This window comes from Gastrolobium bilobum, unplaced genomic scaffold (genome assembly GCF_033153095.1).
Source record: "Gastrolobium bilobum isolate Gb01-03AN ecotype WA unplaced genomic scaffold, APGP_CSIRO_Gbil_v1 utg2951, whole genome shotgun sequence".
Taxonomy (NCBI): Eukaryota; Viridiplantae; Streptophyta; class Magnoliopsida; order Fabales; family Fabaceae; genus Gastrolobium; species Gastrolobium bilobum.
Window position 1 is genome coordinate 236583 of NW_026897587.1, and position 122840 is coordinate 359422.

The 122840-nt window shown below is 36.3% G+C and overlaps 9 protein-coding genes and 1 non-coding gene across 15 annotated transcripts in view; 7 read left to right on the forward strand and 3 right to left on the reverse strand.

Annotated features, from left to right (window-relative positions):
• Positions 1 to 281, forward strand: part of LOC133308374 (uncharacterized) — a 3491-nt gene extending 3210 nt beyond the window's left edge. Inside the window, exon 3 of the mRNA XM_061508994.1 lies at positions 1 to 281. This exon is cut by the window's left edge and continues 651 nt beyond it. Coding sequence (XP_061364978.1) covers positions 1 to 281 — 281 coding nt within the window.
• Positions 282 to 8664: 8383 nt separating this feature from the next.
• On the reverse strand, positions 8665 to 9339 carry LOC133308376 (protein PXR1-like). Its single transcript, XM_061508995.1, has one exon. It carries the CDS (start codon positions 9337 to 9339, stop codon positions 8665 to 8667), a length of 675 nt encoding a protein of 224 aa, XP_061364979.1.
• Positions 9340 to 11358: 2019 nt separating this feature from the next.
• Positions 11359 to 13400, forward strand: LOC133308380 (uncharacterized). The gene is made up of 2 exons (XM_061509000.1): positions 11359 to 12784; positions 13080 to 13400. The coding sequence occupies exons 1-2, from the start codon at positions 11818 to 11820 to the stop codon at positions 13118 to 13120; spliced, it is 1008 nt and encodes a 335-aa protein (XP_061364984.1). The 5' UTR covers positions 11359 to 11817; the 3' UTR covers positions 13121 to 13400.
• A 20404-nt stretch (positions 13401 to 33804) lies between these two features.
• Positions 33805 to 48551, forward strand: LOC133308368 (lysine--tRNA ligase, chloroplastic/mitochondrial). 2 transcript variants are annotated; one of them, XM_061508987.1, is made up of 14 exons: positions 33805 to 34067; positions 34569 to 34787; positions 35043 to 35154; positions 38198 to 38306; positions 38901 to 38958; positions 39910 to 39978; positions 44425 to 44532; positions 44992 to 45084; positions 45509 to 45613; positions 45751 to 45957; positions 46178 to 46272; positions 46923 to 47013; positions 47490 to 47663; positions 48320 to 48551. In XM_061508987.1, the coding sequence occupies exons 1-14, from the start codon at positions 33843 to 33845 to the stop codon at positions 48410 to 48412; spliced, it is 1758 nt and encodes a 585-aa protein (XP_061364971.1). In that variant the 5' UTR covers positions 33805 to 33842; the 3' UTR covers positions 48413 to 48551. The 2 variants fall into 2 exon arrangements, 1 of the variants encoding a protein (XP_061364971.1); XR_009751152.1 differs by lacking the exon at positions 48320 to 48551 and having other exon boundaries at positions 46931 to 47013; positions 47490 to 47542.
• Positions 48552 to 52737: 4186 nt separating this feature from the next.
• LOC133308377 (uncharacterized) lies at positions 52738 to 54195 on the forward strand. The gene has a single exon (XM_061508996.1). The coding sequence runs from the start codon at positions 52738 to 52740 to the stop codon at positions 54193 to 54195; it is 1458 nt and encodes a 485-aa protein (XP_061364980.1).
• A 5716-nt stretch (positions 54196 to 59911) lies between these two features.
• On the forward strand, positions 59912 to 75562 carry LOC133308365 (tryptophan--tRNA ligase, cytoplasmic). The gene is made up of 11 exons (XM_061508983.1): positions 59912 to 60203; positions 60280 to 60399; positions 61007 to 61192; positions 62012 to 62129; positions 69753 to 69839; positions 70634 to 70726; positions 72679 to 72759; positions 73174 to 73245; positions 73531 to 73599; positions 73697 to 73807; positions 75240 to 75562. The coding sequence occupies exons 1-11, from the start codon at positions 59965 to 59967 to the stop codon at positions 75288 to 75290; spliced, it is 1227 nt and encodes a 408-aa protein (XP_061364967.1). The 5' UTR covers positions 59912 to 59964; the 3' UTR covers positions 75291 to 75562.
• LOC133308366 (elongator complex protein 4-like) lies at positions 69006 to 81487 on the reverse strand. Of its 3 annotated transcripts, none has more exons than XM_061508984.1 (10): positions 81463 to 81487; positions 80676 to 80838; positions 80334 to 80554; positions 80169 to 80244; positions 78734 to 78890; positions 77760 to 77838; positions 77355 to 77514; positions 77185 to 77276; positions 76732 to 76855; positions 69006 to 69114 (listed from the first exon to the last, which is right to left on the reverse strand). In XM_061508984.1, exons 2-10 carry the CDS (start codon positions 80803 to 80805, stop codon positions 69044 to 69046), a joined length of 1110 nt encoding a protein of 369 aa, XP_061364968.1. In that variant the 5' UTR covers positions 80806 to 80838; positions 81463 to 81487; the 3' UTR covers positions 69006 to 69043. The 3 variants fall into 3 exon arrangements, with proteins under 3 accessions (XP_061364968.1, XP_061364969.1, XP_061364970.1); XM_061508985.1 differs by lacking the exon at positions 81463 to 81487 and adding an exon at positions 81201 to 81277; XM_061508986.1 differs by lacking the exon at positions 69006 to 69114 and having other exon boundaries at positions 76563 to 76855.
• Positions 81488 to 84797: 3310 nt separating this feature from the next.
• On the forward strand, positions 84798 to 94052 carry LOC133308369 (uncharacterized). Of its 3 annotated transcripts, none has more exons than XR_009751154.1 (5): positions 84798 to 85629; positions 85938 to 86144; positions 86861 to 86946; positions 87381 to 87752; positions 93356 to 94052. XR_009751154.1 is itself a non-coding variant. In XM_061508988.1 (3 exons), exons 1-3 carry the CDS (start codon positions 84961 to 84963, stop codon positions 86879 to 86881), a joined length of 897 nt encoding a protein of 298 aa, XP_061364972.1. In that variant the 5' UTR covers positions 84798 to 84960; the 3' UTR covers positions 86882 to 87352. The 3 variants fall into 3 exon arrangements, 1 of the variants encoding a protein (XP_061364972.1); XR_009751153.1 differs by having other exon boundaries at positions 87414 to 87752; XM_061508988.1 differs by lacking the exons at positions 87381 to 87752; positions 93356 to 94052 and having other exon boundaries at positions 86861 to 87352.
• A 19089-nt stretch (positions 94053 to 113141) lies between these two features.
• On the forward strand, positions 113142 to 116605 carry LOC133308378 (uncharacterized). The gene is made up of 3 exons (XM_061508998.1): positions 113142 to 113371; positions 113460 to 113877; positions 114077 to 116605. The coding sequence occupies exons 1-3, from the start codon at positions 113142 to 113144 to the stop codon at positions 116603 to 116605; spliced, it is 3177 nt and encodes a 1058-aa protein (XP_061364982.1).
• Positions 116606 to 120024: 3419 nt separating this feature from the next.
• Positions 120025 to 120129, reverse strand: LOC133308382 (small nucleolar RNA R71). Its single transcript, XR_009751156.1, has one exon. It is a non-coding gene; the product is annotated as a small nucleolar RNA R71 (small nucleolar RNA).
• Positions 120130 to 122840: the final 2711 nt, after the last annotated feature.

The window sequence follows — 122840 nt, forward strand, 5'->3', positions numbered from 1 at the left end:
GGCGAGGCTTGCCACCAGAGGAATCCACATGGGAGGATGAGTCCCTTTTAGCCGCCGGAGTAATAGAAAAGGTTTCCCCTTTGCCTCACAACAGTCACCTTACCCAACGTCAAAGGACTTCTTTGGAAACTGAAGGTGCAAATGAAACAGCACAAAGTCCCACTGTCTCAACTTCAATTCAGACATTGGGCCACCAACCTGTCATTATTGCTGCCCCCCTACAGCCAATCAGGAGGAGGCCACGCGGATTCTTATCCCTTCCCCATCCAATCCGTCTTTAATGCTGGATAGCTGTCCACCCACTTCTCAACGGCTACCAGCCACCGACAGCTCAGTTACACTAAGTAGGAAGGCACACGATTTGGGCCAACCCAGCACAGGCCTAAGCAACATCGCGGACGATGTTAGTTTTGATAGGCGAGGGAGTGTTGCGACTCATTTGGATGGACTGAAGGAGAATAGGCCCATTAGAGTCAGAAAGAAGCCCAATTACTTAGCAGACTATTTTCAATAGTCGGCCCACTTTATAGTATTAACAGATGTTGTAATGAAAACCCAGAAAATTAGAAACAGGAATAATGTAAGTGATACGAGTATATAGCCAAAGAAGGGCTGGAATAGAAGATATGAAAAAGTTGGACAATCCTCTCTCTAATTTCTCTCTCTCTACTCTTATCTCATCAATCCCTCCTTCTCCTTCTTCTCTTACAGATCTGAACCCTTACACCACCACTCGGTGTGGTGGGATGTACTGTTTCATTGTGTAAGTTGGGTAGTTGTTGTATAAACTCACTTGGAGGTACTAGTATGGGTGAAAGAGTAATGAGTGTTATAGAAGTTTTTTTTTGTATACATAGGAAAGAAAACAAACAAACTAGATATTAACAAATCTGGGCACTAAAGTGCCCCTAACATCCTCAGAAACTAGGTGCCTACACCCCTCAGGTATACTAACAAACCAATTTGTATTCCAGTCAGTTGTGCCCCCAATAACAGCCAACCAATTAGCTACTTGGTTCCCTTCCCTATACATATGGCAAACCTCAACTCTCCAGTCCTTCTCAAGCATCAATCTGATCCTAGAAACAATCGAGTAACAAGGATTAGAGCTGACACATCCCTCTTTGACCAGATTAATAGCCATCAAAGAATCATTTTCCAGAACAATCAGCTTCAGTTTATGATCTCAAGCCCATTCCAAACCTATTATGAATCCCCAAAGTTCAGCCATTAGTGCTGATTCTGGGTATAACTTCCTGGAAAAACCTATGACCCATCTTCATGTTTCACCTCTTAAGACCTCACCACAAGAAGACCTCATTCCATTACCAGAGAAGAAGCCATCAGTGTTCATCTTGATCCACCCAGGAGAAGGAGCTTTCCATCTTATCAAGATCTTTTCCTCCCTTTCCAACTCTAAACCAGCACCTGCTAACATACCATTAGCCATCTTAATGTTATCTAAATAGAGAGAAGCTTGAGAGAATAAGTCTAAGTGAGTTGAGCTTTTTCCTTTGAACACTAAGTTATTCCTATCCTTCCATATAAACCAGCAAATCACCCTAAATTTCAATCTCCAAGACATATTCTATTTTCCCCTATGTAAGTTCCTCAACAACCAACTGTCTATATCACTCTCTATGAATGACATTATCCCCCTCCTGTCAACCCACAAATTCCACACCTCACATGCCCAAGCGCATTTTCTGAAAACATGATCAATATCTTAACATATTGCATTGCATCTGGGACAGGCTCCACTGTCTGACATATGTCTTCGAATTCTTTCAGCATTTGTGAGAAGCTTATTGCCAACCAAGAGCCAAAGGAAAATATTTATCCTTTGAGGACCTTCCCACTTCCACACAATGTTCCAGACTTTAGGATCAGGATTCTCACAAGCCAAGGAAAGATATTTGTATGCAGAACTGATGGTAAAAGAACCAGAACTAGAATAGTTCCATATCAACTTATCTTGCTCATCCAGATTCCAAGAGGGCTTTATTTTAGCTATAGCATCCAGAGTTTCACTGGAAAAGAGAAAATCAAATCTACTCCAGTCCCAATTCCCCTCTTTTACACACTCCAGGACCTTCCATCTCTTAGCTTCTTCAGGGACATTAAAAATATCCAGATCAATAAGCCGGCCAGTATTAGGAACCCATCTATCAAACCAGAAGGAAGTTTTTTGATCCATCACCAATAATAATTCTAGAGCCTTCAAGGACCTGGTCCCAAACTTTTTGGATCTCTTTCCAAGTATTGGAAGTATTGCTGCTTCTTCTCAAATCAGGAGCATGAGTATCCTCCACCTTGTACTTGCTACGCAACACCTTAACCCACAACTCCTCCCTATTAGATAAAAGCTCGAAACCCAACTTCATGGAAAAAGCTTTATTGATAAGTTTTTGGTCCCTGAATCCCAGCCCACCATCTTTCTTAGATCTACATAGTCTCTTCCAGCTCACCAAGTGGGTTTTTCTTTGCACCTGAGAAGAACCCCATATAGAACTCCTAGTTAATTTCTCCACTTCATTGCAAACCCCAAGAGGAATCACTGCAGATTGCATGGCATAAGCAGGCATTGCTTCTAAGACTGATTTGGCTAGAGTAGCCCGACTAGCCAAAGATAAGGAAGATTGATTCCTGCCAGATAATCTCCCTTGGACTCTATCTAGCACATTCCTAAATGTATTCTTGGTTACCCTTTTATTATGGAGGGGCACACCAAGGTATTTGCCCAAATCATAAGTTATTCATATGCCAAGGGCTTCACTAATCTTTTTAGCTCTCCCCAGGTTAACATTTTTAGAGAAAAAAACTCTAGTTTTTTCCTTGCTGACTTTATGACCAGAAGCTCCAGCAAAGATTTTCAGCACCTGATTTATAACATAGGCTTGCTCCAAGCTTGCTTCAGCACACAATATTATGACATGTGCAAAAAATAGATGAGAGATAGGAAAAGCATTCTTCCTCAGAACAATGGGCTTCCAGGCTTTGGTCTCCACTGCCAAATGAATTAGATGGGCCAACCTTTCTATACAAAGTACAAATAAGTAAGGGGATATAGGGTCTCATTTCCTCATATCTCTCCTCGAATTGATCCTTTTGGTAACCACTCCATTCCAAAGAAGATTCACAGAGGTTGTGGATATACAGTTGTACACTAACTTAACAGGATGGTCAGGGAAGCCAATGTCCTTCATAGTATTCATAATAAAGCTCCAATTAAGACGATCATAGGCTTTTTCCAGGTCAACCTTTATCATCATCCATCCTTTACTCCCTTTTCTGGCCCTCATAGAATGAATAACTTCCTGGGCTATGATTATATTATCAGCCCCTTGTCTACCTTTAATAAAATTTCACTGATTAGGAGAGACAAGTCTAGGCATCAGATCCCTCAATCTCCCAGCAATAATCTTTGTAATGGTTTTATAAACCACATTACAAAGACTAATGGGTCTAAAATCCTTCATACTCTCTGGGCTCTCCTTCTTGGGAATTAGGCAAATTAAAGTGTCATTGATCTCTCTCACCTTATCTGGAAAGCAAAAGATCTCCTCAATAAGTTTACAAACAGAATCACCAATGACATTCCACTGAGTATGAAAAAATATGGCACTCAAGCCATCAAGACCAGGGGCCTTGAACTTGCCCATCCTGAAAATAGTTCTCCTTATTTCCTCCTTGCTGGGCATAACCGAAAGGAACCTTAGCTCATCAGGATCTAAACTAGGGGAGGCATTTTGGATAGGATAATCCTCATCCACCTCCTCCTCAGCTTTGAAGAGATCTTGGTAGAAAGAGACAGTCATGTTTACCAATTCCTCAGTATCAGCAACCTAATCACCCTGCCCATTCTTAAGAGTAACTATCCTATTGTGTCTTCTCCTGGCTATTGTGGAGAAATGAACAAATTTTGAGTTCTTATCCCCATACTTCAACCATTGGTTGTGCGATCTCTGGAACCAGATCAATTCCTCCTTCACCAAGATTGCTTGGAGCTCTTTCCACAATCTTTTTCGCAACAACTCTGTATTATGGTCAAACCTACCGTACTTAAAACTATCAAGCCCATTCAGCCTGGAGTACAATCTATTCTTGTGCTTAATACTCTCCCTGAAGAAATTTTGGTGCCAACTTCTGGCCTCAATCTCAAACTTATTTCTAGCCATCAGCCAACCCACACTATTCTCCCAGCTCTCCTTAACCAGGCTATTAAAACTATGATCAGTGAGCGAGGCAGCCAGGAATTTAAAGCTTCTAGTATGCATCTCAGGTTTAGCATGCCCATCATTGCAAAGAAGGATAGGCCTGTGATCCGAGTTAAAGAAAGAGAGGTGGGTAACAAGCCGGTCAGGCCAAGCAATATTCCAAGCTTCACTAAAACACGCCCTGTCCAATCTCTAATGGAGTTTTCCCCTTTTCCAAGTGAAGTCAGGTCCCTTATCACCCATATCACTTAAATTACATCTAAATAAGCATTGTTGCATCTCTGATATACTGTTCCAGCACACCTCCTTTCCTCCTGTCTTCTCAAAAGCATTAAGAATAGAGTTGAAGTCTCCCATTATCAACTAGGGTTCTTCAACCGAAGAACTAATGGACCATAATTCATCCCAGAGAATCTTCCTTTCCAGTCTCCTAAGACTGCCATACACAAAGGTGATCAGATCCACCTTTTTAGAATCCAAATATTTAATCCGTGTGTGAATAAACTAGTGGTGAGTTCTCAGAACCTCCAAATCCACCAAGCTATCATCCCATAAAATCCATATACCACCATAGAAACCAACCGGGTCCTGTCTAAAAAACATAGGGAAACCCAGCTTTTTTATTATCTTATCTCCTCTCGAGCCACTAACTTTGATCTCTTGAAGAGCCATTATACTAACTTTAAACCTGAATTTTAAATTCATAATCAGGGTAGGGAAACTAGTCTTCTCCACCCCTCTGCAATTCCAAGAAAAAACAAACATAAAACAGTTAAATTTGTACATAGGAAAACCTCAAGAAGGTTAGCTGCAAACCTAGTGGGTGACTGTCCCACCCAACATAGTGGAAGAGTTCTGAGAAATCACTTCAATCTGGCCAAGACACAATTTTCAACAATGAGTTAGATTCTTCACTTTGATCCTTCCTGTTGCTATTGCTAGTTCCACTCCCTGTCTTAGCTGACCCTTCAGAGATGGCTAAACTTCTAGCTCTGCCCTTACTAGCCCCTTTACTTGACCTCTCCAGAACTGAGTTTGGAGAAACATTCTCAATCCCTGATTTCTTCAAACCTTGCTTGCCACCAGCCTTAGCCCTGTCCTTCCCATCTTTATTAGAGTTCCTTTTAGCTCCATTATCTGGTGATCTTATCTTCTTTTGAGGACTGGATACAGGACCAGTACCCTCTTTGATTAGGATCCCAGGAACCTCTTTCACTGCCTTACTCATGTCAGCATTTGCAATGCCAGTCCTAGGATGAGGACTGACAATTTGTTCTTCCATCATAATCTCCTATCCTTTCTCAGTATTAGGACTGGCTTCAACACTAGTGCACTAAACTTCTGGGTTAGGCTTAATTTTCTGCTCCCCTTCCATATCCTTCCTTGGATTCATGACTTTGGCCTTCAACTTTCTGTTCCTTGGTTGCCTCTGGACCACCATCCAGTTCCCAAAGGCCTCATCCTTCTCACTCTCCCTTATCTCTTTCACCCTCAACTTTTCCTTGACTGGAATATCTTTCTCATGTTGGTTACACAGAACTTGTTCAGCTGGGCACTGATCCTTCATGTGACCATACAATCCACACTTGAAACATATCAAGTAGAGCCCCTCATAGCCAACCTGATACACCTGATTCCCAATCATGAATTTAGAAAGAAAACTCTTCCTCAGGTCAACTTCTACACATATCCTGGCAAAATGAGCTCTCTCGGTGATTACCTCCTCACCAAATTCACTCTTCCTCAGGGAGTTCCTGTCCACTTTAAGAGTTCGTCCAAATATGTTACCAATTCGCCATAAGTGACGCATCGTGTACAACCCGATTGGCAGTCCAGGAATTCTGACCCACACAGCCAATTTTTTGACACTCTCATCATACGGGTCAAAGAATGGCCTCCATCGTTTAACAACCACATAGTGGTCATTCACTATCCAAGGCCCTTCTTCTAAGACATGACAATAATCGCAATCATCTTGGAACCTCAGAAGTAAATAACCATTATCTAGGTCAATGGCTTCAAACAAACTTACCAGGTTCCATAGTCTTTGTAATCTGGCCATCAGAAATCTTGAACCAATACGTTTCCCTAACAATTTGATGATTAGGGCCTTCCTCCATTTTTCACAATCTTTTTTGTTCTCCTCCATAGAAAACGTGTACCTCGGGAAAAAAGGATCCACCAGAGCCTCCTGGGACAAACCTTCCACCAGTTCCTCCTCCTCATCCTCTCTCTTTTGCTTAGAGATCCAATCTTCTTCCTCGTCATCCGACTGTCCTCCCTTGCTATTTAGCCTAAGTAGTTTGTCCTTGTAGGATACCATTTGCAGCGCACACCCGTGCTAGCCTCCGTCATCTTCTTTTCTGGAACCACGAGATGTGGTTGATTAAGAACAGGCTCTCCTAATCCCTCCTCATGCATTTCATCGTCCAATGCCAGATCTTCCATCTCAGCACCTTTCGGCTTCTTGCCCTTTCGAAGAGAAATTTCCTCTTCCGAAAGGGACCTATCTCTCGAACTCTTCGATCCATCCTCATCCGTTAGTGATTGTTGAGTAGTCTTCTCAGTCTCCATTGTCATCAGAAACCCTCGCTTAAAGAACCCTAGCAGAAAGGAAAAAATCGAGCGCGTGAAGCTACGCTCTCACATGTTGATATTGCCGCCATAGAGTTTTAATATACATGAGAGAGAATGTTATTTGCAGTGATGTCGGACATGCTATATCTAGGTTACTGAGGGAATATTCTAGGGAGTTTGACACCGGGCGGTTGCTTTGCAAGGATGAGGTATGTGCCTAAACATGGCGAAAAGTCATGCATGAAATTTTTATTTAGCATGATTGGCAAGATATTTTGTTATAATAATGTTTAATCATGCAATTGAGGGTAACCATTGGGGCAAGACTAAAGGGCGAAAGATCCAATCTGAAACATTTCCTAATAAACAAATCAACAATCACTTCCGGATGTCGATCAACTTCACCAGTGACACTGGTTGATTTAAAAATTGATTTTATATATTGCTATAAAAATAATATGTATACATATATAATTTTTATTTATTACTAATTTTTATTTATTACTATTTTATATCTAAATTTTACTTTATACTAATAAATATGGGAAATGTTATATTTACAAACTTTTTGTTTACAAACTACACTATCGTTGACTGGTAAGACACTCTTGAGTGAAGTCTGACCGGTCAGACATAATATAATTTGTATGTTTGTAAAAAAAAAAGTTTGTCAATATATATAACCCTTCTCAATAAATATTTATAATTTACATATTATTCTTGAGGGCAATAATACTTACCACCATTTTAGATTTATTACTCTTACTATCTAATTGGTTACTGTTGAATTAATTTGAAATTAACAGCATTTAATTTTTTTCTTTTTTCAACCGTTGATTTTACATTGATCTAACGGTAACCAAACAGGTGGCAAAAGCGATAAGTCTAAAATGATGGTAATTATAACCTTCTCCATTATTTTTATTTATACTTTTTTTTTTCATATTATGTGTTTTGATAGAGAACTAATTTTGGCTATTGATAAGTCTCGACTAATCCACTTAATTATGCAGCTTCGTAGGTTAGGACAAAAGAAACCCCTCACAAAAAGGACTATCAATTAAAGGCCCAAACAGAGAGTTTTGAAAACTAGCACATGAATTTTAGCCTATTTTGATTGCTCTATCATAGAGGTGATAATTTTCAACCGAACCCGTGGACAGCACACAAAAAAATTATGTTCATATTTACCCGTTTCCAAATTCATATTATGTTTGTGATAGTAAAAAATTGACAAGAAAAATTTGTATCGTGTTACATGTCAACCCACAAACACAAGATTAACTTGTATTAATCTTCTTATAAATTATTTGTGTCGTGTTGTGTCATATACATATTATTCGCATGTTATGTCAACCCTCATAATAAGCAACACATTTTGAGGTTAATTATTAAGTTATTTGTATTGTGTTATGTTAACCCGCAAAATAAGTGGATCGTATTCATGTCAAAAAATTTAACCCATTTTCAAATATTTTTATTCGTGTTTGTGTCAACTTCGTATCATGTGGACCCGAATTGCCACCACTATAGTTTATCCAAAATCAAGCCAAAAGAACGCGTAGAATTAAAAACCAACATAGATTTCAAAGAAACTCTTAATTAATACTAAAGCATATGCGAGGGACATAAAAGGATATTTATCATTCAATAAAGATAAGTCAAATCCTATTATATATATGCACTACTTTTCAAAAGTAATTTACTACAATCAATAGTTTAAGAAAAATAAAATAAAATTCCTAAAAATGAAAGTCATAAAAATAAGGTAAATCTCAAAAGTAACATAATTATTCTTATAACAAAGATAAATAACTACAAATTATTTTGCACCAACAAGTTCCTAATTGCATCGCATCACACCCATAAGTCACACTATGGAGCACCCTTCATCTGAATTGTTCATCGGAGGATAGTATGGGTAGCTCCCCTGTGGAGGATCATAGGGTGGATAATTACCAGCTGAAGGATAATATGATGAAGGATAATACCCTTGTGGGGGACAAGCATAGTACCCTTGTGGAGGATATGAAGGGTTTCCTTGAAGATGTGAAGAATTATCTCTATCATCGGTAAGCTCCGGTACGTTTGATTTGTCCACCACAGATGTAGATCCTTCATCTTTCTTTTCTTTTTTCTTTTTTCCCCCTTTGGCCTTTGAAGAATCATCTCCATCATCAACAATCTTCGGTACATTTGATTTGTCCACCATTGAAGTAGATCCTTCATCTTTCTTTTCTTTTTTCTTCTTTTCCCCTTTGGCCTTTGAAGAATCATCTCCATCATTAGTAAACTTTGGTACATTTGACTTGTCCACCGTAGATGCAGATGCTTCATCTTTCTTTTCCTTTTTCTTTTTTTCCCCTTTGGCCTTTGAAGAATCATGCTCTACTAGGTTTGATGTGTCCACCATAGATGTAGATGCATCATCTTTTTTTTCTTGTTTCTTTTTTTCCTCTTTGGCCTTTTTAACCCCATTTTGCTCGCTAGAGTTCACGGGTGCATTCACTCCTTCCATTCCATTCTTTTTGCTCCTATTCTGCATTATTCAAATTCATTTGTTCGTTAACATTAACAAGATTAAATAACATATATGTTACAAAACTTAAAAAAAAGAAAAAGCGTAAATACCCTTTTTGGTCTCAGCAAATTTCACGATGCCCGCTTTAGTCCCTAGCAAATACAAAGGTCCGTTATGGTTCCAAAAAAATTCAAAATGGACCCATTTTAGTCCTTTTAGGGACTAATATGGGTCTTTTTGAATTTCTGAGGGACCACAATTTTAACTAAATAGGTCCATTTTGAATTTCTTAGGGACCATGATGAGCCTTTTTATTTGCTAGGGACTAAAGCGGGCATCGTGAAATTTGCTGAGGACCAAAAATGATATTTACTCAAAAAAAAAAAAAAAAAAAACTAGTCATAACAAAATATATAACTTTTTGTATGTAAGTATAAACTTTAGAACTAAACATCCTGTCGGACACATCTTAGTCAAATACCAAATATTAGTTTTTTTTGTTTCCACTCGTTGTGTCCCCTCCTCAAAGTTAATATGCATCACTTTTTGATATTCAAACAGGTTTAATTCGGTTCGAGCACAATTAAACTTATATTGCAGACAATTCTTTCAACAACATTTTCTCCGTTCCCGTGAATCGATTAATATATATCACTAGTCATACACGTCCTACTCCTATATAGGAACATTTTAATCATTGAAAATATTTAACTATCTAAAAAAAGGATGCAATAGATAGCTAGCCTTGTGGGATTAAACATCTCAAGAATGCAAGCGTGCGTGCGTGCATAACGGAAGAAAAAAAAAAAAAAAAAAAAAAAAAAAGCTATAGACAATATATTACCTTGAAAAAACAAAACATCTCTATTCTCTCCCTTCTTTTTTTCTCTCCAATATGTTCTTTATCTGTATTTGCATCTTTAAATTTTCTACACGGGGTACAATTTATAGCAAAAGCTAATCAGCATCCCTATCCCCCTCAACCCTTCCATTAAGATTTTCGAAACTCGTGATAAATCTCAATTAATTTTATCTTACATTACTATAATTAATTAGCACATCTTTCATTTATTTTACTACTAATCGCCATCACTAATGGGGCATTTATGTGTGTCATTAATTTATAGCATAAATCTTTGTCATATGTTCATGCTAAGTTGTCATAATTAAATTGTAAAAATTTTATTGATTTCTATAAATAAAAAATCAGCATTATTAATGGGGCATTAATATATAAAGGTTAATTGATAATATAAAATTGATAAAAAAAATTCAATTTACTAGCCATATTATTGATTTCACGATTCTTTTAAATTAAATATATTTTGTTAATACATGAATTCTTTTTATAATTTTATTTTTTCAATCTATAGTTTTTAAAATATATCTAAATTGATTATTTATGCATCTCTTAGAATTTTAAATATTTTTATTTTAAATATTTTTTAATCTAAATTTAATTTGTTAAATGTATCTAAATTTAAAATATCTGTATAATCTACCAAAATTTGTCACTCCTGCTAAGTGCTTATTTGAGAAATTTTATTTTTGGCTTCTCTTCTTCTTATAAAGAAAAATTTAGCCAAACATGTTTTTACAAAAGCACTTATTGTATAAAGAACTTTTTGTTATTGTTAGAGATATCAGTAGAGATAAATTAGGGGATTTGATTGATTGTAATCATGTATCAAATACAGCCTGTAAAGAGGGAAATTCTTTGATTGTGGACAAAATAATTTGGCCCAATTATTGTATCACTTATTATTTATATTGAAAGAAACCTTCCTCCAGAAATATATCTGAGAGGGGAAAAAATATCATCGTGGATATAAGTCTAATGGCTGAATCACGATAAATCTCTCTGTTCTTTATTTTTTACATAGTATCAAGAGCGGGTTAAAATCCTTCCCAGAATTTTTTTTTTTTTTCCTTGTTTTAAAAAGAAAAAAAGAGAGAGAACTTTTTTCAAAAACAAAAAAAAAAACCCTTCCCCTGTAACCATATTTTCCCATTCTCGGTTTCTTATCACCGCCCCACAAAAAGGTTCCCTCTCCCCTGTTACTTGAATTTTAATTTTTTGTTTCTTCCTTTTCGATTTTTAATCTCCAAGTCAAGCCGTCTTGCGAGAGAAGGCAGCGGATTTGAAATTACCGTCATCGCCTGTTCATTGCCATCTTCAAGTGCATGCTGTCGTCGATCACAATCCCACTGTCACGCCATCTTCTTGTCGGCAGCCGCCCGTGTGCTGCTTGTTCTCTATTGCACCTGTTCATGGTTGTCTCTGCCATGGTGTGTTGTTCCTTGTACTTGTGATCTGTCAATGCTTGTGTTGATTGTACCAGCAGATCTTGAACCGAGTTTTATGTGAAAAGTTTGGTGTTTGACGAGGATCAACATTTACCAGGTTCCTATTTTATTTGGATATTATTTTTTTCTTTGGTGGTTTATTTTTCTGGTCTGTGTTTGGTTTCATGACTGCTTCCGACAAGACCAGTACCACCGATGTTGGACGACCCACTGTCATCCTTCTTAATGGCCGGAATTATATGCCATGGAAGCGCGCTGACTGATCGAGCTCCAACCAAGACAGATGTCTCCTACACGGTTTGGAAAGCATCCGACAATCAAGTACTAATTTGGTTGTTCAACTCAATGGAGCCTGACGTTTATGAACTCTTTGCATATTCTGATACTGCCAAGGATCTGTGGGAGTCGGTGGCACAACACTTAGGGCATACACACAACGCCTCTCGCATTTATGAGCTCCAACAAGAAATCCACACGACCCACCAGCTTCCTTCTCAGTCGTTCACTGAATACCTTGGCCAATTAAAGAGAAAATGGGATGAGCTTCGACAGTATCGTCCCACAGCAGCGGTAGTGACTGACTATGTAACCCGAGAAGAGCAAGATCGGATATTTACTCTCCTTGCTGGCATCCGACCAGAATATGAGTCTCTCAAGCGTCAAATTTTAATGACATCTCATTTTCCCTCCTTCACATCTGTTTGCAACATCATTCATCAAGAAGAGACACGTTGTCGTGCCATGAATCTGATGTCCCCCGCTACCAGTGATCGCATTGACCATTCTCCACACCACTTGCTTTCTCGGGAGATTCTGTTACCCAATGCAAGCATTTTCTCTTCCTCTGCTTCTATTTCTACGCCTATATGTCATATGGGACGTTCAGGTCCTAAAGGGAGAGGGAAAGGGCGTGGTAGCAACAGATACCACTGTGATCACTGCAACAAAGATGGTCACTCCCGTGAACAATGCTGGCTATTGCACCCACACCTAAAAAAGGAGCGCATTATTGGTGCGAATAGTACTATATCACAATCACCTTCAGCGGAATTACCTGACGATCTCCAATCTACATTGGGAAAACTTGTTGTTCATCTACAGGAATACCTTAACCTTGGCACCACTGGAAAACCTTCAGATGCTAGTCACTTTGTCCATGGTGGTATGTCCTCTGCATTTACTAGTTATTTTCCTCGATCCTTTATTATTGATTCAGGTGCTACAGAGCATATGTGCCATGATTCCTCCTTATTACATGATATATCTGATACTGATCGCATTGCTCCTATAACTGTTGCAAATGGAAATAAAGTCTCGGTTATGGGTTTGGGAAAAATTAATCTATTCGACAAACGATCAAATACTCTATTTGTTCCATCTTTATCTGCTAATTTACTATCAGTTGCCAAACTTATGCAAGATCTGCATTGCAATGTTATATTTTCTGCAAAAAAAAGGTGATATTTCAGGATGCTCGCATCGGGAGGAAGATTGGTGAAGGTCCTTGTCAGAATGGTCTCTACATACTTCCCACGTCAACCTTGGGCCTTTCAGCAGCTTGTATGGCGGGGGAATCCCAACTATGGCACTGGTGCATGGGTCACCCCTCTGATAAGATTTTGAATCATGTTGATTCTAAATTTATCCTTGATTCAAGCACTTGTGATACATGTCGTTTTTCTAAAGTTCATAGATTGCCCTTTGGTAGTAGTGATCATGTTTCTTCTACTAGTTTTGAACTTGTTCACTCTAATGTATGGGGGCCTACCCCAGTTGACTCTTGTGATGGTTTTCGATGGTTTATTACTTTTATTGATGACAAATCTCGTTGCATGTGGCTTTACTTATTGCGCTCCAAGTCTGACGTGTGTGATATTTTTCAGGAATTTTATCAAATGATTAAAAATCAATTTGGGGTGAGTATTAAAATTTTGCGTAGTGACAATGGTACCGAATATGTTAATCACTCTATGCAGACATTTCTTAAATCTGTGGGAATTGTTCATCAATTATCCTGTGTCGGTACCCCTCAGCAAAATGGCATTGCCGAGAGAAAGAATCGACATCTGCTAGAGGTCACTCGGTCCTTGCTTTTTCATGGCAATATTCCCTCTAATTTTTGGTCCTACGCAGTACTCACAAGTTGTTACCTCATCAATCGCACACCCAGTAAGCTACTTCGGTACAAATCTCCATTGACAGTACTCTATGGTCGAGATATTAATCTCTCTCATCTACGAGTCTTTGGTTGTGTGTGCTTTGTTCACCTGCAAAATACCCATAAACTCGAGCCTCGTGCCACTAAGTGCATTTTCTTAGTGTACTCGCCTATCAAAAAGGGCTACAAGTCTTATGATTTTGTCGCCAGGAAGTTATATATTTCTCACGATGTTTATTTCGATGAAAGGTCCATGTACTTCTCTTCTAGGGACAAAAATCAGGGGGAGATTGGAATCGTAAGTCAACTTGATTTTTCTCCCAAACCAACTTCTTGTGAAATAACAGATATAGTTGATGCAATATCACCAATAAATATGGCACCAAACGTCGTCCCACCTATAAATGTGGTATCAGATGAAGCACCACTAGCAGATATTGTACCAGATGTAGTACCACCCCTTCTTGATTTGCCTAAAGCCGAGATATCCACCTCTAATCCACCAGTAATGCAAGATCAACCCATGTGTAGGCCAACCAAAACCATCAGACCATCAACTAAATTGAAGGACTATGTCTCTACGGCTGTCACTTACCCTATTCAAGATTATGTTAGCCTTGACCATGTTTCTAATGGACATAAGGCATTCTTGACTGCCATTGACAAGCATCATGAACTTGCCACCTTTGAAGAAGCAAAGCTAATTCCAGAATGGCAAGCTGCTATGAACGATGAACTAGTTGCTCTCGATAAAAACCACACTTGGGAAATTGTTTCTCTTCCTAAAGGAAAACATACTGTTGGTTGCAGGTGGACTTATAAAATCAAATATCAAAGTGATGGGTCCATTGAGCGACACAAAGCTCGGCTTGTCGCTAAAGGGTACACTCAGACTTATGGTGTAGATTACACAGAGACCTTTGCACTAGTAGCAAAAATGAACACTGTGAGGGTCCTTATGTCAGTTGTCGTCAATCATGGTTGGCCACTTTTCCAAATGGATGTTAAAAATGCCTTCTTGCATGGAGAACTTGAAGAGGAGGTCTACATGGATCTACCTCCAGGTCACCTTGAATCTCAACCTGGTAAGGTGTGCAAACTAAAGCGAGCAATATATAGTCTAAAGCAATCTCCTCGCGCCTGGTATGGAAAGTTGAGCAAAGCATTCACTGCTTTTGGGTTCTTCAGAAGTAAGTCAGATTATACCTTATTTATCAAACACTGGGCTGGAAATACTATTGTGGTCCTTATTTATGTAGATGATATAGTTATTTCCAGGAATAATATGATCGAGATAGATAAATTGAAGAAACATCTCAATATGACATTTGACATTAAAGACCTGGGGCGTTTAAAGTATTTCCTCGGTATTGAAATTGCTGAATCTAATAAAGGCTTATTCATCTCACAAAGGAAATATGTATTGGATCTCTTGAAGGAGACCGGTAAGTTGGCATCCAAACTGGTTGATACTCCTATGGAGTACAAAGGGAAGTTTGAAAATGACTCCACTCTTATATCTGACCCAAGACACTTTCAGAGACTTATTGGCAAGTTAATCTATCTCACCATAACCAGACCAGATATCTCTTATCCGGTGAGCTATGTTAGTCAATTCCTACACAAACGAACACAAGATCACATGAATTTAGCATATCGGATACTTAATTACTTGAAGTCATGTCCAGGAAAAGGCATATTGTTAAAAAAGAACAACCACACTGATATTATTGGGTATGCTGATGCTGATTGGGCTGGTAGCCCTTATTACAGACGATCCACGTCTGGTTTCTGCACCTTTGTGGGAGGCAACCTTGTTACCTGAAAAAGTAAAAAACAGAGTGTAGTAGCTCGTTCCAGTGCAGAAGCTGAATATCGTGTTATGGCCTCAGCCACCAGTGAGCTTTTTTGGCTCAAAGATCTCCTGTTCGACCTCACCTTGAAGAAAATAGAGCTCCTTATTAAGTTGTACTGCGATAACCAAGAAGCTATTCATATTGCATCCAATCCTGTGTTTCATAAGAGAACTAAACACATTGAAGTGGATTGTCATTTTGTTCGAGAAAAGTTCAAGCTAAGATAATTGAGACACCTTATATCTGAAATGAAGATCAACTTGCGGACATGTTCACAAAAGCTCTTCCTAAGAACTCCATTCAAAACATCATTACCAAGTTAGGCTTTATTGACATCTTCGCCTCAACTTGGAGGGGGAGTTAGAGATATCAGAGGAGATAAATTAGGAGATTTGATTGATTGTAATCATGTATCAAATACAGCATGTAAAGAGGGAAACAGATCATGTGATTTCTTTGATTGTGGGCAAAATAATTTGGCCCAATTATTGTATCACCTATTATTTATATTGAAGGAAACCTCCCTCCAAAAATAAATCTGAGAAGGGGAGAAATATCATCAGTGTGGATGTAGGCCTAATGGCTGAACCACGATAAATCTTTGTGTTCTTTATTTTTTACAGTTATAATTAATAAAAAAAACTAAAATCTATCAAGAGAATTTTTTTTAATATATATATATACACTACTTTTTTTTTGGATTTTTTAGAACTCTCATAATTATTATTATTATTTTTGGTAAAAGGAATTCTCATAATTATTTTTTAGTTTTATCGAAATTCTAAATTTATATTTATTAATTCTACTCTTTATTCTAATAACAAATATTTGTATCTTTCATTTTTCAAAACCCTTAAAACAGTTTTATATAATAATCAAACAATTTTTAGTTTTATTTTTTAAACTTTTTTTTTTTTTACTTTAACTTAAAATTAACATTTTAACTTAAAATAAGATTAGTCAAACAGACTGTAAACAGTCGAGTGCTCATGCACTCTAACTCGTTTTTCGGTTTTGTTTCTTCTATTAATAACATTCATGTACACATCTACAAAGACAAAAGTAACAAATATAAGTGCTTCTGCGCTCAAGTATTTCATAGCTAAGATTTTTCTTTTCTTTTCTTAAGACGTAAATATTATTTTCGTTTTTTAGCTTATACTTGTTTGAAAATTGTGCTTGGGCTTGACATAGATTTTTACCTGATTTTATGATGGTGCAATATTTAAATGCTAGTAATAAGGGAAAAAAATTGCGTCGAATTTCTGTATCAACATATATTATCAAAAAATTAAAGATAATAAATGTTGAAGGAGAATTGAAATCTCATGTCGTAGAGATAAAAAGCATGTGGGACCCATGTGTTAGAAAAAATTATATGTAAGACCCATGTCAGCACGGAAATCGAAGGGTGTGTAGGAAAATTATAATTCTCATATTAAATGAGAATTATAAAACCCTATAACTATACACTAAAAAATAATAATCTTTTTGCCTCGGACTCACGAACTTTACATTTGATTATTTCAGTTCCAGTTTATAATTTAATGGATTACATAACGTGCTTGATTGTTTACTTCTTTTCTTTTCGTTGTCTAAAATCTTAATGCCATTATATGTACCCCAAAAAATAAAATTTAATCTTAATGCCGTTACGCCATCGTTTCCTAAGTAATACATGGGAGATTTACATTTTTACTATGATTAACGTTATAAATTATTAAAATCAATAACCAGTATACTATTTAATTAAATGAAAAAAAGGATGTAAAGTTAATAAACAACATAAAATAAAACAATTAACAAGCAAATAGGGTTCTAACAACATGTGAAAAAGCAACTAGCACTAGCATTTATCATAATAAATTTAGGTTTGTTATGAAACAATCGATTATTAGAAGAAGAAAAAAATGTAATTTAATGATAGGTAAATAGAAGAAAAATAAAGAAGTTTACCAAAAAAACGTAAAGATAATTTTTTGTCTATATACAAGATTTGTACACATGAGCTCCTATTATAAACTGTCAAGTTAATATGGAATTGATCTGGATCTATTGTAGAGGTCTAATTGAAAACAAAGCCTAAAAGACCCATCACACCCATGCAACATAGTCGCAAAGACAAACCATCTCGCAATAAGAGTATGGATCTCGATACATACTTGGCCACCAAGCTTATATAACTTAACCTGAAAGTAATCATCATTATCGAAAATCAGCAGCTCAGACAAGTTAGCCGTCATCAAGAACCAATGAAGGGTTGGCAGCTCCAGCTTGCTGCCATGGACCACAGAGTCTTCTTTGAACATAGGCTTATCCATTAAGGAATAGCATGAGAGAGGCTACCCCTCTCCACTAATCAACCAGAATATCGCCTCATGAAGGACGGTGATAAACATGGTGCTCAGGCACTATAAATATAGAGGTCATTGATCCAAGTATGATACCTCTATTTTACTTGAACCTCCTTAGATATAAAATTGACTTGAGCGTCAGAGTGCTTGTGTAGGTACCCCCCGGTCGCTTTCATACAACCCGGTGAAGCACAAACACGGCCTAACCAACTCGCTACACGATATAACATCTCGCCTAAATCTCAAACTCCAAGCATCTCGCGGACAACGTAATCTCTTCCTTCTCTTCATAAACATCATCCATCTTCAATCGTGTGTGGTTAGGCCCAGCCCATTTGGTGTTGAACTGATCATTAGCGCCATATGTGGGAAACAGTAAATTTCAAATCTCACTCTCTAGAAATTGAAAATATGGTTGATACCAAGACCATATCCCAAAGTCAAAATGTTTGCAAAGGAAAGAAGAAAGAAGGACAATCATCTCAACAGAGAACTACCTCTTCTGTAGCTCCAAAATCAACCCCGGCAATATCCACCGACAAATCAACAAATATTGAAGCTCCTGGAACATCAAACTCAGAAAATTAAGAATCAATAAAAGGAATTGCAAAAGTTGAAAAAAATTCAGGTGAAAAAATAGCAACAGCCTGATTTGCATGAAAAATATAATGAAAATGAGCAAGAATTCTCCCAAAAAGACCCTGGCCCATTAAAAAAAGAGAAAAAGAAAGTTGAAGTTCATGATAATTCTCATGAAAATGAAAATTCAAAAGTAGTTTATGGGGTAGCTCACTTTTTTACCACTCGGGTGATGAACCTCCTCATTCCAAGGGATATCAAAATCACTACTGAAATATACAACGACAAAGGTGACCCTCAGGAACACTTGGAGCAGTTCCAAACAAATATGATGGCTCAGGATGTCCCTGACACTATAGGCTGTTGTCTTGTCCCAACAACATTGAAAGAAGTTTCACTAAGATGGTTTCAGCTCTGCCATCAAATTCAATCAATAATTGGGAAGATCTCGCCAATTAATTCCTGGTGAGATTCACTACAAGGAAAACTCAATACAAATCCACACATGCACTCAAAACTATGAAGCAAGGTATTAATGAAAATTTGCGGGATTACCTCAATAGATTTTTTGATGAAAGCCTTGCTGGTAGAAGATCTTGATCCACAAGTCTCTTTATATCTTATTGTTGATGATTTACAAGAAGGGTCATTCTCTATGTCCTTAGCTAAACAAAATATAGAAGAATTAAGAGCGAGATCAAAAAAGTTTATAAATCTCGAAGATTATAAACGATCTTGTGAAGGTCCAAATCAAATCCTTCCAGCAAATGAATTCAAGAGAGATTTTCAAAAATATTTCCAAAAGTGGTTCAAGGGAAAGAAAAAGTAGGAAAATTTTAAAAATTACATATCTCTCAATACATCTTGATTTCATATTTTGAGGCAAATATATCAAATTGGTTTTGTTAATGACGCTAAGCCTCCTTCACCAAAGAGGAAAAGGGATGAAACCAAGTTTTGTGAATTTCATAAAAAGGTGGGGCACATGACAGAAGAATGCTATGACCTCAAAAATAACATTGAGGCTCTGATTAGATAAGGAAAAGTCAAAGAGTTTGTTGCGACATGTAAACAAGAAAAGGTTCTTAAAAAACGGGATCAAAGCCCTAATCAAGATAGAAATCCTCTTAGAAGAAACTACCAGAATAGAAACTATCAAGAAATGAGGAATTATAGACAGACCTACAATAGGCGAGATGAAACATCTACCAATTATGGACGTTGAGACAGACTAAGGGAAAGAACCTCACGTGATAGAAGACAACATGATCAACCTACACCGCGAGAGCACAACCAATCCCGGTTGCCCAACAATGCTGCTGGAGCATTAGGGACTATCACTGGAGGTGCTGCAGGTGAGTGAGAAACTTATTCCTAAAGAAAAAGGCATTTGAAAGCTATAATGACTATTAACAACCGTCCCAAGTTTCCATCTCGCCACATCCAGAAAGCTTCAGTAAGTTTCGATGAAGATGACTATGGCAACATAGTTCCTGACACCATGATGTCCTTTAGTCATCTCTGCTTATATGGCAAATCTGCAAGTAAAAAGAATCTTCATCGACAGTGGAAGCTTTGCTCATATTATCTTCTGGGAGACCTTCAAAGGCATGCACATCACTAAACAACAAATAGCACCTTGCCAAACTGAATTGCTAGGATTTTCGGGTGAATGTGCAATCCAAAGGCACAATCAAACTACAAGTCACATTTGGGATCATTCCTAAAGCTATAATGGTATTATAGGTAAACCAACCATAATTGGTCTTAGGGAAATCATCTCAATGCCCCACTTGCTTATAAAATTTAGAGACTCCCATGGAAGGGTTGCGGCGATCAGAGGTGATCAAAAGGTGGCTAGGAGTTGTTACAATGTTAGTCTTAAAATAACTAGTGAACCAGCACCAAGCTACCATCCTGCAGCAACTCAAAAGTAAAAGCATTCATCAACATGACTGATTTGGATGTCTGAGAAGAATTGATAGATGTTTAGAAGAAATCCAAGTTGGACCTCAATCAGAGAACACCACAAAAGTTGGGCGACATATGCCTAAAGAAGAAAAACAAAAGATCGGTTATATCCTTACGAAAAATAAGGATATTTTTTCCTGTACAACTACTGACATGTCAGGCATTGACCAAACTTCATTTTCCATCATCTTTCTATTAATCCACAAGCCAAACCCGTAGCTCAGAAGAAACAAAAGATTCCCCTTGCAAAGCAAAAAGTGGTTGATCAGGAAGTCAAAAAACTCTTAGAGGCAGGAGTCAAAAGAGAAAGCACCTACTCTACATGGCTTTCTAATGTGGTCTTAGTGAAAAAAGTCAATGGAAAGCGGAGAATGTGTATTGATTACACAAACTTGAACAAACATTGTCCAAAAGACTCTTATTCACTTCCCAACATTGACAAATTGGTTGATAACTCTTCTGGATATCAAATCCTCTATTTTATGGTTGCATATTCTGGTTACAACCAAATTCCTATGTACAAACCAGATGAAGAGGCCACAACTTTCATTACTAACAACACCATATATTGTTATAATTTGATGCCTTTTGGCCTAAAAAATGCTGGAGTGACATACAAGTTGATGATGAATAAAAGTGTTCAATGAACAAATTGACCGCATGCTAGAAGTATATATTGACGACATGATCGTCAAACCTGTAGACATCCCGCGACATGCTAAAGAGCTTGAAAAAGTTTTGTTGCAGTTACGAAAGTATAATATGTGGTTTAATCCTACCAAATGTGCATTCGGAGTCACAACTAGAAAATTCTTGGGTTTTATATTGACCCACAGAGGGATTGAGGCCAATCCAGATAAATGTAAGGTAATATTGGATATGGTTAGCCCAAGGAAAATTAAGGAAGTGCAGCAACTAACTGGCAGAATTACAGCCTTAACAAGGTTCCTGTTAGCATTTTATCAGCTCACAAATCTCTGCCTATCTTTAAACTCTTGCAAAAACAAACAGCCTTTGAATGGAACCCAAAGTGTGAGAAGGGCTTTGCCGAGATCAAAAAGCATCTCGCTAAACTTCCGATGTTGGTAAGACCTAAACCTAATAAGCCTCTGATCCTATATCTTGCTATGAATTCAGAAGCTATAAGCTCAGTTTTGATTAAAGAATCTATTAGCGGATAGCAACATGTCTACTTTGTGAGTAAAGCGCTACAAGGACCTGAATTGTGTTATCAACAAATTAAAAAAGTCACATTCGCACTAATTATCACATCCCATAGATTGCAACATTATTTCTATGGACATCAGATAAAAGTTAAAATGTACCAACCTTTGCGACAAATCCTGCGAAAACTAGATCTTGCAGGAAGAATGATTAATTGGTCTATTAAATTGTCTGAATACGACATCATATATGAACCAAGGCAAGCTACTAAAGCTCAATTTCTTGTCAATTTTGTGGTCGAGATGACTCACCACAGCGACACATAAATTAATGAAGAATTGATTATATACATGGATGGATCCTCAAACACAAAAGGAAGTTGTGCAGGAATAATCATTGAAAGCCCCCAAGGAGGTCAGGGTTGAACACTCAATCCAATTTGAATTCAAAGCTTCCAATAATCAAGCCGAGTATGAAGCAATGATCTCGGGATTAGTTATGGCAAAGGATTTAGGAGCAATTAAAGTCCTAGTCAAAAGTGATTCTTAGCTTGTCATATCGCAAGTACAAGAACCTACCAAGCTAAGGAAGCTTTGATGGCCAAATATTTAGAAAAGATACATTTTTTAGTACTGACTTTTGAAAATGTGAAATTTGAACATATCTCGCATGAAAAGAATGCTAGGGCAGACTTCTTGTCAAAGATGGCTAGCACAAAAAGCCCCGGGAACAACAGGTCAGTGATACAACAGAATGTGCCTCATCCAAGTGTGATCATGGCCATTTCTAAACGTAAAGCTTTGACATCAACCAGTGCAGCACCAATAATTGAAGAAAGTAATAAAGATGAAGAAGAAGAGTTAACTTGCATCACTCTCATCAAAGCATATCTCAACAGCGGTGTGCTCCCCGAGATACTAATCTCGCAAAGAAACTAGTTCAAAATTCTTCTTATTATTCTATTATTATTAGTCAACTTTACACGAAAAAATTCTCTACTCCTTTGCTAATATGTCTGACACCCAATGAAGCTCAATATGTAATCACTAAGGTACATGAAAGAATCAATAAGCCTCATATAGGAGGGAATTCTTATCTCGCAAACTCCTCTGTTCGGGATATTATTGGCCTATAATTGAAGAGGATGCAAAGCAACACGAGCCACACTGTATCAGATGTCAAAAGCACGCTGATATTCATAATGCTCCTCCTGAAGAAATATCTTCTTTATCTTCCCCTTGGCTATTTTATCAGTGAGGAATGAATTTGCTAGGGTCTTTTCCAAACATGGTTGGAGGGCTAAAATGGTTAATAGTGGTCATTGATTATTTCATAAAGTGGATAGAAGCAGAACCTTTAGAAACTATCTCGACAAATAAAGTCCATAGATTCTTTTATAGAAAAACTATTTGCAGGTTTGGTGTCTCGCACACCATTATTATGAATAATGGCACTCAGTTAGTGGATAAAAAGTTCAACGAGATACTGAGAGAGCTTCAAGTAAAGCATTATTTTACTTTAGTTGAACATCCCCAAACTAATGGCCAAGTGGAAGCAAACAGAGTTTTAAAAAGGGGACTTGAAAGAAGACTTGAAGAGGCTAAAGAAGAATGGCTTGACCATGTCGACTACGTCCTTTGGGGTTATAGAACAACTCCTCACTCAACCATAGGTGAAACTCCCTTTAAAATGGTATATAGAAGTCAAGTCATGATTCTAGTGGAAATTGGTGAACCGATATGGAGAAGGTTACATACGAACAATGAAAGCAACAGTCAAGCATTTTTCCATAGTTTGGACACGATTGGCGAGATTCAAGAAATGGAAAACATTGAAGAAGTGGCATTAAAAAGAAGGATCTCGATGAGATACAATCAGAAGGTGATCTCGCAAAAATTTGTGGGCGACTTGGTCCTTCGAAGAGCTAATATTGGAAATAAAAAAGCACGAGAATGCAAACTCGCAGCAAATTAGGAAGGACCATGTTGCATCATAAAGAAAACTTATAAAGGAGCTTACAACATTGAGACATTATTAGGATTAACTATCCCACGCATATAGAACATGGATAAACTTAAACGATTTTATAGTTGATATTTATTTTGATTTGTCTTAACAGGTTCAATTCTTATGAAAACTATGTTGTTAACTTTATAAATAACTCTAATTGAACTCATCATTCTTAAATGATATGACTCTATTTTTTGAGATCCCTACAAATAGCATGTTCTAAAATGAATAAGCGAGATATATGAGTCTCGTTTGAACCTTCCAAAATGTCTAAAACTCTTAAGCTCAGATTTGAAGGCACTTGAGGGTAAAACTTTAAAGGCTAAAAACTCAAGAAAATATATGAGCCTCGTTTGAACTGGCTAAACATATCCAAAGCTCTTAAACTTGGGACTGAAGAACCTTAAGGGTAACGCCTAAAAGGCTAAAAACTCAAGTACTTGAGGGTAACGCCTAAAAGGTTAAAAACTCAAGTTAGAGAAAATCTGGTATGTAGGCACCTGAACCCTCATACCAGTGCGTGAGGGTAACACCTAAAAGGCTAAAAACTCATGTTGAAGGCTTCAAGGTAAAACCCTATAACGGTAAAGACTCTAAAGTCTAAAATAAGACTTTAAGTTCTAAAGAAAATGACATCATTCTGAAAGAGATACATCACACTGAGATTTTCTAGATATCTCTCCAATAGCAAACATCACGAAAGGTACACAATGAATATCATGTATAATTTTTGTGATTACCATCATAATGCATGACAAGTATTATATGAAAGGAATGCTTGCATAACTTCACTAAAGAACTTCAAGTTCTGAACTTAACCCTTATACCATTACTTAAAGTTGATATTGCGACATCGTGTAACATCAGAAGATGCAAGCAAAGCATATCGCCAAAGCCAGAATCCACAGGAAATCAAAGATACACATGGATGTATCAATGATATGATTATTTTGCCTCCATTCATATATGTTATGATGCAAGTCTCAAAACAAATTATAAAGCAAAAATACTTGCTCAAAAGTAAGTGTGCATGTAAACAAAAAATTGGACGGAAGTTATAAGTCTTCCAATATATACAGACCAGATGGAAATTGTCTCCACGAAACAAACCGTGATTTACCAAAATAAATTGAAGATAAAAAGAAAAGAAAAATGTCAAACAATCTGGACACTCATATCCTGTGCAACTTCACCTCCAGCCCCTCCTCCTACGGCATCAGTTTGAATATCAGTATTTCCTATCACCATGTTGTTCTGCCTGGCAGGATCGATGATGGAATCTGTATCCATAGCACTTATCAAGTCTACTAATTCTTCTTCTCTAGTTTGCTCATTTACCTTCCACAATCGGCCTTCCTTTGGATAGTACAAATAATATACATTTTCTAATTTGGCAGTAGGGTTGAAGAAGCGCACTTGTTCAATCACATTTTTATACATATTTTTCGCTTCTTTCGCCCACAAGACTTGATATTTGGCGACATCCAACTCCAATTCTTCTTTTGTTCTTTAAGTATAGTAGCAGCTGCCTCCAAGTCTTTCACTTTACTGGAAATACCAGTTTTTTGGGACTTCAGGGTGTTGAAGTTGGACTTCAGAGTCTCTAATTCTTTCTGGGAGCTTTCCTTGTCCTGCTTTTCAGTATCTCTGGCCATCTTAGCATCTCACTTGGCTTGTTCAAGAACAACGCAAGTATTCTCCTTCTCAGCTAAAGAAGTTTGAAGCAAAGCGATAAGCTCTCACATATATACAATAGAGCCAGGAAGAGAATCAAAACGTTGTTGCTAGATCTCCATTTTTTAGCCTCATCTTCCCATTCTTTGTTGGACATACTTTCTAGGAGAAGACCTATCTTTCTCCCCTTTTGGTACAAGTTTTAGGGGGTTCGCATCAATCTCCCAATCTCGCTACATCTGTAGAGGAAAATAGATGATCATCTTTCTCTTGCGAGATGTTTTCTCCTTCTTTTTCTTAGAATAATCTTCTTCAGTTTTGTTCTTTATTTTAGCAGTACGAGGAGAATCAATTCACCATTGAACTAGGCTAGGAGACATTGGAGTTGTAGACCTTGTTGGTCCCCGTATCAATGCTTCTGGAGAGGTCAAAGAAGGATTGCTAAAACTTGCTCCAACAGCCATAGTCGCGGCTCTTTTCTGCACCATTAGCCCATCATTTTCAGCTTGTTCGACATTGCGCTATCTGCAGATAAAAGCACCATACAAATTATAGAAGGAATATAATACAATGAAAAACATGAATATCCTGATAAATTAGTAACAAAAGGTGTATACGAAACAATAATTCTTATCGAGAAACACCTTCACATCCTCATCAGTATATTCATTAAGGATAGTGGAGGCACTCAATAAACCATTATCCGTGGAGTTGGAGGCAATCTAGTAGAGCTTCATCATTGATGCCTTATCATGAGAGTCCTGATCCTCAAACGAATAGCTCATTTTGGAAAAATCTTCAGGATCTTTAGTCCAATGTAAAAGAAAGATGGGGTTATTGTCTTCCACATCCAAATAAAATGGATGATGATCTCGCACAGAATAAAGTTTTAAGTAATATGTGTTCCAATTATAGATTTCTTGGCATATGCCCCACAAAAATTAAAGCAGGGATGTTTTCTAAATGATATCCAGCTTTTACAAGATCCATAGACTTTAAACAAACATAAGAAAAAATATGGTGACATAAAGAGATTGTATGCCATGCATAACATCTCATACACACGGATAAACCTCTAGGCATTTGGGTGCAATTGTGAAGGGGCAACATGAATCTGGTTCAAAAGGTTCATGACAAAATTTGAAAAAGGAAGATGAACACCTAAGTATGTTATCAATAAATGTGTTGATTGTTCATCAATACGAGATGAGCACACATGTTCATCCGCGAAAATTGGGGAAATTTCCCAATTATGGTCAGACGTTTTGTCTTAGGTAAGGTTAATTACAACGGACAAATCCACTACTGATTGGGTAGTATGATAGGTAGAGGTTATTTTCTTCACATCGTCATCCATCTATGCAAGGCTAGCTGCATCTCGCAAACTGTACGCAGTTTTCCTTGGAAAGGTGTGTTTACTTATGATTCCCCTGAGAGTGAAAGAAGTGAAGTCATTATTAACAGAACTAGAAGAAGTATCTAAAGAAGACGAGCTGGAAAATGAACTTATAGGCACTCCACCTATTTTACGTGTCTTAAAAGGATATCCAGGATATACAACATTCAAAGGGACAGGAGTGGGACTATGAGCTGAAGGACTGGGGTGATGAGATTCTTTAGGAATGGAACGGGGACTTGACTTAGAAGTTTCACTACCAAATATGATAATGGGAGCTTTTGTCAACGAAGAAATTTGGGAATTCAGATTAGTTTGATGCGGGATGCTACTTTGCTGGGATTGATCTCGAGAAAACTCGCTAGATCTTCCATGACTCCCATGAGATGAAGTTCTAGTTGTTCTAGGTCCTCGGGAAGAACACTACCTCCATAACCTCAAGGTGGGAGGAAGAGTTCCTTTAATTTCAGCCTTCTCCCGTGGCAATATACCCCTACTCGTCAACCACCATTCTGTTGTACTGAGTGGTCTAGACCTAGAAAATGGTCGTGGTTCAGGGCTTGTTGAATATGGCCTTTCAACCATGTTGCTAAAAATTATATAAAATGGATGATCATCATAAATTTCTTCAAAAGCGTGGTACACAACTCAGAAAGCCCAAAAAATCTAAAGGACTTGAATGAGAGGAAACCCAAATAAAAATAGCCCAAAAATCAGCAACTAACCACAAGGATGCTACTAAGGAATGCAAATAAATATGCAAGCTTCGAAGTGATCAGAAATATTACCAGAAATGAAAGCGAATGTAGATGAAAATATAAAGTTCATACTTGGTATTTATACTTGAGTTTTCGCTAAAGTTTGGAGAAGTTCTTCAAAACCACGAATGAAAAAGCAGTCACAACGTGTCAAGCAAAGGATAACAAGAAGAGAGACGAGTAGGTGAATAAGTCTTTCTTTCTGAAGAAACTCATAATGGTGATAATGGTTCCTTCCGAAAAAACTTGTGGTGATAATATGAAAAATCACTGAAGGACATAAAAGTAAAAATGAACGAAGGCAAAACGGTTTATCATAAGTGGGACAGGTATCAGTTGAAGTTCAAAGGGTTACTTAGATAACCCACATCTAATTGGCTTCGCATTTAATGCGTCTGACAGTAAAAATCACATCAATCGTTTCTCAAAGCGGCAAAATGACGGTTTTACCTAAGCCCACTCAAGTACAAGACAATGGGTACGTGGCAAATGTATCTATAGCCAATAAAGTATTTCGCACCAAAGATATATTCTGCATTAAAAAATGCATCTCGCTCCACATGCCTATAGCATCAACACCAAGCTGAGGGACTTCTAATTCGGACCTATCGTAGAGGTCCAATTGTAAACAAAGCCCAAAAGGCCCATCACACCCACGCAATATAGTTGCAAAGACAAACCATCTTGCAGTAGGAGCATGGATCTCGCTACATACTTGGTGTAACACCCTGTATATATCCGGCAATGTTATTATAATATCGTATTAAGCTGCGCTTAATTAAAAATGCGGAATTACTTTTTTCTTTTCAATTATGATGTCATTAACATTACCAGCTTGCTTATTAATCAATTAATAAAACATCACATGTATGTAATTGCAATAAAACAGCTAACTGAAATACCTCATAACATAGATAATAGGAATGTGGCTCTAGTCACGGAACTACAACAATGTAGACCGGACCATTTAACAGTTTATACAACTCACATCTAAAAAGTACTAACAGAAAGTGTCATGGACAATTCCCATGCTCACTCAAATAAGGCAACATGCCCAACATCAGTCTCAACAACACCATATCATAAATAGCGGAAAACATAAACAACATCCAAATCCAGTCATACTAACATAAAGCAGTAAAACATAATCAGCTAAGCTTCGGCCTCCTGTCGCCTGAGGGATCAGTACCCATACTACCTGATCCTGAAATAAGCATTTCCCAAACGTGGGGTAAGATCTCTAATCTGGAAATCTCAGTAAGTCAGTGAGTCCTCAAGGATCTTCCACCCCAAGCTCACTTACATGTGCAATATAAGTTCAAAAGCAGTTTATCATTTATCATTTCTAAAATAATGCAATGCAGCAGATAATCATGCCATGTGTGTTAATACTAATCTACTGGCCAGAGACAGTGCAGGTATACGTCTATCACCTACACACCGTGCAAGTGGAACCACAACATGGCTAAACCGAGGACACGAAAGCTTACCTCTAAGCTAGCTATCCAATGCCACAAGCTCAAAGTCCAATCACAGCAGATCACAATCTGATATGGACCAAATATAAATCAATAACATGTACCACATGCATACAAATTAAAGACAACACCTTTTCATTACGCTTTACGTCTTAAGGCTTCTCACCAAGCCATAAGCCCTTAATCACTTGATTCTGACTTAGTTTAACTAAAACAGAAGTTCAACTTCACCAATCTAGGGTCCACAAACCCCTAATAGCCTACTGTTCTCACCGCACAGCTACTGTTCTTCGAAATCCCAGAATATCTGGATATTCCTCGGGACCATATCCGGATATTCAATATCCGGATATCTCACTGTGCATATCCGGATATCCAATATCCGGATATCCAGAATCCCATATCCGGATATCACATATCCGGATATTGCTCGGGCACATATCCAGATATTTCACGACCGAATGCAGAAACTGCATTCCGTGAAGATATCCTTCCAAGGATGGATTTTTACCAATTTTAAACACCTAAACATACATTTCTAGGTGTGTTTGACATTACCCAATGTTAAGTTATCATCTTTTAACCTTTACATGCATCAAGGTTCCATTTTTAAGCATTAAACTCATGATCAAAGGTTGGTATACATACCAAAGGCTTAAAACAGAGAATGGAGGTGCTCTTGGAGCTCAACACAGCCCCTCAAGTCTGACTCAAAGATGTGCACGAAAATAGCACCATAAAGGTTGGTTCCTTAGAGCAAAGTTCCCCACTTGGACCTCCAAAAACCAAAGCCAAGCTTCTCACAACCAAGCCAACCAAGTCAGCCCCAAAACCTCTCACCAACAGTGGTTGAGCACTCCCCCAAGCCCACTCTCCACACTCACAAGTCACCACCCAAGTGTATACAAGAAGAAAGGGTGAAGAAAACCAATAAAGGTCACAACTTGGCTCAAGAATGAGGGAGAAGGCCAAAGGAACAGAAACTGGTCAGCCTCCACCAACAACTCACGCTCAAAGTCTGGTATCTAGGGCTTTGTGCCCTTTAAAAGGAGTATATATAGCCCAAACGCACTTAAACACACAGTATTAACTTTAATTGCTACGCTTAGCATTTTAATCCCAAAATTTGGATTATGAAACTACATAATTTTCTAAGATTTATCATATTTTTCTTATAATTTTCTGAGCACCTTTCCGGTACGCGCTTTTCCAAGCCAGTATCGGTTTTTAGCACCAGTTCTCATTATCTGGACTTAAAACTCGTTTTACAAGTCCTACATATTATTCTAGTAATTAACATGCACTTACTTTAATTTTCTGGGACACTTTTTTGGTACTCATTTATACCGACTAGCAGAGCCGGTATCTGCACTTTTCTTCCGAAAAGCGACTTTCAGCATTATTACTCACTTACTATAATTATTAAAGCCTCATAATAATTATTAGGGTCAATTATGGAATCATTTCCTAATTTTGCATATTTTATTAATTAAATTCCTTAATTAACGGTGCGGGTTCTTACATTCACCCCACCTTTTTAGGATTTTGACCTCAAAATCAGAAACATACCTGGTCGAAACTCGGGGTACTGCGGGAGAAGCTCGTCCTCACGCTCCAAGTACACTCCTCAGGAGTCCTTCCGGTCCACTGCACCTTGACCATCGGAATGATCCTGCTCCTCAGCTGCTTCTCGCCACGATCGAGAATCTTTAGTGGTCCGACGGGAGTCTTTAGGTTCTCCCGAACCTCCACATCATCCGGTTGCATCACATGCGACAGATCTGCTATGTACCTCCGAAGATGAGACACGTGAAACACGTCGTGGATGTTGGCCAGGTTCGGAGGCAAGGCAAGCCGGTAGGCAACAGGTCCTACTCTACCAAGAATCTGGTATGGCCCAATAAAACGCGGGCTCATCTTTCTCACTCCGAGTGCCCATCCAACACCCGTGACAGGTGAAAGTCTTACAAACACGTGCTCACCCTCACTGAACTCCAGTGGTCGATCCTTGACATCGTAGTAGCTCTTCTGACGATTCTGCGCCTGCTTCAGCTTTTTCCTGATCATCTGGATCTGCAGGGTGGTATCTTGGACAAAGTCCAAGCCAAACAACTCACGATCCCCAACCTCCGACTTGCAGGTAGGTGTACGACACCTCCTACCGTAGAGCGCCTCGTAGGGTGCCATGCCCAGGCTAGCATGGAAACTGTTGTTATAAGAAAACTCTACCAATGGAAGGTACCTATCCCATGCTGAGCCCTGCTCCAACGTGCAAGCCCGCAACATATCCTCCAAGGTCTGGATAGTCCGCTCAGTCTGTCCATCAGTCTGAGGGTGATAGGTTGTACTCAGTCTCAACTGCGTACCAAAAGCTCCCTGCAGCGCCTCCCAGAACCGAGATGTGAACTTCGGGTCCCTATCATTGATGATACTCACGGGCACCCCGTGAAGCCTCATAATCTCGCGAACATACAGTTTGGCCAACTGTTCTGTAGTGAAGCTCACCTTCACTGGAAGAAAATGGGCAGACTTCGTCAGTTTGTCCACAATGACTCATATCGAGTCACAGCCAACTTGAGTCTTCGGCAGACCCACAACGAAGTCCATGGAAATGCTCTCCCATTTCCACTCCGGAATCTCAAGAGGTTGAAGTTTACCAGACGGCTTCTGGTGTTCAAATCATCATTGTCGAAATCAGCATCTCAGGCAAGTTGGCTGTCATCAGGAACCAGTGAAGGGTTGGCAGCTCCAGCTTACCTTCATGGACCACAGAGTCTACTTTGAACATAGGCTTACCCATTAACGAATAGCCTTAGAGAGGCCACCCCTCTCCACTAATCAACCAGAATACTACCTCATGAAGGACAATGATAAACACGATGCTCAGGCACTATAAGAGGCCATTAGCCCATGTATGATATATCTCTTTGAATACTTAAACCTCCTTGGATATAAAACTGACTTGAGCATCGGAATGCCTTTGCAAGTACCCCCAGTCGCTTTCATACAACCCAGTGAAGCACAAACACAACCCAACCAACTCACAACACAATATAACATCTCGCTTAACTCTCAAACTCCAAGCATCTGGTGGACAACATAATCTCTTCCTTTTCTTCATCAGCATCCTCCGTCTTTAATCGTCTATGGTTATGCCTATCTCATTTGGTGTTGGACTGATAAGGAATAAATGGCAAAAATTTAATTAACCTAATTACATATTAAATTATAGAAGTTACAAAAGTTAAACCTTAGTAGGAAAAAATCATATGGGAAAAAAATGCAACAAATATTTTACTCCCCTTAATGATAACATCATTTAATATCTCTTAGTCTGCGAATCTCGGTCAATCATATATATCATATTCTCAAAACTTAAATATGTGATATCTTAGTAAATAAATCTGTCAAATTATCTCTTGAATAAATTTGTTGAACACCAAGAGATAATTATGCTTCCACTTGTGAACAAAATTCTATTTGGGATCTAGCTTTATGTGGATCAAGTAGATATCCTACATTATTCCAGTATTTTTGTGGTGGAGAATAATTAAATCATGCTAATAGGCTTACACTAAAACCTCTTATTTCACTAAAATCATATTTTATTATTCTGAATACTTTTTTTAATATGTTCAAAATTTAATAATTATATCAAATATTGAAATTTACACATTTAATAACAACATTTTTCAAATTAATTATTTGAGCTAATGATTAAATTATCTCTTATTATTAACATTATAAAAAACTTATTCATTTTAAATCTATTCTTTATTGATGTAGGAGTGCATTATTCTCTCTTTCCATCTGGGGAGCAACCTTGAGCTATATGATGAAAATAAAATTAATAAGGGATTTATTGCAGATACAAGTTTCACGGGGCTCATAATTTAAAAAAAAAATAAAAAATAGATGACCTCGGAAGTGTATGCAACAAATTGATTTTTTTATCATGTAACATGATAGTAACTTTGCCCAATTAATAATTATAGAGTGTAAATATAAATATTTTTTCTTAAAATAAGTGAATATCTATTACAATTTTTAAATATAATGTTAATAATGTCGAAGTCGATTTAACACTCTTGCATATTATTTATTTAAGAATATGTTACATGCTTTGCTGCCATTGGTATTGCCTAATTCAAATCGAATTGATTGGATAATTAATAAAATAATGAAGAATTAAAAAAAAAAAAAAAGAATATGTTACATAAGATGAATTTAGTCGATGTTCAAAGTTTAATATATTTTTAGCAACATGAGAAGATCATATGATGACAAATACATAAAAGTGATGTCCAAAATTTGTGTTTGTGTTTTTTATTTTTCTTATAATATAACATTAACATCATAACATGCTGATGAATAATAATTTTTTTATATTGCAATTAGGGAGTGTTTGGGCCAAGTTAGGCAAACCTTAACCAATTAACATTTTTTGTCTGACTAAGTAGTTAAGTTAATAAACAAATGATATATTATCATTATTATTAGGAAAAAGTGTTTGCCATTTTAAATGACATAACACTCTGTCTTTTTAAGAGAGAGACAGATACAGAAAAAAAAATTATTTAAATTTTAAATTAAAAAAATCATCCACTTTCTCTCTCTCATGATTTTCATTTTCTGTGTCTATCTCTCTCCTAAAATAACATAACTTATATCATTTAAAATGACAAACAACAGACCCTATTATTATTTGGTAGTTAATGCATTATCATTTTATTTATATTAAATGCTTACACAAGATAAATAAACAAACCTTGGTGCGACCGAATCCTAAAGTGCGTGTGAGTGAGTGAGAGAGAGAGAGAGAATGGAAGCGCTAAAAGTGTGGAATCTAACGTTGCATCCATTCAAGCACTTGTTTCACTCCTCTAACGCATTTCGTCAAACAACTCGAAGGCTTGTTCTCCGTTCCTGCTCTTCTTCAACCACCACCTCCGCCGCATCCGCCAGTCGCAACCGGCGGAGCTCTTCGTCGTCCTCGACGACTTCAACTTCAGATAGGGAGGCCATTCGAGCCATTCGCTTGAAGAAGGTATATGACTGACTTCCATTGTGAATGTGTCGTGAGATGTTTGATTCACATTGTGGTTTGTTCTTTTTTCCTTTTACTTGGTGTATTTATATGTGTGGTGAAGGATGAATTTCAGCTGAATTATAGTTGAGTTTGGATATGAAACTTCCAAACTATGAGATTTTTCATTGAACTTCAGTATTTGGAAATTCGTTTTGGGGGAAAATGAGAATCGCATGCCTTTCTTTTACTTTTTTTTTTAGAAAAAAAATTTTTTGCTTAATTTTATTGGGTAACTTTTTTTTTTTACTAGCGGTTGTGATGGAAAATTGAATGCGAAGTTATATGTTGTCAAGCATAGTTACTTGGGATTAGAAGCCCCTTTTCTTCAATTATGGATAATTTGGACAACGTGAACTTGTCAGAGGGCTAATAAACTAATGGACTTTAGTTTGAGATTGTCTTCTCATTTGAAGAAAAACTCATTATTTTTTACTACCCTTTTTTGTGGTTGTTTTGCAGGTTGAAGAGTTGAGAAGCAAGGGGCTAGATCCATATGCTTATGGTTGGGACAAAACTCACAGTGCTAATCAGCTGCAAGATATATATAGAAATTTAGGAAATGGCGAGGAAAGAAGTAGTGAGAATGATCACGTATCTGTCGCGGGAAGAATTGTTGCTAGGAGGGCATTTGGAAAGCTTGCCTTTTTGACACTAAGAGATGATTCTGGGACAATCCAGGTTTTTTTTTTCTTTCTAATTTTTCTAATTTTTTTTTTACACTTTTTGTTGCTCTTTGTGTATTTGTTGTAACTTTGAACTAAGACATGTCAGGCTTTTGTTAAGTATCTGCTATACCGTGTTGCTTCATTCTTGTCGGAGTCTTAATAATTAGTTGCATTTTTTATTCACAGATAAGGTAGAGTTTGACTTCTTTCTTTAAAGTAAATGTTGTGGAGAGCTGCTAATTGAAGTTGTTAAAATCTGTGATTTCAGCTCTATTGTGACAAGGAGAGACTCATAGGTGATCAGTTTGAGCAGTTGAAGGCGCATGTTGATATTGGTGATATACTAGGTGCAAGAGGAATAGTAAAACGCACAGAAAAAGGTATTTTATCTAAGAGGCATCTTAAATGGATTTTCCTTTTCTTTTGAGGGAAAAAATTGATTTTTATTAAATTAATATGGCTTGCATTTGCATCACGTTATGTATTACCTCAATGTGAACAAAGGTTGTGAGCTTGCAGTAATTCTATGACTTGTATGCTTGTAACTTGTAAGTTGATGTGCATGTGCCCTTGTTTTGGTTATGTATATGTACAATTAGATACTGAAAGTTTGCTGCTGAAATTATGTATACAAACTCTAGTATATCACTGAATACGAGAGTTTAATGACATTATATTTTTTAGAATTGTTTTTCTCTTTAGGTAAAAGAAGGTTAGCTTATTATCATTGTGTTTACTCCAACTGGAAATCTCATGATGTCTTTAGTTTGATAAAACCAAACAATGCTTGTATGAGAATTTCTTTTGTGCATAGATATTCTAATAGTTGTCGTAATACATTCAACTAGAGCTTGCTCAGCCATCACTGGCTTCATTTTCTTTTCCCTTGTGAGCATCAATCTACCGCAGATTTCTATGATATGTGCAAACACTTCAAAAAGTGACTTGGAACTTGTAGAAAATCTGAAGATTATTTCCATTTATTAAGAGAGTTTGTCAAATCCCTAATTGATAGGATTCAATCAATTAGGATCAATTTTATTTCCATTTTTATTTTGGATTGATTAGTTTCCTTTTTCTTATTTTATTTTCTTTTTGAATCACATATGGTGTGTATTTATGTATGTATCCTCTTCTTATTGCAATACAATTCTATGAAACCTTTTCTTTTTAGAATTCTCACATGGTATCAAGAGCCAATATGATCCCATAAACCATCTGCCCCTGTCACCGTTGAAAGGAAGCACGTTCATGCGCCGCCATGCCGGAGGAATTTTTTACCGCCATTTGTGTCATTCAAATCGTCGGCTCCTCCTCTTTCAGTTCAAGGTGTCAAAACTGAGTTTGGAGCTAGATGAATTTTGGGTCATTCCGCACATCTCATGCTTATTCAATGACTTCATCCCTAAACACTTCTGCTTCGTCTCCTAACCTTAATTTGCAGTACTCTGGAGATAATTTTGGGCTCCAAATTACCAGTCACCGATTAAATGGCAAAAGCTTTCTACAGAACTAGTTATAATAGTGGCAAATTGATTACCATATAGTTATCACCTTTTAAGATTGATATCCTTTCTCTGCTGGGACAAATATGCCCTTAGACAAATGTCATAGATAATTCTTAATTTTCCTTTGCCTTTGATTACTTTTGGTCTGCTTCTAGGATACCTTTCTACGGTTGCTTATATGTTGGTCTGGATTTTTAATTGATTATCATTCATGGATAAAAGGGGAACCATGGCTTCAATTAAGATTTTGGAATCTTTTTTCTCAAAAAATTGAAATAAAAAAGTTGGCATTTAGAGAACTGTGTGATGTATTAATATCAGATAGGCAAGTAAATATTGCAATAAAATGAACCAAGTGATTCCGACAAAAAGAACATATGTAATGTGTAAAAAAAAAATGCTCTAAAGCAAAGCATAACAATCTCCCCCTCCCTGAAATAGTCCTTAATTTTTAAATATGGAATGAAAGCATCAATGAAATGATACTTTCAAAATATGAATTTCTATTCAGTGTCGTGATTAAGCTTTGTTTGATTAAATCACTATTTACCAAATTGCCAATGGAGTGTAGAGCAAGTACTTTGAAAGTATGATGGCCTACTAAGAACTAGAACTGGAAACAAACAGCAAACAGTCCTCTTTTAAGATGCATCATTGCACATAAGTTAAAATTACACTTGTGAAAGATAACTGATAAGAAACTTAACAATATAAAATCTGTAGAAACTGCTTAACATACATTGATATTTCTGATCTTGTGACTCCCGGTTCTGTGTGAAAAATGCATTTTTTTTTCTTTCTGAAAAAGCCTATCTCTTTAAGCTTGAGAAAGTTGGTCCATGACACGTTAGTTTGTTTCTATTTGTTGTTTGTGGTAATTCAACTCAAAACAAGAACTTAAATGTGGAATCTAGGAGACACATTAACAATTGAAATTCAAACTCTTGATAGTGTTTAATGCTTTAATAGATGTGTTGACCTCTGCCAATTATGTTTTTAATACCGATGTTAGTCATGCATATGTTTATGCCAAATCATTTTATTAGCAGTTTTGGCAGCTCACTCTAGCTTTAATTGTGTCAGTTTTGAAAGTATTTCCGTAATCATTAAATGAATTACAAGGTGTTTGAGGTTTTGCCGAACTTTGCAATTACGAACCACAAGTGTGTAACCAATATTATCATTGATTTTAGAAATTGGGAATCATGTTTTCATTTCCGATATTGAGTGGAAATTTCAGAAATATGAATTGAAGGTCTTGGCCTTATCCATTGCTAGTCTTTGCATATTACAGTCTTAAGTTAATTCTGTTATGTTGTTACGTGTATTGATTGAGAGAAAAATATTTCACTTTTAACTGCAAAAAGAAGCTTTTGGAGGAGTTTAAGAGGTTTTTTTTGAGCTGTTAGTTCTGTTGTTTCCATGCATAGTTTCCTTCTTTCTGGATCTACTGTCTTCTCTAAAGTTGGAGTTCTTAGATTGTATTAATTTTCGGGTTCTTGCCAACTAGTTGTAACCTTTACTTATAATTAGTTTAAATAATTTTAAATGGGTGAATTAAGCAAGATAGCCAACCTTTTTTTATTTATTTATACAATGAAGGTAAAATTCGTATTATTGGAAAGTGAATGCAGTAAAGAAATTTTCATCTCACTTCCAAGAAATCTAGAAAACTAGAAAAGCACTAAATAATAAAATAGTGACTAATTAACCGTACTCCATGCTTGGATTTCATCTTGAAGGTCTTTCAAAAATATCTTGTTCCTATTGAATGTGATCTTAGATTGTTGCTTTTCTTACCATTTTTTATATGTAGTAAAAATTCAAAAAGTGAAAAAAGAGGTGGGGCGGTCTGCTGAAATTTCCTTTTATTATAGTCTTACCACCTTCTCATGTTTTTCTTGACTTACTTCAGGAGAACTTTCTGTGTGTGTGCTATCTTTGGCAATCCTCACAAAATCTCTGCTTCCACTGCCCGACAAATATCATGGTCTAACTGATATAGATAAACGTTATCGCCAGAGGTATGCTCATTCTTTAATATTTTGTGTTTGTTTCTTTTTTTTACTTATTGAAGTTACTGTCATATACTAATGCATTTAGTATTTTATTAGTGATATTGTACATGACTACAATTCTTCTATACTAGGATTTTTTCCCTAGTTTATTCTATTTTTGTAGTAGGTGATCAAATCTATTTGAAAAGTAGGATTGTATTATGTGAAAATTGTGTATTATAACTGTACAAGAGCTCTCTATTTAAAGAGACTAAATGACCTAATGGGCTAAGCCCAAAGAAGATTCTAGAATACAGCTCTCTATTTAAAATAAAATAATATTACTATTTACAACAAATCTCATGTTCTTCTTTCTTTCTCGTCTCTAATAAATATTTTCCTCTATCAAAATTTTTTTAATGGTCTTTTGATTTTTTTCTTATTTTGTGAAGTATAACTTATTTCTTGTTCATTCATTTTGTTGTTGTTGTGTTATTTATATTTCTTATTCCTTCTTTTCTTCCACATCATCTCTGATTATCCCTTTCACCCTTGGACTTAAACTTGGCTAGCCCTTGTTTTCAAATGTTTTTTTCATGTTTGTTGTGGACTTGTGTTTAGGTATGTAGATATGATTGCAAATCCAGAGGTAGCAGATGTATTCCGTAAAAGAGCAAAGGTGGTTTATCTTCCAAACAATTTTTTTCTTAAGACAAATCTTGCTCAATTGTTTTGGATTTAATATAAAAAAATATAATTTAATGTAGATTCAGAAAGTTTATTTTATCTGGCTATTTTCCTGTTGCCAGGCCTCTTAATTGGGTTATAATCATGGTCGTCAAATTCGAGGTCCTACCTAGGATTGAAAGGGGGAGGGGAACACATAAATTGTGAGATCGTAACTTATATCCTAAGATCCCACCTAAGATACACAATTGTATTCAAACATATATATTATGCATATAAAATAACATAAATAAGATAAATAACCTTTAAATCACTAGTAAAATTTACATCATCAACACCACCTTTATATATCAGACTCACCCAGTACATGTGCCTGTGGACATCTTTGTTATTTTATTATTATCCTTCAAGTCTTGAACTAGTATGATTTATTCAAGATAAAAGTAATCCTTGTATTGTTTAGATTTTGGGTTTTCTAATTGTATTTGAATAAAGATGTATTTGGATATTTCTATAGGATTGTATAACTGAATGATGTAGCCTATGCTTATAACCACTTAGATGTTTACTAATACGAGAACAGTCTGTATCCATAGGACCATGACAGCTATCATGTTGTCTGGTGCAGAATTTTGGTTGAATGGCCATGCTCTTTATGTCTGGGCTTTGGGGTTGTAATACATTATCACATGTGTCAACATTTTCTTTTTCTTGCATTCTTGTTGCTATAAAGTTAAATTTTTTTCTGTGTTTTTATTACATATATTATTAATGGAGTTGATTTTAAAGAAGATCTTGGAATTTGGGTTTTAGAGATTGTAGCGTTTCATTCTGTGCTTCTCTCAGACAGATTGATTAATAAAAATATACTTCTCCATTTATTTAGTGCCTGAGCAAATAGCTTCTATTTCCATTAATGTTCTAATCAATTCCATTCAAATAGGTTGTATCCCAGATACGGAGGACAATGGATTCTTTAGGTTTTGTTGAAGTAGAAACTCCAGTTTTGCAGGTTTGTTGATTTTAATGTACCTACACAATTTTTCTATATAAAAAATTACCTTCACAGGCTAGCAGTTTATGTTATCTTCTTATATATGCATTATACTGGATCTGTTGAAAGTGAGATTGATATAGGAATTATAAGATTGCAATTAAATTTGACCGTGACACTTGTCTTATCCTGTTGATAGGTCATTGTCGGATGTAATTTTAACATAGCTAACTATTTGTGTATAAGTGTGATAGGAATTAAGAACCACTTGAGTAAATAAGAGAAAGTGAAAGAGAAGCTAAGAGAGAAACAGTGTGTTTTCTATACTGTAACTAGTGTGGGATTTAGCCCATTTATCACGCTATTGATATAATTAAAAGAGGATACAAAAGGTGAAAACATAAGTTAATGGATAATTTGTTTAACCATCAATGTAATGTAAGAGAACAAGATAAGAGCAAAGCTACAGAACCAGAGAGGTAGATTGCTTTGACACTTGATCATAAGCCTCTTTAAATATATATAGTGCATTTTTATTTAGTTTGATACTATTTGAAGTTTATCCCATGTTTTTTTTCGTATTTCTAGTATTCGAGGGTCTGCCCTTGATATTTGGGTCACTTTTTATATATGCAATGCACATTTTCAATACTTGCTAGTCATTTTATATTGTTAATTTAAAAAAATAAATTTTTAATTTAATGTTTCAAAATGGGCTCAATATCATGCAGCGTGAATCAAATAGAGTACAAGTTATACTATGCACGGGTCGCTTAAATCAAATATATATGATTATATTTTTTATTTAATGGATAAATATTAAGTGCATATTTGAATAATTTATTTTGTTTCAAGAAAACTTTATAGACAAAATATTTTATATATAATGTTTAGTTAAAAGTGTTAAACATACTTCTCAAAGTATAAGAGATACTCATTTTTAAAATTTGATAATATTATATGATTTGGTTTTTTTTTTTTTTTTTGTAACAATATTTACATGTACTTTTAAAAATTTTATACATAATTTAAATGAGAAAATGTTATTTTATTTATTTTCACATGTTAATTGAATTCTTTTATGGCTTGAAAAATATTTATAATTGTTACTAATATCTTCTTTTTTATTGAAAAAAATAATTTTCTAAATACATCTTAATTACATTTTGATAACTTTTCTTTATAGGCATTATATATTAACAAAAATCTTTGTTTACTATGTTATCTCATATTTACAAAATTGCTGACGCATCTTATGCTAATATTAGTAGTATAAAACACTATAAACAAAATAGAAATATATCATCAATGAAATATACATAAAATAAATAAAATAATAATTTCATTGGAATATTATTTTCTTAGCTCAGGAGAGGACCCACTATAAAAGTAGGCCTTGGGAAAGCCCTCGTGGAGGAGGGGAATGCAATGGAAAAAGGACAGTGTATTGCAAGATTAGAAATTGCATATTGTTATTGCATTTTCAAGCTCTATTAACAGAGTTGTCACATGGTGAATTCAAATATTCTTATCATTAAAACTTGCAAGATTAAGATTAAAAGAAATAGACTTTATAAAAATGTTAGAGAATAACATTTTTGCGGCATTTTAATAATGTATTTGTATTAAATATGTATCTTTTTTTTTTGTATATAACATAGAGGTATCCCCTCTCAACCTCCTCCGGCCACCTTGTCCTAGGAGTACGACCCTAAGACTAACTCCTCATTGGAACATAGGGTGTAATGGATCACTGTCACCAGAGGAAGGGTGAGACTAATCCCCATCCGTGGGGGGAGTGGCTGGCCCCGAAAGGATTCCAAGAATTGCTTTGGCCAAGGTTCGAACCCTGGACAAAGCAACCCTGGACGCTCTGCTTTTCCAACTGAGCTACCCTTAGAGGTTAATATGTATCTTTTTTAAGTTATTAAAAAAGTTACACTTTGATTGCTACTTTAAAAAATAAAAAATTGAAAGGTTAGAATAGATGAAAGGTCAAGAAAGATATAAATAAAAGACATGAAAAGTTAAAAATTAAAAAATTGGTTATATAATAAAAAAATGAAATTTAAAAAATAGCCACATGGCAATAGTAGTGGAAGAATTTTTGTATTATATGAAACTGAATTACTGAGCAAACCTAATAGGTTTTGGTTACATTTAAAAATTAGGCATAAGGTTATCAGCAAACCATGGCCATTGCCCATCAGAATTTGATTTGAACCATTAAGGGCAGTGTTTTGAAGTAAATTCTGTGGATCGACAGTCACATGGTGTGTACCACCAGAATCAAGGTACGGAGCTTGAATGTTGAAGTCTCCAGATGTAGTCAGTGGAGCCTTAGGTGTCTGCGACATTGTACTTGAGCCAGATGAAAATTGCAGAGGCATAGGACCAAGCTGTGATCCAGATGAGTGATTAAATTGATGACCAGTAGGTGCACCAGGTTTAGTGAACCGAGATGCAATGATGGAATAATGTAATAACCTAAAGGAGATTGAGTTGGTAGATACAGAGGTGGCGTGAGTGGAAGTTAAGGCATAGATGAAGCCCATGAATGCCAAGAATGTGTAGGTGAGAGCACAAATGGAGAAGCTTGGGTGCTGAGATTGATTTTGGAGGAGGCAGATGATAACAACTTGATCATCATGATCAAACTTATTGCAAAGATGACATTGGAACCACTATGATATCCTGTGTGTCCTCCTCTGCCTCTGGACCCTGACCAAAACAATTATCACTGTGCCCATGAGAGAACATCTCCTGAGTAGGGCTGGGAATATGGAAAGCCAAGATCAGGTCCATAACCAAACTGAGATTGATTCTGTGGATCAGAATTCACAGTCGGAGCTGGCGAAGAAGCTTGAGTAGTTGTAGAGGACTGAATTTCAAATCGACATAACTCTCCTCGGGAGTGGCATGAGCAACATTCAGACAGTGGATCAGATACAGTTGCTTGTTGATGCTTATTGATTTAAGCTTCCTGTGAAAGCAGCAAGGCCTCAATATCAACGACGCTGTAGGGATCTAGGCGACTTCTTATCGAAGTCACAAATGCTTCATACTCTCCTTGGGAAGACGATATCAATGATGCTGTAGGGATCTAGGGGACTGTTTATCGAAGTCACAAATGCTTCATACTCCTTGGGAAGACCTTTTGAGGATGACATTTATTTGGTCCTGCATGGAAACTTGAACTCCAATCAAAATCAAAGAAGCTATGGGATTTGATGTGAAGCAGGTACTTGGAGATTGTGCAACCTCCTTTCTTGGTGGTGCGCAACTCAGAAAGAAGTTGATGAGCTTTGGCTTGCAAGTAGAAAATATGAATTTCTTAGTTGCTAGGAATGAATGCAAATAACAACTCATGCAAGCAGCGACTCAGAGAGAGATGATTAGCCATGAGAACATGTTGTCTTGTTGCTTCCATTGGAGATAGGCTTCGCTCACACATCTGTGTTCCCGATACTCCTCTGCGGCAAATGTCAACAGAATCTCTGGATTCATGTAATACTGGTGCCAGCAATGAGCATTGATTATACAGCCTTGACTTGTTATTTCCAGAAAAGGAAGTTCTTCTCATCAAGGTGAGCAGATATCGAAGGTGAAAAATCATCAGGACCAGAGGATGGAGTCATAACTGGAGGTGGACCAGAATTGTGGAATGGATTTAGAGGAGAGGAGGCCATGGATTCAGGATTGAAAAGAAGCTCTTTATACAATGATAGAAATTAAGAACCACCAAGAAACTGAGAGAATAAGAGAAAAGAGAAGGTAAGAGAGAGAAACCTAGTGTTTTCTATTCTGTAATTGTAACTGAAAAACTGAACCAAACTAACAGGTTCTGGTTACGTTCATAGTTTGGATGTCACTCAGATTCCTAACTGAATACGAACCATTCTAACTACTTGTCAGTGAGGCTGATAGCTGGGCGTAACAGTATAGCAGATAACTACGTAACTACTGCCCTGCTGAGCAGAGCTGAGTATTACTCATAACAAAGTGCAACCCAATTCACCCTATATTTTTGCCTATCTCCTGATTTTATCGGATTCCTTGTCATTCAATTCACTACTAAACCATTGGTGGTAACTATATTGATGCTACCGTTAATTACTTATCCAGTAGCCATTTGGTTTAGAAATTTATTTTGCCACCTTCTATTTATGCGTGTTAGCTCCGCTGTTTGCTTCTGTTGTAATTCAGTACTTTACTTTTTCATTTAAAATATTACTGTGCGTTCAATGTAGTAATAAAATTATATAAAGTTTGTCAAAGCAGTAAGTGGATACCTTGCAAGTATAGGTCCTTGTATATAGATTATAGTCTTGGCTCTCAATAGCAACTGATAAGTGATGTAATTACTGTATGAAATATCTTCTTTTATCATTCTATTTATACGATTTATTAGGTGTCTGACACTTTGTACATGGAGGTTTTTTTCTGATTAGTTTTATTGACTAGGGAGCAGCTGGGGGAGCAGAAGCCAGACCATTTATTACATACCATAATTCTCTTGGAAGGGACTTATATCTGAGAATTGCAACTGAACTGCATCTAAAGAGAATGCTGGTGAGATCTGAAATATTTGTCATTTGCGAGGTCCTTGTTTGGCCTACATACAAACAAGAGCTTACAATAGCTTTCAATTTTTTAATTTTTTAATTTTTGCAAGGGAGGGATATACTGAGGAATTAGTAAAGATATGCTATATTTAACAAAGAAGGAAAATATATTTAGTATTCACCCTGAATGTAGTGCAAAAGAATAAGATTACTAGTCATGATCTTGTTTCTTTTATGAAATATTGAAAATTATTTGCTTATCCTGAAATATTGCTCTGTGCTTATGGTACTAATTATTAGAATGCTATATTTTCTGTTAAAGGAGATTTTCATATATTTTCTGTTTGTCTTGAACGTGGCACAGATGTGACCTTTTCAAGCTATGAATTTGAAATTGGATAGACAAACAAAGATGTTCTTGATTTTGTCCAGCTGTTAACCATTTTAATGTTTTTATTCATGACAGGTGGGTGGGTTTGAAAAAGTATACGAGATTGGTCGAATATTTAGAAATGAAGGAATTTCAACTCGTCATAATCCTGAATTCACAACTATAGAGGTAAATTATTTAGTTAATTAGTTTACATTTAGGAGGCGAATTTTATAGGCTTCTAATTCTATTATTTTCATTGGATATTATTATTTTGGATATCATGCTTTGTTGACCATCTTTACATAGCCAGTCCCAAGCGCAGTAAAAAAGGGTTGTGTTAAGTAGTTGACAACCAAACATAAAACTTTCAAATCCTGACATGGATCAACAATTGTTGTTTTGAATGTACTGAGAGTTTTTAAGTCAGTTTCAATGCTTGGTAAGGGCATATATTATGTTTCCCCAATTCCCGTCATAGCATAAGCTTTCAAGCTAGTTGCTTTAACAATGATTGCAGGATATTTTAATTTGCATTTTTGTGTAGTTGATAATTCTCATTATATCTTGAATTACATTCTGCTGTGTATTGATAATATTAGTTAAATTTTAGATGTATGAAGCATACTCGGACTACCAAAGTATGATGAATATGGCAGAGGAGATCGTTATTCAATGTGCTCTTGCAGTCCATGGGAAGCTTACCATTGATTATCAGGTAGACACTGTTCTTACTAAAAATTACCTAGAATTTTATTGATGCCTAAAGTGCTGAGATTAGGAACTAGAAGGGTTCAGTGTCTCTTGCTAGAAGGGGTCAGACTCTCTTAAAGTTGGTGTAATGATTACATGCAGGGAGTCGAGATATGTCTGGAGAGACCTTGGAGGAGGGAGACCATGCACAACCTTGTTAAAGAAACTGCAGGGATTGATTTCAATGAATTGGGAAATGATCTTGAGGTTGCAAAGCAAGTTACTCTGGGTACCCTTGGAAATAATATTGATAACAAGGATAAAGCTTCCATTGAAGCATGCCAATCTGTTGGCCACCTCCTTAATGAGGTTGATTGGCTTTTTCTTCCTCTGTCATATTTGCATCCATTTTATTTTTATTTTTTCATTTTATTTGATAGAGTTGGTTATCTTTGCAAATAATCACACTTATTCTTTTGAGGTGATGTCTATATATTGACACTCCTTTCTGGCTGCACCTTTTGAATTTGTTATATTGTCAATTCGACTTGCGTACACTAAGCAGTTTGTTTTTGTTTCGTTTGTTTAGGTTTTTGAGATTGTTGTAGAACCACAGCTCATCCAACCTACATTTGTTTTAGACTATCCAATTGAGATATCTCCACTGGCTAAACCCCACCGAAGGTAGAAACATAGAAAATATTGAATAATTCTATTTTCTGTTATTAAATGCATTTCGACCCAAAGTACTATGAAGTATTTATCTGTTAGGGACTTAGGGCTTAGAATGCATAAAGGGTATAAACATTCTTTTAGAACTTTATAATACTTAATGAAGTTAATATTTATGTTATCATTTGCCTTCTTTTTCAACACAGCAGTCAAATTATCCAGTCCATTCAGGCAGTTATTCCTACATTATCATTATCATTATCCTTTATTCTTGTATTGTCATTATAATTGTTTTAATGGCACTTGAAATGCTTCCCATAATCGTCCTGCCCTTGAACAATCCCCTTGTTCCCTCATGATATTGGCATCAATTCTGCAAAGGTTATGAATATATGAAAAGATAAACTCGTTATGGACTTTCTCGGTTTATGATTTCAAGATTTATATTGAAGTCTAAGAGTAAGACGCTATTCTTTTCCTTTCTTCCTGTGGCTTACCTTTGTGAAAGAATTCTTGATAATCATGTTTTACTATATATTTTCTGGCATGAAGTGATAAAATTTATTGTAAAAATACATCATAAGCAAACTCAATAATAATGTAGGATAAACATTTCTTGTTTCTAGACAGTATCTTCAATCTTACACTTAATCCTCCATTAGATCCACAGGTTTGACTGAGAGATTTGAACTTTTCATTTGTGGTCGTGAGCTAGGCAATGCATTCTCTGAATTGACTGATCCTATAGATCAGGTAAGTTTCCAAAGGTTTTAAACTTTTCATATTCAGGCTGCATACCTCGTGTAGATTTTGCCGAACATAAATTAAATATAATGTGTTTGTCATCACTGACTATACGATACTATTCTCTGTAAGTTATGAAGTATCTTGTTAGTTCAGAAGATTATTTATCTTGTTTTTTGTTGTATTTGCAATAACACCTTAACAAGATAGATGACTTATTCCATAACAAATTAAGCATCATTTATGAAAATCTATTGACGTATCAGCTGGCAAATGAGTCAAACTTTGTGTTGTATTATAATTAAACCGGTGCATATACTAGAAATAGACGATGGGGCTCTATTAACTTCTATGGAAAAGGAATGACGTCTAGTGATTGTTTATGGACAATTAATGTCAACTCTGTCTCAAGTTAACTCTTGAAGAGTGAGTAGTTTTATGATTTTATGATCAACAAAATGGTTGCAATTATTGTACTCTGGCAGAGAGGACGCTTAGAGGATCAAATTAGACAGCATGAAAAGAAGAAAGCAGAAGCTGTTTCAACAAATGGTGATAAAAAGGAAGCAACGGAAAATGAGGATGACATGTATGAAGTGACTCTTGATGATGACTTTTTAACAGCTTTGGAATACGGAATGCCTCCAGCTTCTGGAATGGTATCATAATCAGTTTGCATTTCCTTGTATATTTGTGGGACTATGCTAGATGAGAATGAATACTTGTTTTTGTTATTAACATTGTTTGAAAGCACTGATTTTGTCCAATGCAATCCACAATTCTCGTCTTGAAATCAATTTTGATAACAAAAGTCAAATTCCTATACTCGTGTCTTTTTTGAAAAGGAAAGTTCATTTTAAATGACAATCATTTAAGTTCATTTTAAAATATTAATTTCATAAATACTGAGCATTGTAAGGCCAAATCGTGATTTTCGTTTTATGTACTTTCGTATCTAATTTTTATCTGTGCATTTTTGTTTGAGCGTGTTTCTGGTTTAACTGTAATTTATTGAATTTCATATTGAATAACATAAGACATATCAATTATGAAGTACTAATGGAATTTTTATGCATGTGTATGTAGATGAACCAAAATGCATGTGTATTAATGATATAATAAGTATAATAATTAGTTATCATGGTGTGTGCAAGTTAATGTTTTAATTTTTCAGTATTATGATTTTAGTTGTGTTGCATTATTTATCCCACAAACAGTGCAATAGCAAACTGTTTTTTATGTCTGCTGTAGCTTTTGTCAGAGATTTTATTTGCTGCTTTTTAATTGCCATTTACAAAAAGGATATTCTTTCCAGGGACTTGGAATTGACAGGCTCGTGATGCTTCTGACAAATTCTCTTAGTATTCGTGATGTAATCGCCTTCCCAGTGCTCAAGGTTCAGCAATAGTGATACATTTGCAGATTAGCAGTTAATCTAATCGTGCTCTCCATCATTCATCATTCACTATGTAGCCTTCATTACATTTTGATTCTTTGTGTACCACCTAGAACCTGAGAAGATTAATACAGAGCAATATGAATGCAAAGGTTTATTCCTGATTTTTTGGTAATAGAAAATTACTTCTTAGTTTCATTATGTTGTTGGCTCCTATAGTTTTTACTTACTTTCTATATTCGTTTATGTAGTTTTAAAGTTTCTATTTCTAATTGCAGTCTTACATGTACAATGTGGTTTTAATGTGAGGCTCAATTGAGGATAACCTGTAGATACTCTTATTGAATTGGAAAATGATGGGTAGATGTTGTAATTAGAGATGTAAATGGGTCATGCGGCCTATGAGGTGCTTACGGTCTGGCGTAATTTGGCCTATTCTATTTTCTAATTAGAGCATGTATAATGTATAGGCTTTTAAAATTTTCATTTAAAAATTAGGCCATATGACTCACTTTACAAAGTCTGACCTAAAAGTCTGGGTTGAGTCTGGCAAGATCAACCTGTCAAAACGGGACAGGTTGGTTAAGATTTTCAATCCACCAATCCATTTCAACCTGCCCCGCCTAGAAGTGGGTCAAAAAGGGTTCAACTCGTCCCGCGACGGGTTGAATCATCGAGTTATAATTTTTTTATTTTTTACAATTAGGTAGTATTTCATTTGTCATTAAATTTGTGATATTCAAAAAAAATTTATCTTAGTACTTCCTAGAAAAAATAAAGAATAACAATTTTATTTATGACAAATGTTATTTATATATGGAGACAAATGAGTTTCTAAAGAATGTTTGACAAATTTTAGTATACATTTAAGATTGAGACTGAGAAAAATTAAGAGAAGTGTGAAATAAAATAAAATAATATTAGAAAAATTTATAAGATATAATTTATTTTTAAATTTTAATTAATTTTTTTTTGAATTGGTGGGTTGGTGGGTTGACGGGTCAACCCGTCAACCCATCATAAAACAGGATGAGTTCATTTTTTCAACCTTTATTTAATAGCGGGCCAACACGTCCTATCCTATTTTTGGCGGGTTGGGGTTAGCCAATCCAAATTGTCACCCCTATCTTTAATAGGTTAATAGGTTAGTATAAGTTCTAAATATTTTAATTAGGTTTTAGGCTATCAAAGTCATAATTTGACCTAATTTAATTTATTTACACCCCTAATTGTAAGACTTTATCTTCATGGACTAGACACCGCCAAATTGATCGTTAAAGCTTATGTTTTTTCAGGAATAACAATTGTGGATCATTAATCGGCTAATGTTTTTCAAAGCTCATTAATTGATTGAGTGAGTTACACTAATCGATTACTCGTGAGAATGATTCAGATTTGATGGAATCGATCAATCAACTAAAACAATATTGAATATGAAATTTCTCAATATGAGGTGCTTGTATTGTAAGGTTAGAGAAACTGAATAATTTGGTTTTGACACATTGTGCTGATCTATTGGACCCCTGGTTTATTTCAATGATTAAGTCTGATAAACTTTTAGGTATATTATTTGTCCTATCAATCAAATAACTTCTAATAAGACAAAATCATGTCTAGAAGACTAAACAGATAGGTCATGTTTGGTACGATGTATTAGAGATGATAGTATAAAATTATACTATATATTATAACATTTTTAGTTGTTTAGTGTGATCATCGTATATAGAGGTGGTAATATGGGTTGAACCTTACGGGTAAACCTGTCAACCTGCCAAAACGAGGTGGGTTGGGTTACATATCTCAACCCATCAACCCGCCCTACTGGGTTGTGGGTCAAAATGGGTTAGCGGCGGATTGGCCCGTTGTGTCAATTTTTTCTTTTTTTTCATATTAGGTAGTATTTTATTTGTCATTACATTTTTGTGATATCCAATTTTTTTTATCTTAGTCCTCCCCTAAAAGAAAAAGAAGAAAATTTGTATTTATGACAAAAGTTATCCATATATAGAGGTAAAAATGAGTTCCTAAAGAATGTTGACTGAATAGTAATATACATTTACAATTAAAATTGAAAAAAATTAAGAGGAGTGAGAAATGAAATTATGTAATATTAAAAATTTATAAGATAATTTATTTTTGAATTTTAACGAGGTGGGTTGAATTTTTGAACCACATTCAAAGGTGGGTCAACTTGTCCTGCCCCGTTTTTGGCAAGTTGGTAACGGGTCAACTCATATTGCCACCTCTAATCGTATAATTTATATAGCAGAACCCCTTAATTCATCAAAATAATGTGTAACTTAATCAGGCCTAGGGTTTTGGTACACAATATAGGATAAGGCCAGATAGTATAATACTTGATTGTATATGGTCTGATTAAATTTTAATATTATCCAGCATTTGACATGGTATTATATAAGATAATATATTATATAAGATAATATCATCCAGTTAGGGGTGTTTGCGGTCTGAATTGGATCGGTTTTGGAAGCAAAAATCATCTGATCCAATCCCTTCTGTTTAATGATGTAATCATCCATTCGGTTTGGATTTTTTTTTCAAATTCGATCCGATCCAATTTTTTTCGATTTGGATTGGATTGGTTTTCGATTTTTGAAAAAGCCTAAAATTTGTTTCATGATTATTGTGCAAATAACATATCTTTAGATATATTGGCTCGTAAAGTTTTTTTTTTTTAAATACAGAAACATCAGTAAACGATAATATAGTTTTTTTTAGGTAATGAGATATGAAATTTTACTGATGAGATGTGGCTAGGTTTTTTCTTGAGCTTAGTTGATGGGTTCATGGGTCTTAGGTTTATAATTTTTTGGACTATGATTGGGGAAAGACCCAAGTAGGTAAATGAGAATTAATATATTGGATCGGTTTGGATTGAATCGGCTTTCATCAACCAAACCGAAATCCAATCTAATCCAATTAAAATTTGTGATTTTTTTTATTTTTGATTTATTTGATTATCGATTTTTCAGTTCAGGTATCCCGGTTTGAATCGGTTTGGATCGGTTGATGAATACACATACATTCAGTATTTGGTAATCCATTGTATAATATTAGATAGGATAAAAATAAATATTTTTGACAAAAATATCTTTTAATAAATAATTAATATTATTCTTCCAAAATGTCATATGATATTAGTTTTTATAGAAATCAATTGATAAGTGTGTCCAAAAAATATATTAATTTTTATAAAAATCTAAATCTCCAATATTTTAAAAATTTATATATTGAAAAATTATTTTTTATTTTAATATATTAATATAGAATAATGCATATTGAGAATTGCACTAGTTAATATATCAATCCTTTATCTGGCCTAATCCCACCCTCTAGGCTTGACTAAGTTATACATAATTTTGATATATAAATGGATTCTACTGTATAAGCTTATACTATACGATGATCATACCAAATAACTAAAAATATTATAATATATAGTAAAAACTTATACTATCAGGTCTTATACATTACACCAAACAAGCCCTAAGGGATGATATTAGACCTTATAAGGGGTTGATGTGTTAAAATTGCTGACCAGTACAATTCTCAAGAATTAATATATTATTTCAATATTAATATATTAAAATAAAAAATAATTCTTTAATATATTAATTTTTATAATATTAGAGATTTTAATTTTTATAAAATTTAATGTATCTTTTTTGGACACATTGGTCAATAGATTTTTATAAAAGTTAATATCATGTGATATATTTGAAATAATTATATAAATTCTTTATTAAAGGGTACTCTTGTAAAAAATATTTATTTTTATCCTATCTAGTGTTATATAGTATATTATCAAATATTGAATGATATTATCTTATATAATATATTATTTTAAAATTTTAATCAAATCTTATACAATCAGACCGTATACTGTACACCAAATATTCCTTAAGTGAATTTGCATTCTTCTAAATGAGCTTCTGCCATTGCAAAAAAGCAATTTAAGCATTGAAATTGATTTTACGTTCTCAAATAATGCTTTATCCCATTAAAAATATCTCCTAAACAATTATAATTCAATTAACATGTTCATCGACTAATTTGCTGACTTCTTTTTTTCAAAAAAAATGGTAATAAAGATGTGTTATTAATTAATTCTAAGTTAAAATATATTTTTAATTCCTATATGTAATATCATTTTTAATTTGATTTTATATGAAATCATATTTTATTTGATCATGTAATTTATAATTGTTATTATATAATTTTTTAAATGATAACACAATAAATTATAAGGATAAAGTTAGAAATGAGTCTCAGGCACATATCTCAGAGTTAGATTCTTACTCAATCGTTTACTGAGAATGTGGAATATCTCAGGCACATATGAGTTCATTGATCTGGAGAATGACTTCTTTTTGTTCCGATTTTCAAATAAGAATGATTACTCTCATGTTTTGGAGGATGGTCCTTGGATCATAGCTGATCATTATGTGGTAGTTCAACGGTGGCGTCCATTTTTTAATCCTTATGATGATGAGATCAGAAAGCTGGCAGTTTGGATTCGTATTCCAGGACTTCCTATTGAATTCTATACCTCTCATCATTTGTGGAATATAGGTAGTATTTTTGGTCGCACATTGAAGATTGATAGGAACTCTATCAGGAAACGTGATTCTGGTGAAGGTGATATTACACAGAGAGCAAAGTTTGCTAGAATTTGTGTCGAAGTTGATCTTAGGAAAGGATTTTTGTCCAAATTCCGGATTGCTGATCGTATCTTCCATGTTGGATATGAGGGTCTCCACTTAGTTTGTTTTGCTTGTGGAAAGTATGGGCATAGAAGGGATCAGTGTTCCCATAGTAATCTTCAACAAGATACTACGGCTTATTCTCCTGAAGTTTCTGACTCGGTGGTGCATAAGCAGCCGGAAAAAGATTCTGTTCCGGCGAAGGAGGAACCGTTTGGGAATTGGATGCTAGTGCAGCGTAACCGTCGTTCAAGGAGCATAGCACAATCAAAGGAGGAATCAAGGAGCATAGCACAATCAAAGGAGGAATCATTACCATCGGGTAGGAGACAAGTTGGCGTTGTTAATAATGCAGCGTTACGTAATAAGGCAGTTTCCAATTCTCATCCTAATCACAGACAGGTCATTCAATCAGGTTCAAGATTTCAAGCTATTGCTGAGTTGGCTCAAAAGGATAATAATATCTTAATTATTTCTGATTCTCCAGTGATTGATTCAATCAGCATTGAATCTGGTCTGACACGAATTAATCATGGGGAATTAATTGCTCATAATGAAGAACCGTTGGTGAAAAAGGATATTCAAATGGAAACAGTTTCTCCATCTGCTAACCTATCCGCGGGCAAGTTGAGAAAAGAGGTCCAAAGTCAAGGAGTAAAATTCAAAGAGAACCAAAAGAAGAAAGCAACTGCATCATCTGCTAAAGTTCATCAGCTGGTCCAGAATGCTAATATTAGCAAAGGCAGATTAAATGCTTCAAAAGGTGCAGAATCTCAAAAGAATAATTTTAAACTTGATTCTCAGAAGAATATGTCGGAGGATTTTCAAGATAGACAAATTGTCTTGCACTCTTCTTTATCTAAATTCCAGAGGAAGACGTCTCATGTGGTTAATGATCAGCAAGAGACTCTTCCTTCTTTTAGTGGCTTGGATAATGGAGGTAAACATGGAAGACCACCAGATGCTCTTACGTTAATGAGGAATTTTTATCAAACTCACAAGGATTCTATCCCTTTGGATAATTTGGACGTTTTGGGTGCGACTTCGGTCTATACCAATGCTCTTTCTTAGGGTCGGTTTCTGTTCGGATAAATTTAAGATTGTTTTTATGAATATTTTGACCTGGAATTGTAGAGGGGCTGGGAAAAGGAGTTTTCCGCCTCTAATTCGGGATCTTTCTCATAGATACAGTATTAAAGTTATGGCTTTGTTAGAAACCAGATTGAGTGGTGTTATGGTGGATAGAGAGCTATTCGGCGTCTTGGTTTTTCTGGTCACTTTCATCGTGATGCTGTTGGTTTTTCTGGCGGTATTTGGGTGCTTTGGAACACTGATGAAGTTTCAGTGGATGTTCTTTTTTCTCATCACCAACTTGTCCATACTAAAATTTGTTGGGTAAAAGAAAATAGAGAGGAGTTCATGACTTTTATTTATGCAAGTCTGCGAAGACATGAACGTATTCAGCTGTAGGAAATTCTGTCTTCACTGTTTGATCAGTCCATGAGGAATGCAGCTTGGGGGATAGCAGGTGATTTTAACACTTATTTGTATGAGTATGAGAAGCTAGGTGGTAATGGGCATAACTGGAATAACATGAGGGAATTTCGTGATTGTTTAGATGAATGTAGCTTGTCTGACATTGGCAATCAAGGTCCTATTTTCACTTGGCAAAGAAGAAATCTTCAGGAACGTCTTGATAGGGTTTGCGCTAATGATAATTGGAACTTGGTTTTCCCTAACCGTGTGGCTTTCAACTTGCCTTTCTTTGGCTCAAATCATCGACCAGTGTTATTATGGGAAGGTCAACCTGCTATTTATCCGAGAGGGGAGCGTCCTTTCCATTTTCTAGCGTCCTGGTTAACAGAGAGCACTTTTCATGAGGTGGTTAATGGATGTTGGTCAAACAATGTAAACTGGATGCATGCTATGGAGACATTTCGGATTAATGCTTCGGAATGGCATAGAAATGTTTATAGGATTGCTCTGAAAAGAAAGAATGATTTGCATGCAAGGATTAGAGGTATTGATAGATGTCTTAGTTCTCAGTACAGTCATAGCCTTGAGATGTTGCAAAAGGATCTATGGAGGGAACTAGACAAGATTTATCTTCAAGAGGAAATTACTTGGTTTCAAAGATCGAAATTGAATTGGTTTGCTCTTGGAGATAGGAACTCGCATTTCTTTCATTCTGTGACGGTTGCCAGACGTAGGAGGAATCACATAGATACGTTGAAAAACTCGGAGGGAGTTTGGATCCGTGATGAACAGGTTTTAATGGAAATGGCTGTTTCTTTCTTTGAAAATCTGTACACAAAAGATCCATTACCTAAACCGGCTTTTCCAGTTCGTGGCTTTTTTCCAGTTATTGAAGCGCATGCTTTAGACACGATGAGTATTATGCCAAACAGTAAGGAGATCAGAGATGTAGTCTTCTCTTTTGGTCCATACAAGTCGCCTGGGAAGGATGAGCTTAATGCTCTTTTCTTTCAATCTCAGTGGGATAAGGTGGGTGAGTCAGTTATCTCTTTTGTGAAAGGTGTGTTCCTTCATCCGGATAATATCAAAGAGGTTAACCAAACTTTGATTTGTCTGATTCCTAAGATTGATGTGCCTGAATTACTTAAAGATTTCAGACCTATTAGCCTTTGTAATGTTATTTACAAGTCTGTAACTAAGATTGTGGCTAATAGGCTGAAATTTCATATGGCTCACTTGGTTATGCCTAATCAATGTGGTTTTATTAAGGGTAGACAAGGAGCGGATAATATCATTGTGGCTCAGGAAATCATCCATTCCATGAATAAAAAGAGAGGAGGTAAGGGTTGGATGACTGTCAAAGTTGATTTAGAAAAGGCTTATGACAAGATTTCTTGGGAGTTTCTGAAAGACACGCTTGTGGATGTTGGTTTGCCTGAGAATATTATTTCTCTGATCATGTGTTGTGTCTCGTCATGTACAATGAATTTGTTATGGAATGGATCAACTACGACATAATTTTCTCCTAATCAAGGTCTTCGTCAGGGAGATCCTTTGTCTCCTTATCTTTTCATCCTTTGCATGGAAAGACTTGCTCATTTGATTAATGTAGCAGTTCAAGAGGACGTTTGGAAGCCTATCAGATTGAATAGAAGGGGACCACTGCTTTCCCATCTATTTTTTGCAGATGATCTTCTGCTATTTACAGAAGCCACAGAAGGGCAAGCTGTTATTATTAATAAGATTCTTGATTGTTTTTGCAGGTGCTCTGGTGAGAAGGTTAGCAAGGAAAAAACAAAAGTCTTCTTCTCCAGAAACGTTAATCATACCCGAGTGCAGAATCTAAGCCAGTTGATGGGCTACTCTCCTACAAATGACTTGGGTAAATACTTGGGTATTCCTCTTCGTCATAGCCGTGTTACAAAGAGTACGTTTGGCTATATCTTAAATCGGATGCAAGCTCGTTTAAATGCCTGGAATCAACGTACTCTTTCATTGGCAGGAAGATCAACTTTGGCTAGGTCAGTTCTTACTGCAATTCCTCAATATCCTATGCAAACTTGTATTATTCCTAGTGGTACGTGTGATCGTATTGAGAGTGTAACTAGGAATTTCATTTGGGGATCAACTTCTGAACGAAGGAAAGCTCACCTGGTTTCTTGGGAGACGGTCTGTTTGCCGAAGAATGTAGGGGGGCTTGGTTTTCGTAAAATTAAAGAGAATAATATGGCTTTTATCATGAAGCTAGGTCACCGAATCATGACTGATCGTAATTCGTTATGGGTTCGGGTCCTTCGTAGCAAGTATAAGGTGGAGGAAAGGCTCATTCCAAGTATCTCGGCTTCCTCAAATGATTCTGGTTTATGGAAGGCTATTGTTAAGTATTGGCCTCAAACTCTAGATAATTCTCGTATCATTTTAGGGGATGGGGTTCATACGTCTTTTTGGATGGATTCGTGGGTGCCAGGATATCCTCAACTTGTTTCTCTGGCCGTTCAACCTATTCCTCCTATTATGACTTATTGGTCTACGTCTCAATTTGTAACTTGTTATGGTAATTGGGACTGGCCTATATTTCAGCACCTTCTTCCTACTTCAGTATTAGACAAGATTCGTAGTGTGCTCCCTCCTACAGTGGATCCTTCTCTGGACCGTGTTATTTGGGCAGGTAGCCAAGATGGGATTTTTTCAGTGAAATCAGCTTATAACTATCTCATGGGTACCTCGCATTATCATCAGGATAGGATTTGGAAGGTAATTTGGGCTTGGCCTGGTCCTGAACGTATTAGACAATTCTTATGGCTTCTCTACAAAGGTTCTCTTTTAACCAATGTTCATAGAGTGCATCGTCACATGGCTACAGATGCAGGGTGTCTGAGATGTCATTATAATCTTGAGGATAGTTTACATGCCATTAGAGATTGTCCTGGTGCCAGGGAATTATGGGAGCATTGGGTTCCTTCTGATAACCGTAGTGACTTTTTCTCCATGGATCTTCACCTATGGATTCAGACAAATCTAGGATTAAAAGGTCCGTTTCAAACTGATCGAACTTGGCCTTTGTATTTTGGGGTGATAGCTTGGTGTTTGTGGGGGGAAAGAAATAAGGCGATCTTTGATCAAACTATCACCTCGAAGTATGGTCTCATTAGGCGCATTACCTATACTTGTGGTAATATTCAATTGGCTAATGAAACCCTTATTAAGATTGGTCATCAGGAGCTTAGAAGAGAGGAACGTCTTATTCACTGGAATTTTCCCTCTGAGGGTTATGTTAAACTTAATGTGGATGGTTCCAACATAGACAGTGGGCAAAGGACTGCATGTGGTGGAGTCATAAGGGATGCTGCTGGGAACTGGTTAACTGGTTTTACAAAATTCCTTGGGAGTGGTACTTCTACTTCAGCGGAAATTTGGGAGTTCTTGACAGGTATGGATCTAGCTTGGCATAAGGGATTTAGGAGAGTCTTTGTGGAGGGTGACTCCAAGGTGGCTTTGGAATTTATAAGAAAAGGGTGTGACGTAAGTCATCCTCTTTCTGCTTTAATCATCCGAGCTCGTAGCATGCTTCAAAGAGACTGGATTATTCAGCTTAGTCATACTTATAGAGAAGGAAATTTAGTTGCTGATTGGCTTGCTACTCATGCACCTCATCAGGATGGACAACTGATTGTGCTGGATGTCCCTCCAACGACTTGTTTGGATTTGCTTCGTAATGACTTGAGGGGAGTTAGTCTCCCAAGATTGTGCCCAATATAGGGCTTTTTTTTATGTTGCTTTAGTTTTCATTGTATTTCCAAAAAAAACAAATGAGTCTCAGATATTTGAATAAAAAATACTTTTGGTCTTCATACATGATATTATGATAATCATTTTCTTTTCGGTTTCTATTGTGGTTCATTTTTTCTGCCGTTACTGCAGATAAGTTATCTGCAGTAAGTCTAATATGATGTCATTTTGGGACGAAAATTATGGTATTTTTGTAATTATAATTTATTTCAGAGTTATTATAGTCTTTATAATTACAATTGTTTAATTTTTTAATCCTAAAACAACATTGTTTTGAGAATAAATGCAGATAACTTATCTGCATCAACTACAAAAATATTATTCTGTTCTATTATTCACAATAACTCCATAATAATCTAATAGTGTTATGTTTACAATAATTTACCCAAAAAAATATTATTACTACAACAAAACAAAATTAAATATGGTTATAAATATAAGAACTGATTTTCAATTTTTTCATAAGGCAAAAACATTAAAAATAAGTGGAGATAAAATATGGGATTAATGTGGGGTTATATTTTTTTTTCTCTCTCTTCTCTTCACATGACTTTATATATTTTTATATACGTGTATGCGATGAAATTATCTTCTGTAACATAAGAAACATTAATCCAATAAAATATATGTTTAAACCTTGATTCTTCTATATAAGCTTAAAAAAATCCATAAAGACTAGTATAATAGTAAAAATACAAAATATTAATAATGATATACTCTTTTTAATATATTTGTTATCATTAAATAATTTTTATATGAGTTTCATTAAATTGAAATATTAAAAAAAGTATGTAAGTAGTATTATCTAAATTAAAAAGCCACTAATGCCATTTTGGGGAGGTGCATAAAACTTAATCCTTGGCTCACTTTAAAATTGTGATTAATCCCTTAGCCGACTAAAAGAGTCAAAACTTGTGAATATATGGAAGGAACTTACTTGTCTCAAAGAAGTAATTAAGATTGGTATAAAAAATGAAAAAGAAATAGTAAGCAAGTTATACTGAGCCCATTTGGATTAATTTTTTTTTCTCCAAAATCACTTCTCACCATAGTTAAAAACGAGATTTTACGTAAAAAGAAAAGGAGATAAAAAATAGTAAAATGTAAAATCATAATGTAAAAAAATTATAAAAATGTAAAAGCTCTTAGAATATTGGTAAAAATATTTTGATGAAAAAATTCGTAAAAAACGCGATGGTAAATCGAGATTTTAACTATCATGTTTCTTACTACAAAGTTCGTTTGGATATTTGTTTTAAAAAAAAAAAAGTCACTAAAAAAAGTCAAAAACATACTTTTTTTTCTTTTTTAAGTTAAAAAATTTTAGCTTTTAAAAAAATTAGTAGTGAAAAATTAAAATTTTTTTCTTTCAGAAACTAAATATTTTTAAAAAAATCTAAATAACTTTTAAGTTTTATAAAAAACAATTCAAAATAAATAAGACATAAAGAAAATATTTTTTTTACGAGGTTTTTTTACCAGAGTTTTAAACCCTACAGCCACAGGACCTGAGGCACCCTACACCTGTTTCGGACAATCTCATCCCTCTGAACTCTGAACTCTCTCTCACTCTCGATGGCAGCAACAACAGCAACAGACACGAAGAAAGAGGAAGCAGAAAAAGAAGAAGAATCGGAACAAGTGGTGACTCCATGGGAGGTTTCAGCCAAAGACGGAGGCAAGATCGATTACGACAAACTCATCGATCGTTTCGGTTGCCAAAGGCTCGATGATTCCCTCATTCAACGCGTGGAGCGTCTCACTTCTCGCCCCGCTCACGTCTTCCTCCGCCGCGGCGTTTTCTTCGCTCACCGGTCTGTACTACTTCCATTTTCATCTTCGTGTACCTAAAACGACGAAACTGAGTAATGTCGTTTTTTTGTGCCACAGTGATTTCGGTGAGATTTTGGATGCGTACGAAAGGGGCGATAAGTTTTACTTGTATACCGGACGTGGACCCTCCTCCGAAGCTTTGCATTTGGGCCATTTGATTCCATTCATGTTCACCAAGTGAGTGCATTGCAATTTTCTCTCTCTTTTTAAATAAAAAAATTGAAATTCGATGGAAAATTTTGAATCCGGTATATATTTATTTGACTTTAAAGTGCATTGTAATGTGAGAACACTAAAGGTCAATCTATGTGTTGCCGCGTCATTAAAAGAGTGTGTGAGTTCTTATGTAGTTGTTATCATGAGACATTGCAATTTTCATAAATGATAGGTTAAGAGATTTTAGAGTGATACATAGTTTCCAATTCCTTAGTTTGCAATTTTCTTTTTATAAGAAAGAAAGAAGTTTGATGAAAATTTGTAGATATTGTATATATTTATTGTTCTGTATCCACCATTAGGTGAATTTAAAGTGAATTGTAATCTTAATTCACTAATTTTGTATTTTTTTTTATTTTTTTTTGGTGTCATCAGAGTTAGCTTTTTGTAATGATGTAGCAATTTTCATAAATGATAGGTTATGAGAGTTTTACTGTAATAGAGAATCAAAATTAGATAGTTAAATTATAGGGGGGGGGGGGGGGGAACTGTAATAATGAAGCTGAGTTAGAAATTGTTGTTGTCATTGCTGGGGATGTTTGTTGATGAAGTGGAGAATGGCTTGTAGGTATTTGCAAGATGCATTTAAGGTTCCTCTGGTTATACAGCTCACTGATGATGAGAAGTTCTTCTGGAAAAATCTTACCATTGAGGAGTGCGAAAGACTTGCGAGGGAGAATACAAAGGACATCATTGCTTGTGGTTTTGACATTTCAAAGACATTCATCTTCCCTGATTTTGGTTATGTTGGTGGGTGAGTGACTTATAAATCCTAATTATAATTTTCACGCATTTTTTTTTTTACTATTTCTATAGATTTGTATAATCTTGGGTTAGTTTAAGTTCAGTAATATTATAAGAATGGATATTTGTAGATCACCAGATATTTGATGTTAACGAGGAACTGAATTTGACCTATAAAGTTAAGATATTAAAATGAAATTCTACATTCTAAAAGCACCATAAATATAAGATTGGTAAATAAAAATTGTTTCATACTTTCTTCATGATTAATATTTCTTAGTTGTTTTTCACTTAAGAAACAACAAAAAGCAAAAACAAAAATCTTGAAGCCTATGTATGGTATGCCTTTTTCAATGACAATTGTTGTGGTTAAGATTTAAGAACAGACAATAGTCTTTACTGCAGTACATCCATTTGGTGTACAAAATTACCTAGAGTCTCGGATGGTTTTCTCTTATTCAAAAAACGACTGCTCCAATTCATCAACTTTTTACAGAATGTCTTTACATGGTGTTCTCTCCCATATAAATTTAAAGTCAACAATGTTAAATACATGGGCATTATTAATGTTCTTAGGTCCCTTATTTAAAAGTTATGGGTGACTGTTTAAATTAATGTGGGCAAGCCTTATATTTCACATGTCATAATTGGAAATAAAAAATTATTGAGTGAGTTTTCTTTTCAATTGTTTCTGTTCAGAATTAAAGCGTCACTGACTCGCTAGTGAAATTTACCAATCTCATGTACTGTTTACTCTGAACATATTATATATATATATATATATATATATATAAAACTTCTGTCCTTTGAGAATAGTTTTGCTTTCCAGTGCCTTCTACAAGAACATGGCAGACATCGCAAAGCGTGTGACTTATAACCAGGCTGTTGGCATATTTGGTTTTGCTGGGGAAGATCACATCGGGAAAGTTAGTTTTCCACCTGTGCAGGTATGGTTCATTTCTTCCCTAAGTAGAATGTGCCTGCCATTTTATATTTCTACCTTAGTGACTTTTGACTTTTTGGTTGCTAGAGGCTTGGGCTATTAGCGTTATCTTCCTTAGCAACTTTCTCTGCTTTTTGCTAATACGTAATGTTGATAATGTCTTGTTCTATTAGCTTCAAGTCCTTGTTAGACAGCTCTCTAATCTGTTTGTTAGTATTATTCTTCTGATTAAGTTGTGCAATTGTTATTGGCAACTTAATTAATTTTTTACCATATTACTATTATTATCCAGAGTTTGTACTCTAAAAACTTTCGCCACCAATATCTGGATTTTCTATTGTCATCTTTGACATTAAACTATTTGTACATAAGAATATATACATACATTTTGTGTGTGTTTGAGTCTGAATAAAATTATAAAGGAGTTAGGGTTCATTGACACCAGTTTAAGAATTGGTGCTATTAAAATACCAAATAACTTGATATAAAATGTGAATTTAATCAATTCAGCCATTTAATCATGATGTATTATTAAGTTCATATTTATTCTGAATTTGTAGTGATTTGCTTATTGGTGTAAAGAACCTTGGGATACACCACCCCAAAAGCTAGCTCAAAGGGTGGGAGTGCCCAAGACCTTATAAACTCCACATTAGTTGCACATACAACCAATGTGGGACTATATATCTCAACACACCCCCTCACACGAGAGACTATTGGGCTTGAAGAGTGGACAATGCAATAGGCCCAGCCTACCTGTGCTAAGAAACGCCACAAGAGAAAGTGGGGGGCGGCGAGGCTCTGATACCATGCAAAGAACCTTGGGATACACCACTCCAAATTCCTCTTGCAAATCACCATGAAGAAAGGCATTTTTGATGTCAAGTTGAAGGAGTGGCCAGTGACGAACAACAGCATGGGCAAGAAATAGGCGGACTGACGCCATCTTAGCGACCGGAGAGAATGTATCGCCATAATCAAAGCCAAAGATTTGAGTAAAACCCTTGGCAACTAGGCGTGCCTTGAGTCGATCAACATGACCATCAGGTCCAACTTTTACAGTAAATACCCAGCGACAACCAACTATAGACTTCTCTGGAGGAGCAGAAACAAGGTCCCAAGTGCCATTGGAATGAAGTGCAGTCATCTCATCAAGCATCGCTTGGCGCCTCCCTGGATGGGAAAGTGCTTCACCTGTGGTTTTAGGAATAGAAATAGAAGAAAGACTAGAAACAAAGGTGAAATGAGGTGAAGAAATACGGTCATAGCTCAAAAAGGTATAAAGAGGATAAGGGTTACGAGTAGTACGTGTACCTTTTCTTTGAGCAATAGGAAGAGCCTCTGATGAAGGATCCGGAGGGGAAGAATCAACCGCAGGGGGCAATGAGTCAGCAGGAGTCGAGTCGACAGGAGGTACAGTTTTACGACGCTGATAAGTGAGAAGTGAGAAGTGGACGGTCCACAGGAATTGAAGCAATAGGTTGCTTATCTGGAATAGAAGTACCTGCAGCTGGCAAAGACAAGTCAAGAAAAGGGACAGGAAGAACATGATCAACCTGTGACAACTGAGATGGGATAGAATGAAAGGGTTGTTGATCAAGAAAAGTGACATAAGTGGAAACTAAGTAACGCTTAAGATCTGGAGAATAACAACGATAACTCTTTTGAAGACGAGAATAACCAAGAAAAATATATTTAAAAGCTTTGGAGGTTAACTTGTCCTTACCAGGGGTGAGATCATGAACAAAACAAGTACAACCAAAGACATGTGGGGATAGAGGATAGAGAGGAACATCTGGAAGCAATAAGTTATAAGGAATGTCATTATCAATCACAGATGAAGGCATACGGTTGATGAGAAAAGAAGAGGCAAGGACTGCATCGGCCCAGAAGTGAAGAGGAACATGCATGTGAATAAGAAGAGTTCGTGCAGTCTCAATGAGGTGTCTATTCTTACGTTCATCTACTCCATTTTGTTGTGGAGTGTGAGGACAAGTAGTTTGGTGTAAAGTACCCTGTTTGGCTAAGAAATTAGAAAAGTCCACAGAAACATATTCCTTAGCATTATCACTACGTAAAATACGAATAGAGGCACCAAATTGAGTATGAATTTCAGCAGAATTTTTTTGATAAATAGAAAACAACTCAGAACGGTTTTTCATTAAATAGATCCAGGTACAACGAGAAAAATCATCAATAAAGGTAACAAAATACCGAAAACCTAAAACAGACACACTACGACTAGGACCCCAAATATCTGAATGAATAATTGAAAAAGGAGCATCAGCTCGTTTATTGACTCAATTAGCGAAGGAGGAGCGTATGTGCTTTCCTTGCTGACATGACTGACAATCTAAAGTCTGAAGACCGGACAAAAGAGGAACCATCTTCTGTAACTTGGAAAGACTAGGATGCCCGAGGTGACTGTGGATGAGTTGTGGAGATTCTGTGAGAGAACAAGCAACGGAAGGACTCGGCACAACCAGGTAGAACAGACCCCGTGACTCACGGCCCACTCCAATCGTCTTCCCCGTACTCGGGTCCTGCACAGAAACAGAATGATTTGAGAAAGTGACAATACAGTTAAGAGAGTTGATCAATTTACTAACAGATATTAAATTGTAAGGGATGTTAGGAATGTAATAGACAGATGTTAAGGTCACTGAGGAGGTTGGACAGATTTGTCCAATTCCATGAATAGAAGCCTTAGTGCCATCAGCAAGGGTAAAAGAGGGTAAGTTATCAGAATATGTAAGGGATGAAGAGAGTTCCTTATTACGACAGAGGTGATCAGTAGCACCTGAGTCAAATATCCAAGGGCCAAGTGATCAGAATGAGAAACACAAGCAACGGGATTACCAGTTTCTGAAGCAGAGGCCTGAGACTGAGGAGAGACCTTTCTGAGAAGAGTCTGGAATGCTGCATAGTCTTCAGAGGAGAGAGAGACTGTACCATTTAAAGCAGAATCCGATTGAGCTATATTAGCAGCATAAGAAGGTCGTAGGTGAGGGTACTTTGTGCAGCAACGTTCCTCATAATGACCAAGTTGCTGACAATAATTACAACGAGGTCGCTGACCACGTCCGACTAGGCCTCCTGGGCCACGTCCTCCCGGTCCTCTACCACGACCACGTCCACCTCCAATGTTCCCGCGAAAGTCAGTACGAGAAACTAGAGCAGTAGAATCAACAGCAAAAGATGATGCAGGAGCAGATTTCTTATTCAGATTCAGAAGACGCTGATACGTCATTGAAAGATCAGGCTCCCCACTAGTCAAGATAGTATCCCGGACATTATCATATTCTTCAGGGAGGCCAGACAGTGTGGCAACCATAAAGAGGCGTTCCACCTGTTTCTGATATGCAGTAGAATCAGTAGGGTAAGGCAACATATCCAAATATGCCAGCATCAAAGATCAACTCTTGTCAACATATGTCTCAATCTGAATGTCGGATGATTTGCTCAGTTCCATAAACTGAGAGATGATGAAATAGAGCTGCTGAACATCATTAGTGTAGAGGTTTTTTGCTTCCTGCCACACTTCAGTACAAGTTTGAAACGAATAAAAGATGTCCAAGACAACTGGATCAATAGATTGCCAGAGGATGCTCAGAAGCTGGTTGTCGATCTTTTCCCAATCAGACTTTTCCTCCTTAGGGACATCAGTAGACTTAGTCGTGAGGTGGCTCCCATGTCCTTGTCCAAAGAACCAAACTCGAACAGAGGTGACCCAGTTCTTGTAATTAACAGAACCCTTCAATTTTGAAGAGGTAATGGACCCAACATTAGTAGAGATGATATTGGGAGAATTTTTGACAAGAGGAGGTGGAGAATTGACCTCCGAATGAACAGAACCATCTGCTGCCATAATAAGAAATCAGAAAGATATAAACCGAGTAAATAGGAATGAACCTGATCACCGATCAAGAAGGGGTGCGCGCAAAAAGTCAGACCCACACTAAAACAACCACAGATCCAGAAAGAGCAGGAGAAGGCGAGCTTCTCTGTCCAAGACCGGCAGGAAAAAGCCGCCGAAAAAGGGCTCACGGGCCGGCAGAAGGTGGCGCGTGAGGCCCATGCGCAGAGAAGCTTGGAGGCGCGTGAGAGCGCGTGGGAGGTGCGTTGCTGACCGGACCTCCACAGACCTGGTCGCCAGGAAGAGACGGTCCTGATCGCATGAAGTTTGGTCGGAAAAGTTGCCGGAAAAAGTCTCCAGTGGCCTGAACAGTGATTCTGGTGGCGGGCGGTGGTTCCGGTGGCCGTCGAAGGTGCTGACGCGTTTGGAAAAATTACTCGAGGCTGTTTACAGCCCTAGATGGCTTGCCGGAAGGACGCATGACAAGAAAGAGGACTCCTAAGCAGTGGGCTTAGGTTTTAGAGCAAAAACAAGGTTTCTAAGCGAAAGCGAAGGTCCCCAGAACGAAAGAGCTCTGATACCAACTTAAATATAAAATAATATGTTGTGTATTGATCTAATTCAGAGAGTTACAATATATAGAGACTCTAATGGGCTTATATGAAAGGCCCAGACCTAATACAATCAGAATAATTACAGACTCTAATCATATCTAATCAGACTAATCATATCTAATATATTCTAACAATTGGCAAGTCAAAAATAAAATAGTAAAAAATTCTTACATTTCAGCTATTATGTTACATGACAATTTTTTGGAATAATAAAAGTGTATAAACATTTTTTTTATCAACACTGAGGTTTCTGAGAATGAAATAATCTACAACTACATGATGTGAACTAATATCCAATGGTGGGTTTGTATGAAGTTTTTCCTTTATACATTATTTGGTGGTGTAATTTAAATGAAACTTTTAACTAATGTCACGGATCCAAACATACATATTATATGTCAGGGTCTAAATTGCGTACAATGATGGCGTTATAGCGCGCCATTGTGTCATATCGCGGCGGGTGGCGGCTATGGGAATTCATTCACATCTCATTTTTGTGCTGTGGCCATTGCACCCAAAACAGTAGCTGTCTCAGCGGCTATGGTGAACAGGGATAAAAACCCATATTCCCCTGTTTTCCAAGTTTGTGAACCTGTGTTTTAATATATTCTTTTGATTTCTGGTGCTTTTCTGCATTAGAAATATCAAGGGTTTGAAACTGATGGGCCATTGAAGTTGGTTTATAAACGTAAAAAATTAAAGAATAATCAGGCCCAACAGCAGCAGCCCAGTGGAACAGGAGCAGTTCAGGATTTGAGTGAATTAGAGGAACAAAAAGAAAGAGTTTGTCAGTAAAGTTGCCACGTGGAATGTGCTGAATGGAGAAGAGGAAATTGGAGGAAAAGGTGCTGAGGAGTTAGTTATACGTCACGAAACAGAGAAAAGTGGGGGATATGAGAAAAAAAGTTCACACAGGAATTTGGGAAAAGGGAACTCAATGAAGATGGGTTGATTTTTTTATGGAGGGAGCTGGTTGCGGGGTTTTCTTTATCAAAAGGAGTTGATGTTTCTGTATTGAGTCGTTCCTTATTGTTCAGTCTTATACTATTTCATTTTGTTAATCTGTCTCTGGAATTGTTAGTAGTGTACCAGGGCTTGGTCCTTTTGGGAAATAGACTGTTTGAATTTGGTAGTTGTTGGAGGACAACGCCATAATGGTCCAGGTTCAAAGGCTGGTAGAGTCCATAAAATAGACTGTTTGAATTTGGTGCCATCAGAAACTCTTCCTCTTCGATCATTCTTGCAAAAAGCCTGACCTCTCTTTCTAACTTTGACATATGACGCTCTGACACACTGCTCGCTGGTGTTGTATCCAGCCAAGCCTGCCATTTTTCGGCAGACCCACTGCTTGCCAGCTTCCTCTGCTTACCTGCTCGCCAATGCACATCCTTCATGCAGGTCTCTATTGAGTCTGTTCAGTGTTTACATATCTCTGTTCATGCAGCAGGATTCATGCCTCTTTGTGCCAAGTCTTTGTTCGTTTTTTTTTTCCCTGTACGTAGTGTGATCTTCCCACTTCATAGTTCCTCACATTCCTCTATTTTTTCTGTCAGCAGTCCTCTGTTTTTTAATTAATTCCATCATCTTTCCTTATTTTATGGTGATCGTGTGTTAGACTATAATTTTTGATTATTAATTATGATAATGTCTTTAATTTTGGATAATTTTTTTGTACGCATTTTGATAAGGATCAACCCAGAAAAATAAGAGAATTAAAAAAGAAAACAGTATGACTCTTGCATTAAAAATAAAACTGTGATACAAACAGAGACAGATTACAAGAAATGAAGAACTAACACATGAAAATAAAAGAAAACAAGGATATTCCTAAGCAATTCGAGAGGCTCAGGGATCTCTCCCAATATCCAAAAGGATTCCAATACTTTCTGAAGATGATCCCTCTTGCAGCACAACTTTCTTTTATAACAGCTACAGTCTTCACATTGCCCACACTTCCTAGTTCATTTTCTCCCATTCTGTTAGTAATTATCAAATGGCCTAACTGCCTTATTGCTGACTCAGCCCAATTGCTTTTCCTATATTGCCCTTAAGGATGGTAATACTCTCCCCCAAAACGCTCACCTTGTCCTCAAGGTGAGGGTCAACCAGCAATAATCCTTCCTTCTCTGCCTTCAACTGTTCTGTCTCTGCTTCCGAACACACAGAAGAATTGAAGGTTTCATGCTCCGATCCAGTCTCGTCGTCTTCCAAGCAAACTTCCGGTTGAAATTCCTTGAAGAAAACTTTTAAAAATGTTCACCAACTAGCTTTTGGGTTATGCCAGATCCAGAATTGGTACCAGATACGAGCATGACCGGTGAACCGCTTCATAGCTTCCTTTTGTTTTTCATTGTCTGAAATTCCATATGCCTTAAAATAATGCTCAGCCTGGATCGACCATCCCCACATATCTTCACCAGAAAATATAGGAATTCTGATTTTGCAAAATTACTTTTCCATTTTTTTTTCCAAAGCTCCCCAGATCAGAGAGCTCTGATACCAATTGATAAGGATCAGCCCTGAAAAATAAGAGAATTAAAAAAGAAAACAGTATGACTCTTGCATTAAGAATAAAACTGTGATACAAACAGAGACAAATTACAAGAAATGAAGAACTAACACATGAAAATAAAAGAAAACAAGGATATTCCTAAGCAATTCGAGAGGCTCAGGGGTCTCTCCCAATATCCAAAAGGATCCCAATACTTTCCAAAGATGATCCCTCTTGCAGCACCACATTCTTTTATAACAGCTACAGTCTTCACATTGCCCACACTTCCTAGTTCATTTTCTCCTGTTAGTAATTATCAAATGGCCTAACTGCCTTATTGCTGACTCAGCCCAATTGCTTTTCCTATATTGCTCTTAAGGATGGTATCGTATCACATTTATATGTGTATGGTATAAATTATTTATCATGTATCTCTGATCTTTGAAATACTGGTCATCTTGCTATCTGCTATCCTGCATTAGCAATTTTGGTGTCAGCTGCTATCTGAGATTGATAACTATGGTTTATGTATATATGTGTTTGTTTGTTTGTTTAATTGAATTTATAAGTTGTTTTTCTGTTTCTTTTGATTTAACTATGATACATATTTTGAAATTCAAAGTTATTACTTGGAAATGATTTCATGTGCTTCATTTGTTTATGCAGGCAGCTCCATCATTTCCTAGTTCATTTCCTCACCTATTTTCTGGCAAAGAGAATCTTCGTTGTTTAATTCCTTGTGCAATTGACCAGGTCTGTTGTGCTTTGATGCTTATATAATGTGAATTTTTATTTTGATTTCATATGAAGATTAACTAGTATGGCAAGGGCAATATTTGATGAATGTGTTTCTGTTAACTTCTTACTTTGATTTTGGGATATCATTTATGTCCAAATTCTCTTCATACCTGTAGATGTTAAAAGGAAAATGCAAGTCAAAATAAGGATCTGTTTCAACTAAATTGTATTTGGAATTTCTTTTCCTATAGGTTTTATAACTTTACTGTATTATTAGCTAAGGATGAGATTAAAAAAATTGTTGTTGCTGAATTTTCACTTGCAGATATGGTAAAAATTATAATTTTTTCATGAGTAGTTGCTAAATGCTAATATTCTGAATTGTCCTCGCTAATGGAATTTGCTGGTTGAATGGATGAAAATCTGATCATAAATTCATATAATCTCAAATTGTACATCCTGGCATCCTCAATCTTCTTATGCTGAATTGTATACATCACATATGATAGTCTCAATGTCATTTGTACTATGAATGAATTGCTTCATGGTTCCCCTTTGTTTCATTCTGGTATGGGTGACTGCTGAGGCAAAATAAATATATAATATTATGTTTTCCTTCAACTTGATGTTCTGATTGTTATACTTTTTTGGAATTAGTGCTTGACTCATGATTTTATTTGATGGAGGGCTTATCTAACATGCCTGATGTGCTCAAGATTTTCTGAAAATTACTTTAGTGGTTTATGATGCATATGCATTTTAAAATTTACCCATTCTTCTGTAATAGTTTCTCTTTATGATATGTTCAGGATCCTTATTTTAGAATGACACGAGATGTTGCTCCTCGATTAGGATACCACAAGGTCGCCTTGATTGAATCATTATTCTTCCCTGCGTTACAGGTACTCTCATGTTGCAAGACATCGCTACTTTATTGAAATGTTTAGAGCCACTAATGTTTTACATATTTATGTAGACATTTGCAATTGCAATTGCATTCATATATGCTTTTGCTGTGTTTGTCCGTGCATGTGAGTAATGTCTGCTAGAATAGCGTTGAGTTCTTGCTGCTAATCTATAAAACTCTTAAATTTGTTTGTTTGTCTTGACCACTGTCTTTTACAGCACTTTTTGGTGTAAATAATTGAGTTACTGAATGTTATGAGATCATAAAATATAATTTCATGCATTGGTGAAACTGTGAAATTTTCAGTGAATAGATAGCATGAGCGCTCAGGGTAGGATGGTCGAAATGTCACTGGAAGAAATTACTTAAATGAAGTGCTAGTTACCTGTTTGTAAAATAAGTGGGCAACTTAATTCTGATGCAGGTTGCCACGAATGTTAGGTTTCAATACATTAGTTGCGTTCCTTCTAAGGATGCCAAATATGTTTATTCAAATTAATTGAGATACTTGAGATTGGATAATTGTGTGTCTAATATGAGCACACAAGGAATATATTTATATTAACAAGTACAGAAACTAATCTATCATATACAAGATGTGAGACTATTCTATTATATATACTGTACTACTTTAACATACTATTCTAACAAAAATAACAAAATAAAAAGATATCCCGAGAAGGATAAGGATTGGGAATTTGGGTTTCAGGAACAGGAATTAGGGGTGTTTGCGTCGGGGATGGAGGTAATAACAATATTTTCCTTCCATTATGATGGTGAAATGCAAGCACAAGAGGGGAGAGTGATGGTGATGACAGGGAATGACACTGTTGACTGCAAAAATTATGATGGCAGGAGTGATTCTGATGGAATTGATCTTTCTATTAACGAAGAAAATGCAGAATAGCTCCTTACAACTACAGGAAAAGCAATAGAATTGCAGAAACAAAATTACAGAAGATACTCCTGAGGTCTGCCTGCATATCCTCTCTTGCACCCAACTAACTCGTACAATATTCCTGTAACCTCCCCTCACTCCCCTCTTCCCCCGATAACAGCCTCTCCAAAATGGTTATGCCACTCACTTTCCTCTTCAATTCTTTCATTACTCGTGTCCCTGCTCAGTGCTCACAATTAACTCATTCCCCTCCCGACTAACTTGTATTGGATGAATGTCACTATTGAACCTGGGCTCTCTTGCTTCAGCCCTTCTATATTCTCATTTTAGAGGCTTGCCAGATTCTAACGGTGATGTGAACTCATGATGGCAGAGGACTTTTTCAGGAAAAGGCTGTACACTGTCAGCAAAACCAGTGATGACAATGGTGAGTTGGCAGTGATTTGTTAGAGTGGAGAATGGGGAGGCAGTATCAAGAGTGGTAAGTTAAGTTTAGCAAAGTGGGCGACTTATGGTGGAAAGCTGATGTTGTGTTGTGTTCCAATGAGAGAAAAATGCCCGGGAATGTTTGTCTCTTTTTTTTGGACGAAAAATATCAAAGCATATGGAGAAGAAGTTGTGCAAGTATATTTAGGATAAAAGATTGCTATACGATTCAGTAAAATGGAAAATCCCAGTACATAAGGCTCTTTCACTTTGCAAGGGTAGGGATGATGGTGAATTGTATGTAGCTTTACTTTTGTATTTTTGCAAAGAGGCTATTTCACATTCTTGAACTCGTGACCTTCCAATCACAAAGGAGCAATCTTACTGCTGCTTCAAGGCTTGCTCAATACTATAACATTCCGTGAAAGGGAAAAAGAAAGAAGAAATCACAGAAGTACACAAACAGGGCGTCATGTTCTCTAGTCAACAGAGTTTTAAGAATCTCGTTTCTGAAAATATGAATATTACATGTAGGCTTTGAAACCTTCTGTGAAAAAGGTCTCTCCTTATGTCCCTGTATCTTCTGATTGTTTGCTCACAGCTTCTTTGAAATACGCTTGCAGGGCGAAACAGGAAAAATGTCTGCCAGTGATCCCAATTCTGCAATATATGTGACTGATTCGGCAAAAGATATAAAGAATAAGGTTTGTTGCTGAAATTACTCTATAAATCTTTGGTGTATTAACCTGTTGCTTATATTTAAGTCTTGTAGATCTATTTGTTCATTGTGACAAAAATTTGTTGTAGGATCTCCGATTTTCAATTGCTTGTTTGTTGAAGAATCTTTGATGACATACTAATTGACAATAGTGTTCTATGTACTGTGTATATGCAAGATACAGGAAGGGTTTGCTTTCCCTTTTCCTTGAAAGTATTCATTCTGACTTATTCTCGATCAGTATACTTCTCTCTAGTGAATCTTGCTCTACAATACTGGATGATCTGAAAATTTAACATTTTGCCTCCTCCCCTTTGTTTTTCTGAGCAATATCTATTTCTCTTTTTTTCCTCCGCTTGATTTAATTTACGACAAACTGTGTATGTGTGGCTCTCTGCAGGTAAACAGGTATGCATTCTCTGGTGGGCAAGATTCTATAGAGAAACATAGGCAATTAGGGGCAAATCTTGAGGTAATGAAGTTCTCATCACTTTAATTTAATGAATAATATGCAGTTCACATGTAACAAATGTGTGAACCTACAACATTCAATTAATGTTTTCTTCCCTCACCTAAATCCAAAATCCAAGAGTGAAGGTGGATTAAATTGGTGTATATACTAATCAAATAAAAAAGGATTCAACCCCTTTCATGCTCCCTCTTTTGTCCAATCAATTTCTTTGTCTTGCTTTGGTGCTCTTTAGTCTTTACCTCCAGTTTTAGCTCAAGAATCTTTACATTTTGTAACATTATTCAGGTAGATATACCAATCAAATACCTTTCTTTTTTCCTAGAAGATGATGTTGAACTTGAACACATTAAGGAGGTCAGGTTTCTATCTTCTTTCCCAAATTTGTTTTTACAAGCAGCATAATGAAACTTGTTTAATTTCTTCTCTGACTAGTTGTACCATTCTCTCATAGGAATATGGAGCAGGACGCATGCTAACTGGTGAGGTGAAGCAGCGCCTAACTGAAGTTTTGACTGAATTAGTGGAGAGACATCGTAGGGCGCGGGCTGCTGTAAGTGAAGAGGTATGCATTCAGCACTAATAAATATTTTGGCAGAGGCTCATGCTTTAAGAGTGAAAAAATGACGAGCAACTTAATTGACTCCCGTTTGAGTTTAATTACATTATTTAAACTTATGCTGAAAGCAACGATTGACCTGGGTGGGAGGACAGTCTTCAAAGTGGTATTAAGGAAATCACATATGAAACACTCCTCAAATCCCTAGTTTAGTTTTTTCTAACTGTTTTTGTTGATAGAATACATGACTCCACCCAATATATATGTAATTGGTGCGGAACAATTGTAGGGTTTTATCAAGTTTTGAAAATTAATTATGCATATTACTTTCTTTTTTTGATAGTAGTAGTTCCTTTTGATTGTCACAATTAACCAGAGGACCAAATTCATTGTTTGGCTCTTTTATGATGGAAAATTGAAGGGAGAAGAAAACGAGTCACACTGCCGTTTTCCTGTGCATTGATTTCCCTTAAATCAGAAGTACTAGGTTTGAATCTTATGACCAGTAGTAGTGTAATACGTTAATATTGGTTTGGAACATAAATATGAGTAAGGATAATATCAAGTACTAGCTTGAATCTTATGTGTGACATCCCCATGTTAATCTCCCCATGTTAATCTCTCCATGCTTTGTAAGATGGATCCAAGACACCTAAACCGAGCAACTTGTGATATGATTTGATTAACAAATTTTGTGCTCCATAATATTCCTAAGTCGCATCTTACTCAATTTGTATACCATACTATCTGTCTTACTCCTACTGGTCTGTGAACCCTTGATTCCAAAGCTTCTCACTGCAAGTTTAGACTTAATTTCGCTTTTCAAGATCAAGTCATCAAGTAGGACTATATCATTTGCAAAAAGCATGCACTGAGACTCTTGCTTTTGGATGTGCCTAGTGAGTTATGTCCAATAAGGGTAGCCCAGGCCAGGGCATGAGGCTACCATCCTTGTGGGGTCTAGGGAGGTTTTAATTTACCCTTGCCTACTTACCACCATGAGTAGAACCCATAACCACCAAGTCACAAGGTAGCAACCTTACTTTTGTAACAAGCATCACCCTCCTAGTAAGAACGGACAGTGCCAAGGTGAAAAGGCATGGACTCAGTGCAAACTTAATGTAATGAATGATAATTTCTATTCCTAGTCTTTACCTAGATTAATTTATTGATTTCTCACTATAAGGGTTTCATTGCATAGGCATCTTTGATACTTTATGCTCTTCCACTTTTTTGTTAATCAATACAGCATATCTAGCATGTAAACAGTGTTTTATTGTATATACACACAGTGCTGTTAATATGAAATCTAGTTAGATGACATTAAGCGGTAAAGATTCATGTGAAGTGCACTAGCTCTGTAAGATTAACAGAGTTGAAACCTGTATCCATTTATATGATGCAAATCTTGATGTCTTAATTTCCCGAATTTTTTCAGATGGTGGATGCATTTATGGCTGTCAGACCACTTCCCTACATGTTTGAATGAAGAAGTTATCTCATTACTTTTTACAACGCAGCATCATGGTATTATTGTTTGACTACTTGCAATTGTTAATTTTTTTTTCTTGTTTAAAAATGATTGTAAAGATAGGTTATTTTAATACTAATGGCCATGGCACTAGTCACATGTCTAGGATCAAAAGGGTAAATGGAGGTTCAATGAGAAGATTTACTGTTTGCCATCACTTCGAATTTTTTCGTATGAATGTTAAGGGATCTATTTGGAGCTGGATGATCACCAAATGGCACTATTGGCTTGGAGACTACAAAAGAACTCAAACGCATGCTTTAGCAATGTATGTTGAATTTAATTTTAAACTCCGAAGGAACGGAAGTAAAATTACGTATAGTTTATGCTTAGCTTAATAAGAAAATTAGTTCATTTCATCTTAAAATTTTAAGCTTAATAAGTTATTAAATTTGTATTTTAATACAAAAAAAATTTTGTCCAATTTTTTTATTTTTAATCAAATTAAAAATTAAATTAAATAATCAGGCATTAAACAAAGTACTATTATTACTTTTAAAAAATATTTATATCTTAAGCCAGCTCGAGCCTTAAGAAATCAAATATTTGAAAGCTCAAACTCCATTCACAAAAAAAAGTCAAAATTTTGAAACCATTGACCTGTTAGTACGCCAAGTTACAAGTAAACCCATGGTTAGCTTGACTCACTTATATTAACATTACTTTCAGCCCTATTATTGAATTTGTTCAGTCAACTAAGGTTAGCAGCCGCTGATAAATGTATGGGCATAACAGATAACAGCAGGTCATAAACAGATTCAATAATATCCACAAGACTCGAAAAAATTGGGGATCATCGAGTGTGATGAACTTGTCAAATTCCACTAGTGAGGAATGTATAGTACCAGGCAGGGATATTAAACACCCATGCATCTTAAATGCCCATTTACCATATGACTGACTCTGACCTACAAAAGTTCAGTTGTCCAGTTGTCCTTAGTGGTCTCTCTCACCTGGCTATGTGCCTAGGCAAAAATTTCCAGCATCTGTGTGACACTTATCAAATGGAAACTAAAAGAATATGTTGATGCTAACTAGTACTTAATCTGCCATGACCAAGATAAAGAGCCAACATAATTAGGCAATCGTCATTGATAATGTTTTTTATATTCATTATTTATTTTCTCAGATATTCAACATTCTCGTCGTTGTGCTATTTTTTAAAGAAAATATATGTATATTGCAAGTCAACTAATGGTGAAACCAGTTAATCAAAAGAACAAAAAGGAGCAATTAAAAAATAAAATAAAAATAAAGGCTACATTTCAAGTGCTAAGAAAGACATTTCGAGTCTCACTCACTATTGCTAGGGTATTTTTGTTGACACAAATCTTCAGTGATAAATAAGGTATAGTCTAAAAATCTAGTGGTCCAGCTTTAGTTGAACCAGAACAACTACCTGATGTGCCATACGAACTCCCACTTGAACCGTCAACTGGGGCTTGATTTAGACATTCTAAAACCAAAAACCTCCGCTTTTGCAGTTTTATTGAGAATGTTGAGGCCTCGAGAATCACAGGAACCTGCAAGATGAAAATCAGACAGTCAATATAAGCAAGTTAAGATAGAACACAATGAAAGAAAAGGGTAGCCCCCATAAATCCATTTTTCCTCCAATAAAGTTCCCAATTTAGATTGATTGGTTTGGCTTTACTAAAATGTTGACGCAAAAGCTATCAAATAAAAAACAAATCAATCATGAAATGAATTGAAAAAGACAAGCATACCAAAAAGGTGTGTAATGGGATAAATGGATGTGAACATTTGTAGGCATGTCACATTGTGCACAAAAAGAGTAAACCAAAAGTATAATAGCTTTTACAGACAAATCAAAATGAAGCATGAACTTAACCTGGGTATTAAACCTAGCAACTTTATGTACATTTAAAAGCCCAACCATGTCCTGGTAACCAGTAAGGATTTTCGCCAGTTCCTTGTCCTCATCTGAAACAAATGTAGCTAGTAGTGAAATTTGAAGTAATTGATAAATAAGCATGTGAAATATAAAAGTTCACTATGAACCTGGAAGTGCTCTAACAGAAAGTAAGGTGTCTGCCATATGTTGCAATCTTTTTGAACAAGATGGAGAAAGAAGTGAAGGTGGAAAGGTTACAACAACAACAGCATTTGAAGACCGGGTCATGCCTTGTAGGGACCTAATAAAGGAAAACATATGCCACTCCTGCAATCACAAAATGTTATATTAACACATTTCAATTTTTATCAAACATTTATAGAATGAAGAACGGTTGTCGATAGCTGAGATCCAACAAGGATCACATGACAGGATCCAGGATCAGTTAAATACTTTCATATAGAGGTAAGGGTGCATGAATATCATAAAAAATTACAACATATATTTCGCAGACAAAGGAGAAACTTAGCTCAAAACCATATAAAAACAAAGGGAAGAACATATTAGCTCACCATGTTTGAATATTTGCATTGTGGAGAACAGAATGATTGAATTGCAATACGACCAACAGAGGAAATGCTGCCTTCATTTCTGTCGATGTCATCCATAACGTTAGTAAATGAAAATTTTCAATACAAAGAAAGCTATTTTTTAAGATAAATTTAACAAGAAAAAGAAATCACAAAAGTAGTCTTTATTACAACCTAACTGATGCAAAAGAAGGGTCCAGAATCAGCACTGAATGCAGTTCAAAATCACAAATAGTGTAGTGCAATCCAAGCCATCCCTTTTACTCCAGCATACAAGAGAATGACATTGCACGCATTTTTGAATTTTTGAAGGGAGTTTACGAAATAGGGTTTAAAATCATTTTTGAAGGCCAATTGTAACCATTGCACGCATTTGCAGAATTTGCAAAGAGTGGCCCCTGCCCAGATGCATAAGCCTAATATTGTATTTGTGATCACAAAGTGCCCATAAAAATCAACAGAAAATTCTACCAGACAGCTAGCTGTAAGACCATCACATTATATGGTAGTGATGAAAATGAAGTGCCAACAACAGTAAAACATAAGTATTATACAAAAAGCCTGATGATCCAAATCTTAAATCGTATACAACAACAACAATCAAAGCCTTTTCCCAATAGGTGGGATTGTCAAAAATAAATCTTCAGAGGCCAAATATAAACAGCGTATGCTAAAAAAATATCTATCAAAGATATAGTTAAATTTTCTTTAGGAAGACCTCTTATACCCTCTGACCCAAATCCCAACAGCAAACCTTTTCCAATATAATCTTTTTATTTTATCCTATTCAAAAAGCTTGACTCGGAACCAGGTGTGACAACATGAATAAATAGTAGAATACAGTCAAGAACCTATTCTCCTAAAATCTGTAGCTATTACGTGGAGGTCTAGGAGTCATCTTGTATCTCTAAGAAATACATTTCTGAGATAGTGCTATAGAATATAGATCATCACACCTTGAGAATTGAGCTAGAAATCCAGCACAGCGATCTTGGAGAGCAGCAAGGTTTGGAGAATCTTGGAAGCTAACACAATCTACATTCATGCCACTAAAAAATTGCCTATCTAGGGGTTTACGGAAGTCAAAGTCATTGCAGTAACAATGCTGAACACCTGCGCAATTTAAGCATATTTCAACTAAATAGTTTATACAACCTGATTTGGCATATTCATTAATATGCAAACTGTTCACTTTCCATAGGGCATTATAACAATATGTAATCATTTTTTCTTGAAAATATGGCAATGTGATTCTTTGGAAATCTATTGACAAGATTTTTTATCATATGCATAAAATTAACTAAAAAGAGAAGCCCGGTGCCATATATCCTGCACTATGTACGATATCCAGGAAAGGGTCAAACCCACTATGTGGGTCTATCTTACCTTGGATTTGCAAGAGACTGATTTCACAACTCAAACCGGTGACCTCCAAGTCATGTGGTAACAAAACCAATCATTGTGTCAAGGCTACCCTTCCAATCACAATTTTTTTTATAAAAAATTGATAATCCATAAAACATCATATACTAAAACTGTTTGCACAATAACTTGATGCAGACAATAACATAAAATCACATTTCAAAGCATTATGTCTTGAAAAACCTAAAAACACCTTAGATGTGAGGTAAAATTGAAAATTCATAAAAACATTCCAATTTGCACTCTACGGCATTCAAATAGTACTTTTACATCATGATTTTACACTTCTGCATACAAAATATGATTTTCTTTTCTTTTTACTTTTGGCTGATTTTGGTTTTTTTTATTGAGTCAGATATAGAACCATTCATGCCTTCACCTAATAGCTTAACTTTTTAGGAGAGTTTAGTACGTGGCATGGCATTAGAGCCTCCATGACGAAATGGTTATGAGTTCAGTCCTCGCATCCTTCATTCTTCTAAACAAAAGCTGAATTTCAGCACAAGGTAGGATGGGCTTGAGCATTGTCCACTCTTAAGCCCAAAGCACTCTTACATGAAGAGAGGTGTTAGGTATAAAACATTCATGTTGGAATCATGATTGAGCTTACACAAGCTCAATCAATAACCAGCCCTATTGCTTTATAAGTAAATAAAAACGAAAAAGGGAAATTTCACTTTTCTACATTTATAATTCGGCTTGGTTGAGGACAGCAAGCCTGCCATGACAGCAATCTGAGGCTGAAGAAGGATAATGACAAAAGAGGAAACTAATTTTAACTGTTAGCATTGTTGGCTTGTTGCTGTTGTTTATCCTTTTGCTATTTTAAACTTCATGGAATGTGATTTTTATACATCATAGTGATATAAGAAAGCCATGTATTGTTCGGTTAACACGAGAAAAATTAATCCTGCAAATGAAGTAACAGTACAATGATATTTCAATAACGAACAATATAGACAAGCTTACCATTATTAGTGTTAATATTTAGCTGAGGCTCACCGAAGTACTTCTTGTACTGCCAAGCAATTTTTAGATCCTTTTCCTGCAGTTATAAGCATAATAAACAAATTATATTAACATACATACACGCACATATATATATCACAGAGTGCAACGGACAAACAAAAGTACATGGTTAAGATCCCGAGATTTATCCTCTTTGGATGACGCCGGACTAGGTAAAGTACCAAGAAATCCTTTTGGGTCTCTAGATGCACTAGCATACAAGAGTGGCTGTTTGTGTACAAGTCCTTGAGACATAAAATTTCTCAATAGAAGCATATGATGAGGTGCTTCTGCATCTTCCATAACCATGACAAGGCTACCCAAAGGAAAACCACCACCTAAAATCTCTATTAAAAAGAAAAAGAAGTATAAGAACCTTGATGAAAAGACATTACACAATACACATGAATCAAATAAAATTATTTAAATCATTCATTTACTATATGGCTAGTCTAAGGAGATAATTACTGTCCAGATCAGGAATTCCAGATGATAAGAACATTGTCCCATTAGGGCCATGCTTAAGTCCATGATTGTGAGATGTTTCAGTTGACAAATTGCGAGAGAAACTACTAACTCGAGTCCTGGTTGCAGCCATACTGAATGATTACTCTATATGCAACTCTGAGCCCTGACAAAGCAAAGAGTATATGTTTATGTAGGTCTTTCCAATGGGTTTCAAATCATATGTCAAAGACACAACATTAGTAAATCCCAAATATCATAGAAGTTATGATGTGAAAAATGCAACAAAGGAAACCAATTTATTAAAATTACAAAAACAATTGAAATTAGTACCTCAATTCACATCTTAGTCACTAAATTAATGTCAGTAATTTATCCGCATACTAACAAGCTATCAAAGTGATAAAGTAAAAAAACAATGCAATTAAGGAAACAAAGATAGAGTAATTAGTTTTACATAACATAGAGAACTAAAAAAAAAAAATATTGAAAAAATGGAAATTGAAAAAAAGTTTTAACATTTCTCACCTAGTAAGTCATTGTTTGAAGAATGAAAACATTAACCCTAAAGAGGTTTTGAAGCAGTAAAAGGTATGAAATCCCAAAATTAACCTTATAAAAAACTTGGGTTAATGAAGAAACCGGGTGGGCAAAATGGGTTTTTTACTGAATGAGAAGAGGTTGAATAGAGTTCTTCGATTGCTCTCAGAACCAATTCTTGAGAGATAGACACAGAAGCAGAGAAAGTTAAAAGAGTGCAAAAGTTAAAAAGAATCGAAAGCTTGCTTACCGCGAAACGTTGGAAACTGGAAAGTGCTTCTGCAAGTTACTGTGTTTCTTTTGTTTTGTTTTATAAAATGCAATATAATTCCAATTCAACAATTTTTTTCAAATAAAAAATCTATTTCTTTCCTCATTATTCTTTTATGGATATGATTATATCCTTCTTATCTTATTTTTTACCTTATAAAAAATCTATTTCTTTCCTTATAATTTCTTACCTTATTTTTTTTTTATACATACTCTACCTATTAATTTTTAGTATTATTATATCAGAATTTCAACTAACCTTCGTTATCTTTATCTACTTTTAATATTTTGATCTATTTATGTTGAAAAAGAATAAGTAAAATAGGTATAAAAAAATAGCTATAATATAATTTTTTTATTATATAAAAAAAATATTTTTAGAAAAGTCTAACTAGTTTTAGTATATCCGAAATGTCTTATTTACCTTTTGAAATTTAGAATAATGTATATTATGAATTTTAGACTTTATAAAAGTGTAACTTGGTCTTTTTAAGGTTTTTTTTTATTTTTTTAAAGAAATTATTGGGCTGGTTAAGGGTTGTTGAGTTAGAATAAAACTAGGGTGTAAATAGCACCAAAAGTTTATCAGGATCGTTCAGCTTACATTACGCCTAATTTAGTATATCTAGTCAAATAGAATGCTTTAAAAAAAATTATTTAAAAAATAAGTCATAAACCTAGTTTTACAACGCGGAGCGGAGGTATATATAAACTTACAATATATGTCATATTATTTATTTCAAACAAAATAAAATAAATTTGGAAGGAGAATGGCTTTAAACAATGATGGTTATTATCTTTGTTCACGGTTTACTATTTTTCAATTTGGAAAGAGAAATTCATTAGAAGAATATCGAATGAAGATGATCAGGTTTTCTAAATTAGAAATTGATAGGGTTGCAAGCTTGGAGTAATTTATTTTAGGGTTAGTTTTTCTTATTTTTATTTTTCGTGTGACTATTTTTTTATTGAGTTTTTAAATGAAACCATTATTTTTTAATGGGAAAAGTATTTTCCTTTTAAATGATATAAGGTTCTGTCATTTCAAGAGAGAGACTGACACATAATTTTTTTTATTTAAATTTTAAACTAAAAAAAATCACTCATTTTTTCTCTCTCATGATTTTTGTTTTTCTGTGTCTATCTTTCTCCTCAAATGACATAACTTATGTTATTTAAAATGACAAACACCAAACTCTTTTTTAAAACAAATAAACCAAATAGCAATTTAAGTTTTTTGGCTTAATTTGTTTTTAATTAAATATTTTTTGTTAAATAAATTCAAATATTAATCAACGCTAACCTTGTTTAAGATTTTAATGAAAAAGTTATTAAATATTTAAATTTGTAATAAGAAAATATGTGTACTACAAAAGTACTGAAAAAGTGAAAAAAATTTCCCATTCATATGGTATCTGTAAATTGTGCGTATGTGATAATAACACTGCTGATTTTGTAAGCCATGAAATTGATGAAATTCGCAATTATTAATGAATCCTACACTATTTACAGAAATTAACTCTGTCGTATTTTTAGCAATATGTTAAAAAATTATTTTTTTAATTAATTTATAATTATTTCAAATAGGAAGTATTATATACAATGAAAAGAGAGGAACAAAATAATAGAATACGATGAGATCAATTTAGTTTTATGTGAGTGTGACACAAAATGATTTTCTACAATTCTAAAATGATGTAGTTTTAGGATTTGAAAACAAAAATTGAAAATATTTTGATAAAACATAATATAAAGAGTAAAATAAATTTTTTAAAATACCATACATTATAATTTTATCTAGTTATAGGATTTTCCCCTTAATTTAAAGGGGCATATTATATTTACAAATTTTTTGTTTACAAACTACACTAAGTAGGACCGATCATACTTTAATTATGTAGTGTACTACCGGTCATATTTAGTGTAATTTGCAAAAAAAAATAATAAACGGATCATATCTCTAATTTAAATATACATAATATAGCTTAATACGATGACAAGATAATTGATTATATTAAAAACTCGTGTGTGGAAGGGTGGAAAAGTTAAGGAATAAAATATTTTAGGGAAAAAACACTAAAGTTAGTCTAGTGGTAAGAAATTTGAGTAGTTTGTATTAGATTGTGCGTTCAATTTCAATTTCTATTTATGTATCCAAAAAGAAGTATTTTAGGAAAAATTATTTATCTTTTTAAAGGATGGTCATTTTTCTTAAAATTAATGTTTTATTTATTTAAAATTTAAATTAAAAAATAAACTCTCATGTTATCCTCCTATAATTTTTATTGTGTATCTATTTCTATCACTTAAAATGTATAATTCTATATTTTTTCTAAAAAAAAAAAACACTAAATCTAATATTTTAATTACAAAATATGATTAAAAGCATTATCAAGTGTTTTATTTATTTTCTTTCCTGAACACAACTTACTTAGTAAAATTAAGGGTGTAAAATGTACCAAAAAAAAAAAAAAAATTAAGGGTGTAAATGGATTAAGCCGGTTTATAAGAATCTACGGCTTGACTTATGTTAGGCCAGACTCATTTTATTAAATATAGTCAAATAGAACAGACTTAGAATTTTAAAAAAATCTATTTAAAAAATAGGTTATAGACTTTTTTTTTACATGCCGAATCTAAAAGTCTATAACTCAGTCTATATTATATTATTTATTTTAAATAAAAGAAATACAATTATTATTTTAATAATTTTAAATAATTACTTGCTCTGCTATTCTGCCCAAGCCTGGCTGAGGAAGAATTACGAGGCGTAAAAGAAAAAAATATGTGGATTCCAAGACACGATTTAGGGTAATAGTCAACTAAAAAAGATTACGAGACGGGGAATTAAAAAAAAAAAAGCTACACAACTTATGATGATGTTTTCGAAAACATAAGAAATCAAAGTATCTTGGTTTTCTTGTCTTCTTATGAATTGATTTAGAAGTCCATTTTTATTACCACCAGAAGCAGAAGAAGAATTAGTAGCGGGTTATCAAACCGAATATTCTTCCAAGGTCCGATATGGAAAGAATTTCAGAGGTTTTCCTTGACTTTGACTTTGTCCGTGTCAACAAACAATTCGAAATGACTCGACTGATAATTCAAGTATTGTCTACGTCATTAGTCCGATCCTTTGTAGGAACTACCCGTAATAACGAACTTGCAAAATAAATCTTTTTTTTTCAATATAATAATATTAATTGAATTATTTTTTAATTATTAAATATCTAATATAATTTATGCTAAACTTAAATAATTTGTAACTATATAACACTGATAAGGATACTATACTAAAAAATATTTTACACGGAGTATGCTATTTAAGCCTAGGCTATTATTTACATTTACACCCCTGAAATCTGATCGGAAAATTCAATAGCTTGTTTTGTCGTCGGCGCAAACGCATCGTGTCGGGTTAGGGTTAGGGCTGTGAGGGTGTGTCGCAGTCGCAGGAGTTGGAGGAAGAAGAAGGACAATGGACGCAGAGATTGACCACTACGTGGTGCTAGGGTTACCATCCGGCGAAGAAGGTTCGAAGCTAACAGAGAAAGAGATCGTAAAGGCTTACAAATCGAAGGCTTTTGAATTGCATCCTGACAAGAGACCCGATGACCCTAACGCCGCTTCCGATTTCCAACAGCTCCAAACATCCTACGGCATCCTCAGGGACGATAAAGCTCGTAAGTTGTTCGATGACCACTTGCGTGTCAAGCGCGACCACCAGCGCCGCCTGTCCCAGCGCGACGGAAAGCGCCGCAAAATGGTCTCTGATCTCGAACAGAGAGAGCGCGATGCCTCTGCTCCTGATCCCTCTGTTAAGGAGCGCGAAAAGGAGGCGAGGATCTCGCGGCAGTTCAAGGAAGAGATTGCGATGATTCGCGCTATGCACGCCAAGAAAGTGCAAGTGCCTGATGCTTCTGCTACGAAGAAAGAGAGAGAGGGTGCTAGTGGTGGCGGTGGGATTGGGATTGGGTTGAATAAAGAGAATGTTCTGAAAGTTTCGTGGGAGAAGTTTGGTGAAGATTATTCCTCAGATAAATTGAGGGAATTGTTTTCAAAGTTTGGTGAAGTGGAAGATGTTGTCATGAAGGTGGGTAAGAAGAGGGGTTCTGCACTCGTTGTAATGGCCACTAGAGAAGGAGCTGTAAGTTTCTCTTCCAATTTTGAAGTTTTTTTTATTTTATTTTTTGTGTTTAACATTTGAATACTTTGACTTTTTTTTTTCCCAATTAAATGGTTTAGAGGAAGAACTGTGAAAACTTTAGGAGAACTCAATTTTTATGGTTTTATTGAAATTTTGATATTTGGTAGAGTCCAGTTGTGTTGATTGATCCATTCATGTAGCTAACTCATGTTAAGAGGAATAAAGCTTTTATTGTTGTTGTTTTTTCTGTCTGTATTTTAAGTGCTTGTATATCTGATTTACCAATTTGTTTTTGTGGCTTTATCCAGGTTGCTGCGACAGGATCGGTGATTGGTCATCTTGCTAATCCGTTGCTGGTTTTACCTCTTAAACCAGCAATGCCGGCAGATTCTTTTAAACCAGCAATGCCGGCAGATTCTCATAAACCAGCAATGCCGGCAGATTCTTCAGGTGCTCCGAAGTCTCTGGAAGAGTTTCAAGCTTTTGAGGATTATGTTCTGACGAAACTGCAAAAGGTCTGCGTCTGCCTTTGCATCTGAACTTTTCACATTTTTTTAGCTGCTCTGTTATTGCTTCTGATATATACTGGTATTTACCAACTTGAACATTAGTTTTATTTGACCCATTATAGATTACACGGATAAGGCTCACATAAATAGAAACCACAAATTCAACTAATGATCATTAGAAGTTAGAACAACATTTAATAATGATAATGATCAACAAACCAAGTCAAACGCTATTGACTAATATTGATACGAGCTTTATTAAAATTGAATTGATTATGATATAATTTGGTCCATATAGGATTAAAATTAAACTCTTTTAAGTAACAAGCATAGTTTGATTGATTGCTTGTTATCCAAGATATGGAGTACGTGTGCTTTATTTTAGTGTAATTCAGTGGGGGTTATTAATCTACTTGTTACTGACGTGTGACAAAGTAAGTAACGCAGACATGGTTATTAATCAATTTGTATTTTATGCTCCCCCCAAGCAAAAATAGAGCTTAATTGGACACTAATGAATGACTACAAAGGATAGTAGCAATTTAAAATGTGTAATCCTCCAAGCTTAGTTATATGGGGGACCAGTTCTAAATGTATTTATTTCAGTTTTGATGAATAAACTGCTCTTCTTTGTATAATCTGTGTTCCTGTGTCATCATACTGTCTATGCCATCTGTCAACTTGATACCTTACCTGCTTTCTTCACTTGTTTCTGTGTGCAGGCTGCGGAAAAGCAAAGATGACGCAGTCAGATGTTAAACATAGGGGCAGACTATTTGGCATGGTCATCCCCAATTCTAATTGTTAGGTATTGAAACTACTATCGCAGTCATCAGTGATATGTCAGTCTGTGTCTTTGTATTCAGATTTGCTAATTGAGGAATAGTATACCCGAGAAAATATGGTTGGATAATTTACTATTATTGTTATAATTTTGCTATTCCATGTTTGGGGAGCGTTTTTTTTTTACTGGTTCAAATATCAAGCATAGAATAGGTGCTTGTGCTAAAGGAAAGCTAATGGCTAACATTAACCTCTTGTTGTAAATAATTGTAATTAGTTATTTATTTATTCTAGAATCTTTAGGATTTTTTTAATACATTTGTATTAAGGTAAGGGTACATGAATATCATTAAAGATTGGGTTTAATATATCAGCCATTGAGGCAGAAAACTAATTCTGCAGCAACCAGATATGACGTTGTATCTTTCCTTTTTTCTTTTCTTCACTATTTGGTTGCAGATTATTTTTCTTTTTTTCACTCTTTGGTTGCAGATTAACTTTTCCCTCAAATTTTTCCTCTCTTCGATTACAAACAAACCAGCCTTCCAACCCCGACCAACTAGCCGCCCTGCACTGAGAAGGAAAATGATGTTGTTTCTTTCTCTTCTTATTTTTTTATTTTTTTGGGTCTTTGGTTCCAATCGACTTTCCCCTCCAATTTTCCCCCTCCTCCATTGCAAACCAAGTCTTCCCTCCAACCACCGACCAACCAACCCCACTGTGTCGGAGATTTTTCTTCTCAACTGCACGCCACGCTAGCAACCTTGCCACTGATCGTCAGTAGCTGCGAAGGCACACAAGATGATGTTCGTTTCCTTGTTTTCTTAACAGGTCAGTCCTATGGAGTGTGGGCATATTTTCCTTGTTTTGGACGATACTCCTTCTGTGTTTCTTCACCCATTAGTGCATGAAATTTTTTTTAGTGGCACTGCCACCATTCACCTGTTAGTAGAGGATTTAAAATTAAGATTTTTCTCTGGCCTTACACTGGTAGTTGGTCTGAATAGGTGAACATTGCAATATGATGAGACTCTTTTCTATTGTGTATAATGAATCTTAACTAATAAAAGTGCCCAAGATAAGATGCGTAATATCCAAACACTTGAATATAAAATAATATGTTGTATATTGATCTAATTCAGAGAGTTACAATATATAGAGACCCTAATGGGCTTAAGTGAAAGGACCAGACCTAATACAATCAAAATATTTACAGATAGGAAGTAATCCAATCATATCTAATCATATCTAATATATTCTAACACTCCCCCTCAAGCTGGTGCGTATATATTGTGAGCACCAAGCTTGTTACAAATGTATTCAACCCGAGGACCTCTAAGAGCTTTAGTGAAGACATCTGCTAGTTGATCAGAAGAGTTGACGAAAGCTGTCTTGATTTCTCCTGACTGAATCTTTTCTCGAATGAAGTGACAATCAATCTCTATATGTTTGGTCCTCTCATGAAATACAGGATTAGAGGATATATGTAGCGCAACTTGATTATCATAGATGAGTGTCATGGGTTGTTTCTGTTCACAAAGATGAAGCTCCTGAATCAACTGCTTTAACCAGATTAACTCACAGGTAGTATTTGTCATTGCACGATACTCAGCTTCTGCACTAGATCGAGAAACAACAGGTTGTTTCTTACTCTTCCACGTAATTAAGTTTCCTCCAAAGAAGACAATAACCGGAAGTAGAGCGCCTGTCCGAGGGTGATCCTGCCCAATCAGCATCTGAATAACCACAAATTTCTGTATTTCCCTGATCCGAATACAACAAACCTTTTCTTGGTGCTCCTTTGATGTATCGGAGGATCCTCACAGCAGCATTCCAATGTGAATCACAAGGGGAATCAAGGAACTGACTAGCCGTACTAACAGCGAAAGAAATATCTGGCCTAGTCACAGTAAGATAATTGAGCTTCCCAATTAGCCTCCGATAACGTCCAGGATCAGATAACGGCTCCCCCTGTCCGGGCAATAACTTGACATTAGGATCCATGAGTGTATCAACTGGTTTACTCCCTAACATACCAATTTCTTCTAGGATATCAAGGCATACTTCCTTTGACAGATAGAAATGCCCTGTCTAGATTGCGCCACCTCAATTCCCAAGAAGTAACGCAGCTTCCCAAGGTCCTTTGTTTGAAATGCACTGAATAAATGCTGCTTTAACTGACGAATTCCGTCTTGATCACTTCCGGTGAGAATGATGTCGTCAACATAGACTAACAAATAGATGCACTTGTCAGGAGATGTAATCCTATAAAATACAGAATGGTCAACTTTACTTTGGATTAAGCCAAACGCCTGAACAACAGAACTGAAGCGACTGAACCATGCTCGAGGAGACTGCTTGAGACCATATAAGGATTTTCGAAGACGATACACAATCTTGGCCAGTGACGAACAACAGCAAGGGCAAGAAATAGGCGGAATGACGCCATCTTAGCGATTGGAGAGAATGTTTCGCTATAATCAAGTCCAAAGATTTGAGTAAAACCCTTGGCAACTAAACGTGCCTTGAGACGATCAACATGGCCATCAGGTCCAACTTTCACAGTAAAACCCCAGCGACAACCAACTATAGACTTCTCTGGAGGAGCAGAAACAAGGTCCCAAGTGCCATTGGTATGAAGTGCGGTCATCTCATCAAGCATCGCTTGGCGCCACCCTGGATGGAAAAGTGCTTCACCTGTGGTCTTAGGAATAGAAACAGAAGAAAGACTAGAAACAAAGGTGAAATGAGGAGGAGAAAGGCGATCATAACTCAAGAAGGTATACAGAGGATAAGGGTTACGAGTAGTACGTGTACCTTTTCTTTGAGCAATAGGGAGAGCCTCTGGTGAAGGATCCGGAGGGGAGGAATCAACTGCAGGGGGCAAAGAGTCAGCAGGGGTCGAGTCGACAGGAGGCACAGTTTTACGACGCTGATAAGTGAGAAGTGGACGGTCCTCAGGTACTGAAGCAATAGGTTGCTTATCTAGAATAGAAGCACCTGTAGCTGGCAAAGACAAGTCAAAAAAGGAACAGGAAGAACATGATCAACCTGTGACAATGGAGATGGGATAGGATTAAAGGGTTGTTGATCAATAAAGGTGACATCAGCGGAAACTAAGTAACGCTTGAGATCAGGAGAGTAACAACGATAACCCTTTTGAAGACGAGAATAACCATGAAAAATGTATTTAAAAGCTTTGGATGTTAACTTGGCCTTACCAGGAGTGAGATCATGAACAAAACAGGTACAACCAAAGACATGTGAGGATAGAGGATAAAGAGGAGCATCTGGAAACAATAAGTTATAAGGAATGGCATTATTAAGCACAGATGAAGGCATGCGGTTGATGAGAAAACAAGAAGCAAGGACTGCATCGGCCCAGAAGTGAAGAGGAACATGCATGTGAATAAGAATAGTCCTTGCAATCTCAATGAGATGTCTATTCTTACGTTCAGCCACTCCATTTTGTTGTGGAGTGTGAGGACAAGTAGTTTGGTGTAAAGTACTCTGTGTGGCTAAGAAATTAGAAAAGTCAACAGAAATATATTCTTTAGCATTATCACTACGTAAAATACGAATAGAAGCACCAAATTGAGTATGAATTTCAGCAGAGAACTTTTGATAAATAGAAAACAACTTAGAACGATTTTTCATTAAATAAATCGAAGTATAACGGGAAAAATCATCAATAAAGGTAACAAAATACCGAAAACCTAAAACTGACACACTACGACTAGGACTCCAAATATCTGAATGAATAATTGAAAAAGGAGCATCATCTCGTTTATTGACTCGATTAGCAAAGGAGGAGCGTATGTGCTTTCCTTGCTGACATGACTGACAATCTAAAGTCTGAAGACCAGATAAAAGAGGAACCATCTTCTGTAATTTTGAAATACTAGGATGCCCGAGACGACTGAAGATGAGTTGTGGAGATTCTGTGAGAGAACAAGCAACTGAAGGACTCGGCACAACAAGGTAGAACAGACCTCGTGACTCACGGCCCAGTCTAATCGTCTTCCTCGTACCCGGGTCCTGCACAGAAACAAAATGGTTTGAGAAGGTGAAGATACAATTAAGAGAATTGATCAATTTACTAACAGATATTAAATTATAAGGGACTTTAGGAATGTAATAGACAGATGTTAAGGTCAATGAGGAGGTTGGACAGATTTGTCCAATTCCATGAACGGGGGCCTTAGTTCCATCAGCAAGAGTAAAAGAGGGTAAATTATCAGAATATGTAAGGGATGAAAAGAGTTCCTTATTACCACAGAGGTGATCAGTAGCACCTGAGTCAAATATCCAAGGACCAAGTGATGCAGAATGAGATACACAAGCAACGGGATTACCAGTTTCTGAAGCAGAGGCCTGAGAGTGAGGAGAGGCCATCCTGAGAAGGGTCTGGAGTGCTGCATAGTCTTCAGAGGAGAGAGAGACTGTACCATTTGAAGCAGTATCCGATTGAGCTATATTAGCAGCAAAAGAAGGTCGCAGGTGAGGATATTTTGTGTAGCAACGTTCCTCATAATGACCAAGTTGCTGACAATAATGACAACGAGGTCGCTGACCACGTTCGACTGGGACTGGGCCTCCTGGGCCACGTCCTCTCGGGCCTCTACCACGACCACGTCCACCTCCAATGTTCCCGCGAAAGTCAGTACGGGAAACTAGAGCAGTAGAATCAACAGCAGAAGACAATGCAGGAGCAGATTTCTTATTCAGATTCAGAAGACGCTGATACGTCATGGATAGATCAGGCTCCCCACTAGTCAAGATAGTATCCCGGACATTATCATATTCTTCGGGGAGGCCAGACAGTGTGGCAACCATAAAGAGACGTTCCACCTGTTTCCGATATGCAGAAGCATCAGTAGGGTAAGGCAACATATCCAAATATGCCTGCATCAAAGATCGACTCTTGCCAACATATGTCTCCACCTGATGAAATAGAGCTGCTGAACATCATTAGTGTAGAGGTTTTTTGCTTCCTTCCACACTTCAGTGCAAGTTTGAAACGAATAGAAGATGTCTAAGACGACTGGATCAATAGATTGCCAGAGGATACTCAGAAACTGGTTGTCAATCTTTTCCCAATCAGACTTTTCCTCCTTAGGGACATCAGAAGACTTAGTCGTGAGATGGTTCCCATGTCCTTGTCCAAAGAACCAAACTTGAACAGAGGTGGCCCAGTTCTTGTAATTAACAGAACCTTTCAATTTTGAAGAGGTAATGGACCCAACATTTGGTAGAGATGATATTGGGAGAATTTTTAACAGGAGGAGGTGAAGAACTGACCTCCGAATTAACAGAAGAATTTGCTGCCATAATATGAAATCACAAAGATATGAACCGAGTAAATAGAAACGAACCTGATCATCGATCAAGAAGAGGTGGGCGCAAAAAGTCAGACCCACAGAGAAACAACCACAGATCCAGAAAGAGGAGGAGAAGGCGAGCTTCTCTGTCCAAGACTGACCGGAAAAAGCCGCCGGAATAGTGCACACGCGCCGGCAGAAGGTGGCGCGTGAGGCCCACGCGCAGGGGAGATGGACGGCGCATGGGAACTCCGATGGTGGCTGGACTGCCACAGAGTTGGTCGCTGGGAGGAGAGGGTATTGATCGTGTATGGTCCGGGCTGAAAACTCGTCGGAAAAGTTCTCCGGCGGCCTGAACAGTGGCGGACGGTGGTTCCGGTGACCGTCGGAGGTGCTGATGCGTTTGGAAATTGCTCAGAAGGGACTTACAGTCCTTGATGGCTTGTCGGAAGACGCACGGCAACGAAAAGATAACTCCTAAGCAGTGGGCTTAGGTTTTAAAGCGAAAACAAGCTTTCTAAGCGGAAGCGAGGGTCCACAGAACAAAAGAGCTCTGGTACCAACTTGAATATAAAATAATATGTTGTATATTGATCTAATTCAGAGAGTTACAATATATAGAGACCCTAATGGGCTTAAGTGAAAGGCCCAGACCTAATACAATCAGAATATTTACAGATAGGAAGTAATCCAATCATATCTAATCATATCTAATATATTCTAACACAAACAAAGGGAAATGCCCTTGTTTTCCAAATAACAACTCTTTTATTTTAGCACACCAGTTCAGTCTTGTCAGTTTTGTTAAGTGTTTTTTGTTTTTGTTTTCATGTTGGGATGCTTTTCTGCCCCGATTATTGGGTTCGGTTGACAAGTTTATGTTATTATAATTATACTTGTCCCTAATTAATGAACCCGTGTTCTAGCGGGCAATGATTATGAGCAAGTCCATACTGAATCATTGGGTCGGTTGAATGAACTTGAGGAGATGCGTCAGAAATTGTAATCAAAGATTTTTTTTTATTCTATTAGAAACATTAGAATCTTTAATTGTTGTTGGCAAAATTAAGTGTTAATCTTGTTTGATTAGTGGCTGTGTTGGCTGTTTTTTAGGGGTTATTGTTCAAACTTTTTCAAATCTCCGTGATGGATCACTCTGAGATAACAACTATTGAAGACATTGATATGAGTACATTGATATGAGTGGAAGTTTAGAATGTTTTGATAATGTTGTTGATTTAGAGAAAGATAATGATGAATTTGGAGAAGATTATCAGTGTGAATTCATAAACGGTGAAGATGGTGACCATGGGAAAGATAATGTACAAGATGCAGATTGTTTGAAGTTCATTTTCAATGTGTCAAAAATATAGCTCAAGTTCTTCAGTCTAATTTGTTGATGTAAAGTAATAATTATGTCATATGAATGTCATCAACAGCGCATGTCCAGTTCAATATTTCTTTTTAAAAGATATTAGAGAAACTGACATTGCTTAGTAATTGCATCCTTTCCAATGGCCTAAAGTATCAGCATTCGGTCTGCACGAATATATTAGCTAATATTTGGTAGATATTTGTGAAAGAAAATTTTACTTTACCGATGTATGAGAGTCTGTAGCAATTTCTCTGGATACTTAACAAATTGATTTTAATGTTTTATATCGTTATAGGGTACTTTATATTCGGTGGTTGGAAGGCTCTTTTTGGCATGTTCTATTTGTTCAATTTCATACTTAGGCTCAACTGTAATGAAAATATTTGTGCAAGAAGTACTTGGTAGTCTTGAAACCTCGACCACTGAATCTCCGTAGCCATTTAACTCTATAAAAACAAAGGGAAGAACATATTAGCTCACCATATTTGAATATTTGCGTTGTGGAGAACAAAATGATTGAATTGCAATACGACCAACAGAGGAAATGCTGCCTTCATTTCTGTCGATGTGATCCATAACTTTAGTAAATAAAAATTGGGTTTTATAAAAGTTATGTTGTAGGAAAAATAATTGTGTAATGTTATAGAGATTCATTTTGCGTGTCTTAATTTTTTATTTATTTTTTTGTTTTAAAAAGTGTGGATCCCACAAAATGTTGTGAGTGTAGGAAAGTTTGTTGTGTTATGTTAAAGGATAAAACGAAAACCCATAAAAATTTTCAATAGAAAGAAAGCTATTTTTTAAGATAAATTTAACAAGAAAAAGAAATCACCAAAGTAGTCTTAATCACAACCTAACCGATGCAAAAGAAGGGTCCAGAATCAGCACCGAATGCAGTTCAAAATCACAAATAGTGTAGTGCAATCCAGGCCCTTCACTCCAACCAGAGATACCAAAGAAAAGCATACAATGGCAAGATGCCATAAAACGTTTTTCACCTACTTCTGCGCAAGCCTTTATACTTAATGGGAAAACTGCTACAATCCCATAAGCATAAGACACATTAAAGATTCACAAAAAATCACCAAGATTCCTATTCCAAATATAATTGGCTTCTGGGAGATGTAAAAGAAGTTCACAAAACTTTTCTGTATTAGAAATACATCACGCACATCAGGAGATATAGCATATTTAGGTATATTAATTTGCAATATTTTGTTAGTATAAATTGAACTGAGCCTTCCAAATGTTGAGTAAAACTTGCCCTTAGAGAGAATTTTGGACTACTTCCAAAGGAATTTTTCAATAAATAATTGCTAAGTATTCAAGCAAGGAGTAACAATATGTAAGAAGAACTTAGAATAAAACTCAACAGCAGTAGCCCGATTATAGATTGACAAGATTCCATTTTAAGCTTGTGTCATATTCAATACAAAAATATTACACTACAGAACATCGAATAAAAAAGAGAAACACAGAATAGATGAAGCAAGAGATCAACAAGATGGCTGGTGCATTTGATGCTCTGACACAGAGATCAACGAAGAAAGCCTTGTCACTTCCAAAATCCACATTCTTATAGCACAAAATTATTAAGCTACTAATAACAGTAAAATCTAGAAAAAGAAAAATAGATTCATGATCTAGAAAAAAAATCCTCAAATGCAAAATTTAAAGAAAAGAGCAAACTCACCACAGCTTGAAATGAGAGCGAAGAAGACAACTATGTTGTTAGTTCCCTCGAAAAAGATGATGAAGAAAATGCCTCAATGCAGATTTGGTGATGCATCTTAGGAGATACGCTTAGTCGATAAAGCTCACCACAAATGTCATGATTTGGATAGAGGAAATATGCTGATGAGATAGAATAAGAAGAAGGGGTTAGAAAGTTATCGCTTAACAAAGTCAGTGTTTAAGGGGGTGTTTGGTATGCGGTATTTTTCAGGATTCTCGGGAAACTGAATTTGTCTAAATTTTTAATTTTCGAATATTATCGCAAACTGAATGTAAAAATCATATTTTTGAAAATCGAGATTCCCGCATAATTTTTTTTTTCCCTCTACCAAATGCCCCGGATTTGAGGAAAAAGAAAATATTTTTTAACATATATAAAGTTGTAGCCGTCCTCCTAATAACAACAACAAAATATTCAAAAAAAATTTAAACAAATTTTATAAATTCTGGGTTCAAAACCCGCCACTTTATATAAATTAACAAAAAAAAAATAAAAAATTTGCAAAGCAGCTTGCAAAAAAAGGCCAGGATTTAAATATTTTTTGGAGATTTTATTGACTTCCGATAAATAACCTCCACAAATCACATTATTTTTTGTAGTGCATTGATTTTCCACATTGTTTTTTTAACCCTTTATATACATTAATCTTTTCTAGCTTTCTAATAGGATTCAAGATTTTGATGGATATCCGATTGCAGCGCCAGTCTGATCATATGCCACATTGTGTGGTTTATACAAGCCACACATTATTTTAATACCAAGATAGACAAAGATGGTGCGGTTATTCACAGTACAAGTCCTTGTCCATTTACGTTTATGAATTAAACATATAATTATCTTTATTTTTTATTTTCTTAATTGCTTTCAAGTAATGTTAAAGTTAAAATTTGTTTGTATTGATATTTTTGTGTTATTCTGTATTCATATTTATTATTAATTGGGATTTATTTTTTTTAAGTACAACATGATAATATTTTTTTTTATATTTTTATGTGGTGATATTATTCTTTAAATTTTTTTGAATAAATTTATTTTAAAATAATATTTTAATGTTATATGATTATATAATTGAGTTATTTTTAATATTTTTTTTAGATAGTATTTTAATTTCTTAAATCACTTTTCACCCAACACACCCGACCTTGTTTGATTCAAAATTCTAATTATGTTTCATGTAAAGGAATGTTACCATCAGAAAATTTCTGGAATTTTTTTAATAACATCTTTGAAAAAAATTTAAAAGTTGATTTGATTCACAATGCATATTTCCAAAGATCATATATGCCATAAATTTTAAAAAGATTTCAGCATATAAAATATAATTACATATATTATTAAAATTATTAATAAGATTTATTTATACAAGTATGATTATTTATTGTATAAATAATAAAATAAAATAAAAATTTGAAGAGAAGAGAGTGGCGTAGCCACTCCTATGCCAGCACGTGCCAAGGCACCTGCTTGGTTTTAAAAAAAATTACTTGTTATATATAAATATATAATTAATTATAATTAACTAAGATTAAATTTGTAATTTGGCACCACCTAAATAAATATAACTATATTTATATTTTTCAATCAGAAAAATAAAATTCAATACCCAAACCCTTTTACCTAACCCATCTATTAAAATTACTTTTAAAGCCTTAATTTATGACTTACAATTGCAATCATAATAAAGGCTCAAAATATTCTCAAAGAGGAGATGCTACTTACTTAAAATAATTCGTAGTAAAGGCTCAAATTACTCTCAAAGAGGAGATGCTACTGCAGCTTATAAGATGATCACTTCCTTTAAATTTATCTTTAATTTATTTTTGATGAAAGAGATAATGAGCATCACTGAAATTCTTTTTCAAGCATTACAACAAAAATCTCAAGATATTTTGAATGATATGCAATTAGTTTCAAGTACAAAGTAACTTATTCAAGAATTACGAGATTCTATCCTTGAATATTTTGTCAGTTTAAAAGAACGCCGTTTAGAATTTTAGGTATGCATTTTTCTATTATATTTTAAATTATTTATTAAATGTTATTAAGCATATATTTATTATATTTGTGTGCTTTCATATCCTTAGGACAATGCTTGGTCCATTACTTATTGGGATATGTTATTCTACCTACCATTTTTTCTGCCTACCTTTGCTTACCACTCTTCAATACCATTGGATCAGAATCTCAATTACATTTATTATTTCTTTCTCTTATTAAGATTCTGATCTAACGATGTTGGAGAGTGATAGGCAAAGATAGACGAAAAAATGGTAGATAAAATAACCTATCACCTACTTATTATGCTGTGAGAGGAAAATGAAATTGTTATGTTTGAAATGCTTAACGAAAAGGTTAGTGCCTTTTTATATGTTTGCTTTGATATATAATCATTGATAATTGTTCATTTGAATTTTCAATGTTACGTGATATTATTTAATACATAATTTAGATAACTATGTTAGAATTTATAGTAAATTTTTTCCTGATTAGTTTGTGTAATTATAATAAATATTTTAATAATTTAATGTGTCAAAAATTTTTGGCACCACCTAAAATTTTGGTGTGGCTCCGCCACTGGAGAAAGTTGATCGATGTCAGCCTCACTTCTATTCTCAAGTGGTGGGTGCCCTGTCTTATTCCCAGTTTATAGAGAGTTGATCGTTGTGTGGTCTCACTTCTCATGCAAACCATCCATCGCGAATCTTTTTTTCTGTTCTTTGTGCATGTTTCTGAGTTTCCAGTGTCTTACTAAAATAAGTACTCGTACTACAGTAATTTTCCTAAAATAGCACAATAGGTTCTGTTTTTTTTTGTGATGTGAAAAATGGTCATGTGATCATATTATTTAATCACAATCACTCATTGATGATAAGATAAGAGAGAGACAAATATATAATTTTAAAATGAATGATTGTGATCAAATAACATAATCACATGACCACTTTTTCCACATGCCTGTTTTCTTCATCGCTGTCATTGGTGGAGTGCCTCCATGGCCGGTGGCAAAAGTGAACATGTGCGAAAGATCAAAGCAGGCGGCTCTTAGCACATCAATCGGTATTGATTTTATATATTATTTTGTTAAAAATCAAGGAATTCTATAGAATAGTAATTCATTTGTATTTCTTCTACTTCAATAGAGGTCATTATATATAAAGTATTAGAGTTACAAATTAGTCATAAATCAGGCTACAAAGTAGCCACAAATCAAGGAAGAAAATTACAAATAATCAGAAAATTAAAAACTCCTAAAATATCTCTAACATAATTCCTACAATCTCTCCATGTAATGGATTCCCGTTAATTGCTACATAAATTGGTCAATCGATTCAGAAATTAAATCTTTCCAATTATAAAAGAATATACAAGTCAACACTCCCCCTCAAGTTGGAGCATAAATGTCAATCATGTTCAACTTATCAATTGCACCTTGAAAAACTCTTCCGGAAACAACTTTAGTAAGTATATCAGCTAATTGATCTTCAAACTTAACAAATGAGAACTATATAATTTTCTTATCTAGCTTCTCCTTGATAAAATGTCGGTCAATCTCCACATGTTTGGTTCGGTCATGTTGCACAGGATTATTTGCTATTTCAATGGAAGCCTTGTTATCACAGTGGAGATTCATTGGTTTGTCATAACAAATTCTCAAGTCTTTTAATATGCTGTTGACCCACAATAGCTCACATACTCCTTGAGCCATGCCTCGAAATTCAGCTTCTGCACTTGATCTTGCTACCACTTTCTACTTCTTGCTTTTCCAAATAACTAAATTACCTTTCACGAAGGTGAAATAGCCTGATGTGGAATGCCTTGTTATTTTATCTCCAGTCCAATCAGAGTCAGTGTAACCTTCAACACTTGTGACATTATTTTTGGAGAACAATAGTTCTCGGACAGGGGCACCCTTTAAGTACCTCAGAATTCGGTGTACTGCATTCATGTGATCTACGCTTGGTTTATGCATAAAGCGACTTACAACACTTACGGCATATGCAATATTTGGCTTCGTATGATACAAGTATATCAGTCTTTCAACCAACCTTTGGTACTGACTAATATTTGCTGGCTTTTGATCCGAAAATATTCCAAGCACATGATTCATCTCAATCGATGTTTCTGTTGGCTTACAAGCGAGCATTCCAGTCTCAGTGAGGAGATCTAGTACATATTTCCTTTGTGAAAGATAAATACCTTATTTTGATCTTGCTATCTCAATTCTCAAGAAGTATTTCAATTCTCCTGGGTCTTTTATTTCGAATTCACTTGCTAGTTGCTTTTGTAGAAGTTTCATCTCATCTATGTCATCTTCTGTCAGGACCATGTCATCTACATAGACAATCAATACGGTCACTTTTCTTTCCTTGTGTTTAATGAACAAGGTGTGGTAAGTATTGCTTTGTTTATATCCGAATCTCCTCATTGCAGAAGAAAATCTTCCAAACCATGCTCTAGGGGATTGTTTAAGTCCATACAAGGCTTTCTTCAGTTTACAAACTTTATTCTCACTAAAAGAACTTTGTTTGACACCTGGTGGTATCTCTATGTACACCTCCTCTTCGAGGTCTCCATTTAAGAATGCATTTTTTACATCAAACTATTGTAGTGGCCAATCTCTATTTGCAGCTATGGACATAATTATCTGGATTGTATTGAGTTTAGCTACTGGTGCAAAGGTTTCTTGATAATATACTCCATACTTTTGCGAGTATCCTTTTGCCACCAATCTAGCTTTTTACCTGCCAATGCTTCCATCTTCCTTTAGCTTTACAGTAAACACCCACCTACATCCAATGATTCTTTTGCCATCTGGTAAGGGCATAAGCTCCCAAGTAGAGTTCTTTTGCAAGGTATCCATTTCATCATTCATTGCCTTCTTCCAACTTGGATCCTCCAATGCATCCTATACATTACTAGGGATAGATATACTAGACAATTGATCAACAACAAGAGCATATGACTCAGACAACCTGTGATTAGACACATAGTTACTAATAGGATATTTAGCTTTAGCTTTGGGATCATGTTCATACAGTTCCTTTGGGACACCCTTATTGATCCTATGTGATCTTCTGTGAGTTATGTCACTAGAATCCATCATGGTTTCAGTAGGAATATCAGGAAACACAATGACACTTTCAGTGGGTAGATTATCATTCTGAAAGATATTTTCTTCAAGAGGAGTAGGATTAGAAATTACCTCTGTTGGGTTATAGTGGTCCCGGAGAGATCCCTCAGTTTCTGGTGTTAAGCAAGGTATTTCTGCTGTTACCGGAAAGTCAGAGTGTAAGACTTCAACATTCTCCACACCTGTATGTGTTGCTTCAATTTCTCCTCCATTCAAGGTGGTTAATTGGTCTTGCTCTTTATAGTAACTCTCCCCCTAAAGAGGAGACCCAGAAACTCCCCTTGAATAATAAGGTTCAAATTCTCGAAAAGAGACATCTAGAGTGATATGTACTTTTTGTTGTTGGGGATCATAACACCGGTATCCTTTCTAAACATCAGAGTAACCAACAAACACACACCTTTTAGCACATGTATCTAGTTTGTTACGCAGTACTTTGGGAATATGGACATAAACAGTGCAGCCAAACACACGAGGCTCAAGATTGGAAATGTGGGGAACTGAAAGTAGTGATTCAAACTTCTGTTGCGGAGTCACAAAGTTGATGACTGTAACACCCCGTGTATACCCGATTTGTTATCATATCATCGTATTAAGCGCTGCTTAATTAAAATGCGGAATTAACTTTTTCTTTTCAATTATGACATCATTATTAATTACCAAGTTGATTACTTAATCTTTTTACAAAATAAGCCTGTATGTAGATTGCAATTAAACAACTAACTGAAATACCTCATTATATAAATAATGGTGTCTCTAGTCACGGAACTAGAACACGTAGACCGGACAAATCCTGATAGTTTATACAACTCAAAGCTACGAGCATAACTAACATCAATGTGACATGGACAACCCCCATGCTCACCAAATAAGGTAACAAAGCCCAACAGAGTCTCGAATCATATAACAATATACTGAAAATATAGTTTAAAGCAGCATCCAATCATAACAGTATAATCAGCATGCATCAGTCAACTAAGATCCGGCCTCCTGCCGCCCGAGGTATCCACCCCCGAGGTACCTAAACCTGAAAATATGCCCCAAACGTAGGGTGAGATCTCTAAAAAGAAATCTCGGTAAGACAAGGGGTCCTCAAGGATCTCTCCACCCCAAGCTCACTTACATGTGCAATATAAGTTCAAAAGCAGTATAATAATATAAGTTTCAAAATCTGTGCAATGCAGCATATAATCATGTCATGTGTGTCAAGATCCTACTGGCCAGAGAACATGCAGGAATTACATACGTTTATAACCTACAATCAGTGCAAGATGCTATTTGCACTCACCCACAGAATCACCATCTTGTATGATGTCACATACTCAGGCTTACCGTCTAGGTGGAACAATACATACATATCATAAGGCACTTACACTTAACAACTCAGAAGCATTTCAATTATCAATACATGAAAACACATCATGCATATAAACCATCCCTCCATGAGGTATGGTGGAACCAACAATGGCAAAACCGAGGACATGAAAGCTTACCTCTTAAGAAATCAATCCAAGCCAAGTCCACACTAGATCAATGTCCATAAACAGCACAATCACAATCTGTTTGTAATAGAAATAATCATTATTATTCAAAGCTCAACGTTTTGCTAAGTGTTTAAGGCTTTCCAACTTGTCTTAAGTGATTTAAGGCTAATTCTGCAGGAGGTATTCGAATACTCCTCGATGAGTATTCGAATACTCCAAGTCTCTAGAAAGTATCCGAATACTTTCACTTAAATATTCGCATACCAGAAGGTATCCGAATACTTTCCCAACAGTATTCGAATACTACCCAGTATTCGACTACTATACTATGGTATCCGAATACTTTTCTTCCCAGAAAAGTATCCCAATTCTCCTTCAAAGAGTATCGACTACCCACTGATGAGTATTCGAATACTTCACGAGAAATATTCGAATACTTATCAGACAGAATGCAAAAACTCGAGCAGTTTTATGCATAATTCCATTTTTAAGGGTCCAATTGTGATTTGGAATCGAATGACTCCGTAAACAGATGTTCATTAACATATTTTAGACATAGATTACCAGCCTTTAGCTCAAATGGTTCAAGTTTCTCTTTTTAAAGACTCACACAAGTTCAAACCATGGAAATTTCAAAAGGGATGATCATGGCTTACCTTAGGACTTGAAAACTCAGAAAAGACACTGACTTGGAGCCTCCAACACTGCTCCAAGGTGCTGACTTTGTAAAGCCACGAAAATGAACCAAAGCTTAGTCCTTTATCACTCAAAATGGCTCCTTCAAGATCCCACAACCAAATACATGGCTATCACCCTCACAACCAAAGTGGACAACAACAACACACCACCAAACAGAGGCTGACTCTCAGAAATGAATCCCTCAAGCTCCCTCGCAATGCTAACTACTAAGTGTTTACAAGGTTAGAGATGAATAATCTCTCATAAAGTGGTGTCTTGAGGAGTTTTCATGGAGCAAAATGAAGGTGCCAAGAGGGAGGAAGGTAAAATGAACCAAAAACACTACGTGGAAAAATGCTACAATCTGACCTAGGGCTTTGTGCCACTAAGTATAAATAGGTCCACTTAATTAATCGTCGGTATTAGTACTAATATTTATGCTTATCATTTTAATCCCAAACTTTGGATTCTGAACCTAGCCATTTTTTAAGATTTTTCATATTTTTATTTTATTTTTCCCAGCACTTTGTCGGTACGCGCTTTTACGTAGCCGATATCAGTTCTGATGCCAGTTCTCATTATTTTGACTTGAAACTTGTTATACCAGTTCTAGATATTATTCTAGTGATATTTAGATACTTTTCATAATTTTTCGGGATACTTCATCGGTAAGCATTTATACTGTGAGGCAGAATCGATATCTGCACTTTTCGTCAGAAAAGCGACTTTCAACATTATTAATCACTTACTATGATTATTTAAGCCTTCTCATAATTATTAGGGTCAATTATGAAATTATTTCCTAAATTCACATTTAAATTAATTAAATTCCTAATTTAACGGTGCGGGTTCTTACAATGACACTAAAAGGGGTATGATTAATCAGATAAGTAGCAGAGCGAACAGCTTCACCCCAGTAAATATGGGGCATATTCATGCCAAAAAGAGAGGCATAAACAACCTCCACAAGTTGTCTATTCTTCCTTTCGGCCAAACCGTTTTGCTGTGGTGTATAAGTACAAGAGATCTGATGTCTAATCCCTTCGTGATTCAAGAACTGCACAAAAGACTTATCTGTATATTCGGTCCCATTATCAGACTGTAAAATTCGGATCTGGCATTGAAATTGAGTGGCTACCATTCGGTGAAAAGTTTGGAAGGCTGTAAATACATCACTTTTCTTATGTAACAACATGACCCATGTCATTCGAGTACATCCATCTATAAATGTCACAAAGTATCGTGTTTTAGATAGGGAAGGGACACCAGCTGGTCCCCAAACATCCGAGTGAACAACTTCAAAAGGAATTAAACTTTTATTACTACTAGGAGAATGGGAAATACTATGGCTTTTTGCTAGTTCACATGTGTTACAATGGAAATCATCAATATTCAAACTAGAAAACAATTTTGGATGTAATTTTTTCAAATAGCCAAAAAAGTGATGTCCTAGTCTTTTATGCTAAAGCCAAATTGTTTCCCGAGCCTTATCTTCACTATTGGCATGATTGACCTCTCCCAATTTATTCTGTCTCTTTCCGGTAACATTCAGATAATAAAGTTTGTCTCGCTTAACACCATAGCCAAGAGTCTTTCGGGTGAAAACATCCTGTAACACACAAAATGAGGGCCAAAAGGTGACAGTACAATTCAAGGTACTAGTAAGTTGTGCTACAGAAATTAAGTTATATTCAAGGGAAGGGACAAACAAAACAGAAGTCAAATGAAGATGTTCAGCGAAGATAAAATATCCTTTACCAATGATAGAAGATGTACTACCATTAACAGTAGAAATGAATGATTGGGAAGAAGGAAAAAAATAATGCAACTTACTAGAATCCTTTATCATATGATCAAAAGCTCCAGTGTCAATTATTCAAATATCATCTCTAGAACATGCAGGGAAAAAAGGAGTTTTACCAATAGTACCCGAGTAAGCAGCATTGGTAGTGGGCTGCTGGGGACTTTAATTAGAGGTAGTGGCCATTGCTTTGCTAGGGAGAATAGAATAATGAAAGAAAGGTGAAGATGATTCAGAATTACACTTCAAGTATGGATACATGTGAGACTGATTTCTCAGTCCCTTTGCTGGATTAGAAGAGAGGCTCTGATACCATGTTAAAATTCAAGGAACTCTATAGAATATTAATTCATTTGTATTTCTTCTACCTCAATAGAGGTCATTATATACAAAGTATTAGAGTTACAAATCAGTTATAATTCAGACTACAAATCAGCCACAAATCAAGGAAGAAAATTACAAATAATCATAAAATTAAAAACTCCTAAAATCTCTCCAACATAATTCCTACGGTCTCTCCATGTAACGAATTTTCATTAATTGGTATATAAATTGGTCAATCAAATCAGAAATTAAATCTTTCCAATTATAAAAGAATATACAAGTCAACATATTTATTTACCCATTTCTTTATTTCTGCTGTTATATATAGATTTTTTTAATAAATTGACATTGGTATAAAATAAAATTTTATTGCAAAATATAATTTTTTTTTAATTTTAAATGCTACACCATATTATTTATTTTGATATATTATGTCAATTCTTTTTGAAATTTTTTAACATAATAATCAAATGTTTTTATATTATTGTTTATTAAAAAAAACGTTGATCGTAAGTAATATAAACTGCATTAATAAAGTATAAATTGTTTAAAAAAAGTATAAATTACTTTTTACTAAAAGATAAAATTATTAAATTAATATTGATTGATAATTTTGATTTGAACGGAGAATATTATAAAAAAAACATGCAGGCGTTTAATCCACCTAAAGTTTTATCAATAAAAAAAATATCACAATGATTCATGAAGTGGATTACTAAATGCAGCTACTATTATTAACGCATGATCAACAAACCCAAATATCATCACAGAAGTTAAAATTTGGGCTATGAAAGAATGGCAAATCAAAAGTGATGGGAAATCAGAGCGTCTTTGGAAATCCACCTCACGATTTAGTTAGCCTCTTGGAAGCTACAACCTCTGTTACGTTACCATTTAGTTTTCTTTTTCTTTTCTTTTTAAAAGGTATTATTTCTAGAATTTTCTTTTTTACTTTTCCAAATTCCATTTAACTTCTTTTCCAAATTCAAGGTATATATAACCTTGAAGCAGCAATAATTTGCTCACCTTGGAGCCAGATGATTATTGGAATTGCTCTCCATTTGCTTTCCTTCTTGTGTTCTATATATGGCGTAGTGTGGCTTTTTGATCACTATAGCCTTTTTTTAATAATTAATTACCAAATTGACCCTATTTATAAACTATTTCAAAAATTTAACCTCTCCAGAAAACATAACACCAATCTGCCCCTGTTTGACCGTTGACCATGAAGCCTACCCGGGTACACCCCTACCTACCCGGGTAAATTTTAAAATTTTTTACCTACCCGGGTACACCCCTCCCTACCCGGGTATATTTCTTGAATCTGGAAAATGTTTGAATTATTTACCCGGGTAGAGAGGGATGTACCCGGGTAAATAATCATAACTCAAGCTTTTCTCTTCTTGCTTTTCTTCTTTGTTTCTGGTTTCTTTTTCAAACCTTGCAGAGTCATTTTAAGAATGGCCAATTTCTGAGCATCTGAGACAACCCTCTCCAACATCTTCCTCTTGCCATCTTCAGTTGTCTCTTTTTTACAGTTTTCCACAACTCAAGCTTGTCAACGCCCAATTCCTTCACCTCTAATTCTGAACATTTTTTTGAATTGTCTGACTGGTGACATGTAATAGCATCCTTTGTTGGAGCAGAACCTTGATTATTTGCTTCACTAATCTCAGGCATATGATCCAGTGGAATATCTTTCATCAATAACCTGTTTTCAGATTTTGTTCTCCATGCGTTAGTCCTTCAATTTAGAGATTTTCATTTGCTGTTCACACAAAGAGGATGGGCGCACACAACCAGATTATGATTATTTACCCGGGTACACCCCTCCCTACCCGGGTAAATAATTCAAACATTTTCCAGATTCAAGAAATATACCCGGGTAGGGAGGGGTGTACCCGGGTAGGTAAAAAATTTTAAAATTTACCTGGGTAGGTAGGGGTGTACCCGGGTAGGCTTCATGGTCAACGGTCAAACAGGGGCAGATTGGTGTTATGTTTTCTGGAGAGGTTAAATTTTTGAAATAGTTTATAAATAGGGTCAATTTGGTAATTAATTATTAAAAAAAGGCTATAGTGGTCAAAAACCCGGCGTAGTGTTCAAAAGATTTAATTTATAGAAGTTGGGTACCCAATCCCCACCGTCGATCTTGGTTTTTTAACAGCCAATTGTCTTTTTCTCTGTTCGATTTCTCAACTCCAGAAAAATCTTTTCTTTTTTTATTATTGTATATATTTTGCTTTTAACAAAGTTCAATATTTTTGCAATAAACTTTTGTTCATATGCGCTTTAAGTCGATATGTTTTGGCCATTGAAATAAGGACAGTAATTCAGACATTACAAGTTCGAACTACACAAAATTATTTGTGTATATTACAAGCTACTAAAAGATGTTATTTTTCTTATGGCGTTGGGAGGAAAAGATGCGGCACATCAGCTTCTTCTTTTTCCCACCTAAACCCGCGGTAAGTAGCACATAGGGAAGCACACTTGACTATTCGTACGTTATTTTTGGCTTTGAATATGTATATGTTAGTATCTAGGTCGGTCTAGTGGTGATGATGCGAATTTCACGTACCAATATTCCTAAAGTCTAGATTCTCTAGAATATGTATACAGTGTGCATGGAATGTATATCTACTGAGATTTAAGAATCCCATTAGGTCGTGTTTATTATTATTATTATTATTATTATTAAACCCCAGGTGCTTGGATAAATGTATGGTAAGTAACACTAGGGTGTTTGGTTGAGGAGAAATTTTTTGAATACTAGGAAAATGTAATTACTAGGGAAATGGTTGGAAAGTGAGTTTGGTAGAAAAATATAAAAAAAGTTGTTTGGTTGACCAAAATATTACCAGGGAAATTTATTTAAATTTGCAAAATCTATGTTCGGGAGAAACTTCGCACCTGTTTTTTCACTTCCCCAGTTATCTCAAAATACCACATCTCATGTGATATTCTGTAACAGTAAATTTCATCCAAAAATTAACACAAAAGTCATTTTCCCATCTATCCCATTTGCCTAGTATTTTTTTGAAAAAACCTGAACCAAACGTGGTATTCTCCAATATCCACTTACACTTTCCCATCAATCCCAAAATAATTCTTCAACCAAACACTACCTAAAGGAGAGCAAAGACCCAAATTTATCACTTTGAGTCTTGTTGAAATGGTTTAATTCTCTTAAAGTGACTACTATTGCGACATAGTGAAGGATGATGCACTTGTAAAATGCACTTCGATCCTTAGATTAGTAAGGTTACATTAGTAAGGAACAAGAAGGACAAGAATACCTTAAAAATTGTGTGTACCTAATCCGTGTGAGTAGCCCTTTATATAACAAGATAATTAATTTAGTAGAAGATTCTTTTTCAATTGTGTTTAAGATATGCAATTATAAAAGGGGTGAGAGATCTAAGAGATGGAGATAGTTCAGCATCTTGGCAATGAGAAGAATATCTATCAAAAGTACCCAAGCTCTGCATATTTGGGTCTGAACCTTGGGCCTGCAAATTAATGGATCAGGATTTGAGTTCGAATTCAAAATATATACAACAGGGTTAGTCACCAAAATGGGTCTTGAAGATTGGCTACAAGACCCTACCCGAAGAGAAAGGGAGAATAAAACTTAGTTGTGAGATTTGAATTTGCATAATTTATTTGGAAGTCCAACCATTTTCAATTTTATCAATCCGAGTTTGTTTTAAAATATCATAAAGGTTTATATTCATGATTAGATAGAACTAGTGGAAAAGAAGGTTCGATCCTCTTGTCATTTCCAAAGGAGAATACCACAAAACCTGGAATATTAAATTGGAACAAAATTGGGCCCCCTTTTACAAGAATAAGTCAACACCTCGGAACTCCATATTTGTTGTTGTTGCGGGGGGGGGGGGGGGGGGGGGGGGGGGGGGGCGCATAAAAAAAGTGTGCAGAATCATTGAAAATCTACATAGTAAAATAATGATGAGAACCAATGAATTCATAACTTAGTTGGATTATAATTAATTCAGGGTGACTTTTCAAATATGTAAAGAGTTGTATCTAAAATATTATTCCATAAATATCGATTAGTCACGAGTTCTAAAATTTTGAGTAGTCACATTCTATTAAGGGATGTGCATGAGTCGAACCAAATTGAATTTTTTGAAAAATTGAACTAAATTGATTTAAATGGTTCGGGTTCGAAAATAATTCGATTCGGTTTAAAAGTGGTTCGGTTCGAAAGTGATTCGGTTCGGAATCGATTCGGGTCGACCCTATTTTGAAAAGAAAAAAAAATTATAAAAAAAAAATTATAAAAATCAATTTAGTTCGATTCGAAAACGGTTTGGTTATTAAACTAGTTCTAAAAACCGATTCGATTCATGAACTGGTTCTTTAAAAACCGGTTCGGTTCATGAATTGATTTTTAAAAATCAATTATTTTAAGTGCTGTTCAGTTTGGTTCATGATTCGGTTCAATTTTTTGGTTATTTTGCACGTCCCTACATTCTATACGATTTTGATAAGAACAACCAAATGAGACCGTATTATTTAACCGTGAACTTTGAGTGTTGGAAATGTGTTCCTGATTTGGTAATTTGTGAAGAGGAAAATGCAAAAAATAATGAATAACTGAAGTTAAAAGTTTCAAGGTTATCATAGAGTAGTAAAGAATGATGGATACATATTAAATTTCATGTATGGATTTAATAGATTAATTTTATTACATATTATTGTCTTGATTATTTGAAACTACTTTGGAATTAAAAACTAAAGATAAAAGACGGGAGAAATGTTCAATCCGAGAGGATTGGGATGTCCAACCTGTTTTGGCCGGCCCACTTTGTAGGCACAGTAAATTGGGCTAAGTGTTAGTAGCCCATGTCTATAATATTTTAGAGGGCATTCCATGATAAGCTATAGAGCCTTATCGCATGGGATACCATTTCCCTGCTAACCATTGTACAATGACAATGGGTGCAAAACGCCTTGTAGTAGAGGCATTGTGCGTAGCTTACCAAAAAAAAAAAAAAAAAGCATTGTGCGTTGGAGAAGGTGTCCTTCCTTCGCATTTCATACAATGAGATGCTGCAAATGCCTATCTTAGGCTTTGTTTGGGAGTTTGGAGAGGAAGGGAAGAGAGGGGATCCAAGGGAAAGAGAGAGGAAGGAGGGGAAGGAAATTTGAGGATATTCCCTTCACTTGTTTGGAAGTTAAAAAATGGCGAGGGAGAAAAAATGGAGGGATAATGAAATATTTTTACCATTTCAACCTTTTTTAAAAATTAATATAATTGTTATATTTTACAAATTAAATTAAATTTAAAATTTCTAACAACATTATTTATATACTTTTCACAATACTAAAAAAGATCATATTTTCGAAGAAATTTCTACAATGCAAATGACGAAAATTTTGTCACAAAATTATTTTTTCGTCAGAATACTTTTCGTCAAAAAGCGATGAAATTTTTTCTCCGATAAAAATTTTCACAAAAATAAATCTTCTATCAAAATTTAGTTTTCGTCAAAAGTTTTGACGAAAATGATTTCCTCCATCGAATGTTTTAAACGAAAAAGAATTCTGTCAAAAATTTTGACAAAATGTTTTCCGTTCAAAATTTTGATGAAAATGTGTTCTGACAAAAAATTCGACGACAATTGTTTTGTCAAAAATTTTAGGAAAATGTTTCATTCGAAACTTTCGACAAAATTTAGATTCTGTAAAGAATTTTGACAAAATATTTTTTCCGTTAAAATTTTTTATCCGAATATTTTTCGTCAAAATTTTTTACGGAAATATTTTCTGTCAAAATTTTTGACAGAAATGTGTTTTGTTGAAAATTTTGATGGAAATGTGTTGTATCAAAAAACTTGACGGAAATATTTTCCGTCGAGAATTTTCGACAGAAAGGTGTTTTGTTAAAAAATTTGACAGAAATTTTTTTTATTAAAAAGTTCAACGAAAATGTTTCTGTCAAATACTTTCGAATTCTGTAAAGAATTTTGATGAAATTTTTTTCCGTCAAATTTTTTTGGTGGAAATTTTTTTTGTTGAAAATTTTGATGGAAATATTTTTCGACAAAAATTTCGATGAATATGTTTTTTTTGAAATATTTTGACGAAATTTAGATTCCCTAAAGAATTTTGACAAATTTTTTTTTTCGTTTAAAACATTTTACATAATTGTTTTTGTCACAATTTTGAAGGAAATAATTTTCCTCGAATATTTTTGCAGAAAATTTTGATGAAAATATTTTCCGTAAAAAATGTTGACGTAATTGTTTTATGTCGAAACTTTTCGATGGAAATGTGTTTCGTCAAAATTTTAGACGAAAATATTTTTGTGAAATTTTTTGACGGAACTTAGATTCTATCAATAATTTTGACGGAATTTTTTTCGTAAAAAATTTATGTCACTGATTATGACAAAATCTGGTTCCGTCTCTAATTTCGTCTTAAGTTTTGATGGCAATTTTTTGACGTATATGATTTTCATAAAAAATTTCATAACTATTTTTGACGAAATATTTTTTGTCGATAAATTCTATTGGTATTTGAGACTTTTCTAATAATGTCATATTTAAAAATGATTCACATTTATGTAATTTTCACATTTTAATGCTAAGGGTATATAAGTAATTTTTAATATTTCTCCTTCAAACCCCCTAATTTGGGGGAACTTTAATTTTAAGAAGAAGGAGGATTTTGGAGGGTTTAGTAAAAATTCCCAATTTCTTCCCCTTATTTTTTTAAATTCACAAATAAGGGAAGGACTTTCTAAAATACTCCATTTCCTTTCATTCTCTTCCTTCCTAAAAGCAACTCACAAAGTCTTAATGGCATTGTGCCCCTTGTGAAACATCTGTTTTGCCCCTTGCCTTTTGAGTTTTGTGCCCAAATATCTCTGTACATGTTGTTTGCGTGTTTTGGCTTTGCTCATTTGCATTTCATACATCTCATTTCGCGCTTGGTTTCTGTTATGGACTAGGGAAAGGCCCACGACAGCAAGAAGCCCAACCTACACAAGCCCAAAAGTAAGCTCTATAAATAGAAGCTAAGGACCACAGGTATGGCTGATCTCTCAAACCCTATTTTCTTTCAAGCACGACATCGCACACACACACCCCTTCAGGCTAAGGCCATCATAATGTGTGTAGTGATTCGTTGTCCCCAAGATACCTAATCCATAGGTATCTAAAGAGAAAGCTATAGATCCAAGATCAAACAATCGACTTACGGTCGGACACCTCTGCCCACGGCAGAACATTGACGCCATCTGTGGGAACACTTTTCCACTACTACGTGATCGAAACCCACGATGGTGAGAACGACAAGAAGTGGATTTCGACAACCATCAAGATCGAATTCCAGGATCCAGTCTATTTCTCCAATCAAGGAGAATCCATCGGATCATCGGCAGATAGATACCGATGCAGTGCACGTGAGTGATGTGCACTCCGATTCGGCATCAACTCCAGCTGTCAATCCAGATGCCCCATACGTGCAAGGGTTACAACCGATGGAGGAACAAACAACGGATGCTGTGCAGGCACCAAACGGTGCAGTTGGTGATTCTCGGGTAACAGATCTGGTTGTTGCTGCGGTACTTCAAAGAATGGAAGAGATGGAGAGAAGATACAGGCTTGAAAGGGAGGCAGATGCCAGACAGATGCGAGAGCTGGAGGCTCGAGTAGGTCGAGCTGCCAACCCGAACCCCGAACGAGCCATAACACGGGTCATGAATGATCTGCAGATCACTAGCACCCAGGCGAACCCTGATGGGACCCGGGGTCGGGGGAGAGGAATTGGAAATATCGAAAGCCGTCCTCAGAGAAGTATACCCAATGTGGTTCATAATCAAGGACCTGAAGTTCGCAACGGCGACATAGGACAACCGGGAAGGCTGGAAAAGAACCCCCAGTCTTCAGATTGGAGACGCCCATCCCGAAACCCAAACCCGAACGACGTATCCGGGGTCTACAGGAGGAAGTATCACAGGGGGCAGCACAATGACAGCCCCTTCATTGACGAGATCGTGGATGCACCATTTCCAGAGAACCTCAACTTGTCTAAAATTCCAAAATACGATGGAGCGCAAAACCCCCAAGTGCATTTGGATGCCTTTGATACGGCGATGTACATTAAGGTAATTGAAGAGCCGTTGATAACCCGGTTATTTGCGACCACGTTGACGGGAGAAGCTCAATCATGGTTCTCACCTCTACCAGCGGGATCCATCAGATCGTTTGAAGAGTTCGGAGGTAGATTCTTGCTGAATTTTGCTACGAGTAAAAAATAGCCGAAGTCCGAATTCGCGCTGGGAAAAATAAAACAGCAACCTGGCGAAACGCTGCAGAAGTATTTAGACCGCTTCAAAATGGCCGCCTTACAAGTTCTCGGGTTGTCTGAGAATGTTCATTTACATTTGGTGATTGCCGGCCTCCACGGATCCTCCAGGTTAGCTAGATCCGTATACAAAAACCCAGTCCGAACTCTAGTTGAGTTCACTGCACGGTCCAAAAAATATTTGGAGCTCGAGCAGATGGAGATTGAAAATGTAGACCCAAGGCAACACCATAGCCAGATGGAGAAACTCGGAAATCGAAGGCAAAGTGATTTCCGGGGTAAAAGGCCAGAAGAGAAAGTTTCAACTAAAGTTAAATTTGATAGAATATACACCTCTGAATTCGTCCAGATCCCAAATCTGGAGAGAGGTAGCATCCACCGAAATGAAGAGGGTGGATAGGCCACGGCCATTACTGAATCCAGCCAGCCTGGACCAATCTCGATATTGCGCGTTCCATGATGGCCCTGGCCACACAACCAATGAATGCTGGGATCTAAGGGACGCAATTGAAAGATATATCAGGGAAGGAAAGTTGCATCAATACTTGATAAGAACTCAAGGGTGGAAGAATAACAAGAAGAGGAGAGGAGGACGGCTTATGAGCCCTCCCCGAGAAAAAAAGTTCAGGGATGAGGGCCGAGGTAAGAAGCCGGCCAAAGAAGAGGATGATGAATTCATAGAACCTGAGTTTGAGTGCAATGTTATTAGCGGGGGTTTTGGTGGAGGAGGTGATACAATGAATGCCAAGAGAAAGTATTTAAGAGAGGTGTTTTCGATTCGAGAATAGCCCAAGTTTAAAGGAGCCGAACCAGAAGCACCACTGCTGTTTTTTACAAAGAAAGAATTGGAGGATGTCATGTCGGGACACATTGACGTGTTAGTTATCACTGGCACAATAGTCAACTGTAAAGTCAAGAAAATGTTCGTAGATAACTGACAGCTGTGCCGACATAATTCTGTGGCAGGCATTCCAGAAAATGAACCTGGATGTGGAAGATTTGAAACCCTGCAACACGGCTTTGATTGCGTTCAATGGCCGCGATACTATCCCTAAGGGATACATTGAACTGAGGCTTACCTTGGCAACAAAGGAGGCTTACAAGTCGGAAAGGATAAGATTCATAGTGGCTGACTTCCCGTCGGAGTATAACGTAATTCTGGGAAGGCCAACTATCCACGATTGGGATATGCTGGTCACCACCAAGCATCAGAAGCTCAAGATGATTGGTAAGCAGAACACGGTAATCACCATTCCTGGGGATCAAAAAGAATCTCGAGATTGCTATTTTAAGTCGGTCAGAGCAATAGGCAGTAACCTAAAGCCACCAGTCGGCGTGAACCCCAGTAATAAGCAGGATAACTCCAAGAAGAAGGGACCAACATCGATAAACATGGTAGAGTTAGACATGAGGGATGAAACTCAGATCCCAAGGCCGGAACCCGATGGAGAGCTGGAGGAAGTAGTCATTGGAGAAAAAACTCAAACAGCCAAAATTGGAAAGGGGTTGGCAGAAGAGAACAAAGTTCGATTTACTAACTGCTTAAGGAGGAACACAGACGTCTTCGCTTGGAAATCCTCAGAGATCCTTGGCGTGGACCCTTACTTTTGTTGTCATAAGCTCGCGGTGTACCCAGGATCAAAACCGATAGCTCAAAAGAAAAGGAAGCTCAGTGCAGAACGTCGGCAGGTGTTAGAAGATCATGTAAAGGAGTTGCTGGAAGCAGGGTTTATCAGAGAAATACAATACACAACCTGGCTGTCCAACGTGGTGATGGTAAAAAAGCCAAATGGGAAATGGAGGGTGTGCACGGACTATACAGATCTGAACAAAGTATGTCCCAAGGATACGTACCCCATGCCTAATATAGATCAGCTCGTTGACAACTCATCCGAGTTCCAAATGTTGTCCTTCATGGATGCGTATTCAGGATATAATCAAATCCCACTACACCCCGAAGACCAAGAAAAAACCGCTTTCATCGCAGAAAAGGCAAATTATTGTTATAATGTGATGCCTTTTGGACTGAAAAACTCAGGTGCCACCTACCAAAGAATGATGAATCAGGTATTCGAAGATCAGCTTGGTAAAAATGTGGAGGTATACATAGATGACATGATTGTTAAATCAATTAACTCAGCAGTTCATATTGAGGATCTAGAGCAAACCTTCCAAAAACTAAGGCAGCACAATATTTGTTTAAACCCGGCTAAATGTGCTTTTGGAGTCCAGGCAGGAAAGTTTATAGGGTTTATGTTGACTCATAGGGGTATAGAAGCTAACCCGGACAAATGCAGAGCCGTACTGGAGATGAAGCCACCAGCGAGCAAAAAGGAGATCCAACAGTTGACAGGAAGACTAGCTTCGCTCACCAGATTTTTACCTCGGTCTGCGGAAACAACTTTACCCTTTTTCAAACTTCTGCGAAAAGAGGTGCAATATGGGTGGACCTCAGAGTGTGAGGTTGTTTTCCAAGAAATAAAAAAACAGCTAGCATCACCGCCAGTCCTGTCTAGTCCAAGGAATGGGGAGACGCTGATAATTTACCTTTCCGTAGGAGATGTTGCTGCCAACTCGGTCCTAGTTCAAGAAAGTGAGGAGGGGCAACAGCCAATTTACTTTGTGAATCGGCTCCTCCAGGGAGCAGAGCTCCATTATCAGAAGCTAGAAAAGGTGGCTTTCGCCTTGATGATCTCGGCTAGAAGGCTCAGATCATATTTTCAAGGGCACCAGATTGTGGTCAGATCAGACTTACCAATCCGGCAAATCCTACACAAGCCCGACTTAGCAGGAAGGATGATGGCCTGGGCTGTGGAATTGTCTGAGTTCGACATAGTTTTTGAAAGCCGAAAAGCAATCAAATCTCAAGCACTGGCAGATTTTGTCAGAGAGCTAACTTCAATCCAAAAGGAGATCTCACCAAACCCAGACACTTGGAAGATCTACGTCGATGGATCATCAAATTCCAAAGGTATTGGGGCCGGGGTAATCATTGAAAACCCGGAAGGAGTGGCGGTAGAATATTCCCTGCAAATGAAATTTGAAACGTCAAACAACCAGGCGGAATATGAAGCATTCATAGCCAGGCTTCAGCAGGCAAAGGAGCTCGGGGCAAGGAAACTGCAAATCTTTACTGATTCGCAACTGGTCACATCGCAAATCGGAGGAAGCTACCAAGCTAAAGGACCGTTGTTAGCAAAATACTTGGATTTCGCAAGACAGTTAATAACGGAGTTCGAAAAGGTAGAAGTCCACCACATTCCGCGAAATGAAAATAGCAGGGCTGATATACTGTCAAAACTGGCAAGCACTAAAGGATGGGGAAACCACAGGACGGTGGTTGAGCAGGACATCCCAGAACCCGCATGTGTCATGCGGATAGCCGAGGGCAAGGATTGGCGTAGTGTCATCATTGACTACATAGAAAACGGAACCCTACCCCCCGGAAGGAGGAAGCTCGGAAGCTGGTCAAGGACGCAACATTATACACAATGATGGAAGGTCAGCGTTACAGGAAAGGAGCCTATTCCCCCTTGCTAAAGTGTCTAAACTCGGAAAGGACGAGAAATGTCCTGTTTGAAATCCATGAGGGGATCAATGGTCAGCACATTGGAGGTAAGGCACTAGCCCAGAAATCTCTCAGAGCAGGATATTTCTGGCCCTCTATGGTTTATGATGCAAAGGAGCACGTGCAAAAATGTGATCAATGCCAGAAGCACAGCAAGAACCTTTTGGCACCACCAGAAGAGTTAAGTATGATCACGGCTTCATGGCCGTTCTTTAACTGGGGGATGGACCTTTTGGGTCTGTTTGCTGTGGCTGAAGGACAGTTAAAATTGTTAATACTGGCTTTCGATTACTTTACTAAATGGATAGAAGTGGAGCCAGTGGCAACAATCACCACGACACGAATGCAGCGCTTCTTCGAAAGGAACTTGATCTGCAGATTTGGGATTCCAGCCGAGGTAGTTACCGACAACGAAACCCAATTCACAAGTAAGACTTTCCAAGAGTTAATGGCAAATCTGCACATCCGGCATCATTTGGCGTCTGTGGAACACCCTCAATCCAATGGCCAAGTCGAGGCGACAAATCAAGTTATCATAGTCGGGCTGCACAAAAGAATGGAGCAATGTGCCAAGGGAAAGTGGGTAGAAGAACTATGGTATGTACTGTAGGGGTACAGAACCACGATGCAAACTTCTACTGGAGAAAACCCGTTCAGATTGACCTACGGTATCGAGGCTATGATCCCGGTCGAACTTGGAGAACCATCGTGGCGAAGGGTCCAAGCTTTATCACAAACTGAAAAACAGAATAGTAACAAAATAGCTGTGGAGCTGGATTTGATTGATGAAGCTCGAGTCACTGCTCATTGTAAGAATGTTGCGGAAAAGCAACTTATGGCAAACCGATTCAACAAAAAGGTAAAGCCGCGGTCATTTGTCGTGGGAGACCTTGTTCTTCGAAGGGCGGATATCGGAGGGCGAATGCGGCTGAAGGAAAGTTGGCTCCAAGATGGGAAGGACCATACAAAATTAAAGCCAAACTATCAAAAGGAGCCTGATAGTCCTCAAGAGTTGAGGTCCATTAAGTGTAAATTGTTCCACAAAACCCATGTTTTGGTTATAAATCACTCCCTCCAACCTTCTTCTTTTCATATAGAGCAACTGTTTTGAATAGTGGACCAGAGCAATGCCGAAAGTGGGAATTAAGGTAGACCTGGAGCAAATTTAACATTATCTTTTTCACATATAACTATTGGGTTAGTTTGCTTTGTTCAGGACGCCTAAGGCCCATCAAAAGGAACCACAAAATGAAGAGAGAAGAAGGAGTGTTGCGCAGAAAGGAAAAAGAAGTCTGCTATAGTACAACAGCAGTCAAAGGAAGCAATGGGGAGCCGCCACGTCAGCTACAGCAGAGAAGGTGGAGGTGCTGCCTCTGCTACAGTACGAAAGCAAAGAAGCTGAGCAATGGGGAGCCGCCACGTCAGCTACAACAGAGAAAGTGGAAGTACTGACCTGAATCCGATACTCCTACTCACAAAGGGAGCCAAAAGCAAGGGGGACCACTTCCATTTAAGGCCAAGCTGGCAAGAAGCAAAGCTACCATTGGAGAGGATTTAGACAAAGCGCAACCCTTGATGAAAGGAACAATGGAGATCAAATGAAGAACCCTATAAAAGGAACAAGCAATCCTCATAGAGAAGAAGAATCAGCACCCATCCTAGGACCGGTTGTCTCTTTGTTTTCCTATTTCTTTGTAAAATTGCTCACTAGGAGCTAACTTCCTCTAAGTAGGTGAGGGTTCCATAGAAGTAATCCCTTTTGTCTTAGGATAGCTTTGTAAGGAACACATATTTTATAAATGAATTTTGAGTTGCTCTTTGGTTTAATTTATTGATTTTGTGAAACCCTTTGGGCTGGCAACCTCATCCCGGGACCACTCGGTTGATGAAACACTGACAAAGGCGTGTGGAGCATTCTCAAAATCCTGGGGTAGTTTAGCCTGAAGAAAGGAGGGATAAACACCTGGAATGGGGAGCACTGCCATGTGAATCCATGCTCTTTTGAGAAGGCAGCATGGTTTCCTTGCATATAACTCCAAGTACTATGGAGTAACGTGGAGAGTAAGGCCTTACCCTCTGCTTACCTATAGCAAAACAAGGGAAGGAGCAAAATCCACTTGTAAAATATGCTACCAGGCAGGGTTAACCAAAGGGATGAAAACATGGAACCCGTAACACCTACTTGATCTTTTTCTTTCTGAAATTAATCTTAACTCAATTCCTATCACAACCTTTTCCTCACGATAACTGAACTGTGTTTTACTAGCTGATGATCTTACTTTCATTTCGTTGACTGCTCTTAAAGTTACTTCAATTGATGCCATTTTATTCGATGACCATGCTGAGTCATTCACTGCTCTCATCTGGTTCAGAATGGTTAACATTGTTTAACTAGCTGCTCAGAGAATGCTCTTTGTGAAGCTTAGCTGAGAATAGTGATTTCCTTTATTGCTCCATTTTACAAATTAAGTTTCCTTTAGCGCTTCTTACTTCACAACTGCTCCCTGAGGACGATAAATCTGGGGCTATAATACCCTATATTGCTTGACACGTATGCTTGCATATAGTTGAAGAGGGTTGCTCTTAGTCAGAGTAGATTGCTCCTGTTGGCAATCCTGATTACTAATCTACACTCTTGCTCTCTGAAAGAAATATTCCCGAGCAACTCTCGGTTCAACCAAGCAATTGGTGCCGTTGCCGTCATTTGGCAAGAAAGGGCGTTTTTAAGGAAACATTTTTTTTTTTGCTGTTTAATCGCAGTCTTTTTGTTTTAATAAACCTCCTCCATTTGTATGAGCACAGAACCTACAGAACTTGGTCTGGAAATAGTACTTTTTGATCCAGAACCCGAGAGAACCTTCAGAAATAGAAGAAGAGTTCAAAGGTTGAAAAACAGTACAATGGAGGAGGTTGTAAACAATGATAACAATGGAAATCATAATCATGAGCCTGAACAAGGACCGAATGGAGGAAGAGGGCCATCATTGAATGATATGGCTGCTCCCTTCAGAAATGGTCCAGAACGAGGATATGTTCCCCCTCCTCTGAATATCCTGAACTTTGAAATAAAACCTGCAATGTTCCAAATGATTATGAACGCTGGTCAGTTCCATGGACTACCCATGGAAGACCCTCACAGTCATTTGGACAATTTCACTGAGATAGTGGACAATTTCAAAGTTCATAGTATTTCGGAAGAAAACATGCGGATGCGGCTTTTTCCATTTTCCTTAGCTGGAAAAGCCAAAGAATGGAGGAGAACATTGCTCCCAAACTCCATCACTAGTTGGGAGCAATTGGCGGAACAGTTTGTTACCCGATTTTTTTCCCAAGCAAAACAAGCCCAAGTTAGGGCTGACATAGCTTCTTTTCAAATGTATGATGGAGAAAGTCTGTATGAAGCGTGGGAACGCTTTAAAGAGTTGATACGAATCTGCCCGAATCATGGAGTTTCTGATTGGGGCATCATTCACACGTTTTATCATGGTTTAACCCCACCATTGAAAGCAACTGTTGATGCAGCCGCAGGGGGAGATCTTTTGGATTTTACTTATCCAGAGACCTACCAGTTGTTGGAAAAACTTTCAAAAAAACATATTTCATGGCCTCCCACACGACACAGTGCTCCTAAGAAAGCAGGAGTTCTTGAGCTAAGCTCAGCTGATGCTCTTTCTGCACAAATGGCTTCGCTCCAGAACACTATAAAAAATTGGAAGCCCATGGAACAGAAAAAAACAACTGAGCAACTTATTTTGACTCAATCAAGTCAGAGTTGCCCCACTTGTGGAGGTCCTCGTGAATATGAGGACTGTAACAATCTAGCTGCTGTGTGCTATGCAGGAGGGTATGACAACAACAACAGGAGCAATGACAACCATAAAGGGAACAATAACCGAGGCTGGAGGAATCAGAATAATGCTGGAGGTAGTGGAGGAAACTACCAGAACCGACCCCCGTATCCCAGGCAGAACCAACAAAACTGGGATAAGGGTGAAGGGAAGTCCCAATCCTTTGAGACTTCTGTCAAGGAGTACATGAATCAGAACAGCGCAGCCATGCGAAACCTAGAAACCCAAATTGGTTAGCTGGCTGGAGCACTCAAACAGAGGCAACCAGGGACACTCCCTAGTGATACAGAAAAGCCGTCTCAAGATAACCAGGAGCATTGTAATGCTATAAGCCTGCGAGATGGAAAAACCTTACCATCCCCAGACTTAGTGGCACGACATCGAAAGCGCGAACCAGCAAAACAGCCCATAGGAAAGGAAGTTGAAGAAGCCACTGACCCTTCACACCTTGAAGTTCATACAGGACCAGAAGAGAAGGTCCAAAGCAATGAGTCTGCTGAAATCAAACCGAATGACGCAACACCTGTAGCAGAACTTGGAACAACAAAAGTCAGTGAACCAGTTTCAGTTCCAACTTATGTTCCCCCATGCAAGAGAAGGAGTGAACCGATCGAGCCTCCTTTTCCACGGAGGTAGAAAAAGCAACACGAGGATAAACAATTTAGCCAGTTTCTTGACTTGATGAAACAACTTCACATAAATATCCCTCTAGTAGAAGCCCTGGAGCAAATGCCTTCATATGCAAAATTCATGAAGGACATTTTGTCAAAAAGAAGAAAGATCGAAGAGTTTGAGACCGTAGCCCTCACTCAACAATCGTGCAAGTACCTGACTAAAATTCCTCCCAAACTAAAGGATCCTGGTATATTCACCATCCCGTGTACAGTTGGGAAGAACTATCTTGGTCGGGCACTTTGTGATCTGGGCTCAAGTGTAAATCTAATGCCAGCTTCCATCTTCAAGCAGCTTGACATAGGAGCAGCAAGACCAACCACAGTCACTCTTCAACTTGCAGACCGATCTATAGCCAAGCCAGAAGGAAAAATTGAGAATGTCCTTGTCCAAGTAGACAAGTTCATTCTACCAGCTGACTTCATCATCTTAGATTTTGAAGCAGATCAAGAAGTTCCAATAATTTTGGGCAGACCATTTCTGGCTACCGGTGATGCTATCATAAATGTCAGAAAGGGTGAACTTTCTATGAGTGTAAACGGAGAAGAAGTGAAGTTTAATGTCATGAAAGCAATAAGGTTTGATGAAGATAACACCGAGGAATGCTCTAGCATTTCGATCCTTGACTCGGTCATACGAGAAGAACAACATGAGCATTTGCAGCCAGAGATAGGCATTAAGGACTTTGAGGAGCTGGAAGAATACCTTGCATCCATCAGTTTCCACCAACCCCAGGGAAGGAAAGAAAGGGTCTTTGAATCCTTAAATCGATCAGAGCAAAAGCAAAGACCAAAATTGCCTTCAGTAGAGCAACCACCTCTCTTGGAGTTAAAACCCTTACCTGAACACCTGAAATATACTTATTTGGGTAAAGACAACACTCTCCCTGTGATTATTTCTTCTTTGCTAACCCATGAACAGGAACTTCAACTCACACAAAAGCTCAAAGATTACAAAGGAGCAATCGGCTGGACCATGACTGACATAAAAGGAATTAGCCCAACAATTTGCATGCACAAGATTTTGCTCCAAGACCCTGACAGCTCATCTGTGGAGAATCAAAGGAGGCTGAATCCCAATATGAAGGAGGTGGTAAGAAAAGAAGTCATCAAATGGCTTGATGCAGGTATAATCTATCCCATCTCAGATAGTAAATGGGTTGCTCCTGTGCAATGCGTTCCAAAAAAGGGCGGCATTACTGTAGTTGAAAATGACAAACAGGAGTTAATAGCCACCAAAAAAATAACTGGGTGGAGGATTTGTCAAGACTACAGGAAATTAAATAATGCTACCCGAAAGGATCATTTCCCCCTTCCTTTTATTGACCAAATGCTGGATCATCTAGCTGGGAAAGAATTCTTTTGTTTCTTAGATGGGTATTCGGGATACAACCAAATCTTGGTTGCTCCTGAAGACCAGCACAAAACCACTTTTACGTGCCCCTTTGGGACGTTTGCATTCAGAAGAATGCCTTTTGGGCTATGTAATGCAACTTTTCAGAGATGCATGTTTGCTTTGTTTACAACAGTAGAAATTTTCATGGATGATGCATGTTTGCTTTGTTTACTGATTTAAGTCTTCAGAACTGTTTACTACGCTAGTAGAACTCTCACTCCAGCACAAGCCAACTACACAGTGACGG

Excerpts from the sequence above, each read along its gene's own strand:
- LOC133308376 (XM_061508995.1), bottom strand. The coding sequence starts at position 9,339 with ATGCAGAATAGGAGCAAAAAGAATGGAATGGAAGGAGTGAATGCACCC.
- LOC133308380 (XM_061509000.1), top strand. The coding sequence starts at position 11,818 with ATGTTGGACGACCCACTGTCATCCTTCTTAATGGCCGGAATTATATGC. Across the intron at positions 12,785-13,079 it reads TAGTCACTTTGTCCATGGTG|GTGATATTTCAGGATGCTCG; the intron begins GTATGTCCTCTG and ends TGCAAAAAAAAG.
- LOC133308368 (XM_061508987.1), top strand. The coding sequence starts at position 33,843 with ATGGAAGCGCTAAAAGTGTGGAATCTAACGTTGCATCCATTCAAGCAC. Across the intron at positions 35,155-38,197 it reads AGTAAAACGCACAGAAAAAG|GAGAACTTTCTGTGTGTGTG; the intron begins GTATTTTATCTA and ends GACTTACTTCAG. Across the intron at positions 38,307-38,900 it reads GATAAACGTTATCGCCAGAG|GTATGTAGATATGATTGCAA; the intron begins GTATGCTCATTC and ends ACTTGTGTTTAG.
- LOC133308377 (XM_061508996.1), top strand. The coding sequence starts at position 52,738 with ATGTGGAATATCTCAGGCACATATGAGTTCATTGATCTGGAGAATGAC.
- LOC133308365 (XM_061508983.1), top strand. The coding sequence starts at position 59,965 with ATGGCAGCAACAACAGCAACAGACACGAAGAAAGAGGAAGCAGAAAAA. Across the intron at positions 69,840-70,633 it reads TTCCTTGTGCAATTGACCAG|GATCCTTATTTTAGAATGAC; the intron begins GTCTGTTGTGCT and ends TGATATGTTCAG. Across the intron at positions 73,246-73,530 it reads AATTAGGGGCAAATCTTGAG|GTAGATATACCAATCAAATA; the intron begins GTAATGAAGTTC and ends AACATTATTCAG.
- LOC133308366 (XM_061508984.1), bottom strand. The coding sequence starts at position 80,805 with ATGGCTGCAACCAGGACTCGAGTTAGTAGTTTCTCTCGCAATTTGTCA. Across the intron at positions 77,277-77,354 it reads TTCTGTTAGAGCACTTCCAG|ATGAGGACAAGGAACTGGCG; the intron begins GTTCATAGTGAA and ends CATTTGTTTCAG. Across the intron at positions 69,115-76,731 it reads GAGTTCGTATGGCACATCAG|GGCTGATCCTTATCAATTGG; the intron begins GTAGTTGTTCTG and ends CTTATTTTTCAG.
- LOC133308369 (XM_061508988.1), top strand. The coding sequence starts at position 84,961 with ATGGACGCAGAGATTGACCACTACGTGGTGCTAGGGTTACCATCCGGC. Across the intron at positions 85,630-85,937 it reads TGGCCACTAGAGAAGGAGCT|GTTGCTGCGACAGGATCGGT; the intron begins GTAAGTTTCTCT and ends GGCTTTATCCAG. Across the intron at positions 86,145-86,860 it reads TTCTGACGAAACTGCAAAAG|GCTGCGGAAAAGCAAAGATG; the intron begins GTCTGCGTCTGC and ends TTCTGTGTGCAG.
- LOC133308378 (XM_061508998.1), top strand. The coding sequence starts at position 113,142 with ATGGCCGCCTTACAAGTTCTCGGGTTGTCTGAGAATGTTCATTTACAT. Across the intron at positions 113,372-113,459 it reads GAGAAACTCGGAAATCGAAG|ATCCCAAATCTGGAGAGAGG; the intron begins GCAAAGTGATTT and ends GAATTCGTCCAG. Across the intron at positions 113,878-114,076 it reads AGAGAAAGTATTTAAGAGAG|GCATTCCAGAAAATGAACCT; the intron begins GTGTTTTCGATT and ends ATTCTGTGGCAG.